Raw genomic sequence first — 127,074 nt, 5'->3', positions numbered from 1 at the left:
AGTGTGTAAAAGAAGCGACTCTATAATAATAATAATATGATAATAATAATAATAAATGACTCCTCCTTTTTCGTCCATTTATTCACTCCAGCAGTCATGCACTATATACCGCTTTAAGTATCAGAGTGCAAATCTTAGGTCTCGGATCGACCACTTTTTTTTTTTTTTTAAGACAGAACTAAAATATATTCCATAGGGTTCAATAACAAAAAAAATTGGTGAACAATTGGTGTACAGTAATGCATTAATGCAAATAGATCAAAAGTACAAGCACGGTGTGCGTCTCACACTCGCAATCAACCACTATACCATGAGTGTTAAATATGTAAATATGTTTACATTATGGTAATTTGCTGTATATTTGTTTGTTAAAATAGGCTACAAATACTTTTTAATTGCAGAAATAAGCGATCGAATGAGATCTCGTAACGGATTACAATCGCTTTTACATTCATTCTTATAGGGAAAATGAGTTCGAACGTACGAGCAAATGGACCTATAAGCAATTTTTAGGAACGATTTCTGCTCGTCCAACGGGGTTTTACTGCATAATAAAGAAATACATTCCAATCTTGTTTTCTCTGAAATACCTTTGTACAGTATTGTTTTTAAAGTGACCAAACAAACAAAAAAAAGTGTTATGGAACTTATCTATGCCGCTATCATATGTATATATATACCATTTGTAACTTTATTTTTAAAGGATTACTACTTAATGGCCATTACCAACCGATTTGATCCTGATATGCAGAGTAATTTCCTTTGGATGCTGTTTAAATAAAACAGAATAACTAGAAATTTAGTTTAACACGTGTATAAAATGCAAAGATGTAAGACCAGGTTGACAAAGTAATTGTCAGAATCATGTACATGTGACACGTTTTCTTTGTTTAAAGTCAACACATGTCATCTCAATTAACCAAAGAAGTGATTTGATATGGAACTAATGCATGTAACACTTGCAGTCTGATAATAAAAGATTGTTAGCTGTTGTCAAAAGTGGCTACTGGTTTTAGAATTAGTACTTCTTTGCACCATATGAGGTTTTCCCCTGAACTTAAGGTTTATATCCCAAAACAGCAAAGGTGTTGACAGTTTTCTGATAAATGTGCTCTTGAGTGGGTAATGAAGGCTTGTAGATCACTGGAGGTTAGATACATGTCTCAAACAGCAAATTATTTCTTGGTCCGTATATTTGGACGGCAGGCCAAAACTGATGTTGATGACATTTCACTTTTATTTAAGCTACAGTTGTATTCTGGGCAACAGCAACCGTTTTTTAAGAAAGAACCGTATTCACATGAATTTATATCTCAAATGGAAGTAATATATAATAGTTAACTTGTGCTATACCTAATTTATGGGCAGTTTATGGGGCAATGCTTTGAAGGCACTAATGTGTTTTGTGGAATGTTTTTCAGAAGCCCTTCTGAGTGGACAAGGAGAAACTTGCTGGAACTCCAAGGACACTTGTCGATACAGGTGATATTTAAGCTGAGGCATTAGGCAGGCATCACACTAGATCTATGCATGCAAGCAATGTTTACAATACTGAGGCAGTATATTAGGATACAGCAAGCACAGCTGGATACTGCAACTGTAGTTGACACTTCTTTAGTGGTTTTTCAGCCATACAGAGTCTTGCCATTGTCAAGTACATTGTCATCAACTATGACCACAGATACTTCTGTTATTCATATGAATCTTGGGTTGTGATGGCTCAACAGTTATGCCTAAGAATTTTTTTTAAGTAATTATTAATGGTATTGGTATTGGTATTGGTAATGGTAATGGTATTGCATTAATGGTATTCAGGTGTCTTATACACTTAGTCTTTCTATTAGTCAACTGAAACTGTGTCATAGCCTAAATGGATGACAACTAAATATTCAGAAGTGAAAATTTTGGAGGTACCTGGTAAATGGATGCTTGGAAAGGGAGTTCTGATGTTTAAGAATTCTACGGTCAGCATTTTATTGGTATAAATTAAATTAATAATACTATAATAAGTGCTTCATATATGCTTCAAGTTGGTTTTCATTTCCTTAACTATAATCTATTTCTAATGCCAGCCAGGGGGTGTTTAGGTGTAGCTTAACGGCAGTGTTGGGCAGTAACGCAGTTACTTTTGACACTAACTAATACTGTAATGCATTACTTTTGAAATAAAGTAACTCCGTTACCGTATGGTGTGTTACCCATTACTTTTTTAAATGAATAAATTTGGGCTGAAGTGTAGACTACAGTCTAACCTGTTTACAGCAGAGACACATTGTAGGATTGGTGGATGAACCACTGTAAACACTAAGAAGACGCGCTGTGGGCGTGTCTCCGTTTATTCTGGTCTGTGCGGCAGTAATGGTGAGTCGAGGCGAGAGCAAGACGAGTTTCAAAAGTGGAAATATGCTCATTATTTTACTTTAGATGAGCATTAGGACAAAAACTTTTTAGTCAAATGTAAGCTGTGTCTTTCTGGTTCGAAGCTCGTATCTACTGCGCTAAACAGCAACTCCAATCTGTGGAAGCTCCTCCAGAAACTCCATGCATCGACGAAGCTAGAAGCTAGAAGCTAACCCGGTGTTCTGTTCTACATTGTTGATAGTTTTCATACTTTAGCTGTGAAAGGAACATTTTTAAGAGCTGAACACAACAGCTTTTATGGTGCAGAAGCCACTTTAGTTTTTGATTCTAAATATATTATTCAGCTTGTTTTGTTATTTATTTTAGAAATCCTTGTGATATATTCAGTCACAGTTTGAATGAAGTAATTTCTATTTCTATTTCTAAGTAGTTACTATTTCTTAGTAACTAGCACAGCTCTGCTCAACGGTAAAGGCTCTGGATTACTTATCAGAAGGTTGGGGGTTTAAAGCCAGAGTATTGCTAAGCTGCCACTCTTGGGCCATTGTCCTCGGTTTCCTAACATTGCTGGGATATGCAAGGAAAGAATTTCTGTGCTGTTATGTTTATGGAACAAGTAAAAAAAGCACCTTAATCCACATTATGTTACGAGGCTGTTCAACAATGTGCTTCAACTTGTTCCATTATTATGCTTTCAAACCAAAACTTGCTTGGGATCTTCCTTTTGTATTATTTGGGCCTGAACGTGAAAGTCTTTTATTCAGCTTAACTATGGCTTGTGCTCTGAGGTCACTGGGGAGAAGTCTAATTATTTGTGGTTGAGCTGTGACCAGCTGGATCAACCACAAGTTTGCCTAGTGAGCATAGAGGACAGGCAGGCAAGTAGGACTTTACAATTTTAGTGTAGTTTTTACCAAAACTGATTTAAAATGCACTGCAAGGAGGCAACAAATATGAGTGCTGAGGGTGTTTCAGCATTTGACAAATCTGGTATTTGTGGGTGAACCTAAAACAGACCCCTGTGTTCACACAGCTGAAACATGAGGTGACAGATGAGACAAGTCTGTGATCTTGGCCTGTATGCTAAACTTTACAGTAGCATCACATACAATTCAGCTTAGCACAGACCAGATGGAGAGAAATACTGTGAATACTCTGATGGCAGGATCACCACCTAAACATGCCAGAAACTCATCCTCATAGAAACACATGCGCACGCGCACGCGCACGCGCACGCGCACACGCACACGCACACACACACACACACACACACACACACACAATCCCTGGTATAGCACACATGGTACTCTCCACAAGAATACTATAATAACAGGGACTGCTCCATCCTCATAGTAATGATACTCGCAAGCCTATTCAGGAAGCCCGTTTGAAAGGTTTTTGGAATAGTCATCCTAACTTCTACTGTTCTCTGAACCTTCGTAGTCTAACCTTTAAGTTAGACCTGCAACAAAAATTGACTCAGAAATGACTCAAGTTCCTGTCAAAATAGTTAGCACTTTTTGACCACAGTATATGTAATATACAGCTATAGAAAAGACATTAGCATTTGACCACCGTCACCATTAGCTTGCTCATGGCAAATAAATGTAAACATTACAAGTTTATGTCTATTATCTGTAATAAATAATTATCGTATAATTCTTTATTACAAATAATGGACATTACCTTGAAATGTTTACATTTATTAGCCATGAGCAAGCTAATGGTGACGGTGGTCAAATGCTAATGTCAAATGCTAAAAAGCCTGTTTTAAAGTAACCTGTCATCCATTAATCTATTTGAGTGAATCGGGATGAATTGGGAATTCTCCAATGTTCAAGGGGCATGAAGTGTATGTGCATGTCACACCTATATGTCTTTATGCACTCCACCCTGGTTAGAGTAATATTGTTCAGTATTTCTTCAAAAGACATACAGAAAAGATCAACTTCTTTCCTACATTTTCATCATCACTTAATTTATACTGTAGATTCTAGACTTTCTTCCTGGCTGAATATGCAGATAAAACATTTCATTGTGCTGTGTATACACAAATTTCCTACACAGTTAATAAGATTTATTATGTTATTCCACCTTCACACAAATCGAGCTTAAATAACATGTGGTTTACATCAGCTGGAATGGAAGATCTTAAGTGGCCTGCTATAGAGCTCTGACCTATAAATCTTATGGTCAGGTGTCTACCAACGTTTGTTCAATATATATTCATACATTTATATCACTTGTGCCTCAATAAGTTATATTTTCAAATTAGGGTCATTGCAAAACCATATATTTTAATACTTTCCATTATGTAAATGTGTGTAGTCATTGACAAACAGAGCAAGTTAGAACTTGTTAGATCGATCAGCACTGGGTGGGTGCAACTGTCTATAAGCATGTGTGAAAAACGTTGATTTTCTGGTGTGCACTGCAGGTTTATGGACAGAATTCTGACTTGTTTTAAACCTACTTTTATAAATGACAGCCCTGGTACACAGCATGATTCATCAAGCCATCAATTTTCACAAGAGTCCCTGTGCCACTAGCAGCAAAGTAGCCCCAAATCCATCTCCACATTTTGCTGTAGGCATCAGGTGTTTTTCGTTTTGCACCAAGCACACAAAAGAGCGTGAATCAAAAAGTTCTAATTATGTTTTGTGAAGCTAAAGCTCTGCAGGAGGAAACTTCTTAGTTGCAACATTTCCAAATAGCGTATTGTCATAAAAGTGGTATATAACAGTCGAGTTTGACAACCACACGTTTAAAATTTACTGTGTCAGTGCGTTTTCATTTCCTGGCATATTTTCAACTGTTTCAGACATAAAGAACCTTTTTGTAATGGCCTTAATTCAGGTCAATTCATTTTTATTTGAATAGCGCTTTAAACAATGGACATTGTCTCAAAACAGCTTTACACAGATAATGCAGTGATAAAAAATGAATAAGATGTTCTTTATAAGTGTAAGTTTGTCTCTGATGAGCGAGGAGGGTGGCGACTGTGGCAAGGAAAAACTCCCCGAGATTGCATTAGGAAGAAACCTTGAGAGGAACCAGACTCAAGAGGAAACCCATCCTCATTTGGGTTGCACCGAATATCCATTTAAAGCAGATAAACAATGTTTAGGTGTGCAGTGATGGTGATCAGATACAAACTGTAGTCCTGAGTCAATGTAGCAGACTGTTGACATGAACTACAGTCTTAATCCACCCTTAAAGCTCCTGTTCTTTCTCCGTAATTTAACGGATGCAAAGGCCTTTGTTGAGAAACATCCCCAGCTGCACAGAGTGGCCTCCAATCGAAGTGAACACCATCCAGAGGCAGGCCGGTACAAGTGGGCAAGGACGAGGAGGGGAGAGGGGCAGGAACAGTGGTCACTGTTACCTCAAGAGCATGTTTAGCTCAAACAAGAGAGAGAGAGGGGGGGGGGGGGGCCCGCATTTTTTTAAATGCTTATGCGGTTTCCATTATGTATCCTGGGCATATAAACAACCATATGTCTTGTATGTGTTTGCAGCTCTTGCATTTAAATGTAAATTTTGTCTCATACACAAGAATAAATATTGTACAGCTTTTAGTCTGCAACAGAAAAAACTAAGAAATGAAGATATTGATTATGAGTGCATATATTATATCGCACACTGACTCCTTTCATTCAGCCCACGTAAATGTGCAAATATATTAAAATTGTCGCTAATCAGCATCTTCTCATTATTTAGTATTCTTGGCATTCCTGTAGTCTAGTAGCGACTGCCCGTGATCTGCATGTGCCAATGTGAAACAAACACACTGCAGGTATGACTGATGAAATAATGATGAGATAAAGTGCTCATGCATTTTGAGTAGTTGCAGACAGGAGTGCTGCTGGAAAGAATTATCATTTATTCATTCCATGCGCAATCATGTTGGTCCAATTATGTTAACATTTCCATAAAACACCCAGTATATTATAAACACTAATAATTTATAATGTACATATGTATATAACCGGTTGTGTTGCATGTCTTCTATGCTAACCTCTTACAAATAAGCGTTTGGAAAGGTCATAAAATATTAAGAAAATAAAATAAATAGCTTGAATAATAAATAAATAAACAGCTTGTCAAATAGTTGATTGATTTCAAATTCCTTGTGGAAAACAGATTTGTAAAATCTACTATATTTTCAAAAGTTTTGCGGACACCTAATTATCAGACCCCCAGTTCAGTTCAGTTAATTTTTTTTATTTATTTCCAGAGATTAAAAAAAGTGCACACATCCTTCATTTAAGGAAAAGTACAGATGCTCATGTTTCAAAAATTGAAGATCTGACTACACTTTTTCACTAAATTTAAAGTAAAGAAGTTTGGGCTCTGACATGTATTTAAGTAAAATGTAGCCATTACTACTACCTGTAGTAGTTCTACCTTTAGTGTTACGCTGGTAACTGGACCACATCATGTTAATATATAAAATGTTGTATCTAATGAATGTGTCCCAGCTGAACAACCACCACAAGCAAAGCAAAGATGATGATCAGGTAATCAGGAATGTCTCTGTTCTCAGTCCTGTTTACATCACTGACTTTTTCCGTCTCATCCATGTTGGCCCCAGACTTCTTGTTGCCTTCTGCCTCATTGTTAGCTTCATAGGCTAGCCTACGTCTGTGGTGCGTGACAGCCAGGAAATAAACACCAATGGTAAGTTGAAGTCGGGCAATATCAAGAAAAAAGGTTGATGGGCTGAAAATGGCGCTCAATGAGAATACAAAATATTGATCATGCCAGCAAATAGATTGAAAGTAAAGCAAAGAGCCTGGTTTGAAAATGTAGAAGTAGAAAGTACAGATATCTGTAAAAATTTAATGAAAAATAGTGAAGTACTGATACCAGACAAATCTCCTTAAGTACAGTAACGAGGTATTTGTATTGTTACTTTCCACCTCCATTTATTTCCCTGAAGACAATTTGGTATCATACAAGAATATCACATAAGACATGACAACTCAAACACATAATTCAAACCTTTAATATTCAAATACTTTACAGCTGAGGGGATAAATGAATGCCAAAAATGATTGGTTTTACTGCTTGGCATTCGATACCACACGAGTCTTCACAAAGTTTCCATTTGTGCACATATGGTTCTTGTCAAATGCCTTTATTAATAGCAACTTTATCTTATCTGATTTATTGAAATAAGCATTTTATTAAGGGCCAGGAAGCAGCAGATTAGTGCTGGAATTTGAACAATAAAGTTTTGACCACTGAGGTACCACTGCTGATTGGAAACTGGAAGCACACAGTCAGGATTTCTAGGATGTCTTTGTGAATTACAGTTTGTCTTCACTGGAACGAATAGGCTCAAACCTGCCCCAATATTTCAGCGCTTCCTCACCCAAGAAAGCGCCATGAAGACATCTGTTCGTTAAAGATGGAGCGGAGGAACTTGAGCATCCTGCACATAGCTCAGACCTCAACCTTTCAACACACCATGTCTGTCCTTCTCCAATGCTTCTAGGGCTGCATGACCAAACTCCCAAATTGTTGGGACTTTACCATGTTTTATTGGAAAGCCTTATATTATTACTGAATAAGAATTACTTTTGGAACTTTTGTTTCTTCTTCACTTGAGCCCTCCATTTATTGACTGTGTAGAAAAACAATATTCACAAAATGACTTCAAGACTTTGCTTCAAAGGTCCAGAATAGTGCCTCATTGATCAAGCTTGATAAAAATGGATTTATCCAAAAATCATTTGTAAGAACAGTTACACAAAAATGAAATTCCTGTCTTTTCGAACAACAAACCATTGCATGTTGTACGTGTACTTTATAAATTAAGACTGCTGAAAAACTGCTGCCCTGTGAAATAAGTTTGATCCGGTTAAAGATGTTTAAAGACCAGTATAATTTCTTCTTTTTTTTTTTTATAGGTTGAAAGCTTGCTTATAAATCAGTTCTGTTCTCCATGGCATCTTTTGTTACTGCTGAGCAACACTTTCAGCACATCGTCCAGGAAACCGAAGAGCAGTTTGCCGGTGGGTCTGATAACAGGGGCATTGTAAAGATATTTTTTTCCTGCTTTATCATTTAAATAAGATTTTCAGTCATTGGTTATGGACCTTTTCAGGTGCTGATACACTGCTGATTATTTTTTATTGGCACAGACATCTGTCTTTTCTCTCGCCATTCAGTAGACTGCTTAGAACTTTTGCATTTTAGTGTCCATTACTGAACAGTTTCCTTTTGAGTATAGTTCCTTTCAAGGTTTCATCATCATTCGTCTTCTAGGAGTTTTTCTCTCCTCACAGTCGCCACTGGCTCGCAGGTTGCGAATAAACTTATAGTCACTAAACTTATAAAATCCAACTTCCTAACCTCTTAATCTCTGTAAAGCTGCTTTGGGACAACAGCCATTGTTAAAAGTGCTGTGCAAATAAAAACTGAATTGTATATTTGGTGTTCTCCACCCTGTGGTTTTCCATCTAAGGAGGAACTTTTGCAAATGATGGAATCAGAAATGCACTTCATCGTTATTTAAAGGAACATCTACATATAAGGGAGGTTGAAGAGCTCATTGGTAATGGCTCTGGATTGCTGATTGGATGGTTAAGGGTTCAAGCCCTAGTATCGCCACGGTGCCACTCTTGGGTCCCTTGAGCAGGGTTCTTAACCCTCTGAGCCTAGCTTCCTAACATTGATGGGATATTCACTGTGCTTCAAAGTACATGAAAAGCAGTTTCTTTATATAGCAAACATCCAAGATTGAGCAACTCTGAAGTGGAAAAACTGGACATTCAGTCTGACACAGTTAAGGATGGGTTTGCTTTTGAGTCTGGTTCCTCTCAAGGTTTCTTCCTCGTAATATCGCAGGAAGTTTTTCCTTGCTGCAGTCATCACTGGCATGCTCATTAGGGATAAACTTAGAAGGAAGAAACTTACATTTAGGCATTAAAATTTACCTTAAAAAGAGCTAAACAAATAAAATAAAATTGAAATTACATTTACATGCTACTTGTCTAAATCTTACATCTTACACAGCATCTTACACAGGTCATAATATTTAGTGCTCTCAAAAAACAAAACAAAAAAAAAAAACCCCACATAATAGTCATCATATATTTTATTTAGAATTTAATAAGGCACTACACCTTCTGATACCAGTTCAAACTGTCCCCAAACGAGGCACCTTTTATACGATTTAAAAAAAACAAAGAGACATGGATAATTACCCCGATGACAAATCACACGATATACTTACATTCTGCACCTGAAATCCAAATGCTACTTTAAAGAAAGCTGAAGAAAATCTCCAAATAATGAAACTTAATGAACAAACGAAAATGTGAATTCACACAAAACGGAAACTCAAGAAACACCTGTATATGTTCGGAGTCGAAATTTTTAAAGAAAGCACACAGACTGAGGGGGAAAAAAAAAACCTGCACTGCAAAATGTTCCAGCAATATCATCTTCTCTAAAGAACTCCAAGAACTAAAGCTCATGACACAGTCGGCCTTATGCTAACTTTACACTGAAGAACTAGACTGTGTGAAGTGACATTTTAATTAAACGAGAAAATGAAGGAATATTTTTGCCCTAAAGTGAAACAAGACTTTATGTATGTTAATGAATGAAGCTGTAGACCTCGCTCTGACTCTCTGTTAGTGAAAACTGAGGCGAATACGAAAATGGTGAGGGGAAAAAATGGAGAGACTGCATTGTTAATTCACTCCCTATTACACACAATATTTCCAAAACTAGGTAAAACATTTTTTAAAGGTCTAGAAAACACAAGCACAGGAGAAGGATACTGTCGACTCACTGAACTTGTGTTGGAAAACAAAGCAATGACCTAAGAATTAAAAAGTCCTGTAAGGAAAGATGATATCTACAGACCTTCCAAATCCCAGATCCTTTTAAATAAAGTCTTTGTAAAACGTATTTTACTTATTTAGATCTTAAAAAGATGCTGCTGTTTGACTTTAGCACCCGGAGATGTCTTTGGTCTTATTTTTTCTCAGGAAGCGCGTGTCTGAGGGGTCGAAGCCTCTCTCCTGAGCGCCGAACACGGCCCAGCTGGGAGTCTTCGCCATGTAGTCCAGAGCGGTGAAGGTCTTGGTACCGCCGCTCTCATTGTACTGCTGGATGAGCTCATGGAAGCGCTCGTAGTCGATCCACGTCCACCACTCACCATCCACTTTAAACTGGGAGGAGATAGAAGAGTAAAAAAAAGGTCAAATAAAACAAACGCATTTTCTACAGGAGAACTTTCCTATCTGACAGAATTGATCTTCAACTAATGAGACCTGCAGCTTCTCTATTGCAGGAAGATGCATTCAAAATGTTTCTTCAGGTTTGCTGACAGTGAAATGACTATGCTATATTTCCCAGGGTGCCATCATGATCTTGTTATCTACTGGCTCCCAATTTAGTTTTAACCTGCATTTCTTTCTTTCTCTCTATTGGAGATGGTAAAATTCACAAATTCTCATCGGTGTATCGTCATAAAAGTTAAAAATGTAATGCATCGATTTAACAAAGTGTGCATCGGATACAAGTTTGTATCGCGATGCATCGTTTTTAACATATTTGCATCGGAAAAAATGATTTATTTATATAGAATTATTAGTAGATGCCTTGATACTTTTATTATTTACAATAATACAATAATTTGTGACCAATATTTGATATGGAGATTGGTTTCTTCTTGCTAAAGAAGCGTGTTCTCTCAGCACCACTGCTCTACGTGAATGATGCTTCACAACGCTACAGAGAAAAAGGCGTTTCCTGAGAGTCACATAGAATATGGCAGAGGTAGAGTTGCATTTTCCTCGAGACAGAACAGGAACTATACTACAAAGGCCTGTTTGTGAAAGGGCGTGCGTTTGTTCTCAAAAGCACTTAAGTAGATTTATATTTTGCTGTCTGTCTGAACCAAAGAAATAAAAGCAAACTATCTGTACCATACTAAATCGCTTCGCTTTACATTTTTTTCTCCATTGCATCGTACAGTATTGAATCGCAATGTGTTGAATCGAATCGGATCGCACTGCCGCGTAATAGAGGTGAATCGTATCGCATTGCATCGGTAGCTGCTTCATATTTATCATATGTATTTTTAATGTATCGAATTTTTGGCAATACAATTCGAGATGTGAATTGTTCTCAACTCAGTTATGGAGAAGCACATCCCTGCTCTTTACACATGCATTTATATATTTCTTTGGTCAAAGTAAATCTTCATACAGTTAAATGACCAAGTTTGTTGCATATAAACAAAAGGAACTTGCATGTGTCTTTTAAAAAATATAAAAGATTATGTATTTTCACCAACTTTTGACAGGCACTGTATATAAGCTATATATATATATATATATGTGTGTGTGTGTGTGTGTGTGTGTGTGTGTGTGTGTGTGTGTGCGTGTGCATGAAAACATATACCGTATTTTCCAGACTATTAGCGACTACTTTTTTCCACGTTTTGAATTCCGCGGCTTAAACAGCGAAGCGGCTAATTTATGGGTTTTTCCTGGGTTTTTCCCGGTTTCACAAACTTCAAGCCAAAAAACTGAACCCCATAACATTAGACCAATGAAATTGACGACCGGGTTCAGGTGAACCAATGAAACTCTTTATATTAAATCAGATGCGCTCCCACTGAATCGGGCCGCACCACATCATAAATATGGATGATGTTCCTCTGACGTTTGACCTGCAGCTCACTCGGACTGTCAACAGGAAAAGCGAATCATTCGTCACGCTGAAAACAACCGGGCATGATAACACACACTTCACCTGTGTTCTGAGCTGCACGGCATCGGGAGAAAAGCTTCACTGGTGGTGATTTTTTTCACCGGTTGTGAAAGGAAGGAGGAAGACAGTGAACAATGACTTTCTTGGTAGGCTACTGTTTAGATACAAGCCGTGTAACAGACACTGTCTTTCATTAAAGCCTGTGTAAAGTTCATTAGTTTCAATGTAGACATTAAAACTGCGGCTTATAAACAGGTGCAGCGTATTTATGTTCAAAATAAAAATCTTTGTCAAATTCAGGCTTATAAAAGGGTGCGCTTTAAAATTCGGAAATTACGGTAATCAATCTGCTCTATAAAGACCTCTACAACTTAAAGTTCATAATCAAAACAATACAATATTGAAAGTTTAGGCATTTAATCAACAATTCTAAATAATCCATATTGCATATTTAAATCTATTGGTCTCTGAACATCTTTATTGTGCTTTATTAGTAATGCGTTTTACATGAGCTAGCTTACATTTTACACTGGTGAAGCATTTTACATGCTTTATTTTCTTATTCTTACTAGTTCCTAAATCAAGCACTGCGGCTGTGGATATAGCCATTGAGGCCAAAAAAAAAAAAAAAAAAAAAAAAAAAAAAAAAAAAAAAAAATAATAATAATCTAGACATGCATAACACGTGGGACTTCAGCAGAAGCAAGTTTTCCTACGGCTTTTTCACAATATCTTATACACCCCTTACTTCAAACGGATTTGTACAAGCTGTGTGGCAGGAGGCCAAGAGGCACAGTGTGGGCTTAAGTGCAAAACATGTTGTTCAGGTGGCATTGAGAGGCTGGGCATAATGCTGTGCAGTAAACGAGGTTTTGCTTTTAGCTTCCTCAAACCGTCTCTTAGAACAATATGACTGCTGTCATCTTCATAGATAAAAGATCTCTTTATATCATGGGGAGTCAAAAACATCTCTGGCTGCATGCTCCAAAAAAAATAAAAAGTTCCAAGCTCCCAGAGGGAATTTTCTCCTGAACGCTGTTTGCCTGAAACCTGGTGTCATCATGAGGGAAAAGAGAAACGAGCAGGCATCAGCAAACAGGAAAGTTTCTTAAACAAACAAGACGAACGGATGCCTAAATAACAACATCGACATACAACTATTCCATTACCAAGACGTGTGTTCTGCATTAGCTTCTCTTAGCTACCCCGAACAGAATAATGTCTTTAAGAGCCCAACTTGATTTGCATTATTAATGCCACATGCTGTAAGTGTTCCTGAAAACAACCTTTTGTCTCACTCAGACAACATGATTGAGAGAAAAATGACACAGCTTCTTTTCACTTCTCAGTAATATACCGAACACAAGAGGTTTGCTACGCTGCCATGTTATCTCTTCCTCCACGCTCACCTGTGGCAGCTGTAAATGCTGTCTCCATGGTGAGTCTAGCAAGTCTTTAAAAGTAGCTCCTCATGGAGCAAGGCTCCTTAAGCCCTGTGTTTTCATTACAGAGTAATTTACTCGACTGAAGTACCTGATCAAGCCCCTTGGGTCACTGAAAGAAAAAAAAAACCCTGCATCGAGTGAATGAGTGTTCAAGTGATGTGACCTTATCGCCTCTCCTGTAATCTCATACCTAGCACCTGGAGCTACTTACACACCTGCAGGGGAGGGAGAAAGCAAAGTTTATAAGTGGTCTAGATGTAGGAGGTAGGGACATACTGATCCCACTTGTTTCAATACAGTTTTAAAGCCAATATATTCACAGTAACCCTTATCGAATTTCTGTTTGCAGTTATGTTATGCAAACTATTAGTAGCATAATAAGAGTCATCCTTAACATAAGCTGTGTCCTCTAAAGACTCGTACGTGAGTAAACTGTTTGGCTTCAGCCAACATTCTGCTTGTCTATGTCCAATTAAATCCAATACACATTCATCAGGTGTATCAAAAGATATTTGGAGAAGATAAAAACTTTTGTATATCAATCATTTTTTTTAAATAAACCCAATATATGAAGCTTAACACAAGGAGGTTGTAGCTTAGTGGTTAAGGCATTGGACTTGGGATCCGAAGCTCATGAGTTCAAATCCCAACCAGGCATGCTGTCACTCTTGGGACCCTAAGCAAGGACCTGGATGCTCATAGCTGCTGTATATGAATGAGATAAATGTATGTCGCTCTGGATGAGGGCAAATGCTAAATGCCATAAATGTAAAGGTAAATACAAATCCACCTGCCCAGATTCAAACCAAAAAAAAAAAATCCCACATAAAACATGTGCAAAGAAACAACCTCAATGTGTTTTCAGTAAGAAATATTGAAAATAAATTGCCCAATATGATTGAATTAAACCGTAGACAGAAGGTGGAAGTTAGAGAACGACAAAAAAAAAAGCCTGAAGTTAGAAACTAATGAAGGACATTTTTGTTCAAGTCAAACCAAAGGTGACAAAACACTGCTGGTTAAACTCAGAGCTCACCCAAGGTTCCTGAGAAATTCAAGACGTTTAATCAGTTCTAGTGCAAGCACATGCTCATATACAGAATTCCTGATTGTAATACTTGAGAACTCATGAGAACAGGAATCATTAAAGGCGAGGTATTGTTGGATATATGGGATTACGCACATCCTAGGCATGGCATACAAACTGATCAGGAATTTTTCCTGGAATGATGATGCCTCTGTGCACAAACCCAACTCCATGAAGATATGGTTGGAGTGGAAGATCTTAAGTGTCCTGCTCTAGAGCTTTGACCACAACCCTAGTGAACACCTTTAGGATGAATTAGAACATTGACTACACCCCAGATCTCCTCACCCTACATCAGTATCTGACTTTACTAATGTGGCCACTCTAAAATCTAATGAAACATCTTTCCAGAAGAGTGGAGGTTATTATAACAGCAAATGGGAATGGGATGTTGAAGAAGCACAGAAGAAGCTCTGTTTTAAACTTGTTTTGATTGCCGCTTGGCAGTGCGGATTTAGACATGGGCAGCCGACCAGGGCGGCATCTTGCCGGGGAAGGGCTCGGAAAAACCCCCCGCATCAATTATTATATTAGGTCAAGGACAAAGAACCTGGTCGGGAATCGAAGTGTGCACCCACCGCTTGAAGAAGTACCCTCGCTCATACACTCAGAAAGGAGAGACGGGGGTTGGGTGATGCCACCACAACCTTCAGGGTTTCCAGTAAGAGCATTGACAAGACCTGGAATGACGCCATGTCAGTAAAGAGAGCTGAATCCATATGACAATTATGGATGACACAAAAGGTCTAAAGCTTCAGGAGCCCAATTCAGAATAAGAGAAATACAGTAGGGTAGAGAAAAGTGTATTCTCTACTTTTAAACAAGTAAATGCTTTGTGTACTTTGTCCACCACTGATTAATGTACAATGCATCAGCTTCTAAGCTGAAGATGCATTATGAGGTAAAACACTGGACCTGCAGTTCGCTAGACAACAATTTAACACCCTGCATGTTTTATACCGTTACGCTAATTCTCATCCACAGAGTGCAGCTAGCGTGATGATAAAATTAGCTAACTGTTCTGCTACATTAATCTGCAGTGCTGCTCTGAAATCTACTTTGTAGCTGAGGTTTACACATTCAGAAACTCAAAAGTGCAAAAATGTAAAAAGTTCGAGACAACAATAAAAAATAAAAAATCTACAAGAAAATGAAAATACAAAACACAGAAAATCAGAAAGTCTACCGTCGAGTAGCCCCTTAGTAACCAAGGTTCAGGGGCCTGAGGAACAAAAGCATCACACCCCCCATTTCACTTTAATTTTGTTCTTGGAACAGCCTAAAGCCCTCGATAATACGACTTCAAAGCCCTGCCGCTTGCACAGGGAACAAACAACGAACAAATTTATTCAAGTGCTTCGCCATGTAAAGCCGCACATGCAGGCAACAGTCATTTAAAATCAGCTATAAGTGTCTGACTATTTTCAGGTATGCTTTGAATGAGGCAGCGCTGAATAAGATGACCCTGGCTTAGATAGAAGAATTTGGAAAATAAATGATAAAGGAAACCCGACGTTTATTTTTCATCTGGGTGCTGTTAAGGACTACTAATTTGCCTCTTTTTTGTGTTACATATTTTAGAAAAACTATTTTAAATATTAAATATTACATAATTTAGAAAAACTAACCCAGCCATTAAGGTTGCACAAGCCAGTGCACTCTTAGTGAAGGTCGAAAGCCTGGATAAATTGGAAGAGTTGCGTTAGGAGGGTCATTCAGCGTAAAACATGTGCCAAATTAAATATGTGAATCACGAATCAGAAATTCATACCACATCGGTCGAGGCCAAAGTTACTAACAACTGCCACAGGTATTGTTAGCCAACAGTGTACCGGTGGAAATTGGGCTACTGTTGGCCAAAGGAGGAGAAGGAAAGGAGGAGAAGGAAAGGAGGAAGACGTCTACAAAGACAACAGGAAAAGGAAAAGTGCAGGAGAATGGAGGTTAGGTTTGGTACTTTAAATGTTGGTACTATGACGGGTAAAGGGAGAAAGGTCGCTGATATGATGGAAAGGAGAAAGGTAGATATGTTGTGTGTTCAGGAGACCAAGTGGAAAGGGAGTAAGACCAGGAACATTGGAGGTGGGTGTAAACTGTTTTATCATGGTGTGGATGGGAAGAGAAATGGTGTAGGGGTGATTCTGAAGGAAGAGTACAGTAAGAGTGTAGTGGAGGTGAAGAGAGTTTCTGATAGGGTGATGAACATGAAGCTGGCAGTTGAAGGGGTGATGATAAATGTCATCAGTGCTTATGCTCCACAAGTAGGTTGTGAGATGGAGGAGAAGGAAAAATTCTAGAGTGAGTTAGATGAAATGGTAGATGGTGTACCTAGAAATGAAAGATTGGTGATTGGAGCAGATTTAAATGGGCATGTTGGTGAAGGGAACAGAGGGGATGAGGAGGTGATGGGTAGGTATGGTTTTAAGGAGAGGAATGTGGAAGGGCAGATGGTGGTAGATTTTGCTAAAAGTATGGAAATAACAGTGGTAAATACTTATTTTAAGAAGAAGGAGGAGCATAGGGTGACGTATAAGAGTGGAGGAAGGTGCACACAGGTGGACTATGTTCTATGTAGGAGATGCAACCTGAAGGAGATTGGAGACTGTAAGGTGTTGGCAGGGGACAGTGTAGTTAGACAGCATCGGATGGTGGTCTGTAGGATGGTTTTGGAGGTGAAGAAGAAGAGGAGGAGAGTGAAGATTGAAAGAAGAATAAGATGGTGGAAACTAAAGGACTGTAGTGTGAGATTTAGGGAAGAGGACAGGCAGGGGGCTCGATGCTGGATGATTGGCCAATTAGTGCAGAAGTGATAAGGGAGACAGCTAGAAAGGTGAAGAGGGATGTGGTGAAAGCCAAGAAAAAGGCATTTAAGCAGCTGTATGTGAAGTTGGACACTAAGGAAGGAGAAAATGATTTATACCGTTTGGCCAGGCAGAGGGAAAGAGCTTGGAAGGATGTGCTGTAAGTTAGAGCAATAAAGGATGGAGATAGAAATGTGTTGACTAGTAAGGAGAGTGTGTTGAGAAGATGGAGGGAGTATTTTGAGCAGCTGATGAACAAGGAAAATGGGAGAAGGTTGGATGGTGAGATGGTTAGTAAGATGTAGATTAAAAGTGGAAAGTCGCTTGGACCAGATGACATACTGGTAGAAGCATGGAGATGTTTAGGAAAGATGGCAGTGGAGTTGTTAACAAGAGGTTTTAACAAGATTTTGGAAGGTGAGAGGATGCCTGAGGAATGGAGAAGGAGTGTGCTGGTACCAATCTTTAGGAAGAAGGAAGATGTGCAGATCTGCAGTAACTACAGAGGAATCAAGTTGATTAGTCACACCATAAAATTATGGGAAAGAGTAGTGGAAGTAGAGGGAAGAGGTGACCATCTGTGAGCAACAGTATGGTTTAATGCAGAAGAAGTGCACCACAGATGCATTAATTGCTTTAAGAATGTTGATGGAGAAGTATAGAAAAGGTCAGAAGGAGTTGCATTGTGTATTTGTGGATTTAGTGACAGGGTGCTGAGAGAGGAGATGTGGTATTGTATGTGGAAGTCTGGTGTGTTTGGTATTGGACCTCTTCGAATTTTTAAAGACTCCGGCATGGAGAAGCTGGTGTTGGATCTATGATGATCTCAAATGTTGAGCTATTTTATAAGTTGCTCCAGTAGCTCCTGGTTCCACAAAGTCAACTGACTGTAGAAAGGACATTACTTATAATCTTACATTCCAGTGCTCATGTTAGTTCTCATTTTCTGGTGTTTTGTATCGTTTTTAAGATTTATAATCACACTCTTGATATTACCCGAATGAGGATGGGTTCCCCTTTTGAGACTGGTTCCTCTCAAAGTTTCTTCCTTATAAAACCTAGGGAGTTGTTCCTTGCCACAGTCACCCCAGGCTGCTGATCAGGGATAAATACACATCATTTACCTGAACTCTTTAATTCTGTTAGGCTGCATTGAGACAATGTCCATTGTGAAAAGCGCTATAATAAACTGGAACCTGAACATATCCTCAAGCTCACGCACAGGTCACCACTCGAAAAGCAAGTATTTGTCTAAGTTCGACCCAAACTGACCGTTCTAGAAAGCAGTCTTTATTAAGAAAACTAATGAACCTAATCAAGAGAACACACATTTGTATAGGATGTCTTTGGAAGCAGTAGCATTGAATTTTTCCAACCAATTAGAAAACCCAAACCTGCATGACTATGCCCCTGTGCACAAAGCCAGCATGAAGATTGCATGGGTTGGAGTGAAAGAGCTTAAGTGGCCCTTCTATAGCGATCCTACCTCAACCTTACTGAAGACCTCAACCTTACTGAACCCCAGGCCTCCTCACTCTACATCAGTACCTGACACCAACACTGGCTGAAAAAGCACAAAGCTCCACATCCATGCTCCAAAATCCAGTCTTGCATATGATCAGGTGTCCGCAAAATATCCATATAGTGTACACACATTCTGCACAAGATATATTCCAAGCAAAAGTTAGGTACAGACTGCTGTTTGTACTGCGCATGTGTGGAAGAGTGTCTTTGAATCCCATGGAAAATTGGAAGAAAAAAGCATTTACATTTTAGATCTATACCACCTCTTACAATCCGGTCCATTGAGGTTTTTAGATGAACTTGATTACTAACAGACTATTCAGTTGCATATAAACATACCTGATGAACCAGAAGGAACTCTGGCTGCTCAAAAAAAGATCCCAAAGTCACACATTAGACATGACACAAGATAAGTGTTAATATATAACATTGTCCTGTCAATGTCTCTTGTAGATCTCACACACACACTTAATTCTGTACATACGGTGCTCATAACAGCCTCTTTCTCTCTCTCCCCATATCCTCCTGGCTGTGTGGGTGTGAATAGTGCCTGCTCCTCTCCTCTTTCATTGACTCACAATCCAATTTGGAGTTACTATCTTTGTGGCTTAAAATACACCATTAGAGAGGTGCTAGGATATGAGAGTACGATATTATTGTAGCTGAGATGATCATCATGAAGACAGATATATCAATCCAAAGCAGCACGAAACGTGTCGGGGGGTGGGGGGACGATGAACCGTACGGATGACAGCTGACGCTTGGACGCATAAATCATTACGTTTCTCTAATTGGTTTAGTGTAGATTGCAGATGAGATGAAAGGAATCGAATTGGACGAAGCAGCTGTCAGAGCCAAACTCAGTCGCAAAATACAGGAAAAAATACAGGAAAAAAAAACCCAAATTTAACAGTAGCATAATAATAAGGTTTCAATTTGTGCATTTTCTTTATCGGAAATACTTCCCTAGGTGTTTATCTCGTTAAGGAAACTAAAATGTGCCTAAACAAATACCATGTACATAAATGCTTGGAATTGTGGAATACTGAAAAATTGTTTAAAAAGTGATCTCTGTGAAATCTGTATATTAAATCATAGGATTTTACATAAAAAATAATGCGGAAAATGACTGATCTTATTTACATAATGTACATGTATATGTGTATATATATATTTCACAAAAGAGAATTTCAATGTATGTTGTAGCAGACTGTTTCCTGTACATACTTTATGACATGAACGTGAAAACATGGGGCACATGTGAACGCGAGTGTGAAAATCACCTTTTGGTGGGCTAGTAACAGGCAGTTTGAGTGCTCGTGTTCACAGGCAATGTCGTAGTCGGGCAGGAGGTTGCCGAGCTGCTGCACAAAGTGGACCACCTCCTCATGCCAGGGCACGTTTGCCATGGTCAGATTGCTGGCTGAGCTCTCACCACAGTAGGTTACTCCCTAAAATGGAAGAGAGAACAATGTATAACTGCAGCAAAAACTAAAATGAACTGTTCCACTCTACATTCTGCGAAATGTAACGAGGTCTGACAATAATATTCAGCTTCTAAAGGCTGTAGCTCATCATGTAACCGGCTGAATAAATGCTTTATTAGGGATTTTAGTAATTTACAAACTGCTGTGAAATTGTCAAAAGCTTTGAAAAAAAAGTCTCTAAGCTACAGGCAATTCATTAGTTTAATAATAATATTAATAAATGAAGTTCACTTATTTAATTGATGTTGCTACATAACCTACACATGCACTTTTATCCCTTTTTTATACTAGTTATTACTCTACGTTGTTTCCAATGACACTTTAATATGTTTTTTAACCAATTCTGCTCCCTTATTTACACCTGGTTTCCAGAATCAGAAATAGCTATATTACCAAGTATGTTTACATACACAAGGAATTTAAATTGGCATCAGGAGCGTCCAGTGTAGGAGAAAAGTACAGACATAATATAACAAAATAGTTAAACAGACGATTAAATAATGCAATATACACAGAAGTAAAAATATTGTTTCTCAAAAAAATTCACTCTAGTAAAAAACTCACCACTAATAATCACCCAAATTTTTATGAAATGAATGATGAAACAAGTGAATAAACCAGGCTTCCTATTTGCTTTCTGCTTTGCTTTGCCCAGGGTGAGAGAAGGTATGAGAGCTATATTGTGTCAATTTCCATACTCCTGTAGCTCTTCCCCACACAGTAAACCACACCACTGACTCCTACAATGCTCCTAAAAGATTTGCTGCTAAGTTAACAGCCTGATTGATTAAAAGAAAAGAAAAAACATACGCAGGCCGAACACATGCAGCTGTGCAGAAAAGGCTGATTTGCTTATATGGATAATTGAGCACTAGAGAACCGGCTCATTTCATCCAACGTGAACAATCGCATAAGCCTAGGCAATATTCCGTTCACAGATTCTGCAATGATTAGGAAAAATGAGCTGTGGAAGCAGCCGTCAAGAGACCAGACCAAACATGGCGAGAGCATATTGTTCAGTTTATTTAGCAGTTAAAGGAGCCTCATGAGTGTTATACATCAACAATGGATGATTAATTAAGTTATTTGAATCTATTTGTATGCATGCGGTGTACCACAAGTCCGTACACTAAGTTCGAAAAAATTCAAAGTATTCAAATTCAAAGTCAAAGCATTAGTCCATAAATCGGCCACGTAGTTCACTCTACACTATAAAAAATACACAATGTATTCCAGGCCCTTCACCTACAGCCCTTTTGTCAGGATTAGTCTGTAACGTCAATAACACTTCTTGGCAGCAGCGAATTTATCGAACTGCCACTGATGGTGAACTGCCAAACTAATTACAAAAAAGGTTTCATTAAAGTTTATGAAATCAGAGCCAAATCCTTCTCCAATCAATCAGTTGAGGAAAAACAGAGTCTTACAATGAACGCAATGAACACCCAAAGCCCAAACAAAATCAAATGATCTAAATAACTGGTCTTGTTCAGGGCTTGCTGAGGAACATCTACATTTCCGCTCAAAGTTAAGGATAAGTTTTACAAGCGTAAAATGTTTCTCTAACGTACTGCAGAACACCACTCACACACCGTTTCTCAAACATAAAGAACCCAAGCAGAATCTCTGAGATTACTATATCCTCAAAAAGAAAACACCTGATAAACAGTTATTGATCTAATAATTGTATTTCCCCTCTACAGTTATGGTAATGACAAAACTGGCAGAAGAATCTGCCAGTGCAGCAGTTTTTCTTTACCGAAGATGTGTATATGTAGATAATTGTCTGTATAACTACTTACACTAATCACAAAAATTGTGTAACGGAACTTTAGAAATGAACTGTTACTCAGATCAAGCTGAAATTTGGTAGACTGCATGCTTTTGATGATCTGAAAAAGGGTATTATTGTCTTTAACAGCAAACATGTGAAAACATAAGCAAGGTTCATCACAGAACCCTAAATTCACCCTAAATACATTGTATATCTGCAATAAATGGACATTCGGTGCAACCCAGATGAGGATGGGTTCCCTCTTGAGTCTGGTTCCTCTCGAGGTTTCTTCCTTATGCCATCTCGGGGAGTTTTTCCTTGCCATAGTCGCCACCGGCTCACTCATCAGAGACAAACTTACACTTATAAAGAACATATAAATTTTTTATCACCACATTATCTGTGTAAAGATGCTTTAAGACAATGTTCATTGTTAAAAGCGCTATAAAAATGAATTGAAATAAATTATGTAAATCCATAGTCTCTTCATAGATAAAAGCCAAGGCAAAAATATATAAGTAATTCATTCAGAATAAAAGAATATTTAATGATGTATGTGTATTTTTTACCTAATCTTTTATGTATGCTGCTGGAACACTCTAATTAACCTTTGGGTCAATAAAGTGTTATCTTTGAAAAAAAATTTGTGAAGCCTTAAACCCAGTAGATTGCTGCTTGTGGATCTACTTATGAATATTATTTTAGTTATTTTAGTGTGGTTATCTTTGCAGTCACAAAATAAATTGCTGCCACTGACTGTGTCTACTTCTGGTCCTTTAAAAGACGTGGAATATTCTGATATAACCTGATCTGCCATAACACTAAACTCGCCTGTATATTATCATGTAGGTTCCCCAGGTGCAACCAAAATGTAGCACCAGGAACCTTTATGTCCTACAACGTGCAAGGTGAAAACAGAAATGTTTGCTTAGCTCTTTTCATAAATCCACATGAAAAAAAAGTGATTCATCAGACCAGGCCAACTTCTTCCATGGTCCAGTTCTGATGATCATAAACCTGTTGGAGGAGGTTTTGGTGGTGGACAAGGGTGACCAGGGGTCAGCCAGTAGCAACAATGGGCCTTGGGAACAAACCACAAGACCTGATGATCTAGAAACCAAACATCTGGCCATGTCAGAGTCGTTCAGATACTAACACTTGCCTGTTTATCCTGCTTCCAACACATCAATTTTAAGAAATGACTGTTCACTTCATGACTAATATATTGACTTTTTGACAAGTGCCATTGTAATGATGTTACAAAGCAATAAATGTTATTCACTTTACCTGTCATGATTTTTATGACTGATCGGTGTACCTTTTCCTAAAACCTTTTTACAACAATGCAGTCAAAACCAACAAAAGCCCTAGCAATCATTTTACACTAAAAACTCATGACAGATAATAATGACATACAGCTCGGATAAATCAACCAGATTGTGAGTAAAAGCTCTTCAAGTGCCATTGCTGCTCAAAAAATGTATCTATTAAGAATATGACATTCATTAACTCTACTGTGATCTTGGGGAATTCGAGTGTTCTGCTTCAACTGTAAGCCACTTTGTCAAGCAGGAGTCAATGCTGGAAATTGTGGACTGTTGTATTTAATATTGCATATTTTTGGTCTTTACTATAATCATATTTACAGGTCAGAAATTACAGAATGACTATGGCTGGAACTTATAAAAGAAAAGTTTGGCATTTATTTATTGTTAATTTACAGTAGATTACAATGTTCGAAAAAGTAAATCAAATGCCAGTGCGATCAATGATGGCGTATAATATGTGGCTAATAATGTGGCTAATTTAAGATTATAATAGGTAAGAAAGGTCACAAATGTCAATTTTAGAGCTCATCTGTTGATACAACTTTTTTTCCGGTCATTCACTGTTCAATTCTTGTGCCTTTTACAGAGTTTGTTGCAAATAATCAATCAATCAATCAATCTATCTATCAATCTATCAATCTATCTATCTATCTATCTATCTATCTATCTATCTATCTATCTATACTGTTAATTTGCAACAAACTGAATTGAATGGAAGTGAATGGCTGGAAGAAAAGTTCTGTGGACAGATGAGTTCCAAATTTGACATTTGTGGCTCTAACAGAAGATCTTGTGTAAACATTAGTCAAACATGGAGGTGTAGGTTTAACAGTTTGGGGTTGTTTTGGAGCAGAAAAGGTTGGCGATTTTTTTCCGGGTGAAAGAAACCCTGAACCAGCATGGCTACCATTCCATACTTCAATCCAATGCAATTCCATCTGGACTGCAGGATCAAGAAAAAAATGAAAAAAATCTTCAAGTAGTGAAATATGTCTTTGGCAAGTTTCACAAGAGGCATTAAAACACACACAGAAGTCTTCTTTTAGAAATCAGCAATTTAAACATTCAGTTAGCATATAAGACCCCCCCCAAAAAAATAATTAGAAATAATTACTCTTTCCTTCCAAAGACCGGTGACATCTTGTGAAGGCAGGTACATAATTTGTATACTGCCATTAATGTCATCAAAGCAAAGATGTTATTAAAGCTAATGAGTTCCTGAAGATTTAATTAAACCTTCAGTTTTGAAAACTATCGACTAATTAAAAAAAAATCTCCCATAAATACTGTTAACATTTTATTAAAAGCAGTCTGGTAGTGTTAAACCTCTGAATTCAACATGATTGCTCACATTCTTTTGTGGGTTTTATTGAGAAGCGGTCACACAAATCCTTGCATCCCACTGTCCGTCAAAGCTGCTTAATTATTGTTGCTAGGAAACAGCATGTCAAAGTTAAAGGCTGCTTCACTTTGGAATTGAAATGTGTTCAGCCTGGTTGCAGCAGAACATCATGAGGACTTACAGTGAGGAAAATAAGTATTTGAACACCCTGCTATTTTGCAAGTTCTCCCACTTAGAAATCATGGAGGGGTCTGAAATTGTCATCGTAGGTGCATGTCCACTGTGAGAGACATAATCTAAAAATATATGATTCTTAAACTATTTATTTGTATGATACAGCTGCAAATAAGTATTTGAACACCTGTCTATCAGCTAGAATTCTGACCCTCAAAGACCTGTTAGTCTGCCTTTAAAATGTTCACCTCCACTACATTTATTATCCTAAATTAGATGCACCTGTTTGAGGTCGTTAGCTGCATAAAGACACCTGTCCATCCCATACAATCAGTAAGAATCCAACTACTAACATGGCCAAGACCAAAGAGCTGTCCAAAGACACTAGAGACAAAATTGTACACCTCCACAAGGCTGGAAAGGGCTACGGGGAAATTGCCAAGCAGCTTGGTGAAAAAAGGTCCACTGTTGGAGCAATCATTAGAAAATGGAAGAAGCTAAACATGACTGTCAATCTCCCTCGGACTGGGGCTCCATGCAAGATCTCACCTCGTGGGGTCTCAATGATCCTAAGGAAGGTGAGAAATCAGCCCAGAACTACACGGGAGGAGCTGGTCAATGACCTGAAAAGAGCTGGGACCACCGTTTCCAAGGTTACTGTTGGTAATACAATAAGAGTCATGGTTTGAAATCATGCATGGCACGGAAGGTTCCCCTGCTTAAACCAGCACATGTCCAGGCACGTCTTAAGTTTGCCAATGACCATTTGGATGATCACAGGAGTCATGGATAAAAGTCATGTGGTCAGATGAGACCAAAATAGAACTTTTGGGTCATAATTCCACTAAACGTGTTTGGAGGAAGAAGAATGATAAGTACCATCCCAAGCACACGATCCCTACTGTAAAGCATGGGGGTGGTAGCATCATACTTTGGGGGGGGGGGGGGGGGGGTTCTGCACATGGGACAGGGCGACTGCACTGTATTAAGGAGAGGATGACCGGGGCCATGTATTGCGAGATTTTGGGGAACAACCTCCTTCCCTCAGTTAGAGCATTGAAGATGGGTCGAGGCTGGGTCTTCCAACATGACAATGACCTGAAGCACACAGCCAGGATAATCAAGGAGTGGCTCTGTAAGATGCATATCAAGATTCTGGCGTGGCCTAGCCAGTCTCCAGACCTAAACGAAATAGAGAATCTTTGGAGGGAGCTCAAACTCCGTGTTTCTCAGCGACAGGCCAGAAACCTGACTAATCTAGAGAAGATCTGTGTGGAGGAGTGGGCCAAAATCCCTCCTGCAGTGTGTGCAAACCTGGTGAAAAACTACAGGAAACGTTTTATGTATAATATAATAGATAGCTGTATGATACAAATAAATAGTTTAAAAATCATACATTGTGATTTCTGGATTTTTATTTTTTTTTTAGATTATGTCTCTCACAGTGGACATGCACCTACGATGACAATTTCAGACCCCTCCATGATTTCTAAGTGGGAGAACTTGCAAAATAGCAGGGTGTTCAAATACTTATTTTCCTCACTGTAAATGGCAGATAAATGGGAATAGAAGCATCACTGCTGTCCTGCAAGTTTCCTGCAATGGATATAATGGCAGATATGTGTATAAGGCAGGGAGAATACATCTGGATGGCACTACAAGATTTATAAAAATGTGAATCAATCTAAGGAGATTCCTAAGGAAAAAGTTCCATTCCGGTTTGAAAACCAGAAACACCCACATAAATCTGTGAACTGGCTTGGATCTTATTTGACTGATCGCTATCAGTTTGTTGATGTAAATGGTGAGTTCTCCACACTCTCTGAGGTAAAGTTTAGTGTTCTGCAAGGCTCTGTCTTAGGCCCACTGCTTTTCTCTTTATATATGCTGCCTCTGGGTGAAATTATACATAAACACGGTATTCGCTTCCATTGCTATGCTGATGATACACAGTTGTATATTTCAGCAAAGCCAGATGAGAGAGATCAGCTTAACAATGTTGAGGAGTGTGTAAAGGACATTAGACAGTGGATGCTTAATAACTTCCTTCTGCTCAACTCGGATAAGACGGAAGTACTTTTCTAGGACCACATGCAGCTAGAAGTAAACTTTCTGATTACATAGCATCTCTGGATAGTGTTTCTATCTCAGTATGTAAAGCAGTCGAATACCTTGGGTGATTATTGACCCTAGTCTTTCCTTTGTGGTTCATGTAAATAATATTCCCAGGATCGCCTTCTTTCACCTTAGAAATATTGCTAAAACTAGAAATAAGATACCATGTCTGGGTGTTTAAATAAGTGCATAAATAAACTTAAGTTAGTCCAGAATGCATCAGCAAGAGTCCTCACTAGATCTAGAAAATATGACCACATCACCCCTGTTTTAATCAGTCTACACTGCTCCCAATCAAATCTCACATTGACACAGTCTCAGTGTTCAAGTTCAAGAGGCTGAAAACATATTCATTTAGTCAAGTCTTTGTTTAGAAGATTTAACTGGGATATTCGTATGCTGTCGTCCCCTCACTCTTACACTCAGGTTTGTTGACGGTTCTTATCCCAGAGATCCCTCTGTGTTATCTTCTGGATCTCCGTTTTAGTTATGCTGCCATAGCGAGTCTTGCCGGAGTCCACAACTGCACAGTGTCCTTAACTTTTATACAACAATAAGGACACACAATAATCCAGATCCTTCTCTCTCTCTCTCTTTCTCAGTTGAGTTAAACATGCTCCTGAGGTTACAGTGACCACTGTTCCTGCCCCTCTTCCCTCCTGGGATTTTCCCACTTCATCCTGGCCTGCCTCTGGATGGCGTTCTCTTCAATTAGAGGCCACTTTGTGCAGCTGGGGACAGTTTCTCATCAATGCCCTGGAGTTCCATGAAATTACAGAGTAAGAACGGGAGCTTTGAGGATGGATTTGGACTGTAGTTAAATGTTTACAGTCTGCTACACTGACTCAGGACTACAGTTTGCAGTGTAGTGATTGTAGAAAACCATTCATTTATAATTTGTTGTTTTTTTCATTAAGTTTTATAAGTCACCATATGCACTTTAGTTCAACGCTCGCTTTGTATTGTGACTTTTGAACAAATCTATAAGATAAATATTCTTAGTTATGTCATACTGTATATTTACTGTAATTTCACTAGAATTATTTGAGCTCAACTTGATGTTTAGAGCACTTCCAGTAATTTCTCAGCACATGAATTTTCTTTCCTCCCAAAGTAATTCATGAATAATCCAAAGTAATTCATTTTACAAAAGATTAAATTAATTGGCTGATAGACTCGAATCATGGAATATCATTATCTGGTCATTATCTGGTTCCCTCACTAATGAACTAGAAAACAGTTTCTCAGTTTAGCCCCAGGGACCTGCACTGGTAGATCTGGAATAATCACACTTGTCTTCCTTATTACTCCATTCCAGCTTCAGACTCAAGCCAAGTAATCTGTAGTCTCGAATGATCTAACAAATTGTAAGAGCAAAACACAGATTTGTCCTGTCTGCCAGAAATTTTTAGGAACCGTTTCTTAAGAAGGTAACATCTGTGACTGATCTGAGTGTGAGAACTTGGGAATGAACTTGAGAAAACAGAAAGATGTTTACCTTGACCTCGATGAAGTCTGGCTGGCCCAGGGCGATGAGCTCGGCGTAGGCTTTCATCTCGTCGACGTTCCAGGCCTTCACCAGGGTCAGACGGTATACTGTGCGCTGTTGCTACAAAGACCAAAACAACAACAAATAAAACCTTCAGCAAAACTTGAATCTAACAAATGCAGCATACAATTCATGATCATCCAATCGTTTTGCCTGATAGATGGACCACATCTAGTGTCTTGAAAACTAATTCTAAAAGAGAATACAAAGCTGCGCCATTGTAATCTTACTGACTGCCTGATTTTCATAATGTCTTATTCAATTAAGTGAAACGAGATAGCCTTAGACTTTTTTTATTTTTATTTTACCTTATCTCTAAAAACAGTCCTACACTTATCATTAACCAGAATGCACCAGGACAGAAGCGCTAAAGGAAGGCCAATATGTTGAAATGACAATGGCTACTCTTCATTTCTCAAGTTGTTCATTTCCACCTGTCAATCATTGTGAAGAATATCTAATGCTCGAGTATTTCTAAGAATCAATGGCAATGGTCTGTTAAAGAAGTGGCAAATTTACATATCAGCAGTCAGATTAACTGAGCTGAACAATGATGCCCTGGACAAATGGAGAGGAAGAATGAGAGAGGGGGAGAGAAAGAGGGGAAAAAAATCCAATTTATTTATAGGAAAATGTCAGGGGAGAAAAAGAAAAGAGTTTTGCTTGCGTGTATAATGAACAGAACCTTGATGAAGTATGAAACTTTTTTCCGTTTTCTTTTTCCAACTAGTGGATCAGGAGCGTATAACATTGAAACTGAGTTTGATCCGAGGACTCATTACGAATAGGGTGTCTATTTGCATCTCCAGGTACCATGTACTCACACACACACACACACACACACACACACACACACACACACACACACACACACACACACACACACACACACACACACACACACACACACACACAGCTGAACAAACCCTTGACAATTTATCACAGCCAATCCACCTACTAGCATGTTTTTCCACCAAACTCCACATCGACTGTAATATCAGTATATACAGATTTTAGGGTTGCAAGACAGAGAGTCTACCTGCTACACCACTGTGCTGAAAAGAGATTCTGGGAATAATATGTAGCGCATACTAATGCCAAAAATGCTAATTCATCAACCCAGCTTTAGTCAGTGAAGTGCAAACGTTCTAACATTAAAATACAGTTTCAATACACAAAGCAATAGTCCAAGATTAATTACTTCTCACTGTCTGTAAGAAATATGGGAAGCGATTCACCACAATTGTCACAGAACACAAGAGAATAAGAAAAGAGAAGAGAATATCAGTAATAGTGCACAACTCGAAGCATACATTTACTAAAAGGTTTTTCATTTTAAATAATTTACACCATTTGTAACAAAGTTATTTTGTATATACACACAAAGGTTAAGGATAAAGGGCCTTGCTAAAGGACCCAGCAGTAGCAGCTTGGTTATGCTGGGATTTGATCTCATGACCTTCTGATCTTAACCACTGAGCTACCACTTTCCTACCGATATGATGCACTACATCCTAAATTGAACGTAAGCCTTGGCGTTCTGTTTGAAAGCAAAAACTAAATTATAGCCCCGAAGGTCTCTTTTCAAGATGTCAAGGAATGTGAACTAAATTAGAAGCCATGTAAAGATTCTCCGAGCTGGAAGGACATGGGTCATTTATGCAGAAGACCAAACAAGCCAGGGACATACTGTGTGGGGAAGTAACGTTTAGAGTCTGAAGGGTGATTTCATAACGAAATTCGATAAATTTGCGATTTTGTCAATGTGAAAGAACAGTTTTAGATGCACCTTGACTCAAAGTAGAGTTCTCTGTTATAGTTTTGAGATTATATTAATATAATTATCAATATAATATAATATTAATTATATTAATGATCAGCAAGTGCTATTAAAACAGTTGAAGGGTGAAATCAATAACGTATATTATTACAGTGGCACTTGTTGAGGAGTGGGACATATTACACAGCAAGTATGTAGTCAGTTCTCAAAGCTGATGTGTTGAAAGCAGGAAAAATGGGCAAGAATAAGAAACTAAGGGACTTTCACAAGAGCTAAATTGTGATACAGCAGGTTCTGTGGAGTGTCCATGTATCAGCTCTGGCACTGATACAAGAAGGGTAGAACGTCTGGTAGAACCAACAATGGGAACATGAGCACAACATGGTTACTTCAAAAATGGAGCAAGGAGCAATGGAAGAAGAGGGCATTGTCTGATGAATTTTTTTTACATCATGTAACTAGACATGTACTATGTACCAGTGGTGGACAGTAGCAAAGAAAATGTAATTCGTTACTGTACTTATGAAGGTTTTTAATTTATTTGTACTTTACTGAAGTACTTAATTTTGGGGAAACCTTACTTAACTTTACTACATTTCAAAGGCAAATATCGTACTTTTTACCAACTATATTTTGTGAAATCAGTCGTTTCTTCTTGTTGGAGTGGATAGATAAAAAAAAAATTAATAAAAAAAAAGAGGTCAAGCACAAAGCAAGCCACCAATCAGGGTAGAGCACGCTCTCTGTTTTGATTGCCGCTTGGTGGCGTCTACTTACCAGTTCAGTGTCAATTCAACAACAAGCAGAACATTTATAGAGTAATAACGATGTAAAAAAAGTAGTTAAAAACTAAGGTTTTGGGATTGCGATAATTTTTATAAATATTAAATGTGTGTTAGACTCTGTCATTCTATTAATAGATTAGTGTGCTAAAATTAGAATCCCTAAAGAACTAATAGTGCTACTTTGAGCCACTAGCCGCTTCCTGGTTAGCAGTTAACGCTGGCGCTGGGATGCTTTAAAGTTTTCATTCGTGCCAAAACAAATCCTATTTAGGAGCGTGTAGACACAGTGACACTGCGCTAACTCTAGTTTCTTTTTTTACACTTCTGGCATTGTTGTGTATGTTTTTAAGTTTAATAATAATAAAAATGCACTCAAATGATTGCCGTCCACCACTTGATACGTTCCTGAGGGAACTCAGATTTTAACTATGTTCCGCACATAAAAGGATTGCTTTCGGTTACGTGTAAAATTAAACCCCTAGCCATAAAAAAAAAAATAAAATCATAGTACTGTGGATACTTAAGTACATTTGAAGGCAAATATGTTTGCACCTTTACTCAAATGAAAGGTGAGCTCTTTTACTTTTACCGGAGTAAACTACAGCTTTGCTAATAAACACCACTGCACATTTTTACGCTGCAGATTGAAAGTCAACGAGTTCGAAGCTGAGCTGAGGAGGATCACGCAGAACAAATTATCCATGCTGTTTTCCCTCCCAGCACATAAACCAAAAGCCTCTTTGACTAAAGAGTGTTTGCAGAAAAACAGTCCTATGAATTCACTTGCTAGAAGTGTTTAATATTAATGATTACTACTATAATCATTTATCAAAATGTTTTACATTGTTGATACAGTACACCTTATTCAAAAATGCATTATTTATATGTAGTTATTTATTTATGCAGTCATCACTGCCAAAACTTCCCCTTTGTCAATAGCGTTTTACAGGGAAATTCAATTCATTGTTATTTGTACAGCACTTGTAACAATAGACCTTGTCCCAAAGCATCTTTACAAAAATAACAGATTTCAAATATAAATTCCAGCATCAAATATTAGTCCCTATGTTTATCCCTGATGAGCTCAAAATGACTTCATGAAATGGTATGAGGAAGAAACATTAAGAGGAACCAGACTCAAAAGAAAACCCATTCTCAGCTATGAGACACCAAATGTCCATCTTTTAGTTCCCTCAGAAATGTCTTCCATCCTTACAAAATACAAATACTATTGATCTCTTTCTATAAAAATATATGCAAATTAAATGATCTCCTCTCACAAAGATTCACCATATTATACAATATTCTTCATTAAATACAAAGATTAGGTACAAAATCACTGCAAATATCAGATTCTGGCCAAAAAGAACATGTGGTATAAATACTTAAACAAATTTGCTTATATAAATAAAAATGTATGATTTTTGTTTGAGAGATAAGGTCTGAATCACAGGTGGAGTGGGAATCTAAGTATATAGTGTACTATATACAAGGGCTGGGCAATTAATTTCTATAGGGGGCCACATGAAAAATCTGAACTGTGTTAGAGGGCCAAACCAATGATAACTTGAAAATAATTCTGCTCAAATATTAATTTTCTCCCATTGTAAAAAGCAGTAAATTATATATTTTGATAGGCTGCTAGTAAGTAAAGTAATAAAGCGAGTGAAGCAAGTAATAAACAGTTTAAAACAAACAAACAAAAAAAATTTTTATGTTTAACTTGTTAATCTTCACAAATACTAAAAAGGTGTTTTGCAGTATGTTAAAGATAAGCAACTGAACAACTTTATACGAAAAGCAATAAGTGCTTTTGACGTTTTCAGTTTAGTTTACTTGCTCAGTGAGAAAAATCCAGTCTGTCTTGGACTTGAACAAGTGCACTGAAATCTGGCTGAATGTCTGAGGTGGCTATGTGAAGGACAGCTGAGAGGTGATCATCAGTTATAGAGGATCTGTATCTGGATTTGCAAAGTTTTGTAAGGAGCGTTTGTTGAGTTTGCAGCTTGGCTAGCAAAGCCTCCGACTCAGTCAGATAAGCTCTTATATTTCTCCACGTGTTTGGCCGTGTAGTGGCGATTCAGATTGTAATCCTTAAACACAGCGACTTGTGCACCACAAACTATGCACACGGCTTTACCTTTGACCTCTGTAAAGAAATATTTAGCAGTCCATGTCTTGTTGAAAACGCAGCATTCGGAATCGTTTCTTTTTTAATGTGAGCCGACATTGTTTGGGGGGGCTAGGGGTAACTGGCTAGCATCACCTGTCACAGACAGACGAAGAAGTTTAGTCCTCTTGCCTATTCGATAGGTGCAGAAGCTGCTTTAAGAAACAGATGCATGAGTGCTGCCAGCATTGCTTTAGAGGTTGCAGAAGCGGAAGGAAGGTTTGTCAGTGCTCAGACAATATGCCACACACTGCAACTACAGTAATTCCTCGCCTTTCGCGGGGGTTACATTCCGGACCCCCTGTATATCTGAAGGCTTTATAAACCTTTTAATATTCTTAAACCTACATAATTTTAACAGAAATAATTCTATATGGGTACCCACCAGTGAAGATACATCTTGAATGATGAAGATGATGATGAATTAAAGTTGCCGTACTAATAATGATTAGGGTGATGACAATGAAATGAATGTACTGCATACCCAAGAAGAGCATTACAGCTCTTCTGAAAGCACCACTTCATCTGGTGGTGCAGTATCTTCGCCCCCGTCCATACCTTTTGTTGTCGCTTAAGGCGTAGGCGTAACTGGTGTCTTCTTCCGAGGGCTGAACAGAGTTATGGGGAGTTGCTGGCGCAGCCTTTTCTTCTAAATGAGAAGGTTTTTATAAGCAGACATGCTACCAACGATTGCATTTGAGAACGACAACGAATGTAGAATATGGGGGTCCCATTCTTGAGCAAGTTGCTAAAGTTCTTTAGACAGTCTGACAAGTGTTGCGAGGAGCTCGAGTGTTAGGCCAACCTCCTCTTCAACAACCCCTACTCCCTCTTGTTCCTCTTCCTTTTCTTCGCTTGAAGACTTTGTCATCTCGGTCAGGTCTTTGTTTGTCAACGGTTGTAATTGGCATCGATGAGATCATTAACGTTGGCAGAAGCCATATCATTGAAGCCATCCCCTCCCAGTAGTTTTGCCAGCTTCACTGCATTATCTACCGCAGAGTGATGGACTTCATCAGGAGAAAATCCCTTTGTAATCTTGGACCACTTCTGGCCACAATGTTTCACTCTTCATCTTCTTTATAGCCCTCTGAATATTTAGGAGACTTGATAAAATAGTGTAGTCACGACTGTACGCCTTCAGCTAGAACTTTTCATCCGAATCCATAGCTTCAACAAGATTTTGCAGGGTGTTTCGTGTATAGAGAGCCTTAAAAGCAAAAAAATAACACTTTGATCCATGAGCTGAATCAGCGATGTGGTGTTCGGAGGCAAGAACTCTATCTGCACTCTATCTAGCTGAACATCATATGACAGATCGGCAGCGTGGCCTCCAGCATTGTCCATGATAAGAAGCACTTTGAATTCAAGGTTTTTCTCTGTCAAATAATGCTTGACCAAGCATCTGGTATCAAGCACTGGTGGAACCAATCGGACATGAGGAGGTTTGTGATCCAGGCCTTAGAGTTGGACATCCAGTACACAGGCAACATATTCTTAATGCCCTTGGGTTTTTGACTTATAAATAAGCCCTGGTTTTTATCATAAAGCCTGCAGCGCTCCCACACAATCAAAGTTACACAATATTTTTGGGCCTTAAATCCAGGGGCTTTGGCTTCATCCTTCATAATATGAGTACGAGACGACATCCGCTTCCAAAATAAGCCCGTCTCATCCATATTAAAAACTTGTTCAGGCTTGTAACCCCCTTCCTCGATGGTAGTTTTGAATGTGTTGTTCACGTACTCCTCGGCTCCTGCGTTATCCGCAGAGGCAGCTTCTCTCTGCAGAGAAATGCTCTTGAGCCCAAAGCGTCTCTAAAACTTATCAAACCAGCCATTGCTGGCATTGAATGCGGTCGATCTGGTGGGAGAAGCACTCGATGGTCCTGCTTCTGCGTCATCGCCGTTGTATTCATCACTACTGCAAACATCACCGCTTTCAGCAAAACTGTTGTAAAGCTTCATTGCTTTAATGCAGATGGTGTTGGTATCCAGCGAGATATTCTTCTTCCTGCAGTCATTGATCCACTGGGCTAATGCAGACTCCATCCTTACAATGGCCTTATTGTGAGAAGTTACAACCCCCTTCGTAGTCTTGGTAAAAAACAATAATGCAGTCTTCCTTATATTCTTTTCGTCCTTCTTTATGTGGCGAACAGAAGATTTATTGATTCCGTAATGGCGTCCAACAGCAGAATAGCTTTTACCTTCTTTAAGCATTTCCAAGAGTATCGTTTTCATGACATGAACCCTATTGAAAACCTGTAGGGTGTCAACAAGCGGAAGGTGGAGAACATCCGGCAGCTCCCTGATGTCATTACGGAGAAGTGGAAGAGGACCCCAGGACCCCTGAATTCCATTCCATATTTTAGTCAGTGTGCGGCTTCTATAGCAGTACAGATTTACTGTCCTGCTATAGAAGCCGCACACTGACTAAAATATATCCAAGTTTAATTTATATAGTATTGTCCCTTGAGAAGATACTAAAATAGTTGCTGAAATCTGAGGGGTGTACTCACTTTTGTCAAATACAGTATACTATCAGGTAACGTAGCTTCTCTGTGTTTTTTATTCTATATGTATCTAAGTGTCATTCCAGGTCAATCCTATTGTATTACTTCAAGAAAACTTCAGTAATTTTTTGGCTCCACATTTCGCTCAAAATAACTGCAGCCAAGTTCATGAAAGTAACGAAAAACGACAACAAAAGCTCTCAGACTGATCTACTGCGTCACAGGTGTGAGCCGCAAATTTCTTTCTATCCGCTTATAATCATCCTTAATGTTGTGGAACGTCAGCAAAACAAATTGCTGTATAGAAGCTATAAATTTTTGTTCCCTTGTCAGTATCTCAAAACAAAACCCAGCTTATATATATAATAATGTATGAGCTGTCAAAATGAACAAGTTTAAGCTAATTCATTTTAACAGCACACATTTTTCTAACGCGCTGCATTTCTGTTTGCCAATTTGTATTAAAAAATATAAATAAATAAATAAATAAATAAATATATGAGGCAAAATTTAAACCTTCAATGCAACACACATTCATGACGTCCTTGCTTTAGTCAGATATAAAAAATTAAAAAAATCTAATTTAAACCGTCCGTGTGGAAACATAGCAAAAGTTTCATTTGGTGTCCTGATAAATTACAGAATTTAAAACACCATAATTACTTTAAAACATTTACAACAATATTTCGTCTTCATGCCCTCTGTTGAGTTTGGTTTCACTAATAATAAACATACATTTGCATGTTCATGCCCATGTTGATTTGAGTATAGAAAACTAGAAAATAATTAATTCAAGGTACATTTAGAACAGATAAAAATGTGCGATTTAGTTGTGATTAATCACGAGTTAAAATGATGGTGTTTAGGCCAGCAGAGAAGGCATTGCTGGCCCTGACCGCCCACCACTGTATGATATAGAGCTCAAATGACAAAGAGGCTTAAGGATGCTGACAGATGAATGAAGAAAAAATAAATAGAGCTGAACAGGGAAATTAAACTTTCATGATAGCAGAGGCATTTCAGGTTAGACAAAAGGAGGGGAATATTTACAGTGCGGCTTTGAATTTATGAGCAAAAATATTTCAAACTTTTTACTTTAGCAATAATCAAGTCACGTAATTAATTGTAGCTATATAGCGCTTTTATACATTTATTTTATTAACATTGCTTTTATTAGCAATTTTTTGATGTGGAAGTGCTATTGTCCAATCACTTTAATGCAATGAGTTTATAAAATACATAGTCTTAACACACAACTCAAAATGGCCAACAGTTAATATTACTGACATTTGACTTGCTATGCCTCATGAATGATACTACAAATTAAGCAGAATATATAAACATAAAATAATTAATAGCTCTTGACTAGTAGGTGGTGCTGTTCTGAAACTGCTCATGTATCCTCAGATCACGTTAATATTACACACTAAGGAGTTATTTTAGACAGCAACTTGTCTATTGAAAATCATATCACCCATATTACAAAAACAGGCTTCTTTCACCTTAGAAATATTGCTAAGCTAAGAAACATGTTGTCTATATCCGATGCAGAGAAGCTCGTCCATGCGTTCATGACCTCCAGAATAGACTATTGTAATGCATTACTAGGTGGATGTCCTGCATCATTAATAAACAAGCTACAGTTAGTTCAGAATGCAGAAGTCATTCACGAGTTCTCACGAGGTCAAGATAATATGACCATATACACCCAATCTTATCATCTCTACACTGGCTACCTGTTCAATTTCGAATCAACTACAAACTATTGCTACTTACTTACAGAACACTAAATGGTTTAGCTTCCATGTATCTACCCAGTCTTCGAACACGCTACAATCCGTCACACTCTTTGAGATCTCAAAACACCAGACTTATAGTAGACTTCCATCATAACCTTGTGCTCCAGTACATCTGATCACATGCACATTATCAACTTGTGCTTGTTAATATCATGAACAGAAGCTATGCCAATTCCTCTCCACTGCTACTCTACCCATCCCGAGGCATCCTGAGGTTGCACCAGCTCCAGTCACGTCCCACCTCATGAAGATAATGGACCTTTAAAGAAGTAGATGCCGACACCACAAACATCCCGAACATTTTAGAGACGTACCAATTCCACTTCATGTGGAGTTTTGACATTGGACCTCTTTGAGTGTTTAAAGGCTCCGGCATGGAGAAGCTGGTGTTGGATCTGTGATAATCGCAAATGTTGAGCTATTTTATGAGTTGCTCAGCAGCTCCTGTTCCCACAACATCAGGACATTACTCATAATCACACACTCCAGTGCTCATCTTAGTTCTCACGCTCCTGTGTTTTGTATTGTTTTAAAGATTTATAATCACACTTTTGATGTCACCCAAATGAGGATGAGTTTCCCCTTTGAGTCTGGTTCCTCTCAAGGTTTGTTCCTCATAACATCTGAGGGAGTTTTTCCTTGCCCTGGTCGCCATCGCTGCTCATCAGGGATAAACACACATCGTTCACCTTAATTCTTAAATCCTGCAAAGCTGCTTTGAGACAATGTCCATTTTCTATAGAAATAAACTTGACTAAGGTATTTGCCATTAGACCCAAGTGTTACATAGATATAACACCTCATGTTTGTTCGTTGACACGTTATACGTTCTTACGTTTAAGAAATTTTAAACGGTGGATACATTCTATGGCATGAGACACTTGAGTCTGTCAGTTTAAACATTAAAATCATTTCTTTACATTTTTATTACTTTTTTGTCACTGCCCCTGGTGGAGTTTACACTGAAAGCTGGTGGGGTGCACATTAAACCCCTTAAAGTTTCATTATTATCATTACTATAAAACGTCTAATAATACAACAGATTTTCAGACTTTGTTCTTTAACCCATGAAGGCAAACAGCAAAAACTGTATGTGGCATTAAAAGCAGATATGTGCAATATTATGTGCATTACATGGAGTTGAAGTGGAAAATAAATATTTATAATACAGGATATGCCGTGTATCCACAGGAATACTAGGTGTGTGGGTGTTGTGCAGAAAAATCCAATTTGTACTGTATAGTCTATGTATAACCAGTCCTAGGTGTTGGCAGATTGAGGGCCTGAATAGCCTGCAGGAAGAAGCTCCTTATTCCCTCATTCTCTCAGTGGAACACAAGCTTGTCCCTGAGCAGAACAGAGTAAACAGAGAGTTCTCACCAGCCAAAGTTCTAGAGTCATTTCTAAGACCATTCTGTAAGCTTCACTGGGTCAATGCCATTCAATTAAATATGGATAAAAAGCTCACAGAGCCATAACTAACCATCCTAAATTCCATAGCACATTCTCAGACTGAATGAGGATGAAGTAAATAGAGAGGTCAGTAGTACCAGAAATAGAGTTGCAAAACAACCTGAAAGCAACAGGCACAGCAATTATATACAGCAGAGTATAATAAGCAATGAACTGGACAACAATCATCTCTACTTTAACAACCTCTCTGCTAAAGAGCAGAAAGAAAGCAAATAGAGAATCACATCTACAGGTGTCTAGAGCATATGCTGTAAGATTAGAACAACGTTCTTGGTTATTGGCAATATTCCAGCTGGTCATGCTTGGAGAAACCGTACTCACACTGAAGTACAGTGGAACCTTGATACTCGCGACCTCGAGATAGTTCGCGACTTCTCATTTGAAACCGGACTAAGAGTAACTCGGCAAAAATCCCATAGTTCGTGAGAAGCCGCGAGTATTAGTACAAACAGAGTTCATTTAAATTCATTTAAAGTAGTAAATCAAATTTATGACAGTAATTCACAATTTTTGTTGAGTTTACACTACAGTACATGTACAAGTCCCCTTGAAAATGGAACCATCAAAAGGAGAGAGTCAAAACCTCGCGTCTTTCTCTTATTCGCGAGGGGTCATAGAACGGAACCCCCGCAAACATCGAGGTTGCACTGTACATGAAGTGGAAACAGAAGAATTTATATTAAAACTAAGTATATCAAATATTAGAAAAATTAAAACTAAAGTATATCAAATATTAGAAAAATAAAATGTGTATTCCCTCTCACTGTACACTATACTGTATGGTGACACCAGATTTTTCAGCCATACGTGGTTCTTCCTTGACCTGTAACAATGAAGGTGCACACAGTTGTATGGGATGCCTTCAGATGCGATAGCATTAACTAGCATTAAGTATGTGACTTGACTACATGTGTGGTTTTGACATTGGACCTCCTGGAGTGTTTAAAGGCTCTGGCATGGAGAAGCTGATGCTGGATCTGTGATGATCACAAATGTTGAGCTCATAAAATTAGGAGCTACTAACCATATAGACTGTATAAGACTGCAGAAAGAACATCACTTATAATCTTATACTCCAGTAATCATGTTAGTTCTCACTCTCCAGTGTTCTGTACTGTTGAAAGATTTATGATCACACTCTTGATGTCACCCAAATGAGGATGGGTTCCTCTCAAGGTTTCTTCCTCATTACATCTAAGGGAGTTGTTCCTTGCCACAGTCGTCATGGCTGCTCATCAGGGATAAACACACATCATTCACCTTGACTGTTGATTTGTGTAAAGCTGCTTTAAGACAATGTCTGTTGTGAAAAGCGAAATAAACTTGACTTGACTTCTTCTTCACTTCAACTAGGAGACCCAAACCTGTTCCAGCATGACAATGGCAATGTGCACAAAGGTATGGTTTACATGGGATCTTGTGTGGCCTACTATAGCGTTCCGAACTCAACCCTATTGAACACCTGTGAGATGAACTGGAATGCCAGACCTCCTCACCCTACATCAATATGTGACTTGACTAACGTCCTTGTGGCTGCGCAAGCACAAATCTCCACACAAACACTCCATAATCTAGAGGAATCTTGGGTTTCGAGTTCAAATAAATAAAAGGTCTACCATTCGGCTTTGCTTTGCAAAAGAGCAACTGGAAATCGTTTGAAGTTGGAGTGCAAAACTTGCAGTGTAATCACATGTAGTAATGTTTCCAACTTTCTAAAAGCTCATAGAATAAACAAATATAACACACAAAAAAGATCGAGGCGGCTTCAGGGGGTTGGAAACACTCGGGACTATGTCTGGATTTTAGCTTGACATTCATGTAAGATAAAAGTCACGCAATCTCTAGCTTGTTTTGCATTTAGCTTTCAAAATTACAACTTTCTTCTGTCATCTTTCTTTATGCACACACTAATGTTCAGATGTCGAATTGTACATAGCACACATGCACTTTCTAAACAGTTCCCTGCCGTGTGTAATAAATCTAGCTCGAGTATATATTTAAAACTGCCAACAAACTCAGCAATGGCATAGGAAGAAATATAAGAGGGTTAAGGTACAGGATATCCTGGTTGTTGGGGTCCTGCTTTCTGCTCTGGCTATGTCAATATTTCTTTTTAACTTATCACACCTGTAGTTATATACAGTAGGAGCTGTATTTATGCTTCCTATGATTCAGAAAGTATCCTTCTTCTATCGACTGCTTCCATTAGGGGTCACCAAAGCGGATCATCCGTCTCCATACCCCCCTGTCCTCTACATCTGCCTCTTTCAAACCAACCACCTGCATGTCTTCCCTCACCCTTTTAAATTAAAGAATACTTCACTAATCTACACTGAATACTTCAATGTGCAATGTGATAACCAATTTAAAAAACATTGACCTAAGTATTCACAGACCCTTTGCGATGACGCTTGCAATTTAGTCCAGGTGCGTTCTATTTCCCTGCTTTATCAGTGTTTCTACACTTGGATTGGAGTCTAGCTTTGGCAAATTCAGAAAGAATCATTTAGAAAGAGAGACATCTGTTTATGTTGGGTCTAATGTTGTGGATTTTTTCTTGATTAAGAATAACATGCCCTGAAGTCTTACAGGTTTTAAATCCAGACAGACTTTATTAAGCCAATTAACTTTTGCAAACACCACTCCAGAACGCAGTTTTGCACTGCAGCTGTTCACCAGATTCCAAACCAATCCTATTTTAGAGAGAATTTTTTACCATATATGAATATATGAACTCCTGAAACATGATCAATAACTTGCTCCTGTACAAGGATAGTGAAAAGGTCCTTTTCCCAACATGATGGTTTTACAAAAACAACCAAATACATAAGAGTAGAATAATTTACTATTATGAATGGCCTTAATTCTAAAGTCAGTGAATATATTCTACACTGAAGCTGAAAAGGCACCTCAAATCAAAAACCAAGCTGTGAGGTCAAAGAAACTGGAAAGCTCAGAGACTGAATTGAGTCAAAGCTTCACAGATTCAAAGCAAAAAAACTAATTTCACGCAAAATCTTTAGGCATTGAAGATTTCCAAGAGTACAGCAACTTCCATAATTCTTAAATAGAAGATTGGAACAACTCTTTCTAAAGTCGGCTGCTTGGCCAAACTAAGCAATCATGAGAGAAAGGACTTGGTAAGAGACGTAACCAAGGGTCTGATGAGCTCAAGAGATTATGTGTGGAGATGAGAGAAACTTGCAAGAGGTCAAACATCACTGTAACACTCCACTGACCCGGGCTTTTTTTGGCAAAATGGCCAGGAGACTTATTACTTTAATTGCACTGAAGAGAGGCTTTTGTCTTGCCCCTTCAGTCATGAAGCCTTTATCAGACAATAAGTCAATATGAAGTATGAAGAGCAGAAAGTATAAAAAAAAAAAAAAAGATTCGTTTTAATTATTATTCATTATAATGAGTAAAAAGTGCAAATGTATTATGAATTTAGGACGAATAAGAATTTTATCATAAGGCTGCTACCACAAAGGGGTCTGAATGCATTCCGACTTTATTGTGTATCTGTGAATCTTTACTTTAGCAGTGTACACTGTGCTCACCTTCTCCCCGAGGGCTTTAAGACTGTCTAGGAAGCGCTGCCAGAAGTCTTTGAATAGAGGACGATCTATCCGCTTCAGGCTGTCCTTGGTGCTGGCGTCCACACTCACGTACAACTGGGTGACTGGCACCAGGTTCCTGTAGAGAGAGATGAGAAAAAAATAAATAAAATGAGAGAAACGTCGATAAGGGGGAAATTATATATGTACAAAAAACCATGGTTCATCAATTCTTCAAATATATGCAGTTTAGTATGCTGAGCTTGTAATGGCTTTTTTTTTTTTTTTTTTTTGCTGTTTGCTTTTCTGCTGCCAAATGAGGTGTGAAGTCATAAGTTGTGTGGCAGATTTATTTTTGGCCTCACTAAGGGGGGAAAATAAAGGCATTGTCTTACAATGAGTAAACCATTCCTCTATTAAGATATGCTTTACATGGGTTGGAGTATAACATTTTTAGTGGCCTGCTTAAGAGCTCTGATCTCAACCGTTTGAACACTTTTGGGATGACTTGAATCACTGACTGTATCCTCAGTCTTTACCAACACCCTTGTGGATGAATAAGCACAAATCTCCAAAAGCACACTCCATAAGCTAGTGGAAGAACATCTCAGAAGAGTGGAGGTTATAATAACAGCAAATATTGAATGGGACTTTACAGTAAATATAGTGAAATAACCAAGAAGCAAACTTATGTTCCCGCTGCGACTTTTGCTTTGGTATATATGGCTATAAATGGATGTTCTTTCACCATCTTCACCAAAATGCAGTTCAGAACACTTCCCTTCAAATTATACAGTGGCAGGCTGTACATTTCATGCCAAGCCCTTTAGTGGTGTCCAAGCTGAATCAATCCACCTCATTAGACGATCATTTACAAAGCCAAGGCTATAGAAACCATCAATATTATAAAGAAACTCAGTATACCAGGGTGCTGCATCACACACAGGTATCTCTTACACCAAGAATTAATGGCACTACTAAAGCAAGAAGCTCAATTAACACAATTCAACGAGTCTCCTCTCAGCCGCAGCTGTGCCACCTGAATACGTCTCCAGCAGAAGCATCGATGTTAAACTCATAAAATGACCCAGAGTTTTTGCGAATTTTTTGTGCATATTTTCTTTGCATTATGGTTTCGTCCTGGAGATTTAAAATCAAGGCAAATTGTATGTTTTTGTGCAGGAAAGAAAAACGCCAAATGTATAAATAGTTCATGAAAAAGCTTAACTGTTTTACGCTGACCATGGTGCTGACCATGGTGCTGAACATTTCTTACAATGTCCCACTTTTCTTGAAAAGTGCATCTTGCAAAAAAACATCTTGTATATCTTGTGACAAAATCAATGATCTCTCCTCTGTCAGCCTTTGTGGAATGGAATCCAAACAGATATATTTAGGCTTGTGTAGTTTGCTACACTACATATTGGTTAAAGCAACAGATCCATTTTTGTGTGTTAATGTGTAGAATTTTCCCACAATGCTGATTTCTGAAGGCCTCATAGCAGATACCTCTGACTGGATCCATTTGGAGTATCCTGTGAGTCTGTGCCACATCTCTACTAAAAATAAAGCTGTTGGTGTTAATTCCTTGTGCTGTTTTCCCCCATGTTTCTCATTTGAACTTTGTCTTCTCAAGTTCGTCAAATTCAGCTTTTGCTGTCCTATTTATCTAAATCACCATATGCGCCATCTAGGTTAAACAAAATGCAAAAAACATGCTTGGCAAAATCAGTAAGAAATGTTTACAATAGCCGTCTTACTCTGCTTGCAACTGTATCTGTATGTCATTACAATTACAGTTGTTCATAAGACAATGCATTTAAATTAGAAACGTGATCAAACACCTTCTATCCAGTCGAAATCGAGTATTCAGACAGACGGAGGTATTAGACGTAGATAAGCATTTCAAAACATTCGTACACTCGTACACACCATTTATGTAACATGCTGAAGCAATGGATACAAAGAACGTAATGGTTTCTGTAAGATAAATGGAATTCATAGGCTGGTGATGTATCGTTAAAAGGTATCTTTATCTGTTTTTTTGTGATCCTGAGCACTACAGGGATGTTGTTTGGCAGCATAAAAAAAAACAGAAGTACTTTGTTCCTATGACGGGTGTTGTCACGTGTATCCCTGCCGTGCTGAATGATGATTGCAACGTACAGTAGGAGAACTGCGTGCCCCAGCGTGTATCCCAAAATCTCCGTGAATCAGTCCTGATAAAGCGTACGGCACCACAATTCGCATCACGCCACGGCAGAGCACAGTACAGAGACGCGGAATCTGGAGTGAGCATGTATTTTTTATTAGGCTGTGTGAAAAGAGGCCACGAGGTAAATAAGTGGAAGGAGAGTGATGCACACAGAGCTAACGAAAAGAGAAGCGGACTGGAGGGAGGGCAGTGATTTGCAATTCCACGCCTGAATGTTACTTATCAGCACGGCCCCAGGCTGCGTAAAGCGTAAAAAAATAAATAAATAAATAAAAAAGCAGCACATACTAAGTTGGAGGACTGATTCAGCTCCAGCACCAGCAGAGTGGAACCAGAAGTGCGTGTGCTTTATGTGTATAATGTTATAATAATAATATACAATACAATGAATTGTCTACAACAGCAGCACAGACAATAATTCTGCAGATGAATATAAATAATGCTAAAAAAAATAAATGGTTTATATTAATGCACTCATAATAGTAACCCTCGGAAATGTACAGTCTATTTCTGTGAGACTTCTGTATTATAAGTATAATATATATAAAAATAAATCAGTATCACAATAATAACAGTAAATACACTTTGCACTGGATCACATGACACCGCCCAGGCAGTCACATGATGAAGCAGTACTCCATTATGTATGCACTTCAGTTCTTACTGAGTACGATCCAACAATAATAATCAATAAAATACACACACACACACACACACACACAGATCTTCTCTAGATCAGTCAGGTTTCTGGCCTGTCACTGAGAAACACGGAGTTTGAGCTCCCTCCAAAGATTCTCTATTGGGTTTAGGTCTGGAGACTGGCTAGGCCACGCCAGAACCTTGATATGCTTCTTACAGAGCCACTCCTTGGTTATCCTGGCTGTGTGCTTCGGGTCATTGTCATGTTGGAAGACCCAGCCTCGACCCATCTTCAATGCTCTAACTGAGGGAAGGAGGTTGTTCCCCAAAATCTCGCAATACATGGCCCTGGTCATCCTCTCCTTAATACAGTGCAGTCGCCCTGTCCCATGTGCAGAAAAACACCCCCAAAGAATGATGCTACCACCCCCATGCTTCACAGTAGGGATGGTGTTCTTGGGATGGTACTCATCAGTCTTCTTCCATCAAACACGTTCAGTGGAATTATGACCCAAAAGTTCTATTTTGGTCTCATCTGACCACATGACTTTCTCCCATGACTCCTCTGGATCATCCAAATGGTCATTGGCAAACTTAAGATGTGCCTGGACATGTGCTGGTTTTAACAGGGGAACCTTCTGTGCCATGCATGATTTCAAACCATGACGTCTTATTACCAACAGTAACCTTGGTAACAGTGGTCCCAGCTCTTTTCAGGTCATTGACCAGCTCCTCCCGTGTAGTTCTGGGCTGATTTCTCACCTTCCTTAGGATCATTGAGACCCCACGAGTCGAGATCTTGCATGGAGCCCCAGTCCGAGGGAGATTGACAGTCATGTTTAGCTTCTTTCATTTTCTAATGATTGCTCCAACAGTGGACCTTTTTTCGCCAAGCTGCATGGCAATTTCCCCGTAGCCCTTTCCAGCCTTGTGGAGGTGTACAATTTTGTCTCTAGTGTCTTTGGACAGCTCTTTGGTCTTGGCCATGTTAGTAGTTGGATTCTTACTAATTGTATGGGGTGGACAGGTGTCTTTGTGCAGCTAACGACCTCAAACAGGTGCATCTAATTTAGGATAATAAATGTAGTGGAGGTGGACATTTTAAAGGCAGACTAACAGGTCTTTGAGGGTCAGAATTCTAGCTGATAGACAGGTGTTCAAATACTTATTTGCAGCTGTATCATACAAATAAATAGTTTAAAAATTATATATTGTGATTTCTGGATTTTTTCTTTTAGATTATGTCTCTCACAGTGGACATGCACCTACGATGACAATTTCAGACCCCTCCAAGATTTCTAAGTGGGAGAACTTGCAAAAAAGCAGGGTGTTCAAATACTTATTTTCCTCACTGTATATATATATATATATAAAAATATAAACTCAACATATTGGAAAGCAGATGTATGATCGTGATGCAATGATCACATAAAAAAAAAAAAAAATCACAAAGCTGCAATCTCATCATTAGCTCTTTCACATTAGCTCTTTTGATCACACCGTCCTTTAGTGCTTCTGCACAATATCCACATCCAAAAGTCCTTGTAAATTAAAATCACAAATTTAAAACTATGTGGCATGTTCAAGTCAAGTAGCTCTTATTGTTATTTTACCCATATATAGCTGACACAGTACACAACGAGATGAGACAACGTTCCTCAGTTAATAGTCAAAGTTTAAAATAAAAAATATATTTTGGAGTTTTGGAGATATTCATAGCAACACTTTGAACTGTTCTGCTAAATATATATGCTACACATATTTCCCACAGTGCACCTGATTTCTAATAAGCAAGATTGATTAATACTAAACCCCACCTGATCTCTTTAGGGAACTGGGCATTGGTGACCAGGAAGCTGGAGATGTGGCACTGGTGGAGGAGATGCAGGAAGGAGTTGATCTCTGGGTACATAATGGGCTCGCCCACTAGAGACAGAGCGCAGTGCTTTACTGCCAAACCCTCCTCAAAACGATCCGGCCGAACTCCTGGGACACCTGAAGCAGACAAACAAACAAGTTTATGAACGCTTAAGTGTTAGAAAGGTCAGAAAAGAAAGAAGCAGCAGCCTTTATTTATTATAAAGTCAGGGTCAGAACCCATGGTTAGCCATGATACAGTGCCTGTGTAGCAGGGGGGGTTAAAGGCCTTGCTCAAGGGCCCCACAGTGACATTGAGCTTCCAAACATTAACCCTGAGAAAAACGATGAAATCTGGATAAGTGCCCCAGTTCAGCATAATCCAGAACAAATCAGAGAACTCTCTCTTAGATGATCCTAAAGAATGACAGCTATTAACAAATGACATTTCACATGATCGTCATGTGATCTTGTGTTAAAGTTCTCCATATGTGGAGATTCGTGGACACCTGACCATTAGATTAGTATTGTGCATTTCCAACATCCCATTCCACATATGCTGTTATAATAACCTTCACTCTTTTTCAAAGATGTTCCACTAGATTTTGAAGTGTGCTTGTGGAGATTCATGCTCATTCAGCCAAAGGACAGTAAAGTCAGGTACTGATGTAGGGTGAGGAAGCCTAGGGTGCAGTCAGCATTCCAATTAGTTGTTTAATAGGGTTGTGATCAAAGCTCTATAGCAAGCCACTGAAGATCTCCCATTCCAGCCCATGTAAACCACATCTTCATGGAGCTCACATTGTGTACAGGGGCATTGTCGTGCTAGAACAGGTTTGGGGCTAGTGGTGCATGCAAATGGAATATTTAATCCTACGGTATCCAAAGACATCCTATACAATTATATGCCACCAAATTTGTGGTCACAGTTTGAGGAGGAACCGCACGGCTGGAAAAGTCAGGTGCCCAAATACTTTTGACCATATAGCAGCTTCCTTGCATGATTGACTTGGTATGCATGATCACCTGGCTGTTGATCAAGATTTTTTTTGTTTGTTTACCATTCTCATCTCATTTTACTTACCGTATTTTCCGGACTATAAGCCGCTACTTTTTCCCCCACGATTTGAACCCTGCAGCTTAAACAGCGAAGCGGCTAATTTATGGATTTTTCCTGGGTTTTTCCCGGTTTCACAAACTTCAAGCCAAAAAACTGAGCAACATAACATTAGACCAATGAAATTGCAGAACGGGTTCAGGTGAACCAATGAAACTCTTTATATTAAATCGCGCGCGCTCCCACTGAATCGGGCCGCACCTTATCATAAATATGGATGATGTTCCTCTGACGTCTGACCTGCAGCTCACTCGGACTGTCTACAGGAAATGTGAATCATTCGTCACGCTGAAAACAACCGGGCATGAAAACACACACTTCCCCTGTGTTCTGAGCTGCACGCCATCAGGAGAAAAGCTTCACTGATGATGATTTCTAAACGCACGACGATGCCAAAAGAAAAACTCCTGAGAGAAATAGTTGTGAAAGGAAGGAGGAAGACAGTGAACAATGACTTTCTTGGTAGGCTACTGTTTAGATACAAGTCGTATAACAGACACTGTCTTTCATTAAAGCCTGTGTAAAGTTCATTAGTTTCAATGTAGGAACCTGCGGCTTATAGACAGGTGCGGCTTATTTATGTTTTGTCAAATTCAGTGGGTGCAGCTTATATATGGGTGCGCTTTATAGTCCGGAAATTACGGTAATTCACTTTTCTGTAATTTGGCTCCAGATTATTGCCCTTCTTGAAGAAAAAGGAAAAGAAAAGGTTAAATAATGTATTTATTAGCACAGATCTGAGACAATGTAAGTTTAGAAATAGAAATCAGCTGCTTCATGCACACGACAAGTTATTCAGGGGAGATTAGTTTAAATATACCCAGTCCAAAAATGACACTTTTAAGCAAATTGATCTGGCAATTGGCAATAAATGAACATTTACATACAAATTGAGAAAAAGAAAGAAAAAAAAGGTTTTTATATGAAGCAGTAACAAGAGGCGATTAGGATGTAAACAGATTACACCAGACATCTGCATTTTCTCTCTCGCCATGTCTTTTCTTGGGGGGGGGGGGGGGGGCACTTGCTTTGACATTGTCTACCAACAATGCTGCGTCACTGAGCTCGTCATTAAAAGGATTAAAGCCTATAGTTATCTTGAATAAGGTGTGATTATCATCAGAAACAAAGCCACTCAACTAAAATCTGAAAAAAAATAAATAAGTGGCCAAATTTAATGCTGCATGACACACATACACAAACAAGCACATTCATCCAGACTGAACTAAATTTAGATGTTCTGTCCATGTCAGCTTATGATTTTTCTGACATTTCATACAATGAATGTCAGATAAGGCACTTGAAAAACCTTGCCTTATAACAAAACTAACCATTCGAAACATCACCAGAAAGAAACATTAAGGTAGTAAATTCTTTTTAAATGGCTCATGTATCACCATCTGGTCTCAAAGTATGGGGTTAACCAGAACTCTGGGAATTCTCAGTAATGGTGCTCCAGATGCTTATCGGGGGATTAAATACGTAAACAAACTACACTTTGCAAACCTCTATGGTTTAATTATTCATGCTCAGAGAAACGCTTGTACCCCAGGTAGACACACTCAATACTCAGTGCTGGTTTTCACCCATATTTTCTTACATATGATACAAAACTGAAAAAAATAAACATGATTGCTAGGTTTTTAGTAGGAAGTTTCCCCCCTACGCAGTACAATTATGTAATTAAAGTCTTTCTAACTATGCTGCTCTATATATATATATACACAGACCAAAAGTTTGGACACACCTTCTCATTCAAAGAGTTTTCTTTATTTTCATGACTATGAAAATTGTAGCGTCACACTGAAGGCATCAAGGGCTATTTGACCAAGAAGGAGAGTGATGGGGTGCTGCGCCAGATGACCTGGCCTTCACAGTCACCGGACCTGAACCCAATCGAGATGGTTTAGGGGTGAGCTGGACCGCAGAGTGAAGGCAAAAGGGCCAACAAGTGCCAAGCATCTCTCGGGGAACTCCTTCAAGACTGTTGGAAGACCATTTCAGGTGACTACCTCTTGAAGCTCATCAAGAGAATGCGAAGAGTGTGCAAAGCAGTAATCAAAGCAAAAGGTGGCTACTTTGAAGAACCTACAATATGACATTTTTCAGTTGTTTCACACTTTTTTGTTATGTATATAATTCCATATATAATTCCACATGTGTTAATTCATAGTTTTGATGCCTTCAGTGTGAATCTACAATTTGCATAGTCATGAAAATAAAGAAAACTCTTTGAATGAGAAGGTGTGTCCAAACCTTTGGTCTGTACTGTATATATACATATATATACAGTGAGGAAAATAAGTATTTGAACACCCTGCTATTTTGCAAGTTCTCCCACTTAGAAATCATGGAGGGGTCTGAAATTGTCATCGTAGGTGCATGTCCACTGTGAGAGACATAATCTAAAAAAAAAAAATCCAGAAATCACAATATATGAGTTTTAAACTATTTATTTGTATGATACAGCTGCAAATAAGTATTTGAACACCTGTCTATCAGCTAGAATTCTGACCCTCAAAGACCTGTTAGTCTGCCTCTAAAATGTCCACCTCCACTACATTTATTATCCTAAACTAGATGCACCTGTTTAAGGTCGTTAGCTGCATAAAGACACCTGTCCACCCCATAAAATCAGTAAGAATCCAACTACTAACAAGGCCAAGACCAAAGAGCTGTCCAAAGACACTAGAGACAAAATTGTACACCTCCACAAGGCTGGAAAGGGCTACGGGGAAATTGCCAAGCAGCTTGGTGAAAAAAGGTCCACTGTTGGAGCAATCATTAGAAAATGGAAGAAGCTAAACATGACTGTCAATCTCCCTCGGACTGGGGTTCCAATAAAAGCTGGGACCACCGTTTCCAAGGTTACTGTTGGTAATACACTAAGACGTCATAGTTTGAAATCATGCATGGCACGGAAGGTTCCCTTGCTTAAAGTCAAGTTACAAAAACAGCCTTCTTTCACCTTAGAAATATTTCTAAGCTAAGAAATATGTTATCTATATCTGATGCAGAGAAGCTCGTCCATGCGTTTATGACCTCTAGAATAGACTACTGTAATGCATTACTAGGTGGATGTCCTGCATCATTAATAAACAAGCTTCAGTTAGTTCAGAATGCCGCAGCAAGAGTTCTTACTAGGTCAAGAAAATACGATCATATAACCCCAATCTTATCGTCCCTACATTGGCTTCCTATTAAGTTTCGAATAGACTACAAACTACTGCTACTCACTTATAAAGCACTAAATGGTTTGGCTCCCATGTATCTATCCAGTCTCTTAACACGCTACAATCCGTCACGCTCCCTGAGATCTCAAAACTCTGGGCTTCTAGTAGTTCCTAGAATAGCAAAGTCCACTAAAGGCGGTAGAGCATTTTCACATTTAGCTCCTAAACTCTGGAATAGTCTTCCTGACAGTGTTCGGGGTTCAGATACACTCTCCCAGTTTAAGTGCAGATTAAAAACATATCTTTTTAGCAAAGCCTACACATAACACACATCACACACATCACATCACAACCTTGTGCTCCAGAACATCTGATCACATGCACATTATCAACTTGTGCTGTTAATATCATGAACAGCAGCTACGCTAATTCCTCTCCACTGCTTCTCTTTCTCTCCCCATCCCGAGGCTTCCTGAGGTTTGGCCAGCTCCAGTCACGTCCCACCTCGTGAAGATTATGGACCTATGGATGATCATGGAGAAGTAGATGCCGAGTGTTTAAAGGCCCTGGCATGGAGAAGCTGATGCTGGATCTATGATGATCACAAATTGTTCTGTATTGTTGAAAGATTTATGACCAAACTTTTGATGTCACCCATATGAGGATGGGTTCCCCTTTGAGTCTGGTTCCTCTCAAGGTTTCTTCCTCATATCATCTAAGGGAGTTTTTCCTTGCCACTGTCGCCACGGCTGCTCATCAGGGACAAACGCACACCATTCACCTTCACTGTTGTTTTCTGTAAAGCTGCTTTGAGACAATGTCTGTTGTGAAAAGCGCTATACAAATAAACTTGACTTGACTTGACTTGACTTAAACCAGCACATGTCCAGGCACGTCTTAAGTTTGTCAATGACCACTTGGATGATCCAGAGGAGTCATGGGGGAAAGTCATGTGGTCAGATGAGACCAAAATAGAACTTTTGGGTCATAATTCCACTAAACATGTTTGGAGGAAGAAGAATGATGAGTACCATCCCAAGAACACCATCCCTACTTTGAAGCATGGGAGTGGTAGCATTATGCTTTTTTTTTTTGGGGGGGGGGGGGGGGTTCTGCACATGGGACAGGGCGACTGCACTGTATTAAGGAGAGGATGACCGGGGCCATGTATTGCAAGATTTTGGGGAACAACCTCCTTCCCTCAGTTAGAGCATTGAAGATGGGTCGAGGCTGGGTCTTCCAACATGACAATGACCCGAAGCACACAGCCAGGATAATCAAGGAGTGGCTCTGTAAGATGCATATCAAGGTTCTGGCGTGGCCCAGCCAGTCTCCAGACCTAAACCCAATAGAGAATCTTTGGAGGGAGCTCAAACTCTGTGTTTCTCAGCGACAGGCCAAAAACCAGATTGATCTAGAGAAGATCTGTGTGGAGGAGTGGGCCAAAATCCCTCCTGCAGTGTGTGCAAACCTGGTGAAAAACTACAGGAAACCTTTGACCTCTGTAATTGCAAACAAAGGCTACTGTACCAAATATTAACATTGACTTTCTCAGGTGTTCAAATACTTATTTGCAGCTGTATCATACAAATAAATAGTTAAAAAATCATGCATTGTGATTTCTGGATTTTTTTTTTTTAGATTATGTCTCTCACAGTGGACATGCACCTACGATGACAATTTCAGACCCCTCCATGATTTCTAAGAGGGAGAACTTGCAAAATAGCAGGGTGTTTAAATACTTCATTTCCTCACTGTATATACTGGATATTATATATATATATATATATATATATATATATATATATATATATATATATATATATATATATATATATATATATAAAATATAGCAGCATAGTTCTTGTATTCAAAAGTAAGACCATAGATAAAGCTGACGGACCTCGGAATTGGCGGATCATGTTGCGGTGGTTCTCCAGTGCTTCCTGAAGGATCTTTTCAGCGGGGTCCATCTTCCAACGCCACTCGGTGCCTACAGGGTTCGTGTGGTGCCTGAGTTGAGAAATGCAAGTGAACAGTGACTGTGAGCAAGGTGTTGTGTTGAGGGAATGGAAAATAGTCTAGTGGAGAAAAGGAAGGTGCCATCTTGAGTGCTGAAGATAATTTAGGTTCCTGACTACCAATTTTGGTAGACAGGAACTAGGGAGTCATATCTCTAAACTGGTTGGGTGCTGGAAGATTTCTTCATACATACCAGTCAAGGATTTTTAGAAAGGATTACATAAACCTGGGCTGTAGACATTCAAGCAAAATTAACTTCACATTTTCTGTGTTACATCGGTTAGGTTCAATTCTTTCCATCGAAGATCATTTGAAACTAATGCTGCTAAATGGCTATTGTGACTTATTTCTAATAGTATTGTAATAATAATATTGTGAATGAAGGTGTAAAACGGGAGGAAATCTACAGAAGACTTCAAACACAGTACGGTGAGGAGACGCTCAGCCACAGTAAGACATATCAACGGTGTAGATGTTTCAAATATGGTCAAAGGTCCGTCAGTGACTCTCGGTTGTGGTGTTTGTCAGCCCACACCGGTGACGAAGTGAAACAGCCTGTCCTGGTATGGCCCAAGCATACCGACATCTTTCTATGCAGGATCTTTCCAGGCATTAATTAAATGCTGTGAAAAGTATATAAATGTAGCAGGGAAGTATATAGAAAAAAATCAATGCAGTTTCCACTCTGAAATTTGTCCTGGTTTGACTTAAATGCCCCCCATGGTAGCTCCCTACTGTGCAATAATATAATTAGTAGTTATATTCTCATCCTACCATTTGCCCTTGACATGGCCTTTTTGTACAATGATAAAAATCCAAGCAACTAAGCTACGAGCCAACAAAATATGCACCTCAACAAATGGGTTCCACCATAGCAATCCATTTTTTCAACATAAATACCATGAGCATCAGTACAAACAACTTGTCTGCAAATATAACAACCTTAGAAGAACAAACATAGTCCATGAACTCTAAACCAATCAGAACTGGTGCAGAATGTGACCTAACCCCAGCCCATCTGCAAACCCAATTCCAAAAAACTTGGACACTGTACAAATTGTAAATAAAAACAAAATGCAATGATGTGGAAGTTTCAAATTTCAATATTTTATTCAGAATACAAGACAGATGACATATCAAATGTTTAAACTGAGAATTTATTTATTTATTAATTTTTTTTTTTTGGGGGGGGGGGGGGGTTAGGGGGGGAGTTGTTTTTTAAATTTCATGGCATGAACACATCTCAAAAAAGTTGAGACAAGGCCATGTTTACCACTGTGTGGCATCCCCTCTTCTTTTTATAACAGTCTGCAAACGTCTGGGGACTGAGGAGACAAGTTGCTCAAGTTTAGGAATAGGAATGTTGTCCCATTCTTGTCTAATGCAGGCTTCTACTTGCTCAACTGTCTTAGGTCTTCTTTGTCGCATCTTCCTCTTTATTATGCGCCAAATGTTTTCTATGTGTGAAAGATCTGGACTGCAGGCTGGCTATTTCAGTACCCGGATCCTTCTTCTATGCCGCCATGATGCAGTATGTGGTCTGGCATTGTAATGTTGAAAAATGCAAGGTCTTCCCTGAAAGAGACGACGTCTGGGTGGGAGCATATGTTGTTCTAGAACTTGTATATACCTTTCAGCATTGATGATGCCTTTCCAGATGTGTTAGCTGCCCATGCCACACGCACTCATGCAACCCCATACCATTAGAGATGCAGGCTTCTGAACTGAGCACTGACAACAACTTGGGTTGTCCTTATCCTCTTTAGTCCGGATGACATGGCGTCCCAATTTTCAAAAAAAGACTTCAAATTTTGATTCATCTGACCACAGAACAGTTTTCCACTTTGCCACAGTCCATTTTAAATGAGCCTTGGCTCAGAGAAAACGCCTGCGCTCCTGGATCATGTTTAGATATGGCTTCTTTTTTGACCTATAATGGCGATTGGCATGGTGGATTGTGTTTACCGACAATGTTTTCTGGAAGTATTCCTGAGCCCGTGTTGTGATTTCCATTATAGTAGCATTCCTGTATGTGATGCAGTGCCGTCTAGGGGCCCGAAGATCACGGGCATCCAAGTATGGTTTTCCGGCCTTGACCCTTATGTACAGATATTGTTCCAGATTCTATGAATCTTTGGATGATGATATGCACTGTAGATGATGATAACTTGAATCTCTTCGCAATTTTTCTCTGAGAAACTCCTTTCTGATATTGCTCAACTATTTTTTGCCGCAGCATTGGGGGAATTGGTGATCCTCTGCCCATCTTGACTTCTGAGAGACACTGCCACTCTGAGAGGCTCTTTTCCCTAATACCCAATCATGTTGCCAATTGACCTAATAAGTTGCAAATTGGTCCTCCAGCTGTTCCTTATATGTATATTTAACCTTTCTGGCCTCTTATTGCTACCTGTCCCAACTTTTTTGGAATGTGTAGCTCTCATGTGTAGCACTCATTAACCAATATGTGGCATGATATTTCAAAATGTCTCACTTATCTATGTTCTATTGTGAATAAAATATAAGTTTATGAGATTTGTAAAACTATTGCATTCCTCTTTTATTCACAATTTGTACAGTGTCCCAACTTTTTTGATATAACATATACTGTATATATTTCAATAAAATGGTGATTGAAAGAAACAGATCTAATTTTAGACCCATCCTCAACTTAAAACATCTTTTAAATTGGAATCTGACTGAACATTCAAATTAATTGCCCTCCATGACTCGTTATTCTGCAAATAACGGTGGAATAATGGCTTCGGAAAATGGCGTAAAAAAAAAAAATGTCCTCTTTGCTAATGTCAGGCAGCCATTAAGTGATCAGTTGTTCCTCTGGAGATTTTCATGAATAATATCACATATTCGCACGCTCAAGCTTTCACCCCTTCGGCTTCCTTGAATAGACCTCAAGTAGAAGAAAAGCACAGATCCAAACCGTTTATCCCCAGTGTTTGTTTACAGAATGATGTCTGCACATTTACACCTTGTCAACATCTCAGAAGTCAAAATCTGCCTGGTGGAAAAGCAAGTCATCTTCAATCTGGCATTCAAAGGAGATCTGCAGATTCTTCATGACAGCCTTCCTCAAAAGCCTTTTCATCTACCGGAAAACAGCAGACTACCTCGTGATTCGTGCACCGATGTCAGCACGAATCAGTGTGACTGCGTCTTCAGCTACACTTTCATTTATCCGAGCTATTCATCACACCTGTATGCGAGGATTTACAAGTCTTTTTATACCTATAGCCATCATAGCTCATCGCTTATCAATCATAAGTGAGCATCTTGTCAGTTTTGTTAAGTTAAAGTTATACACAAGAATAAAACATAAAAACATCTACCTAAAAAAAAAAAAGACTTTGAATGTCAGCTTACCTCCAGCAAAACACACACTTATTGGCACAGGCCAGGCTGGGAGTGGTCTCCATGCACCGGTGAGATTCGATGCCGTAAAACGTGTGTTTGTAGCATCCTCCTCTCCCTCTCAGCATGGACTGAATGAAATGGCACAAACGAATATTCAATACAATTTCTGATATAGGGTCTGGTCATTTAGGTCAGCGGTCCACAACCTTTTTTGCGCCACAGACCGGATTAATGTTGGACCATATTTTTCAATATTATGGTATTTTTAATGTTGGACCATATTTTTCAATATTATGGTATTTTCTGAATATAATAATTAACTTTAATCCACTGTGGTGTTTTTTGTTTATTTTGCTTGCTTGGGGGTTTCAATTTAGCGGTAATGTATTATGTGTTAGTGTCCGGAGAAGCCCCTTTAAGAAGGCAGCGGATGGAGGTAAGACATGTGACCGAGGCATCATGACATGCATCAAGAGTGAGTCATAGACAGATGTGGCGGAGAGAATCCGGTCATTTTCCCAAATAAAACATCATTCATAATTAGATAATGAATAAAACGGAAATAATGTAAGTTATGTATTCTTTCTGTGCGGCACGGTACCAATTGTTTGGGGACCACTTATTTAGGTCAAATCAAATCAAAGTCAAAGCAACAATACAGAGAAATGAAGCCTACGGTACCTTGGTCCAACGGCAAAGCTTTACCCCAGAGTGACTACCTATGAGTTTGTAGCCTGTAAAAGAGAAAAACACACAAGAATAAATCAAGAAATTAATAATGCATCATGGTCGTTCATCTTCATTCTTATCATTCTTTTTAGTTTCCAGCAAGGCCTAGCAAATTTGGAGTTAAGAAAATTTGTATATAATTATTCATTACATTGTAGCTGTTTCTACACAGCAGTGATTAGAAGGCATTAGGGAATTTGTTTTTTTACTTTGCCAAAGGACAAGTTTATTTTAGTAGTTGACCAAGTTTTCTACTTTTCTTGACAAGTTTGGTCGAATTGCTGACCAGAGGACACATTTTTTTAGCTGTCCAGACAACTATTGGAAAACCAGTGGACAAGTTTAGTTTGGTAGTGAATCAGAAGTGTAGCTTTATGTTGTTTATTGTAGCATCAGGTTTCTGGAGGAACGCTATGTCATTTCGCTTTGTACTGCATCAGCTATATATAGTTGAAATGACAATAAAAGCTTCTTGACTTGACATATTTAATGTAGTAGTTTACTGACCAATAGACAAGTATCTTTTTATTAGTTGAACAGAGGACTCGTTAAGTTGCCAACCAGTGGACAAGTTTAGTTTAGTTGTTGACCAGTAGACACGTATTGTTTAATTAGTTGACCTGAGGACTAGTTTAGTTGCTAAAAAGTGGACATGTTAAGTTTAATTGCTGTCAAGTAGACAATATAGTTTTATTAGTTACTAGTTTAGTCCTCTGGAAAACTAGACAACTTTTGTTTAGTTGCTGACCAGTAGACAAGTTCTGTTTTATTAGTCTGCGAGAAGACAAGATTAGTTTAGTAGTTGGTTGGTAAGTAGGTTAAGCAGTATTATTAAAAAAAAAAAAACTTCCTAGGGTTAGGGTTAGGGTTAGTTAGGGTGAATATTTTGAACATGAAGTGTAGATTGAAGTGCCGCGGCAATCCATGATGCTATGGTCTACACTTCATGTTCAAAACATTCATACCTTTTAGGAAACAGAAAAATGAAGGTACGTGGAAACACAAACTTAGTGGCAGTTAAACATAATGCAGAATATAAAGACTATCCAGTCTCCGATGAGATCTTTCAGGGCATCTTCAGATAATTAGATAATCAGCAACAAAACCTTGCTGTCATGCTTCCTTACAGACCAAGACTTGTGTGCAGATACCTCGGTGCTGCACTCAAATTCATATGTGACCCAGTTTACGATGACCTTTTCAAAGCACAACCAACAAGCTGGGCTCTCAGGAAAGCTCTCTCAAGATGCGACTCGCTGGTAACAATAGACACTTTCATTTTAGAAGCCATGAGAGCCTTATGCACCAGAATTTCTCCTTGCCCTCCATGTTTACTTCCATTTTCTCCAATGGACAGCCAAAGCTTTTATGGTTTTAGATTTAGAAACATGCAATATGTTGTCTTGAGCGATCATGTTTTCAAAAATGTCTTGATAACGCTGCACCGCTTTGACCTTGTGGGAAATATTTTCTTTTATATTTGCATTGGGTTGTATCTTTGCGGGGGATAAAACACCACAGTCCGACAAACTCTGTGAGTTTTTAAATTCGAGGACACAAACGCATTCGAAACTGAGGAGAGGATAATGATCATAAACTGAGTTGTAGCGTATTCTTAGTGTGTATTAATACGTGAAACTAGTTCACCATATGTAGCTGACTCCAGCTGTTAGGTTCTTGCTGTGCTAGCTAGCCAAATCACAGAGGTGTCCTCACTTGCTACGTAATGGAAATTATGCTAATGTGCTTTCCTATGGCAATGACTTGAATAAATATTACCCAATAATTAAGCTTATTTCTGCCAAATGAAAAGTGATACTGTTGGACACTATGGACTATACAACTGTGCAAATATAAAAATTCCGTACAGGGCTGTAGAGAGATCATTTCTGATATAGATTATGATGTAGGAAATGATGCAGTAAAGTCTATACGATGAGCCTCTATTAAGTTTGCCCAGTCAAGATCAGATTATTGATAATTTCTGAATCATCACCTCAATCACTGGTAACTTATACAGACATTATCACACAGAGGCATATGGTGGGTTCATACTCAGTGCAACACTTTTGCATAAATTCGTTTTGAGCTCCACATCTGTTTTCATTATGCGTCTTTCCAGCGCAGGTCATTTAAAACTGCATGCTCTCTCCTCACCTTTGCTTTGATGGTACATTTTGTTTTAATGTATTGTGCTGAGGGTGTTTAATTTTTTTTTCTTCTTAAAGCACTAAATATTGAATACTCGGAAAAATTATATGTTGAATATAACGCTTAAACCCACTGGAACAAAACAAAGATCGAATACAAGGCATATTTTTTCATTTGTATTTAACACATACATTTGTCAAATCTCTAAGTCGGGGGTGCACACACTTTTTAAGCATGCGAGCTACTTATAAAATGACCAAGTCAAAATGATCTACGTATGACAAAAATGCATAAATAAATCTCTCTCTCTTTAATGCTATGAGATCTACCCACACTACCTTGGCGATCGACGTATTGGGCACCCCTGCTTATTATTTCATTATTATTTACTACGTATAAGTGTATATATAGACAAACAATGATATACTACTCTGCTTTACTCTCACTGCATACCGCAAAGCACCAGTGAAAAAAAAAAAGTTACAATGACTCCATTATTCAGCTTAGAACTTATTAGACCAGCTAAAAGAGCTGTACAATCTAAAAAGCTTAGAGGAAAATGTTTGAATTTCTCTTCATCAGAAAAGATTAAAGGTTTTAATAAAATGTTAAAACACTTGTGCTTCAAATCATTTTAAAACAGGAAGGTAAAGACTAAAAAGGCAAAGACATGACCAAATGCAAAGCAGTAAGCACCCTGTACTTCAAAACAGGATTTGCATCAAGGCATTACTAGATCACCTGATATTACAATCTCTATTATTGTCTATTATTATATTTATGGATCACAACAGCAACATTCACACTTTGATTCCTGGAGAACAACATAGCAAGTGGTGTTGGACAGATACCTGCAAAATATTTGGCTGGTACTGTATATATCCAGTACCAGTGTTGTGCTCGTTACTAAAAAATAGTAACTAGTTACAGTTACTCGTTACTTCATTCAAAAAGTAACTTTTTTACCAAAAACTAATGTGTTAGTGTTAAAAGTAACTTTTTAGTTACTTTTTTTAAAGAACGTTCTTTAATGTTCCCATTAATGCCCTTTTATGCGTTATGGTTTATACAAACACAAAACTGACTTAAACACAAAGTAATTTTTAAACACTATTTTATTAACTATTTTATTACCAACACAAACTGAATATATCACAAGGATTTCTGAAATAAATAACAAAACAAGCTGAATAATATATTCACAATCAAAAACTAAAGTGGCTTCTGCTGTTGTGTTGAGCTCTTAAAAATGTTCCTTTTACAGCTTGAGTATGAAAACGGAACACCGGGTTAGCTTCTAGCTACTAGCTCCTCAGGCATGGAGTTTCTGGAGGTGTTTCAACAGATTGGAGTTGCTGTTTATCGCAGTAGATACGAGCTTCGAACCAGAAAGACACAACTTACATTTGCCTTAAAAGTTTTTGTCTTTATACTTAACTAAAGTGAAATAATGAGCATATTTCCACTTTGAGAAACTCGTCTTGCTCTCGCCTCGACTCGCCATTACTGCCGCACAGACCAGAATAAACGGAGACACAGTGCGTCTTCTTCGTGTATACAGTGGTTTATCCACCAATCCTATTTTTAAAAGTAACGGGTAACGCACCATACGGTAACGGTAACGGAGTTACTTTATTTTTAAAAGTAACGCGTTACCGGTAACGCGTTACTGCCCAACACTGTCCAGTACTGTATAAGGGTTTTAGACAGTTGTGAATAAACACTGTAAAATAAAACTAAAAACAGTAACACTGAAAAGAGTTCATAATTTATTTGATCGATTAACAAAAAATGTAAAGAGAATTAACAGCAGAAAGAACAATTCTAATGAAAACAATATTTGGTGCCGGCATCAAAACTTGCTATTTGCGGCAGACTTGTACACAATTTTTTGAAAAAAACTCGGCAAGAAGATTTTTCAAAACATATTCAAAAACTAACCACAGCTCTTTTGTGGATGTAGGCCACCTCGAATCCTTCTGTAATCACAGACAGACTCGATGTTGAGATCAGGGCTCTGTGGGAGGCATTACTTTCAGAACTCCTCCTTTTCTATGTTGAATATAGCTCCTAATGACATTGATGGATGTCTGATACCTTGATGGTAATGCAAGATGGATAAGTATCAGCATGTATTTCAGCATTGAGGACACCATCACACCTAACCAAATATCCAACTCTATTTGCAGAAATGCAGCACCAAACTTTCATGGAAACACCACTGTGCTTTATTGTTGACTGCTCTCCAGCTCTTTAGCAAACAAAAATTATTATTATTATTTTTTTTTACTTCTTCTTCTTTCGGCTTCTCCCATTAGGGGTCGCCACAGCGGATCATCCTTCTCCTATCTACCGATATACCCCCCTCTGCACATGTCCAAACCATCTCAATCTCGCCTCCCTCACCTTGTCTCCAAAACGTCCTACATGCGCTGTCCCTCTAATAAACTCATTTCTAATCCTCAACATCTTCAGCTCTGCTACCTCCAGCTCCACCTCCTGTCTTTTACTCAATGCAACTGTCTCTAAACCATACAACATCGCAGGTCTCACCACAGTCCTATAAACTTTCTCTTTCACTCTGGCAGATACCCTTCTATCACAAATCACTCCTGTCACTCTTCTCCACCCACTCCACCCTGCCTGCACACTTTTCTTCACTTCTCTAACACACTCTCCATTACTTTGCACTTTTGACCCCAGGTACCTGAACTCCTCCACCTTCTTTAACTCTTCTCCATTCAACCGCACCACTCCACTGCCCTCGCTCTCATTCACACACATGTACTCTGTCTTATTCTTACTGATTTTTATTCACCTTCTATCCAGCGTGTACCTCCACCTTTCCAGGCTCTTTTTAACCTGCTCCCTACTCTCACCACAAATAATGTCATCCGCAAACATCATGGTCCACGGAGACTTCTGTCTGACCTCGTCCTTCAACCTATTTATAACCACTGCAAACAGGTAAGGGCTCAGAGCTGATCCTTGATGCAGTCCAACCTCCAACTTAACCCAGTCTGTCGTTCCTACTGCACTTCACTGCTGTCACACTGTCCATATACATGTCCTGCACCACCCTCACATACTTCTGCTACACCTGACTTCCTCATACAATACCACACTTTCTTTCTTGACACCCTGTCGTACGCTTTATCTAAATCCACAAACACACAATGTAACTCCTTCTGACCTTCTCTATACTTCTCTATCAACATTCTCAAGCAAATAATGTGTCTGTGGTGCTCTTCCTCGGCATGAAACCATACTGCTGCTCACAGATAGTAACCTCTTCCCTCAGCCTGCCGTCCACTACTCTTTCCTATAATTTCATGAAATGACTGATCAACTTGATTTCCCTGTAGTTGCTGCACGTCTGCACATCTGCACATCTCCCTTATTCTTAAAGATCGGTACCAACACACTCCTTCTCCATTTCTCAGGCATCCTCTCACCTTCCAAAATCCTGTTAAATAATCTTGTTAAAAACTCCACTGCCATCTTTCCTAAACATCTTCATGCTTCTACCGGTAAGTCATCTGGTCCTACCAACTTTCCACTCTTCATCCTCTTAATCACTGCTCTCACATCCTCCTAACTAATCCTATCCACTTCCTGCTTCACCATCTCTACACGATTTCTCTCTCTGTTTCCTCGTTCATCAGCTGCTAAAAATACTCCCTCCATCTTCTCAACACTTTCCTCACTAGTCAACACATTTCCATCTCCATCCTTTATTGCTCTAACTTGCAGCACATCCTTCCCAGCTCGGTCCCTCTGCCTGGACAATCTGTACAAATCCTTTTCTCCTTTCTTAGTGTCCAACCTCTCATACAGCTCCTCATATGCCTTTTCCTTGGCTTTCGCCACATCCCTCTTTACCTGCTGCTGCATTTCCTTGTACTTCTGCCCACTTTTCTCATCACACTGTCGATCCCAATTTTGTTTTGCCAACCTTTTTCTTGTTATGCTCTCCTGCACTTCCTCATTCTACCACCAGGTCTCTTTGTCTTCCTTTCTATTTCCAGATGTCACACCAAGTACCTTTCTGTCTCTCTCATCACTTGTGCAGTATTTGTCCAATCATCCAGCACCTCCTCACCACCACCTTCAGGTTGCATTTCCTACATAGAACATAGTCCACCTGTGTGCACCTTCCTCCACTCTTATACGTCACCCTATGCTCCTCCTTCTTATTAAAATACATATTTACCACTGCCATTTCCAACCTTTTAACAAAATCTACCACCATCTGCCCTTCCACATTCCTCTCCTTAAGGCCATACCTACCCATCATCTCATCACCTCTGTTCCCTTCACCTTCATTCACAATAAAGTCTGCCCCAATCACCAATCGTGAATTCCTAGGTACACCTTCTACCACTTCTTCTAACTCACTCCAGAAATTTTCTCTCTCCTCCATCTCACAACCCACTTGTGAAGCATAAGCACTGATGACATGTATTATTACCCCTACAACTTCCAGCTACATGTTCACCACCCTATCAGAAACTCTCTTACCACCACCTCCAATGTTCCTGGTCTTACTCCCTTTCCACTTGGTCTCCTGAACACACAACATATCTACCGTTCTCCTCTCCATCATATCAGCTACCTCTCTCCCTTTACCAGTCATAGTACCAACATTTAATTTACCAACTCCAACCTCCGCTCTCCTACACGTCTATTTTCCCTGCTGTCTCTGTAGATGTCTTCCTCCTCTCCTTCTCCTCCTTCGGCCAACAGTAGCTCAATTTCCACCGGTACCGTGTTGGCTAACAATACCTGTGGCGGTCGTTGGTAACCCGGCGCTCGACCGATCCGGTATAAAATTCTGATTCCTGGTACACGTTTGATTTGGCACGTTTTACGCTGGATGCCCTTCCTAACGCAACCCTCCCCATTTATCCAGACTTGGGACCGGCACACCAAATACTGATTTCATTTGGATTCCTCTTCTATTCTTTTACCATTTTGTTAATTGACAGAAAAAGTTAAGATATTTTTAAAAGCATTGACACTTTACAGCATTTTTCCTGCCTAAAACTTATAATATATTTGTTTTTATTTATGCAGTTTACAGCTTGTTTTTCCACGTAATGTCTGGCTCCAAATCATAATTACCACATAATCCATACTTTTAAGTACCGTGACAAAGCACCAACATGCCAGGCTGTTGCCTCATACAACCTATACAACAATCTAATTAAGTCTACGGGGAAAGGTTTGCATCCTACATTAAGGCAAAAACTAAAAAAGTTGCTGGACCAGCACTTCTTAAAAGAACAGCAATGCAAGTTTAACCCAAAAAAACTAAATAAATAAAAGCCTCCATAAAATTGAAAGAAGAATCCACCAGACGTATTTGAACTAATACTTTGACCAACTTTTCCCACTACTGGTTTCATCATTATATTTTCCAATGTTACTATTTCTTAAAATTGGAATAAATAAGAAATAAACTAGTTTGTTATACATCAAATAATTTAACAATTCAATTTAATTTACAATTGCGACTATGACAATTTACCATGCACACGTCTAGTACCACATCATATTGTTCTAATGCATTATTGTTTCTTTAGGAACAGTATGAAGGGCACTTTAAATTCTACTCTTAGTTTCCATGTCAACAATTACCTCTAGAGTGTCATTTTTTTTTTATACAATTACAAATATTATACAATTTGTATTATAAATTGTATTATAGTTTAATTTATACAAAATATACTGTGCAACAACTATTTGCAAACAATAATGCAAAATTTATTGAATTAATTAAATTAAGTTTCAATTATGACCTTCGCCCTGTTTGGATCCATTCCAAAGTATGATTTTCGGAAATAATAATTCTATACAGATCCTACAAACATACAACTGCTTGTTTCGGAAATATTGTCCTAACCAAAATCTCCAAAAAGAGACAAAGAGACAACCTGACAATCACCAGGCAGAGAAGGGGCAAACGAGAGAGAGAGAGAGAGAGAGAGAGAGAGATAGAGAGAGAGAGAGAGAGAGAGAGAGAGAGAGAGAGAGAGAGAGAGAGAGAGTCATTTTACTTACAGTACATACATACACACAATGGTGTGTTAAGACATGCTGTTTCAGGATCAAATTTTCTGTACAAGACTGAAGAAATTTGTACTCTATATTATAGTGCAAAGGTTCAGTGCTGAGCCCACTTTATTTATATCCTGTGTTAGAAATAGCACACACAGTAAGGAAAAGTGCCGGCAGGCTAAAAACTGAAGCCGGGAGGGAAAAATACTGCCTGTACAATTATCATCAGATCCCCAGCATCTGGAGGATGGGCAGATGGAGGAAACGAAAGTAGTTCTGGATAGTAGAAATATTATAGATATAATTTCTTATTAAGAACGAAATAGTCACATGTAATAACGACTACAGATTAACTCAAACTACACTATGGTCAGTTTTAGCTTTGAAAATAGAGGCAAAATGTAAATTTGTAAATATATGAAAAGAATTTAAATTTATTTTAAAGAACAGATTTTCATTTTGACAGCTGTGAACAATGGTTTATTTCTGGGTTCTGTCTTTTTCCACATTGGAAACTTGATACACGTAAAAAATGTATGCGTTTCAACAGTAATATAAATGCAAGGATATTTTATTACTATTTCATTATATTTACTGTAAATTCGATAATTTTTCCATTCACATTTTACTGAAACATTCTTCTTTTTCAGTGATAATTTTTTTATATACAGCATAAAAATTCTCTTTTACCAATTAGGAATCACACACTTATCTTTAAATTGCATTTTTAACCAAATGCCTTAAATTGAGCTATATAAAAATAAACTTATGGATGGATGGATGGATGGATGGATGGATGGATGGATGATCCTTTGCACTCATAAGAGGGAAGAAATTTTATCATTAAAATTATTCTAATCCAACTTCCAACAACAAATTCTTCTGGATTACAGTTCATATTAGACAGATTCCATTATAGTGACTTGACAATTATCTAATTTGTACAACTAAATCAGCTGGAGGGCCTTGCACAGGGGCCCAGCAGTGGCATTTTGATTTTAATTTTTAAACTCGTGGCCTTCCGATTAGCAATCAAACATCTTAAACACTTTCATTATTAGGTTTCTACAAACAGATAACTCCAGAGGTAACTGAACCTGTTAAAACTGGCAGTTATTAACCCCCTAATTAAGAAACCTGACCTTGACCCATGTCAACTGTCTAACTACAGGCCAATATCAAACCTCCCCATTTATCTCTATAAAATTTTAGAAAAGGTTGTAGCACCGCAGTTCTGCTCACATCTACTTAGGAATAAAATTTTTGAAATGTATCAGTCAGAATTTCGACCTTATTGCAGCTTTTGACACCACTGATCACACTTTACTGCTTGCTATTCTTACGTTGTTGGAATAAAGGGAACAGCTCTCTCCTGGCTTAGGTCTTATTTGACTGATCGCTATCAGTTTGTTGATGTAAATGGTGAGTTCTCCACACTCTCTGAGGTAAAGTTTGGTGTTTCCGCAAGGATCTGTCTTAGGCCCACTGCTTTTCTCTTTATATATGCTGCCTCTGGGTGAAATTATACATAAACATGGTATTTGCTTTCATTGCTATGCTGATGATACACAGCTGTATATTCCAGCAAAGCCAGATGAGAGAGATCAGCTTAACAATGTTGAGAAGTGTGTAAAGGACATTAGACATTGGATGCTTGATTACCTCCTTCTGCTTAACTCAGATTAGACGGAAGTACATTTACTAGGGCCACATGCAGTTAGAAGTAAACTTTGGATTTTCTGGATAGTGTTTCTATCCCAGTGTGTACAGCAGTCAAAAACATTGGTGTGATTATGGACCCTAGTCTTTCCTTTAAAGGCTCTCGTGAATAATATTCCCAGGATCGCCTTTTCACCTTAGAAATATTGCTAAAATTAGAAATATGATGTTGTTACAGGATGCAGAAAAACTTCATGCTTTTGTTACATCTACGTAGATTAGACTACTGTAACGCTTTACTGTCTGGGTGTTGGAGTAAGTGCAGAAATAAGCTTCAGTTAGTTCAGAATGCAGCAGCAAGAGTTCTCACTAGATCTTGAAAATATGACCACATCACCCCTGTTTTAATCAGTCTACACTGGCTCCCAATCAAATCTAAAGCACTTAACAGTCTCGCACCGCAGTATCTGAGTAAACTTCTGTACCAGTATGATCCTCCAAGCCTACTTAGATCAAAAGGTGCAGGCTGTTGGTACCTCAAATAATGAAGACTACAGCAGGGGGCAGGTCTTTCTCTTATAAAGCCCCACAGTTATGGAACAGCCTTCCAACCAGTGTTCGGGACTCAGACACAGTCTCAGTGTTCAAGTCGAGGCTAATAAATAAACTTATTTATTTAGTCAAGCCTTTGATCAGTAGATTTTTCTTAGGTAAAAGAGCAGATCTGGAGGGATCATGGATATATAGTGTTTGGTGAACTGGGATATTTGTATGCTGTCGTCCCCTCGCTCTCACACGTTCACTCAGGTTTGTTGACGGTGGTGTGGTGAGTCGTCTCTTATCCCAGAGATCCCTCATGTCCATGTTCCCTTGTGATTCTACCTTTTAGTTATACTGCCATAGCGAGTCTTGCCAGAGTCCAAACTGCACAGTGTCCTTAAGTTTCATACAACAATAAGACATAATAATCCATATCCTTCTCTTTCTGTCACCAGTCTTCTCTCTCTCTCGGTCGAGTTGAACATGCTCCTGAGGTTCCAGTGACCACTGTTCCAGCCCGTCTTCCTGCCGTGGATCTTCTCACTACTTTCAGGCCTGCCTCTGGATAGTGTTCTCTTCATTTGGAGGCCACTTTGTGCATCTGGGAACGGTTTCTCATCAACTCCTTGGGTGGTTCCATGAAATAGTTCCGGAGTAGATCCGAAGCTTTGAGACCGGATTTGGACTGTAGTTAATGTCAACAGTCTGCTACACTGACTCAGGACTACAGTTTCCTTCATATCACCATCACTGTACCTTGCAACATTGTATATCTGCAATAAATGGACATGCGGTGCAACCCCAGGTTCCCTCGTGAGTCTGGTTTCTCTCAAGGTTTCTTCCTTATGCCATCACAGGGAGTTTTACCTTGCCACAGTCGCTCATCAGGGACAAACTTACACTTATAAAGAATATAACCATACTTTATCACCACGTTATCTGTGTAAAGCTGCTTTGAGACAATGTTCACTGTTAAATGCGCTATACAAATAAAAATTTATTACATTTTTATTAAACATTATTATCAGGATTCAGTGAGAATTCATTGCATTTTTTGACTAGATTTTACAGTCTGTAGCCCTTCCTAATGCACATCTTGAATTCACAAGCAATGAAACTATTGGTGTTGACCTGAAGTGGCTCACAAGCAATGAAACAGTAATGCCAATAATCAGTTGGAGTCAAACAACGAGTGTGAACCGTGTTTATATGACTGAACACATGTGGGCCTACCTTGCTTAGTCAGCGCTTCTCTCAGTGCTGGAGTGACCATCTCCCTCCTCTCCTCCTCAGGCTCAGTCTTGTTCAATCCATTCATTTTGGACAGGTCGTCCTCCCCTTTTTTCTGTAGCACATACACACCAACACACTCTCTGAGTCGCACAATGGCACCAGTGCTGATGATAAACCTGTACTGATAAATCCTAGTGTATTGTCATTATCTCCATTCATAATTCTGTGCTATAGAAATAATACTGAATAGACGACTATTACGGTGGCATGAGACTAATTAATATATATTGAGGTGAGTGCTGTATGAATTAACATACATACTGTCTAATAACATACATCTACTTCAACATGTTCAATATACATCAATATACATATCATTTTGAGTAAAAACAAAATATATTAAATCAATAAAATGTAAAGAAAAAGTTTCCACTGTTAAGTACTTAATCACTATTCCAAGTAGTATTTCATTGTAGTTTTAACATCCTAATGTAGGCTTTAATCATCTCGAGATGAAACATGACAGCAAAATGAGGAAAGATGGAAAGATTATTAGCCAGACATGAAAGCTTGAATATTATATTATGACTAATAAAGAGCAAACTGAAGGTCTGCTTCTGGGGCTGATTAATATCCTGTTAAGTGATTTCAGATGTAGATGCTGCTACACTGGTGGCATTTCAGTGGTGTTAAATAGAGACTCAAAAACAACATCCAGTAGATCAGCAATTGTGTCCGACCCTCGGGGGGTCTTGTGTCAGATCCCTCATGTAACAGCTTGTGCCAGTTTGTTGATATTACACGTGTGAACTGGACAGTCTGGTCCGTGTCCATTGCTCTGGCCGCATTCCTCAGCTCGATATATAGGAGACAGGAGACGTACAGATCGAAATGAAAAATATCAAAGAAGGATTTCCTGAGCTAAAGTAGTACACTCATTCTGAGTGTCAGATTCAAACAAAACACTAGTAAAGGTTCACTATCTTGGCATGCTGCACTAAGAAATCCAGTGATCGGGCCAAATTTCCCCATTCAGCTCCCTTCACTAAACAAGCTAGCACAATATTTAATTTAGTCAGTTAGGTCCCTGAGTAACCAAAATATGAGACTGTGGAGCTCATTAGAGCTTTTCTCCAATAAACGCATCATTTGTCCAACTTTGTACCATTTGTTTCATGTGTGTTAGAGATTTTAAAGCTTAAATCCAGATAATTCTACAGAAGCCAGAGGGTTTTTTTTTTTTTTATATATATATATATATATTTTGTCTGTATCTTTTTAAACAACAATCTCTATAGAATCCTTACAATTTTGTGTGTATATATATATAAATATATATATATATATATATATATATATATATATATATATATATATATATATATATATATAAAAACCACAAAATTGTATATATATAAAACACAAAATTAAACGCAAAATAAAAAAATCCTGAAATCATTGTTCCTGTTTCCTAGAATTAATGTTTTGCCATTCTTTAACCTTCATTAGCAGATTTCAGTGGCAGTGTTTTGAGTCATTCAGCAGATTCGAGTTATTTATTTCGAGTTGACTAGGTTTCAGAATATCTGAAACGCTCAAGGAAGTGCATTGCTTGACTTTATAAGTATAAACCAGTCAGAAAGAGCAATGCTAGCACATCTTTCACAATAGGACACTTCTATTTGGTCCAGTCCAGTTTCTTTTTTGACCTCTGCTTCTCCTTACCTACAGAGTACACCATCTCCATCAAGGTATGTGTCCTTCCCTAACACTTTCTACACTGTAGATATATTATATGTCAAAATCCACTTCCTGTCATCACATTGTTATCCTCAGATTTCCTTCAAGCTGCCAGAACATGAGCAGAAGCCATTCATGCAAGGGACAGCAGTCATGCAGGTGTTGATGAGAGCTGCGCCCTGCAAGATGGCTACCATGTTCAGACTACTTTCACTCAAACCAATGACACTAATGTGATATCTTTCTGAGTCACCTCACAGCTGTGTCAAAAGTGCTCGATACGCTCCCACGCACTTGCGCGCTAGAGTGGCTTTGCAATTAACGGATCTGATACCGACCATGCAAATGACCAAGACTCCACTCACTGAACCACTACAGAATTTTGGATGAGCTACCTCATTAAACCAGACACAAAGCTTTCTAATCAGCATGCAAAAATCCATGCTTCAGGCAGGCCAACAGTATTGGTGCTCGATACCACAGGAAACCTGATTAATTGGTTCCAACTTAATTGGTTGTGGCTTTGTGACACTTTCCAACATCTTAAATGGGCTTTGGGTTGAGAAGACATGAAGACGAGTCATTCATCTTACAATGAATATAGGAATCAAAATCAGAACCCAAAAAAACTAAAACAACAACAACAACAAAAACAGATCACAAATGAGATGAAAATGTACAACATTTAAGATTCTTGATGAAACAAGAACCACCAATTTTTGGCTTTGAAAAGAGACCTGACCAAATCGTATAAAGCAGAATATGCACATTTAAGGTGTGCAGCAGAGGTCGACTGATACTAAGCAGTTGAAGGTTAAGGTCTTTGCTCAATTGCCCAACAGTGGTTGCTTGGTGGTCCAGGGATTTGAACTCCTTCTGATCAGAACATCTTACCCATTGAGCCATCACTTCTTTAAATCCTTCTGTTTCTGTAGCAGAGCGTAGGAGCTACGTTTGTTAGTGTATGTGAAAGGCCGGCTTGCTGCATGTTGAATTACTTGCTTGAGTGCCACCAGTAGACCCTGTCCTCCCAAAGATAGAAGAAAACCAGTGCTATTAACAGCTGGTTAAATCATTTGCCGTCATCGGAGGCCAGTCGCCAGTGCAAATCGGTGTTAATAAACAAGCATAAATCGTCAGCAGCAGGTTTGGAGTAAGATGGTGCATGCATGACTCACTCACTCCATTTATTCATTTCCTCCATTTAATCATTTAGTCATCGTTTGTTTAGATATTGGGAAAATTCATATTTATCATTACGTAATATAAACATTAAAACGTTGATAAAAAAAACGGTTATACCATGGTCTGTCTCAATGCCCGATTCCGATTCGCAAGTAGTTCCAGCTTTTTTTTTTTTTATCATTATTCGATATTAATGTGCGACTTTATAAACAACTGCAACCGACGTATCGGACAGTCGCACACATGGTGAGAAACCTAATTAACCTTAACGAGCTAAACGGATCATTACTGCACATCAATTAACAGACACTAAAAAATTACAATTGTAATAAATGGGCAAAGGAACAAGAAATGGAGAACATTAAAATGAGAAATAAACAAAAAACAGCATAAGGAGTTAACACCAACAGCTTCGAAATGCATGTAATTAACATACAAGCCATTTCTTTTTAATAAATATGTATTACAATTCATTTAAATGTAATTTTATCACACTGCTTTTATCCGCATGCATGATTAAACAACAAGAACATTATTTTGGGGGGAATAAATGATGGAACATACTGCGGACTCCAACTTGCCACACCACCAGTGGCAAGTGTTTGACTCATTAATATAATTTCTTTCAATAGATCAGTGTGCTAAGAGGAGAAAAATTATAATAATAGGAACATTATTGCCATGATACATCATAGTACCTTAGATACTTAAGTAGAGTATCTCTACTTTAACTCAAGTACATTGTTTGTGTACTTCATCCACCACTGTCTGAGAGGCACCAAATGTCCTTAAATTGTAGGTCTATCATGATCAGATCACTTCAGCAACACCACCATCAGAGGTGTGTGTCACTATGGAAGAGTGTGTACCCCCACCAGATCATTAAGTATATAATCGTTTGTCTGGTAGCAATGGTGTGTTTTTCTATAAAACGACTCCAATACCAGAAAATGTGTTTTTTAGAAAATCACATACATTATAAATAGGATTAACAAACCACATAAGACTCCAACTTTCAACTATTTCTTGATCTGAATCAGAAATGGCAAAAGCACACACATCCTCCACTAAAGTAGAAGTACAGATACTCAAAGTCTCTGGTAAAAGTAAAGGTAAAGTATTTTGGGCTCTGACATGTACTTAAGCCATTACTACACCTGTTTTAATGTCACGCTGGTAACTGGACCACATCATAATATATCAATACAAAAGAATTCAATTACATTTTGGTATCTAATGAATGTATCCAGGCTGAACAACTGCCATATAGAACACAAGCAGAGAAAAGATGATGATGACTGAGAACAGAGACATTCCTGATCACCTGATCATGTGTGCATCACTGACTCCCGCTGTCTCATCCAAGTTAACCTCAGACGTCTGCTGTGCTCGTTGTTAGCTTAGTAAAATGGTCTGCGGTGCTTGATAGTCAGGAAACGATACACCAGTGGTAGATTGAAAAAGTCGGGCAATGACAGGAAATAGTTGGACGTTCTGGAAACGGTGCGCGATGAGAAGACAAATATTGATCATGTCACTAAAGAGATTGAAACTAAGGTAACGAGCCTCTTGTGAGAAGTAGAAAGTACAGATGTTTGTGTAAAAAATTGAATGAGTCAAAGTAAAAAGTTGTCTGAAAAAATAAATAGTGAAGTATTGATACCAGAAAAATCTACTCAAGTACAGTAATGAAGTATCTGTACTCTGTTAACCACCTCTGGTCTGAATCAAATGCTGAACTGAAGGGGGTTATGTGATGTTCTGTCACTCAGCCTGTGTGTGTGTGTGTGTGTGTGTGTGTGTGTAAAACAAGAGGGGGATCCATCTCATGAATCACTCCTCCATACAGACCTGCAGAGTGGGCGTCAGTGATCACAGTTCACAGTTACGTAAATGCTCGCAGCGCCTGCTGGAGCTGCTGTCTACTGTAGCAAACCATCTGCCGCTCCGTCTCCTTCAATGGAGACGCAGATTCTCGCAATCCATCTCCTTTTGCTTCCATGTGCTACTGTTTTTAAAGCTTGGATAAGCCACAAGGCCATTTTTCAAAAAAAGACTATCAAAAAGAAATCTTCTAAAGATGGCTATCGTAATTACTTGACATCGCAAGCCAAGCGGTTTACATTCCTCAGTAGACTGTAAGACGGGAGATTCGACTCGGGCATGAAACCCTGTTCTCCGTTTCGTGTAGTGTACAAGGAAATCAGAGGAGTATTAATCTCAAGCTGTTTATTATTCTGCTTATGCCATGTACGTATAGCCGGTGCTCACTTGCACCATCTGCTGTGAAAATATTGCAATTAAAAAAATTCAAAGAATTTAAATCTACTTCAGAAAAGAATCACATTCTACATTTCCTCATCTAACTGTGTCAGTACAGTGAAGACAACACTTTCTGACTGGATACTAAGCTATTTTTTGTCTCTATTTAAGTTTTGAATCTCACACACACACACACACACACACACACACCTCACACATTTACCACCTGCTGTCTGGCAAAAGGTACAGTAGCATTCAAGCCCTCCTGAACAAACTGGTTAACAATTTCTTTCCACAAATAGACTGAACTGGACTAGAGACACACACACACACACACACACACACACACACACACACACACACACACACACACACACACACACACACACCTGAACAATAATAACTTCTGCTGAATCACTAATAAATATATTACAAATAAATGCTAAACTAAAGACAATTGCTGTCATTGCGTTACTGTCTCATTGTACTGTGTTGTTACACCAAATGATGCTTTCATGAGAAGCTTCTTTCAACGTCAACTCGAACAAAAACCTCTTTCGTCTCGAGACCTGGAGAACGTAATACATGCTTTCGTCCCATCTCCTCTAGACCGCTGTGATGTCTTGTCTATAGGGTAAGCTTTAAAAAGTTCCCTCTCGTGGGGTTACACTTACTATAGAATGTGCCTGCTGAACAAGCTGTTTAAAAAAAAAAAACACACTACAGAGACAAAATATTGGAACACCTGATTTTTCCAGCCATCTCTAAATCTTCCCCCCCGTTTGTTGTAATAATAACCCCCACTCTCAGAGAAGATGGTACTGATGCATGCAGGCGGTCGGTGCTCCAATTCTATTCAATTTTTATTCCTTACACTTTGTGGTAACAATTTTGCAGAGGAACCACATACGGCTGGGAAAATCAGTGCCATACTTGTGTCCATACAGTGTATATTTAAATGTACTTTTTGTTTGTTTGCATTGTAATGTGCATTTTGATCTTAAATTCGACGACTATGTTCGAAGTTTGGATTTGAATTCGACAAGCACAAAGTGAAACAAACAAAGTCAGCGCAAACCATCGATATCAATGCACCGTAAATCCAATACGGTAAATACCACGAGGCCTAGATTACCTACAATTGCTGATATTCTGCACCATGGTTCTGACTAAAACACAAAGTGGAATGTGCCTGCTTTAGTGCTTACAGATTTGTGTCTTTTTAACGTAAAATACATTTCACAAGCCGAAGCCAAGATGTGCAGTTAGGAGCATGAAGAAAGGTGTAAGCATTCCGGCAGGCTCTACACATGACGCTCCACTACATCCATATCATTACCACAGAATTCCAGGAATTCTTTTCTAACTACGTTACATTCGAAAAAGAACCTACATTCCACCTACGGACTGGTATAGGTATTGACTGATGAACTACACCTACCTTGGCTTTCTTGATGTGGTTCATGACGTTTCCAAGATCCTCCAGGTCGATGACAGAGCCGTGAGCTTTCTCAACCTCAGCTCCAGACTCGGCCTCACTGCTGGACTCGAACAGCTCCTGCAAAGTCAAATAGTCCACATCCTGAAGTCCTTCATTCCTTTAACACCCCTGCAATCTACATTTACATATCCAGAGCAACTTGCAATTGTCTCCTTTTATACAAATAATCAATTCAATACCTTGATCAAGAGCCCAAGTGGCAGCTTGGGTGGGATTTAAACATGCAACCTTCTCATTCGAAACCCAAGCTTTTAAACCGCCGAGTTACCACAACAATCTGCCATCATGCCGATCTACAATAATCTCCCCAAATCATATTGATCAATCAATCATACATTCATATTTGTTTGAACATCATCTTGCCTTAGACACTCTTGCTGTTTTTAGAAAATCTTTGTAACTCTGAATATTAGAAAACACCGACACCGGAGAGACCGTACAATATTAAATACATCTTCTACCACCTTGCTACTGTCACCATAAGGTTCAAGTCAAACCGGGACTTTGCATTTCAACAGTATAAAAAAAAGGACGCTACCGTGGTACATAGTGAGAGGCTAGTGAGGCGTATTAATGATAGGTGGCGCACATGTCGCGGTCCAGTCCAGAGACCGTTAATCAAGAAAGCAGCCAGCAGAGTTTGTGCGTGTGGTGATGAAGTTTTTTGTCAAATCTTTTGGTGACAATCCCAGTCATAGTGGTTCCCAGCCCACAGCGGTCAGTCCTGTGAACATTCAGCACTGGGAAGCCAGAAACCTGGAAAATCCTCAGAGTTCCTCGGAAGTCATGGTTTAGGCGTACTGATACATTTCTCTATTTCGAGGCATTAGTTAAACGCTGGGATAAATGTATAAAAAGGAAGCAGGGGAGGGAGAATGTCGGAAAAGTAAATGCAGTTTACCCAATTTGTTTTTATTTTAGAAACTCTAAAGTCCTGGTTTGACTTGAACGCTTTTCATATTAGAACAAAGGCATCAGCAATTCTTAAAAATGAATCCTTCTGAACAGCACTCTCATTAATAGTTCAAGTAAAACCTAACAAGTTCATCGATGTCAAATTATAACCAAATGACCTGCATGTATTTAAATAGCATTTAGTAATAAGTTGTTATTTCTTAATATTCAGGGCAGCATATTAATTAGAAATAAATGCCTTCAATTAAAAAACCTGCCATTTTGCTGTAAACGGTAGGTAGAAAACACGAGTGCTGGAAACACACGAGTGCCTAAATTGCTCGGGAGCACAGAACCGCTTCACCCGAAATCCATTTACACACAGGAGCCATGAATAACAGGGGGGGGGAATAGTACAGTTACCATGACGACACAAGTTATACAAGATGCCAGATATAGATGGTCTTACCTCAGAGCTATGCTTTTCACCCTCGTCTTTCTCGTGGTGCTTCTTTTTACTCTTGCACGAGCCTTTTTTACACTCGCAGTTGCACGTCTTCTTCTCACCTTTAGCCAGGGCCTGAAGGCGCCTCAAGAAATCTTCTTTCCACGCCTGGAAGTCGGCCTGAATGCTTCCGTTTCGGCTTTTCGAGACGTCGCAGTCGCCCTCGCCCCGACTCATGATCCGCGTCGCACTCAGCATCCACAGCCACTTGTCCACGTTTTTGCCCACCTGGAAATGGTCGTAGAGTCGTTTCAATGGTGCAGTAGGAGTAATGGGAATATAATTAAAATCATATCGCATCTTTCACACGAACAGTGGTCAAATATTTCTGAATTTTGTTTGTGACATTGGTAAAAACAGCTTACACAACCAGAGAGGAAAAAAATCGCCTATGAAGGTTTTAGTCATTTAAGTTAATCAGACCACAGATCATTTACATGACACCCAATAAAACCTCTGGTGGTGAAAAAATCAGAGTACAAAATTATTATAGACGAGTGCCGGTTTGCAAATGCAAGGCAGAGCTGAAGGAAAGCACACCTGTGGCTGATGTCACTGTAACGGTGTGCTCTGCCACCCTGAGCTAGCGAGTTGGCTACAAAAACTTTTTGGGAAAGCTGTTGCGAAATAGGACAGAATAGGTCAAAACTCAATGATCAACTGTTGTCTGAAAAAACATTTAAGCTTTCCACAGCATGAAATATTTGAACAGCATGTGCATAAGAGCACAACAGAATGCAATCGAGAATTCTGGCGTCTCTAGAAATCAGGCAAACTTATCTATTGCCCACTATAACTTGAATCGACTCCACCATGGTCAAGAACAACAAATCGTTCATTATTAATTTAGTGACTGCTCTATGACACTGCCATTTTAACAGGGGTCATCTTCCCAGGCATTGCGATGGTGAATGGGCTGCTCCTGGGTCTCTGTCTCGTTCCTTACCGACGGTGAAATCGTTTCTAGCTGAGCATTTCCTGTGGGGTGACTTATATTTAGATTTACATTTTAAAACTGTGTTCACAGTTAAACTACTACGCCGTTGTTACTTGGTTTTGTAACGTGAGCCCACACTTCTGAACGTTTCAACGTTGCCTTCATGACCAATTGTACACTGACACACACCGCACATGCACATGACTATCCCACATACGTCGAACAACCGTCGGCCCCGTGATGACATCATTCAGGTACGGGAAATGACAAGCAGCTTTCATTAACACCGAAGTGTACGGAGATAAAACGACGCAAGCATCGGCAACATTATCGTTTGTCCCGAGGGTTACTATTAGTCTGGTATTGACCTGATTACGTGTCCGAAAAAATAAAAATAAAATAAAAAATACCCGTACCCATCATTACAGGGCCTGAGCAACAAGAAACAACCTTTATTCAGCTGTTTTGTTAAATAGGACAGGATCAGGTATTGCATCATATTGTAAACACAGTTCGAGTCTACCTGCGACTTGTAGCATGCGAGTAATAAATTGTTAGGCTGGTTCGGTTTTCCATGTCAGTTGGTAGGACCCTGGAAAAAGCTTTTTTTTTACTGATTATTAATGTAAAACCATTTGTTTATTTTTTAAAATAAACAATTGCTTCTATATTAGTAAAAAGCATTTTTCAAGCACTGGATCACACTGGGTGTCCACATACTTTTGGCCACAGACTGAATTGACGATCAGTATGAATTTGCGGATGACATGAGGAAACTGGAACATTGAACATGGAACTCAAACTAAAAAAAAAAAATAAATAAATGGCGGTTGATGTGTGCGAGAGGCACCAAAAAACACTTTGAACATCGAAGGGTGTATTTCGCATGTCTCACCGTGTTGTAATACCCGACGTAAACAGAGTTCCCCAGGCCGAAGACGGCGTATCGCAGACCTTTCAGGTAGGTTTTGCCGTAGCGAAAGTCAGTAGACGCCTCCTCCAACCATTTACAGAACCACTCGGCGCTCTCGGTGGGCTTGCCTTCGGTGTATGTGGCCATGAGGAACACACAAATCATTTTACTGGTGCACTGCACAGAGGAAGAACAGAATTATGAGCATTTCGTCATTGCTGATTGAACAGTGTGAGATCAGCAAATCGAGTAGTCATGAGCCAGAGGACTGATATTATTTGCAAGTTGTTAAATTACCGTATTTTCCAGACTATAAGCCGCTACTTTTTCCCCCACGCTTTGAACCCCTCGGCTTAAACAATGAAGCGGCTAATTTATGGATCTTTCCTGGGTTTTTCCCGGTTTCACAAACTTCAAGCTAAAAAACTGAACCCCATAACATTAGACCAATGAAATTTCCGAACAGGTTCAAGTGAACCAATGAAATTCTTTATATTAAATCAGATGCGCTCCCACTGAATCGGGCCGCACCACATCATAAATATGGATGATGTTCCTCTGAGGTTTGACCTGCCGCTCACTCGGACTGTCAACAGGAAATGCGAATCATTCGTCACGCTGAAAACAACCGGGCATGAAAACACGCACTTCACCTGTGTTCTGAGCTGCACAGCATCGGGAGAAAAGCTTCACCGATGGTGATTTTTAAACACACGACGATGCCAAAAGAAAAACTTTGTATTTTTAGAAATTGTTGTGAAAGGAAGGAGGAAGACAGAGAACAATGACTTTCTTGGTAGGCTGCTGTTTAGATACAAGTCGTGTAACAGACACTGTCTTTCATTAAAGCCTGTGTAAAGTTCATTAGTTTCAGTGTAGGCAGTATAGACAGGTGCCGCTTATTTATGTTCAAAATAAAAATCTTTGTAAAATTCAGTGGGTCGGCTTATATTTGGGTGTGCTTAATAGTCCGGAAATTACGGTAAGTGCGTTTAAAAAGGCATTTTTCGCTTTGATGTGCATTTGCTAAACCAGACATTCTGCCCGGAGTGATTACAATGCACTGAAACTACTACGTACTACTGAATATTACTACTGTTATAAATACGTTGAAAACCAGACCACTAGATATAACACTCTTATTAGTCTGCGATTATGATGTCTTATAATGAGTTTTGTACAATGTTCAATGCCAGATTTGTGCAGTCTAACGTGATTATTAACAGATTCAGCTTTCTCCTCGTGTGTCCTCGTCTTTGTGTGCGTGTGACAGACTTCAAAATATGTCAGTATATCCTACAAAAGTTTTCCCTGTAAGTTTATATAATAAACACCAACCAGGCATAACTGTATGGCCACTGATCAGGCATAACATTATGACCAGCTCCCTAATATTGTGTTGGTTCCCCTAATGCTGCCTAAACAGTCCTGAGTAGCTCCGCTGTTGAATCTGTATATTTAGTTATAGTCTCTAAAATGCCTTTAAAAATGTATTTAAATTCTTCTCATGGCTCGATCAGAAATTGTCATGGGAGAGACTACTTCATAGATGTCTTTTACCACACCAGCTCACCTCATCTGACAGTTTATCTTCGGGGTCGTAATCCTTCAAGTCAATCACGTCTGACTGGAACCCCAGGGCCTGGACCTCTTCTGCAAGCTCCCTGACAAAACCCTGAGCAGATATATTCAAATTGGTTATTTGATCGGTTTGGCTTTTGGACGGTTTTTCCTGCTAATTGTTAAGAGGTTTATCGTTACACAAGATTGTTGCTGTGTTACACAGATAATACATAGCTGTTCTAAATACTCTGAATTGGGCGGTGTCCATCTTTTGCAGGACTACACTTTACTATAACTGCCTAAATTAATACTTCATTGTGAACTTGTAGACACACTGATTAAGATGAAGCACTAATAAAGTGCAGTGCCAAAGGCTTTTCTTCTGTCACTGTCACACAAAAAAACAAGTCAGGCAGCTTTTATTGAAATAACTGCCTGGGACTGTTTTACACCATCTTTAGTCTTCAGGTCAGACTGGATAACACAAATAACTTTATACCAAGACTTGAACAGACTAGTAAATGTGGCTTCATTTAGTCTGAAAAGTGGGTCATCCTAGAAGCGATATTTAGATTTTTATATCAGATTGGTTAATACATTTGCTATTAACCCGAGACTGGATCACTCTTTTGATTCAACTGGTTAATGCAGCCTCAAGCCACCTGCCTTACTACCAACATACAATATCAAGGAATACCAGGGAAAACCATAGAATAAGAAATCATAATACTGAAGTATTAACCGAGTATTCATTCTACAAAGCGCTTAATCTTTTTTCCTGCTAAACAAATGCGATCTTGAATTTGATGCAAACCTTTGCGGTTCCAGTTTGTGACCCGTAGAAAATCCTTACACCTGCAACATTGACACTTTTTTCCTTTTCAGCTATTTGTTTGTCAGCCTTAAACCCGATTTCCGGGGTTTTTTCAGGATTGTTCGGCTTCTTCTGTAAAACAAAAAAACAATCAAGGAATTAAATTACTTCATTTAATCAGGGATGCACACAATATAGATTACAGCCTAACATTCAGATACCTAGTGCTCCTCTATTAGCAATTTTGTGCCATTGATGGAGAAGAATACAGAAAACCTTTTCTCGTGGTCATACCTTTTTCATGATCATGTTCACTGTTAACCATAACCCGATGATTAGTGCAGCTGCAGTGTACACATATAATCTCTTGTGCCACACAGACCAAAAGAAAGCTTCAGCATAAATCCATGCATTGTCCAAAGACCCTGCAAAATAGCATGATAAGGAGATTTGATATATGCATGTAGATCAAAGCACTAGGGCGGATAATCTAAATGTTTAAAGTGACATTGTTGAGTCAATCACATTTAATTCACAGTAAGAGCTTATTACAGAACTGCATACTGTCTATCCTCCATGCACTAACTAGAGGATGAGCAGCACGGTGTGAGGGACTGCTAGCTAACAAAACACACTCACCAGACATGTCATCTGCGGATACAAAACACAGACATTTTGCTAACAGGGTTAGAAAGAACATCCCGGTTGCTGTGTCACACATCGTTTTTTAGATAAGCATGAAATAATACCAAGTGAAATGACTCGATTAGAATAGAACAAGCGGGGAAATAAACTAGCGAAACTCAGCAGCGCGCACCCATGGAGGCGGCCATATTGTTTTTCAATGTGGAATTATGGGAAAAGAGGCGGAGTTTATTTCAGGCCAACGTCCAATGAATACATTCACCTGCAATAGTTGGCCAACAAATATAATGCACAAGACACAAGACGAAGACAAAATAGTTAAAAGTACAGAAATTAAGTATCTTCCTCTTCTTTTTTTCGGCTTCTCCCATTAGGGGTCGCCACAGCGGATCATCCGTCTTCATACCCCCCACTTCTCTACATCTGCCTCTTTCAACCTTACTACCTGCATGTCTTCCCTCACCACATCCATAAACCTCCTCCTTGGTCTTCCTCTTTTCCTCCTTCCTGGTGGCTCCATCCTCAGCATTCTTCTACTGATATACCCCATGTCCCTCCTCTGCACATGTCCAAACCATCTCAATCTCGCCTCCCTCACCAAAACGTCCTACATGCACGGTCCCTCTAATAAACTAATTTCTAATCCTGTCCATCGTCGTCACTCCCAACAAAAACCTCAATATCTTTAGCTCTGTTACCTCCAGCTCCACCTCCTGTCTTTTACTCAATGCCACTGTCTCTAAACCATACAACATCGCAGGTCTCACCACAGTCCTATAAACTTTCCCTTTCACTCTTGCAGATACCCTTCTATCACAAATCACTCCTGCCACTCTTCTCCACCCACTCCACCCTGCCTGCACACTTTTCTTCACTTCTCTAACACACTCTCCATTACTCTGCGCTGTTGACCCCAGGTACCTGAACTCCTCCACCTTCACCACCTCTTCTCTGTGCAACCGCACCACTCCACTGCCCTCCCTCTCATTCACATACACATGTACTCTGTCTTACTCCTACTGACTTTCATTCTCCTTCTCTCCAGCACGTACCTCCACCTCTCCAGTCTCTTCTCAACCTGCTTCCTACTCTCACCACAAATCACAATATCATCCGCAAACATCATAGTCCATGGAGACTCCTGTCTGACCTCGTTCGTCAATCTGTCCATCACCACTGCAAACAGGAAAGGGCTCAGAGCCGATCCTTGATGCAGTCCAACCTCCACCTTGAACCATTCTGTCGTTCCTACTGCACACTTTGCTGCTGTCACACTGTCCTCATACATGTCCTGCACCACCCTCACATACTTCTCTGACACACCTGACTTCCTCATACAATACCACAATTCCTCTCTTGGCACCCTGTTGTACACTTTCTCTAAATACACAAATACACAATGCAACTCCTTCTGACCTTCTCTATATTTCTCCATAAACATTCTCAAAGCAAATAATGCGTCTGTGGTGCTCTTCCTCGGCATAAAACTATACTGCAGCTCACAGATGATCACCTCTTCTCTCAGCCTGGCTTCCACTACTCTTTCCCATAACTTCATGGTGTGACTGATAAACTTTATTCCCCTGTAGTTACTGCAGGTCAGCACACTTTCCTTATTCTTAAAGATTGGTACCAGCACACTCCTTCTCCATTCCTCAGGCATCCTCTCACCTTCTTTTTGAACAACTCCAAATCTTTTTGAACAACCTGGTTGAAAACTCCCCTGCCATCTCGCCTAAACATCTCCATGCTTCTACCGGTATGTCATCGGGGCCTTTCCACTATTCATCCTCTTAATAGCTGCTCTCACCTCCTTTTTACTAATCCTATCCACTTCCTGCTTTACAATCTCCACACCATCCAACCTTACCAACCTTCTCTCTCTCTTGTTTTCCTCGTTCAACAGCTGCTCAAAATACTCCCTCCATCTTCTCAACACACTCTCCTCACTAGTCAACACATTTCAATCTCCATCCTTTATTGCTCTAACTTGCAGCACATCTTTCCCAGCTCTTTCCCTCTGCCTGGCCAATCGATATACATTAAAAGTACAGAAATCAAGTATATGAAAGGAAAAAAAAAACAAATTCAGAAAAATTACATACTGCATTAACACCAAGCCTAACTCAAATGTTTCTAACTCACTCTTTTTTAGCCATTTAGTTATCTATGGTGGATAAATCAGTAACATGCCACATATCTTTTTCAACATGGTAAAAAAAAAAAAAAAGGTATATAATTGTTGTATTTGTAATTTTACATAATACAAGAATTTGTGTAAACGCACACACACAGTGGTGGGCCAAGAATTACTAATTTAGGTTTAAATATATATCTTGTTTCTCATGAATATCTATTCTTTTCATTTCATGACTAATGTAAATTTCTTGTTGAGTCTCTATCCAATTATTATTAAGCCGCAACATCATGTACTGCCACCGTCAAAGGAACCTGTGTTATACCTTCCGAAATAGTAGTGCAGTGCCTGTAGCTTAAAGGACATGAAAATAAAGGCTGTTGCTTTGATCAATCAGATTTGACAGCACTGGGGCTATCTAGCAAGCACACAATAATATCAGCATTTTAACAAACATTTGATTGGACGGTAAGAGAGAGCACTAGTCAGGGCTCGCAAACCGCATCTGTAGCAAACTGCACAAGCTCAAATATATTCATGTTGATTTATTATCTGGGGTTTTTTTTCATCCCACAATAGTTGTCAAAGGAGAAGAAATAAATTTTTATCAAAGGGTTCACAGAATAAGTGAAGTCCAGTTTATTTCTATAGTGCTTTTCACAACAGACATTGTCTCAAAGCAGCTTTACACAATTTAACAGTTAAAGGTGAACGATGTGTGTTTATCCCAGATGAGCAGCCATGGCGACTGTGGCAAGGAAAAACTCCCTTAGATGTTATGAGAAAGAAACCTTGAGAGAAACCAGACTCAAAAGGGGAACCCATCCTCATTTGGGTGATATCAAGACTGTGATTATAAATCTTTAAACAATACAGAACACTGCAGAGTGAGAACTAAATGAATGTTATTGTGTGGTGTATCAGATGGCAATAAACTCTTGAATCTTCAATCTTGAATTATACAACACTACTTTCTTTTTTTGGAAGAAGTAAAGCCTGACAAAACATTCTCAAAGTACATCTACATCCAAAATGGCCACAAAGCTTATTACATGTTACATACAAATCATTCAACATTACTTTAACTTATACATGTTTAAAACATGGGCTTGTTCATGATGAGCTACTAAAGTAGCTTCAGAGGTTATTTGGAGGTTTAAACCATACCAAAGCCTGACTTTATACTGTCTTTGAAGACAACATGTCAAACACAGTGACCTTTTTTCAGTTAAGAAAGAAGCCACATTTTACATGAAAAATGAAAAATTTCCAAACAAATGAAATAAAATTGTAATGTAATGTAATATCTCTCTCTCTCTCTCTCTCTCTCTCTCTCTCTCTCTCTCTCTCTCTCTCTCTCTCTCTCTCTCTCTCCCCTGAGGTATCAGTGATCCTGTTCCCTTCATCTTTCCAGAGTTGCCTGATTTATCCTGATGCCCTACTTCTGGAGTTCCCTTCAATTGGAAACCAATTGGAAATTGTGAGGAACTGCCTAACGATACATGAGGTTACTGTGAAGGGTTGAACTCAAAAACCTTGAAGATGTATCTGGACCCTAAATAATGTAATCTTTGTCTGCTACAATGGCATTACACCAAAATCTCTAAAAATCAGTAAACAGCTGTAACCTCAACAATGATGGAACTATAATAAATGGACCATCAACGTCCATTTCCTTTTAAGTCTGGTTCCTCTCAAGGTTGATTCCTTATACCACCTCAGGTAGTTCTGGTGAGTCTGAATTGAATTGATCTACAAAGTTTTGTTTCAGAAACTGGTTGGTTCCATGTCCAAATATTGGAAAATCATTTAAACATAACCATGTTTTTATCAAAGGTTTACTTAAAAAAGGTTGTGATGCTTGTGATTATTTCTTTAAAACTAATGTTAAGTTTTGTTTTTAAATGCAGTAATAATCATGGCTTGTGTGTCCAAATATTTACGAGGCTAAAATCAGCAAGTTAAACCTAAAATAAATAAATAAATGAAAACATATATTTATATATTTAATATTTAAAGGTATGCCTTGTTTATTTAATGGTTTGGTTACCAGCAAATGCAATATTCATAAGCTGCACCATTGTTTCCTAAACACAAAGCATTTAAAATGTATATATTATGCAGTACTTTCTCATAATTATTCTACATTTTATTAAATTCTGTTTAAAGTAAGTGTTCTAGTTATTTACCCATGATAGTGTATGCTTGGTATAACCTAAATTCTAATATTTGTTCCATTAAATTGTATTCATTTATTCTCAACAGTTCATTCTCTTCATTTTGTAGTGTTTCTCTTGGCTGCACTTGCTCCAGTACGTGTATGTGGATGTTAGATTTTTTGTCCAATCAGATTTCAGCCTCTATGTGCTGCCATGTTAATCTAATCTGCCCAAGGCCTTCAAAGTCAGTACTGCTGGCATTTTTACCATTGTCCCCTTAAGAATTAGCTATGTTTCTTTAACCAATCAGATTTCATATTCGCCTCACAGGGCAGCTAGCTGGCCCAGAATAGTGTCAGCATTTTTCCGTCCTCTGATTGGTTGGTCAGACAGAAACTGTTATAGCCAAGTTCTACTGGCAAAACACGTCTGTAGCGCACTGCACACATTAATACATCTGAGATAGACTTTTTTATTGGTATTGTATGAGGAAGTCGGGTGTGTCAGAGAAGTATGTGAGGTTAGTGCAGGACATGTCTGAGAACAGTGTGACAGCAGTGAAGTGTGCAGTAGGAACGACAGACTGGTTCAAGGTGGAAGTTGGACTGCATCAAAGATCGGCTCTGAGCCCTTTCCTGTTTGCAGTGGTGATGGACAGGTTGACGGACGAGGTCAGACAGGAGTCTCCATGGACTATGATGTTTGGGAATGATATTGTGATTTGTGGTGAGAGTAGAGAGCAGGTTGAGAAGAGCCTGGAGAGGTGGAGGTACGCGCTGGAGACAAGGGGAAAAAAAGTCAGTAGGAGTAAGACAGAGTACATGTGTGTGAATGAGAGGGAGGGCAGTGGAGTGGTGTAGTTGCAGGGAGAAGAGGTGGAGAAGGTGGAGGAGTTCAGGTACCTGGGGTCAACAGTACAAAGTAATGGAGTGTGTGTTAGAAAAGTGAAGAAAAGAGTGCAGGCAGGGTGGAGTGGGTGGAGAAGAGTGACAGGAGTGATTTGTGATGGAAGAGTATCTGTGAGAGTGAAAGGGAAAGTTTATATGACTGTGGTGAGACCTGCGATGTTGTATGGTTTAGAGACATTGAGTAAAAAACAGGAGATGAGGCTGGAGGTAGCAGAGCTGAAGATGTTGAGGTTTTCATTGGGAGTGAGGATGATGGACAGGATTAGAAACGAGTTTATTAGAGGGACAGTGCATGTAGGACGTTTTGGAGACAAAGCAAGGGAAGAGAGATTGAGATGGTTTGGACATGTGCAGAGGAGGGACATGGGGTATATTGGTAGAAGAATGCTGAGGATGGAGCCGCCAGGAAGGAGGAAAAGAGGAAGACCAAGGAGGAGGTTTATGGATGTGGTGAGGGAAGACATGCAGGTAGTTGGGTTGGAAGAGGCAGATGTAGAGGACAATGGGGTATGGAGACGAATGATCCGCTGTGGCGACCCCTAATGGGAGCAGCCGAAAGAAGAGGCAGAAAAGAAGATCTCTGGTGAATAGGTTGTATTTTATTTACATTTTTAATGTTTTTGTCATGTAATTAGACAAATATTGATTCCGAGCTGCTCCAGATGATGTACGTGACACAGTTGCAGTGGTAGTGTAGAGGTTTGAAGTTGTCTTAACTGGGTTTTTTGCTTTAGTAAAATGGTATTCACCCTCCATATGTGAAATGCCTCTCTCTCTGTAATTGTTATATTATGGTTTGTATTGTATTAATGGTTTCTATAATTGCGACGTGATAGTGGTGGTATTAAAAGGTGGATTAAGTTGGGTAAGTCCTCACTAAAGGCCCAGGTACCAAATGCCACTGGTATACCATATACCTTTTGCACTTAAATACTGTATATTGCACCATTTTTTTGATATGTGTATAAGCTGTTTCTTACAAAACAAATTGCCGTTTCCCTCACCAAAAAAAATGTTTACACCGACTATTAGATTTCACAATTTCCCCTCTATCACTACTTTTCTATATAACACTTGAATCCATATGTACCACACTATTATTGTTTTCAAATAATATGCAAATAATGTTTTTGAGATTTAAAAAACAAATAATAAAGCTGTGACTTGTGGGTGGTTAATAAGGCTTATCATGAAGAATGAAAAGCTTTGCCATCACATTTCATGCATGTTGAAATGTCTGTTCGAGGGTTTATGATCAACTATGAAACTATTGACTAGTTCATTTTGAACTGGCTTTTATTTGGAATTATCCATTTTCATTTAAATGTTCTAATGTTAAAAATGGAGTGTGGAATAATTTGAAATAGTTAAAAAACACTTGGCTTTAAAGGATAAATTCTAGACATAAATAACTTTATGGACTCTTGGTTTTTCCATGACTTTTGTTTTTCAGTTTGAGATGCACCACGGCGAGTGTCGTTAAGAAGTTGCCTGTAAATAAAACCAAGAAGCAAATCCCACACACAGAAACCTGGTGGAAAAGAGAAAGGATATGGTAATTATTCATTCAGAAATGCTGAATCGGCTGGTTAGTATGGTCATACAGTATGTTTTTTTATGTTTCATCATACCTAGAAGTAGTATTCATCCAAAATTCTATTCCAGTTTTATTGTATACTAAATTGTCAGCTATATTACTAAAATATAGTAATAATTACTAAAAATATAGTAAATAAAAATCTGGTGACTGTGTTTGTATCCTACCGCAATACCATCCATTTATAAAAATTAAAAAGGAAAATGACTGAACATATTCTGAAATAAATCGTAAGTATTTAGAAGACTTGAAACATAACATTTTCTCAATTCTAAACACATTAAAGCCAAAAAAAAAGCCGAACTCGTTTACACTGCGCTTCATTTATTTGGTTAGCATTTTATAATTTTATAATTAAGCCCTGTGTAAATGAAGTTTTGATGTGGATCAGATTGTGCATGATGTAGTCATAGACGATATGTCAGGTTAGCAGGGTTACATGACCCTACTGTTTGAGAAAGCTGTACTTTTGAAATATCTCACCTGCCACTCTTTACACTCGGGAAGTTGAGCCATTCTGAAGAGAGAGATGCCATTGAAAAGCTGCCAAAACTAAAAAACACATCAAAGTATTTATAGTTAACATTTAATTAACCTTATATTGTAGGATATTCTGGATTTTTGTATTTATTTAATTTTTCAAAGCATGACATTTTCAACAATTCTGTTCACTGTTGCCTTTAGGGGCAGAGAAGTATACTTACATGACCAAAGAATAGAAAGGGCAGCAGAAAGGTCAGCCCTCGCCACATCCATGACTGAAATCCTTCTACAAAGCAGAATAATTTATCACTAAACATCACTCGCATGGCTTTATTCTCTTTCTGTTTCAACTATACACACTTTCTCGGGGATTTCCTTATAAATACAGAACATTTCTTAATGTTCCATAAGAAAAGAGATTTTACACATTACTCAAATATGACCAAAAATCTCATCTTACCCACTGTCAAATCCATGTTGTGTCTTTCCCCTAAAGCCTTTAGTCTATAAAGGCATCCACTTTGGTAGTAGTACTGAAGGAATTGCACAAAACCTGCAGAAAGAAAGATGTAAATAACACTTCCAATCATTGTCAACAGAATTAAAGATCCAAATTTGAACAATTTCATACTTTGATACAAGCAGTAGGCAAGAAACTGGTTCCTAAACATCTGGTAGAGCTCACCATCAGGCCTGACAAAAAACAAGGCAGAATAATATGGGTAAGCCTCACCAAAAACATGTGGAAGTAATTAGAGAATACCTTCAATATTACATATATCAAAAATTATATAGTTTGATTGCCACAGGTAAAAATTATCTCATGCTGCACCACAGAGTGGCAGAGCGGAAATCATATCTACCTGTGGACATCAAACTATATAACTTCTTCCTCTGAGTGTTAAACAGCTGGTCCACTATAGATATAGATAAAGATATAGATAAAGATATAGATTTTTCATGCCACACTTATATAATGTTAATATCTTGGCCAATTATGTGCAATCATTTTTAGTGCAATAATAATAATAATATAATAATAATAACTATCATTGCAGTCTGACATTTCTGCCATCTGTTTCACCGCTGCTACACATTTCATTTCACTTAATATATAACTTAATATGTAAATTTAATTAAAAAATTTTTTTTTTTACTTAACTGCAACCCAACAATTTCCCCATGGGATCAATAAAGTATTCTGATTCTAATTTAATTCTGACGATGCATATAAGGGGTTGTAACTCAAGATCACTCGACAAAAGAGTTAGTTATTAATCTAAGACACATAGGATTATTAACACTGCATTGGTTTTAGAATTTAAAAAAATCTGATAATTTTGGTATTGGAGTGCCAAAGTATCTCAAAACTCTCAGCATTTAGTTTATAATCAGCTCCTCACCCTTGCTTCAGTGCACAGTCATTATTGCGTGGATATTCCTAAATCATAAAGGACTAATCTCAGGAAATAAAACTGTTTGATCTTAGAGTAGATAGTTGTAATAAAAAAAATAATAAATCATAATTTATATCCCAGAAGATAGATGATGGATTCCTATTTGAGTCTGCATCCTCTCATATTTTTTTTCTCCATGCCAGTCCACATTGCAGCTCAGACTCCATTCCTCTTCAAACACGAGCACAAAGAATTCTTCTATTTTACACTCTTCCTAACTCACAATCACCCAGTTATTGATTAAACACACTTGTAATTACACACACCACACTATAAGAGAGAATTTGTTTCACATGAATTTGCAAAGTATATGCTGACTTTTGCCTCTGCCATTACCAAGCTTTTTTATTTACTGTCCTTTGAAGCTCACGTGAATAATATCACCAGGATCGCCTTCTTTCCCCCTAAAAATATTGCTAAAATTAGAAATACGGTGTCGTTACAGGATGCAGAAAAACTGGTTCATGCTTTTGGTACATCCAGATTAGATTACTGTAACGTTTTACTGTCTGGGTTTTGGAGTAAGTGCTGAAATAACTTCAGTTAGTCCAGAATGCAACAGCAAGATTCCTCACTAGATCTAGAAAATATGACATCACCCCTGTTTTAATCAGTCTACACTGGCTCCCAATTAAATCTCACATTCATTATAAAATACTACTATTGACTTATAAAGCACTTAACGGTCTCACACCGCAGTATCTGAGTGAACTTCTGTACCAATATGATCCTCCACGCCTACTTAGATCAGAAGGTGCAGGCTATTTGTTGGTACCTCAAATAATGAAGACTACAGCAAGGGGCAGCTCTGCTCTTTCTTTTATAAAGCCCCACAGTTATGGAACAGCCTTCCAATTAGTGTTTTGAAGGCCTTCCTAGTCGAGGCTGAAAACACTTCTTTAGTCAAGCCTTTGATCAGTAGATTTTTCTTAGGGATGTTTCTCATCAATGGCCTGGGGATCCATGAACTAACGGTGTAAGAACAGGAGCTTTGAGGATGGGTTTGGACTGCAGTTAATGTCAACAGTCTGCTACACTGACTCAGGACTACAGTTTGCATTTGATCACCATCACTGCAGACGTCAAAATCTGTAATAAATGGACATTCAGTGCAACCCAGATGAGGATGGGTTCCCTCTTGTGTCTGGTTCCTCTCAAGGTTTCTTTCTTATGCCACCCTAGGGAGTTTATTCATTGTTAATCACAGCATTATCTGTGTAAAGCTTCTATGAGACAATGTTTATTGGTAAAAGTGCTATACAAATAAAAAATAATTAAATTTAATTTAATTTGACATCCTCTTTTTGACATGTTTTATACCATGCTTTGGCATCTTGCCTGATCTTTTTGCTGTTTGCCTGAACCTGTGCCTAGATATTAAGCCTATATTACAATATTTTGTCCGCTAGCTTCTTATTAAAGCTTTATTTGGCTCTGTTTCATGACGGATGTTGAGCTGAATTTAGCAAAGCAACACTATCCAATTTCCTGTTCAAAGATTGTGTACTTTACCCAGCTTCCAGGTTCAAAATTCATTATTTGTCACATAGAATAACATTCATGATATATTTTTAGTGACTTACCCCATAGTGCAACAACAAACAGAGAACATTCTCACATAATACAAGAGAATATAAAATACTCATGCACACTGTTCCATGATGAAATATAAGTTACTTACCACGTCAGCATGACCCCAGATAGAAACGTTGAGATGTAGTGATGGAACACCCACCAGCCCTTAATCCTGATGTAGAAAGCATGATCATCAGACATAGCAATTTATAGAATTGGAATATATTCTATTTTAAAGTACCCACTAAGTGTTAAAAAAAGCTCTAACCTCGATCCATTGCTGATGAGGATGCTCTCACGAATTGTTAAAGTGCAGTAGTACCAGACCAGAAGAAAGTTCAGCAGCACATCCACAAATCTATATAACACAAATCGATAGCATAATGAAACCGGCAATTATTCTGCAAAAAATCGTACCAGCCTAATCACAAATGTGAAAACCCAGTTTTTTAAACAGCAGAATGTGTATTTATATCTGATCACCATCTTTATTGGAATCAGAATTAGATTATTGTTTCAATAATAATAATAATAATAATAATAATAATAGTAATACTGCTTATAATAATACAACACTATAATGTTAAATGCCCCGATTCCATATATTTCTCTCCCAAAAACTGCTCAATTTCAGTTCCATGCTTTTAAAGTCACACCTCCATCTAATAGTCCTAGGCAGTAAGTGTCACTATTCCCCTTCCATGATTAGATTAGATCAGATTAAATTAGATTTTATTCAACTTAATTGTCATTGTGCAGAGTTCAAGTACAGCGCCAATGAAATACGATTAGCATCTAATCAGAAGTGCAAATAGCAATGTATATAAATAAATAAATCTAATACAAATATAGAAGTAGACACACGTATATACAATAAACGTATTATCTAAGTGCAAGGGTGCAGTATATATTACAAATAATGCTGTATAAAATGCAAATATGAAAAGTGCTTTAACCATAACAGTGCCAAAGGCAACAAGATGTAGAATGTTATCATTTGTGCAATAGTAAAAGAATGTGCAGCAGAAGGCAGTAACAGCAAGAGGCATCATAAGCAATAAGTATACAGTGTGGAAACAGTACAAATATGTAGAGTGCAGTCATTATGAGTAGTGTTAAGTCGACCGAGTTGGATGTACTTCTGTACTGTCTCCCAGATAGGAGAGGAGGAAATTGTCTATGGCTGAGGTGAGATGCGTCTTTGATAATGGTATTCTGATCTGAGACAGTGCAAAAGCCGTACCACACTGTGTTGCAGTTTGTTAAGATGATTTCAATTGTGCATCTGTAGGAGTTTAGCAGGGTGTGGAGGTTTAATTGAGCTTCCTTTAGCTTCTGAAGGAAGCAAAGGCAAATTGCCTTTTTGATAAGAATGGCAGTGTTGAGGGACCAGGAAAGATCCTCAGAGATATGGACACCCAGGAATTTGAAAGCATGAAGTCCCTGTCCAGCACCTTCTATCATAGATACCTACATTGTCATTAAACCCTCCATGTTTTTCATATTTTCTGTTAGCAAACATTCACAGATAAATCTGCACCATAAAAAAAAAACACTACTAAACTTTAATTGCATTGGCTCACTCACAACAAAATCTCTGTGTATAAAAAGTTTCAGAAATGAAAACTCTAATCAAATCTGTCTCGATGAAAAAGAGTTTTATCTGATAGCTTTGTGATAGACTGAAATTTAAATTGTGAAGTTTCTCCATATATTACTGTACAGTCTTACCTGTAGGTGACTAAAAACTGACAGACGAACCCCAGCAGGAGCAGGATTACAGTCACATAGAGCTTAAATTTCTCATATTCGTCTTTGTAGGCACTCCTAGAGTAAAATTTACAAAGCACAAAAGATGAAAGAATAGCAAAGGCCAGTGCTAAAGAGGTAGTCAGTGTTATAACCACCTCATAGCCAGTATTAACCTATTTATCTACAGTTTATAATATAAACTGTATATAGATTTCAAATTTCAATAGTCATCTACATCTAGTGTTACATAGAGTCCAAAACAATTCAGTTTAAATCATTTCAACTCAATTTGCATTGTCCCAAAGCAGCTAGGTGGGAGTATTTACATTTAACATAGAGATCATATAAACTTTATATGATCTCTATGTTAAATGTAAATACTCCCATCTAGCGGCAAGACATGTGTATTTCACGAATTATTTCTAGAGCAGCATTTCTCCAAAATCTAAAAAATCCTTATTTATTTCTTTCACACAAAACAAGGTGTGAACAATTCAGCCACTGTTTTTACACAAACCCATACTGGCATTTAGAAGAGAAAGTCTATTTTATATGCATTTAACTGTCTTCTAACTGGTGTGCACACTGTAGTGGGCTGAACCCTTTTATGATGAAGTTTGTCTTAGTGGTACCAAACTCTGTTTTTGTAATTGGAATTGAGAAACAACACCAGAGAAATCTGGCAAGAAAAGAAAAAAAAATCTGTAAAGCACATATGATTACTAAGGTGCATGTACTTCACTTCATCTCTTCAAGTGTTACTTTGTACTTGTGCTGTACATATAATGTGCAAGTTTAATTGATTCAGTAATAATATATAAATAATAGTAAGTTTCCTAGTCAACATTCTTTCATATACTGGAATGGCTGTATATATGTATATATATCACTTCTTACTTTAATTGCTTGCTGAGAAGATTGATGTTGACATTTCCAAGCACAAGATTGAGATATAACCTTTAGGAAGGAAAATACAATGCATCAAGAAACTCAATATTGAGAGCATGTCATACAGAAAACCACAAAATATGTTCACTTTATTAGCCTGTGTGATTGTATTACCCATTTTTCTTAGGAAGGAAGGCCTCCATTTGATGGAAAATGGCAGGCCTTTCATGGAGGTGTCCTTTAATGTCTTCCAGGCATTTTGTTTCCTCTTCTGTTAATCCTTTACTGCATCTGTAATAGGGGTTTACATATGAGTGTAAAAAACACGTTTCTGTAAATTGGCATAATTAGAATAAGACTAATAATAAGAATGAGAGAGTAGCAGACAAACAACATGAACACCCAGAGAGATGCTTAGGCACTAATAGGTGACTTTGTGAATAACAGATTTAGAAATGAAGTAATTCTAATCCTCACTTCTTTAGAGAATGAGACATGTCCTTTAAACACTTCCTCTGCTGAGTTATAGAGGCAGTAAAGCTGTTCTGGAGCTTGGAGACTTCTTCCAGCTTCTGCATATACAGCCGATGGTTCTCCTGAGAACAAGAGAATAAAACGCTTTAATTTATAAAACAGATATGTTAATGTTTCGAATCTCATTAAAAAGTTAAGGCTTCCTGTAATGATCTCCACATGCTGTTCGGGTTATCTGTATCTAAAATAATTATTCTTTACTTTAGTCTTTATTTATCATCCATTTCCAAATTCTATATGCATTTTTAGGTGCTATAATAATGTGTATACTGCAGGCATGTTATTCCACAAATTACAAATAATTATTCTGTGTCTGGATTGAAATCTAATAGATAAAGTAGGTATGATGAGTGTAAACAAAGCGTTTGCACTCGCCAGTGGATTCTGGAAGAATGAGGTATTAAGTAGATATTATTATATTATATAAAACGTGTATATTATTATATTCATATTCTCATGGATTCCATGGATCAAACCCATACATCTTTAAAGTAAACTGAGTGACTATTCTTGGTCTTTTTTTGGTGTCTATCATTTGGCAGGAGAAGATCAAGAGAAAGTGGGGCCATAAATCTTCATATCTATTTAGAGCAAAACATCTAAAAGAAAACAGGCAATTGTTTGAAATTATTTCTAATCCATTTGATTTGGTCTGTTACGAGACTGCTTTTTTTTTTTTTCTCCTTGTTGATCTACTTGGAAATAAATAGGCTTACCGAAGAAAATCTTTAGCCTGTGTGAACTTAAAAAAGATAATAGTGAACCGGACTAAAACACACCACTGCTCAACAATTTCTGACTACTGTGACGATCTGTAGTGTACAGTATCTCACGAAAGTGAGTGCAACCATATTAGTATATCTTCTAAAGAGACAATACTATAGAAATAAAGCTTGGATATAGTCTAATGTAGTCAGTGTGCAGCTTGTATAGCAGTATAGATTTACTCTCCTCTGAAAATAATTCAACACACAGCCATTATTGTCAAATAAACTGGCAACAATAGTGAGTACACCCAAAGCCTTAGCAGCTGTACGTCGCTTAACCATGCAAAGCCACATGTCCTATTCATCATGTTTATGTTTTTGCCTGATAGACAGGATCATACAAATTTGTGTATCTTGTATTAGAACAGTTACAATTTGATGCTTTGAGTACAATTCTCTCATACTGACCACTGGATGTTCAACATGGCACCTCATGGCAAAGACTCTCTGAGGACTTAAGAATTAGAATTGTTGCTCTCCACAAAGATGACCCAAGCTATTAGAAAGGTTTCTAAGATGGGATCCACTCAGAACTCCAAATAGTGGAAGCCAGGCTGAGAGAAGAGGTGACCATCTGTGAGCAACAGTATGGTTTTATGCCGAGAAAGAGCACCACAGACACATTATTTTCTTTGAGAATGTTTATGGAGAAGAGCTGCATTGTGTGTTTGTTGCTTTAGAGAAAGCATACGACAGGGTGGAAAGAGGAGTTGTGGTATTGTATGAGAAAGTCAGGTGTGTCAAAGAAGTATGTGAGGGTGGTGCAGGACATGTGTAAGGACAGTGTGACAGCAGTAAAGCGTGCAGTAGGAACGACAAGGTGGAGGTTGCACTGCATCAAGAATCGGCTCTGAGTCCTTTACTGTTTGCAGTGGTGATGGACAGGTTGACGGACGAGGTCAGACAGGGGTCTCCATGGACTATGATGTTTGCGGAGGATATTGTTATTTGTGGTGAGAGTAGGGAGCAGGTTGAGAAGAGCCTGGAGAGGTATAGGTACATGCTGAAGAGAAGGTGAATGAAAGTCAGTAGGAATAAGACAAAGTACATGTGTGTGAATGAGAGGGAGGGCACTGGAGTGGTGCGGTTGCAGGGAGAAGAGGTGGAGAAGGTGAAGGAGTTCAGGTACCAGGGGTCAACAGCGCAGCGTAATAGAGAGTCTGTTAGAGAAGTGAAAAAAGAGTGCAGGCAGTGTGGAGTGGGTGGAGAAGAGTAGCAGAAGTGATTTGTGATAGAAGGGTATCTGCAAGAGTAAAAAGGAAAGTTTATAGAACTGTGGTGAGACCTGCGATGTTGTATGGATTAGAGACAGTGGCATTGAGTAAAAGACAGGAGGTGGAGCTGGAGGTAGCAGAGCTGAAGACGTTGAGGTTTTCATTGGAAGTAACGACGATGGACAGGATTAGAAATGAGTTTATTAGAGGGACAGCGCATGTACAGTAAGACTTTTTGGAGACAAGGTGAGGGAGGCAAGATTGAGATGGTTTGGTCATGTGCAGAGGACGGACATGGGGTATATAAGTAGAAGAATGCTGAGGATGGAGCCGCCAGGAAGGAGACAAATGTCTCATCATACCAGCTGGTATCCAAAAAAAAAGGAAAAAACAAAGGAATTCATTCATTTAAAATAATAATTGGTAAAATAAATGTTATTAGCAATTTTTAGAGCTTCTGCTAGGCCTTTTTTTTTTTACCTAGAAACATCCTGTTCCACTTTCAAAGCACAGATAAATATAAATTAATTAATTATTTTAACTAGTGTGGTTCAATACAATTGAGTTTGCCACCCATTACTTAAATGTGCTGTTTATAGCTGGTAATAACAACTATCTCGGATGACAATCACAAGAGGAGTCCCAATGTTAAGGATAAGTGTCTGAGATCCTACTCCTTGACATACTGTGAATTGATTGTTCAAAACGCCTTCAGTGCTCAGGGCCACATTGCGACAAAACAGCTGTGTTGTGAAGGCTATATTTTCCGTTGCATTTCCATCAGAAGGTTAAGGTAGCTGTGCAAGGAAATACATATGAGATGGATAAAAAAAAAGCCCAGTGTATAAATAATTATGCAACTCAGCTGAATAAATTATGACCCTATAGCACTGACTGTTAAAGCTCTAAAAGCTATTTTGAAAGCTTTTGTAATCTTTAATTCGGTGCTTCTGAAATCCTTTGAGTGCTGAATCAAATCTTGCATAGAGTCAGATCAATAAGGTGAGCCATAGTGCTCATTACTAGTATGAAATCTTACCTGAAGTTGTTGAAAATCCTTTTCCAGGCTTTTCCATTCTTGTAAGACTGCTGTTAGTTTAGATGACATCTGAGCTTTCCTTTTTTGTATAATGACACAGAGATGCAGATAAAGAACAACCAGGTGTACTTGTATAATTATTTTAAATAAAACTGTCAATTTCGAGACATTTTTAAAGACTGATTTTCCCGGCGGTGTAGTTCTACATTAACCAACATCAGTGAATGCAGTAGACGAGTGTGGACTTTGTTTATGACTTGGAATGAACTTCGACCATTACAAATTCACTGACCTTTGGGACACTTATGTCTGGAATACAGTACATGTTCTAGGTTTAATTATGTTTCTGCTTCAAATTTGACATCAAATTTATGGTTTAACACTTATGTACAGGACAGTCTTTGACACTGGTAATTATTCATTGTCAGTTATTGTTTACTTAACAATGAGTAATTATCTCAGTTTAAAGTTTCTGTGAAAATAACAGCTATAAAAAGAGTCATACAGCAGAAGACACAAGAATAACCAGTTTATAATGCCAAGTAATAAATATGATTATGTATAATGCCAGGATATCTTTTTTGTAGTTGCTTACTTCATAAAGTTCTTTCATAACACATGCCCTTGATAGAAATGCTGAGTTCAAAAGGACTTCATGCCCTGAATTGTGAATAATTATGGGTGTGCCTCAGCTACAAGCTGGAAGAACATACATGTACATTCCTGTGTTATGAAGAGCTACATAACTAAATAATTTCGAAGCTGGTACCCAATACTACATTGAAAGCATTAGATCGAATTATTTTACTGTAAATTGTAATGTAAAATCAGATATTTTCACTCTATTGCACTGAAAGATTGTTTTGTTTTTGGTTTTTTCTGTTGTCTGAATTTCTTATTTGTATTAGCATTTAAACCCAATCAAGCACAACTGTGAATGCAGATAATGTGACAGCTGGTATTTAAAGCGTTTAGAAACTAAGCTTATTAGGCTTATGACCATTCCAATACCTACTTGATAATATCCTTAATTTTACTGTATAGAAATGACTAAACAGCTAGTAATTAGTGTATTTAGACAAACTACAGCTGTGTTTGTTTAACTAGCTGTAAAACTGCCTGTAAAAAGTTTGAAAACACTTTTTATTGATGAATTAATTAAACCACAAGTAAGTTCCTTTTGCTTGTATGCGACAAACTGGGTAAAAAGCAAAAATATAGATTTTTTCACAGTTGGACAGTAAATCCAATCCAATCCAAAATTTACATAAGACAAAGATTGGTTGGAACTTATGTAAAAACAAATATTTGCTTTTTTCTGTGCAGGGAAGGTTGGAGATTTATTCCATGGAAATGAATACTAACTCCAACATGGCTACCATTCCATACTTTAATGCCATGCAATTCCGTCTAGACTGCAGCTAATTGGAACAAGGTTTATCATACAGTTAGATAATGACCTAAAGTACACATCTAAGCTCTGTTAGTCTTATCTACAGAGTAAACAGCCAGCTGGAGTGTTATAAATCTTGGAATGGCCTGCCCAGTAACCAGATCTAAATACTATTGAACGTCACTGAGATAAATTGGATCGCAAGGTCAGAAAGAATGATTCAAATAGCAAAGAACATCTACGTTTTTACAAGAGACATGGCAAAGTATTTTAGCTGAATGTATCGAGAAACTAATTGTCCAGATGCCAAGATTGTGTTATTCATGCTAATGGAGGACTTTTCAGTAAAAATTCAGTTAAACATCTTTACATTTATATGTTTGTTTGGCCAAAGTAAATCGTATTACCGTTAAATTACTAGTATTTAAATGTAAACAAAAAAATATATAAACTAGAGGTTCACAAATAATAGCAAATCATTTTTCTTCAAGAGAACACCAAATAGCTAAATCGTGTAAGATGGGAGCCCAAAACTTTGTTTAACGATAGTGACACTTTCCTACTATGTTCGATTTATTTAGTAACTTGGTTGTAAGTTATTGGCTCATCATTCATTATCAGGAACATCAACGATCTTGGCAACCCAGATGTTTCTGATTTCCAGTGAAACCTGTTTTTATAAGCTTTATATGGGCTTGCTATACACCTCTCACAAGATATTCTTTAGTGTCAAAAAAGTCAACAATATTACAAGCTATGCAGAGTACACGGGTTATATGAAACTTGTTTGTTGCTTGAAATAGATTTGTAATACTCAAGTAACAAACAACAATAACAATAATACTGTACATAGTTACAAATATTTTAACTACGTACAGTATGTTCACAATGCGACAAATCAACAGTAATCGTGTTTTTCCGAATGACTTATATAGTTGTTGATTTGTAATAAGTGAGAAATTGGATATACCTACTGAAAGTACGGTGAGAGGAACATGTAAGCTTTCAACTAATTTATTGCATATCCGTCTAAAAATTTATGCTATGATCATTTTTACACTTAGAAACCTTGCAAACTCAATCTTCACAAACCTGGTCATCAAATAGACCATACATATTATTTGAAATAGCAATTACATTGTTAGCACACCTAAAAACAAGATATGGATTAAGAACACATTCACTGCTGGCTGAAGTCATCGGTTATTTGGTGTGGGGGGAATTTGGTAGAAAAAGGAGTAGCAATGCAGAATGTGACACAGGGCTGTTAAACAGGTTATACAGATACATGTGCAAAGGGTTATTTGGACAAATCAATCAAACAGGTTTGGTCAAGTACCAAAAAAAATCTGAGAACATTCACAGTCCAAACCATAATCCAAGAAATGGTCAAAGAAAAAGCCAATAACCCAAATATCTGATCCATAGACAAAGTCACAGGTACATGACACGAACTTATGAACACTTTACTAATGCTAAGAACACCAAGAGACATAGAAAAGTATTTTAGCTAAATGTTTGTAGAAACTAATTTAGATGCCAAGATTGTGTTACTCATGCTAATGGAAGATGTCCATCCAAATTTTTGTCCTTACTGACCCAATGTGTGCCTCAGCAAAAATCAAGATTAATCAGATCACAGATCATTTTTTCTCGAAAAGTCCATCTTGAAAATGGCCTTGCAACTATATCTACGACCAAATCAAATTCTTCTCCTGGGTCAGACATTGTGTGATGAAAAAAAACCCAGCTATTAAATCCACATGAATATATTTTGACCCTGTCAACATGTGATGTGATGGCTGAAATATGATTGGATAGCAACTCTAACCTAAACATACACTACATCAATCAGTGCAAGTGAGAGAAACGCTATGAAATAAAGACAATATATTATTGGAAATCATTTAATACATATTCTTAGAAATTTTTTTTTAATGCAAATCTTTCAGATAGTGTTTATACCAGCGGAGACGGCCTGGCGGTCTCTGACAGCCCACCACTGCATTTTTTATTTATATATTTAAATGTGCACTTGAATACCTTGGTAAACATTAATATTTATGGCATTTGGAAGATGCCTTTTTACAGGGTGACTTACAATTGAGCAGTTGAGGGTTAAGGGCCTTACTCAAGGGTCCAGCAGTGGCAGCTTGGTGGTGCTGGGATTTTGAACTTTTGTTTGTGACCTTTTGATCCAGAGTCCAATCCCTTAACTGCTGAGCTACAATCATAATGGTGGACTGTGTGTGTGTGTGTGTGTGTGTGTGTGTGTGTGTGTGTGTGTGTGTGTGTGTGTGAGAGAGAGAGAGAGAGAGAGAGAGAGAGAGAGAGAGAGAGAGAGAGAGAAAAGCACAAGATACCCAGAAATATTTCCTGCACATAGTATGCTAGGAAGCATTTTGTTCACCCTTAAATAGGGTGAATGCATTATGATTAAGAAGAGGCTTAAAAATCGCCACTGTTGATTGGCTGGTTCTTAGTAAAACGTTTCAGCCAATCAGTGGTACCGGTGTCATTCCAGGCAACCAATGAGAACGCGCGTAGACGAAAACACAGTGTGGACACCAGACAGAACCTGGGGATTTATTGAAAACATGACAGCGGTTTGATTTGTGTGCTGTAAATAAGGAAGGACTGAATGGATTCATGAGAGTGATGGTGGAAAGGAAAGAAAGGGGATTAGGGGATTGTTGTGCACTTTATCCCGGCTGTATGTGCTCGAGGTGAAGGGGCGGTGTGAGCAGTTTACCGGCCGGTATTTAGCCTTTGAGCTAGCAAGAAACCAGAAGTTGTTGACTAAGCGAATCTCTCGAGTGGTGTTTTTTTTTTTTTTTTATATCGAGTCTGTTTTTGTAATTATAAGTGATATTAATTATGAGTGCCGTGGTGTATGTTTTATCCACGGTTACTGGCTATGTCCTAACATCTGCCTTGTTAATGAAATGTCCTTCGTTGCTGCATCGCAGGAAGCGCGAGACGTTCCGCAGCCGCCACATCTCACACCGGGGCGGTGAGTCCAGGATTAATACAACTTCATACAATTTCTATAGTTTTTTATTTGATGAAATGGATTAATGTCTAATTTGTGAGTTGATGCGCCTTAATCTAAGGAATAAGCCCTACTCTGCAAATAATTCATATCCGGTTACAAAATGCTTTCTTGCTGCAGTATTATTATTAAAGGGCTTTATTGACACATGGATCTGTTTACATGACGTTTCTGCCTATAGAGAAATCCCTGACATTGTTCAAACTAATGCTATCAGCTTTCAAGGTTCAGAAGACCTTTAACCCAATTGCCTGCACTGAAACTGTGGTGCAATTCCCTGCAGATAACTTCTGCTCACTTCATTTCTCATGACTAATGTATGTGTGTTCTTCTGGTCACAGGTGCAGGTGAGAACCTGGAGAACACCATGGCAGCGTTCAGGCAGTGAGTCTTCTGTTTTTTCACCACTCATGATTTGGATGCATGCATGCTCAAGAACATCTAGCAGTGTTGGTCAGAATGACTCCCTTAATACACCGAGGGCCACGGATAAGTAGCCTGAATGCCACGCTCTTTGGTGGAGGCCGTAGCTCTTTGGTGGAGGCCGTAGCTCTTTGGTGGAGGCCGTAGCTGCTTGCTCTTTGTCCGTCGACCGTCCATCTGTCTGGCGACGGAGGCAGGCTACTTTTCCGTGGCCCACCCCGAACTGTATGTTATTGTCAATGAATATGTATTAACTAGCCAGTAGTCCATTACCTTTATTTCAAAACTAACATCAAGCTTTAGTCACATCACGTGTTGCTGGGGGTCAAAGGTAAGCCCTTCGGGATCAGCGCTGCTGCTGCCTGTAGTGTGAAATCCATGTTGCTTGAAGTTGTTACTTTAGCCAATCAGATTGCAAGTTGCTGAGTCCTTGGCCCTCTAGTAGGCATTCAATAATGTTGGCATTTTCACGTCCTTTGATTGGATAATCAGAGAGCACAAGTCGGCGCTCGCGAGCCACGTTTGTAGCACAAATGCACATGCGAAATTATTGAGCTGAACTCAAGATCTAAGACTTTTTCTATGTACACAAAAGGCGTATTTCTCTTGAATATTGATCACAACTCTGTCTAAATCTGTGTTAGTGAGCACTTCTCCGTTGCTGAGATAATCCATTCACATCACAGGAGTGGCAAATCAAGATGCTGATTAGACACCATGATTATTGCACAGGTGTGCCTCAGGCTGGCCACAATCAAAGGCCACTATAAAATGTGCCGTTTTACTGTATTGGGGGAGGGGGGGTAGGATACTACGACCAGGACACTAGGATATCTGGTGTGACCACCATTTGCCTCAACACATCTCCTTCGCATAGAGTCGATCAGGTAGTTGATTGTAGCCTTTGGAATGTTGGTCCACTCCTCTTCTCTGGATATTGGCAGAAACTGGAACACGCCGATGAGGACGATGAGCATGCAGATAAGCTTCCCTGAGACGCTTTCTAACAGTTTCACCAGAAATTCTTTGGTTATGCAAACCGATTGTTGAGCAGCTGTCCAGGTGGCTGGTCTCAGACAATCTTGGAGGTAAAGGTCCTGGGCTGGTGTTGTGAGGCCGGTTGGATGATCGCACACTCAATCAAAACTTGCGACACCTGTGACATTGTGCTGTGTGATAAAACTGCACATTTTAGAGTGGCCTTTTATTGTGGCCAGCCTGAGGCACACCTGTGCAATAATCACGCTGTCTAATCTAAGTGCTCACTAACACAGATTTAGACAGATTTGTGAACAATATTTGAGAGAAATAGGCCTTTTGTGTACATAGAAAACAGTCTTAGATCTTTGAGTTCAGCTCATAAAAAAATGGGGACAGAAACAAAAGTGTTGCATTTATAATTTTGTTCAGTGTAAATCCCACCGTCGTTACGAGGTTAATATCGTTGCGTCTGTTAGAGATGATGTATGCAGGTGATGCAGCTGTGGCTGCAGTGAACGAATTGGGTTTATTGGGTTTCTTGCTTTAGTAATGGGATTCATTCTCATTGCTTGAGATCCCTGTCTGTGATGCAGCTCTCTGATCTACTGCATTTCTGTACAATATCAATATTTTATAGCTGTGGTGTGATAATGATGGTATTTAGAGGTGGATTGTTCAGGTAGGACACCACTTAAGGCACAGATCGCCACTGACATCTATTGATCTCCAAGTCTCATGTTATTTGTCATAGCACAGTTCACTGAGTAGCTGAATTATTCACACCCATGTTCCGTTCCTACTGTATTAACCCCCCCCCCCCCCCCCCCCCGCTTACAGTGCTGTAAAGCTTGGTACGGACATGCTGGAGCTGGACTGTCATTTGACCAAAGATGAGCAGGTGGTGGTGTTGCATGACTCCAACCTGAAGAGGTCAACTGGAGTTAGCGCCAACATTTCAGATGTTTCATATGCCGTGAGTTAAACCCTGTGTTCTATCTTACTGTGAATATTACAATCTGCACTGGCATATTTTATAATAGTGTTTTTATGTAAAAAAAAAAAAAAAAAAAAAAAAAAAAAACTGCATATGTTGTGTCTGTCTGTGTGTATGCAAACCTTTCTTCAGGATCTTCCACCCTACTTGTGTAAGCTTGGTGTGACTTTCAAGCGAGGTGAGTGGTCTGGCCTTCAGCAGCTGCTTTAATCCTCCTGTGGTCTCTGCTGAGTAAGATATGCAACAGCCCACTTACTGAGCTTCAGTGTGACTGTTTAAAATATGTGACTGGCATGCGCATTAAGTGCATCAGCACTGATCTATCGAACTATTAATGACCTACATTGCCCAGCATGCTTCCTATAAAGCTGGATTCCAGCGTTTTTGTTAGTACATAACACTAGTTTCAAACATATGCACACCCACGATATTTAGTGATCACCTTCAGGTTAAAGAATAAGATTCTCTTTTTACAGTGCATCCGGAAAGTATTCATAGCACATCACTTTTTCCACATTTTGTTAAAGTTTTATTCCAAAATGGATTAAATGTATCTGGTGCAAATTTCTACAAACAATACCCCATAATGACATAATGGCATGGAGTTTGCCAAAAAGACACCTGAAGGATTCTCATACTATAAGAAAAAAAGACTGAACTTTGGTTTGAATGCCAAGCATTATGTCTTGAGGAAACCAGGCACCGCTCATCACCTGGCCAATATCATCTCTACAGTGAAGCATGGTGGTGGCAGCATCATGCTTTGGGGATGTTTTTCAGCTGCAGGAACTGGGAGACTACTCAGGATCGTGGGAAAGATGAATGCAGCAATGTAAAAGACGTCCTTGATGAAAACCTGCTTTAAAGCGCTCTGGACCTCAGACGGGGGTCACGTTTCATCATCCAAAAGGACAACAGCCAAGATAACAAAGACTTCAACCATGTATTGAGCAAAGGCTGTGAATACTTGTGTACGTCATTTTTTTTCGTTCTTTATCTTTAATAAATTTGCAAAGATTTAAAACGCACTTCTTTTTATGTTGTCATTTTGGGGTATTGTTTGTAGAATTTTAAAGAAAATAATAAATTTATTCCATTTTGTAATATGGCTGTAAAATAACAAAATGAAACTGAAACGCTGTGAATTCTTTCCGGATGCACCGTACAATTTAATCATCTAAAGTGGCAAAAATCCCTTGTAGAATGTGCATAACGTTCCTTATATTCTTAGGTTTGACCTTTTGCAGACTTTACTGTTTAAAGCAGAAAAAGTACCATCGGGTTAAACAATATGTAGACCGCAGATTTATTATTTTAGCTGTTTACTACATTATATTAGAGATTTACATCCAAATCAGGTGATTTCCAGTTCTACATGGTTCTGCTGTTTTTAGGAACTAAAAATAATCGAGCAAACAAATACATCGTAGTCAGTGACTGTATAAAAGCTGGAAAACATGATTATATAATTACGACCCCATTGAACTGTACAATTCCACTCTTAGCTATGATTTTTTATTTTATTTTATTTATTTATAAATAGCTTTCATAGCTTTCATAAATAAGGTCTTATGACCTTTAGGTCAATTTCCTTTTTTGTTGTTGTTGTTAATAAATATACTTCTTTGCACATTTTCTATGTAGTCGTATTATCAATATGTCAATTCTGTTGGACACTGGATTTTTTTTTTCTTATTCTTATTTTCTTATGTTTGCATCTATCATTTGCACTGAGCTGGTCTTTACTCACTACCTCATATCTGCACTTTTTATATACCGACAGGCAGACAGACAGGCAGACAGACAGGCAGACAGACAGGCAGGCAGACAGAGAGGCAGACAGACAGGCAGCTTTTGCAGTTCTGGTTGGATGTAATTGCATTTAATTGGCTCTGTACTTGTACTCTGCAAAATGACCGTACAGTTCTAATCTAATCTAATCTAACCTAACCTAACCAGACACTGGGTTTCTTCTCTGGTAATGCTCTTCCAAACCTTTTATTGTAGATGTCCTAATTTTTCTGTTCATTTACATTCTGTAAATACTCTCAAGTTTGAGTGATATTCCTGCAATAAATCATGTTTTAGATATGATCATAATTAAATTAACAAGCTTAAATAATAATAACTTGATGTACCACTATCTGTATATGCTGACAAAGCATTATTGATCCACACTAAGCAACCTGATCACACAATCCTAAAACTGTGATTTTTTTTTTTTAGATTTTAGATCACAATTTAGACTTTTTTTTTTTTTTTTTGTGCAGCATCCATTGAATCAGGATATAGTTAAAGGGAGTTCATGAAGAGCCCAGATGTTTTGACAGTTTGTTTGCATATTTGATCAAATAATAATTGGAGTTGCTATTTATGAGAGAAAGTACTATTTAAACAATAGTTCTAAGTAAAGATTTATTTATTTTTGTTTGATTAATGATTTAAATAGAAAACTTGAATTATATCCTTTCGCTCATTTTGTAAAGAGTTCCAGAAATTCTGGAGGACACGATCATATTAGGCTGTTAATCAAATGTTCGGTCCGTGTGGGTCTGTACAGAGTGCTTTGTTGAAGGAGGAGACGATAAAAACATCCCTCTGCTGAGAGACGTATTCGAGGCTTTCCCACAGACCCCCATTAACATCGACATCAAAGTCAACAATGACACACTCATCAGGAAGGTCTGTGCCATCTCAGTGCAGCACTTTGCACAATCTCGACCCACTCCTGCAACATCACAGATAAGAGATGTTTTGATGAATAGCTAATCCGAGCAGGTATTGATGGGACGATTCTGTCTTGTTTCCGAAGGTCTCCGAGCTGGTCGTTAAATATGATCGGGAGCAGCTGACAGTATGGGGTAACTCTCGTGGTGAGATAGTTAAGAAATGCCACAAAGAGGTAAGAGCCATGGCTGTGATTCTTTATTCCTCATAGTCACACACCCTTCTTTAGTTCCATGTTTTTATTTATCATTGCCAAAATTGGATGGTCTTCATAAACTTGTAGCAGGAATAAAGGATATCAGGCAAGACTGGATTCTATTTAAAATTCACCAGTTCTACAGCGAGAAGGATTGTTTACAAATATGGAGCCTGACTTTCTTAAAGACTCCCTACTTTGTAAACAATCCTTCTTGCTGTAGAATGGTGTTTTTTTTTTTTTTATATATATATATATAGTTTGGAGAGGCCTTATAACCCCCTCCCAGATTAATGAGTAGCAACATTGGCTTTTCTGTAGTCATGGCTGATATCCTTTAGTCTTAGTATGATGTAGACACACATCAACATGCCAAACGTTCTCATTTTATATGTATGTGGTCACAGAACTTGATGATTAAATAATCCTGCACATTTAATTAGTAACACCTTGCTGTTAATTACCCTGTTAATGATTGTGGGAGTAGGAATTGCATATTCCCACCTTGTTTTCTAAATGTTGGTTTGTCTTTTAGGGCTTTGTCTTTTTGTCTTTTTGTTGCTGTGCTGTTATTTTTTTTCTTTTTTTTTTTTTAAAGACACCTGAGGTTAATTACACACACACACGGAAAATGTTTTTGCTTATCTGTACCTAAATAACAATGCTGTGGCTCCAACCTCTCTCTCTCTCTCTCTCTCTCTCTCTCTCTCTCTCTCTCTCTCTCTCTCTCTCTCTCTCTCTCTCTCTCTCTCTCTCTCTCTCTCTCTCTCATATACCGTATTTTTCGGACTATAAGCCGCTACTTTTTTCCCCACGTTTTTGCGGCTTAAACAACGAAGCGGCTAATTTATGGATTTTTCCCGGTTTCACAAACTTCAAGCCAAAAAAACTAAACCCCATAATTGATTTTTAAACGCACGACAGTGCCAGAAGATAAACTCCCGAGAGAAATACAGTAGTTGTGAAAGGAAGGAGGAAGACAGTGAACAATGACTTTCTTTGTCGGCTACTGTTCAGATACAAGCCGTTGTAGCGCGTTGAGTCTGGGTAAAGGGAGAGCTCACTAACTCCAGTTGCAAATTAAATCATATAAGCACAGACAGGTTTCCAAAACTCGTGCTTTTTTCAAACACTTTTTCACACAGGGCCATGTAGTTTTGGATTTTTGGTTTTCCTCAATAATAAAAACCTTCATTTAAAAACTGCATGTTGTGTTCACTTGTGTATCTTTTACTAATATTTAAATTAGTTTGATGATCTGAAACATTAGTGTGACAAACCATGCAAAAAAATAACTTTCTCACACCTGTGTGTGTGTGTGTGTGTGTGTGTGTGTGTGTGTGTTGCATTATTGTAGTGCAACAGCTTTTGATTGCTCATTTTCTCTTCCTTTGGTAGAACCCCCGGATCCCACTGCTGTTCAGTTTACCCAGAGTGCTGCTCCTCGTGGGGCTTTTCTACACTGGCCTCCTGCCGTTTGTTCCCATAAAGGAGCAGTTCTTGGAGATCCCCATGCCTTCTATTACTCTCAAGTGAGTAACATGTCATCTTTAATAAATAAATAAAGGTTCTTAGCTCATTACAAACAGTCAGGAATCTCATAAGAGCGAATACAAGTGGAGTAAAACCAAACAGTTTCTAGCAATCAAAACCACACTATTCAGAATCAGTCATGTGACGTGCAAACAGAGTGTACGGGCAAATCGTTACAAAACCAAGTAGGCAACGAGATCAATCATGAACCATAAGGCTCTCTAAGTCATTGGAGCTGGTCAAAATGAGCGTTACTTTGCAGCTTGGATGTGTGTGTGTGTGTGTGTGTGTGTGTGTGTGTGTGTGTGTGTGTGTGTGTGTGTGTGTGTGTGTGTGTGTGTGTGTGTGTGTGTGTGTGTGTGTGTGTGTGTGTGTGTGGTTTAGGTTGTAATGGCTGTTAGGATCGGGAGTTCGCAAATAACTGTGATCCGACACAGATCGTTTATCTGACAATATTTGTAGCGCGAGACACTCCAAATCTACTCCCTAAATATTATCTATATAGTTGTATATATTTATAAAATTGCAATGGAATATTATAACGGCATAATAGCACCTAAAATGTTCCACTCCACTTAGGAACTTGATGAACTACAGTTCAGTTGTTCAGTAAAAAGAAGATAAAAGAGCTGTGCTGTGTTTCCTGCCCAGTGAGAACACAGTGGGTTTCGTTGTTAAAATCAACAAGCAGTGAACTGTCTTAAGTCCTGGAATATGAGGAGTGAAGATTTGGACTGATGTTAAGGTTTCTCTTTAGACTTCGAGACCCCAAGAAGATGACGCGGGGTGAACGCTTCATCACTTGGGTGGCAGACACGTAAGTTTAAGTCCAGCAAAATATTTACACAGCCTGTCTGTTACATTAGGTTAACGACCTGCAATTTATTACAGCTGATCTTTTTTTCATCTCTCTCTCTCTCTCTCTCTCTCTCTCTCTCTCTCTCTCTCTCTCTCTCTCTCTCTCTCTCTCTCTCTCTCTTTCTCTCTCTCTTTCTCTCTCTCTCTCTCTCTCGCTCTCTTTCTCTCTCTCTCTCTCTCTCTCTCTCTCTCTCTCTCTCTCTCTCTCTCTCTCTCTCTTTCTTGCTGTCTTTCTCTTGCACATACACACATTTGCATGCTGCTGTATTTCACTAAATCATTTGTTTTTTGTTTTTTTTTTGTATTTTCCTCATCAGCCTCCTTATGAGAAAAACTCTGTTTGACCATCTAACAGCTCGGGGAATACAGGTGAGGAAATGGAGGGGGGGGGGGTGGTATATCAAAAGGCATGTAATACACACAAAAACTCAACTTATGAAATCACTTTTTTGTGTGTGTGTTTGAGGGCTGTATTTATTTGTTTATTTATTTATTTTATAATTTATTTTTTTTAACCACAGGTATATGTATGGGTGTTGAATGACGAGGAAGACTTTAAACGCGCATTTGATCTCGGGGCCACCGGTGTGATGACCGACTACCCCACCAAGCTCAAAGAGTTCATGGAGAACAGCATCCCTTCTACATCCCTTCTCGAATGACTTGTGCAGGGAGAAGCAGCTATTTATTTTTCCACCTTTCCGTGTGGCTTGGAATATCCTGCACTCATGTTTATACACAACAGCATTTGCTTGTGTAACAGAAGAGGCTGATAGTAGTGTGCTGACCACCTTTGAACCAAAAGTGATTGTTATATAATAATATCGAATCATTATAAGGCCATAATAGATATCTTTCGTTTAAACAGTAGCACAAACGCCGTCCATAGCACAAATATAGAGTCAGGTTTACCGCGGCTTTGTTTACACAGAAGACCTTGTGGTACTATTTCCATAACACACTTCGAAATATAACGAAATCCAGAGAATATTTATTATTTCATCATCCTTAATGTATAATTCAAAAGAACACTGTTTAAATTACCAAATCTGTTTTCCGCTACACTGCTCCCTTTTGTGCTGCACGTACTGATACACTCTTAAAGGGAAATCAGGGGGAGGCAAAACCAGTATTATAAATACAGGGCAGTTCTGGCATATGGGTAACACAGGAGTAAAGCAGCCTTTCATAGCCAGTATCAAATGCAGCCATTAAAACACTACACTTCTTAGCAGCAAATAGCCACTATAAGTAACCTGCCTCTTATGTTTACAAAATAAAAAAAATGCTTTAGTCCATGAGCACGTCTTATCAGAAATCAGTGACTGAACAAATCTTATTATGTAAGATTATTTTAAGCAATATTATTTCTTTTACAGTTCCTCATTATGTTTAGCTCATGAAATGGTTTAAAAAAAAAAAAATAATAAATATATATATATATATATATATATATATATATATATATATATATATATATTTTATAAAAGTGCAGTGATATGACCAAGCACCTCACTGCCTATTCTATTTGTTCTGATCACATGTACTAGAGGAAAACTCCAGCATTTGTTAACCCAATCTCTATTCGCTGTATATGCGAGTGAGTAGAATCGCCATGGACAACGATTCATTCGGCAAATACTAATATAATCGCTTGGTGCATTTTTCATACCGTAACTCGAGTTCTTCAATTCGATTTTCAAACATTTCAAATAAGATTCTTTGTGATTTAGACATCAATATATGCCTCAGATAATCAAGTGTAACTGGACATTAGGTTGAAAAACAGCTGGGACATTCCTTTTAATAGACATACAGTATGAGACGCTATTGGGCATTTTATGTGTTAACTCATAGCCTGGGATAATGTTCCTAGATAATAGTCCAGTGTCTCTTACACATATAAGAAGCCATATAAATCCATTACAGGAATGTATAGTGTGAAATGAGTGTTGCTCTCAAATCACGGTTTGTGCTCTGTGTTTCAGGAGCGTATTTTCCTACAATCATCCTAAATCTATACTATGAGAGTGATGATGAACCCCCCCTTTTTTTGTGTGCGAGTTATAAGCATTTTCTGGCTGAGATCGCTTGGGATACAGGAATTATAACGGCAGATTGGACTGAAGGCGTATACAGTAGGCAAAGCAACAAGTAGATGGCATTATAGTACACTGCAGTCTTGCATGATGCATTAACAATCCACTCTGTTCTATTGAAAAAAAAGATCAGCAGCTACACATTCCAAATCAAATGTGTTTTTCAGTTTATTTATTCTTATTTCATTGCTGTGCATAGTAAAAAAAAAAATGTAAATTCATTTTTATTCAAAAGCCATATTAAATAAATGTCAGTGCAATCTAAAACTTTATATATATATATATATATATATATATATATATATATATATATATATATATATATATATATATATATATATATATATGTATATATGTATATGTATGTGTTCCATGCCAGGAAAATGAGCATCAGCAAGAAATGTAGGTATAATTGTTAGGCAAGTGTCTATTATTATATAACAATTCTATACACATTATAAAGAATCTTTTAATATCTGCTAAATAAAGAAGCAAACAATGAACTCAATGCTGGTTATATTTTAAACAGTATATTTACTTTATGTTTATTTTGTTTGTGGACCTGCTGTTTCTTTTATACATTAATTGTTTGTGTATATATTGTAATTATTTAACAATGAATATATTCATGGGTCTATTGAAGAATATACTGCCTTTATTTTATTTTTTATTTATTATTTTTTTTTTTTGTTAGTATAGCTCAGTAGTAATTAGAAAATCTTTCGTCAATGATATTTTGAGTGAAGCCAGTTATATTGCACAGCATCTTTGAGATCTTGTGATGAAAATGTGATGGTTCATTTTGTGAAGAAATTCGTCTTATATATGGCGCCGCCTATGGGATAGAGCAAGAATTAGTTTTTCTTTTAAAAGGTAACGTTTGTCTGCAGGTTAATTTAAGTTATAAATATAGCAATTAAGTAGGTCTTACTTTCCAATCATTCTGTCTGTGTTGTGTTATATTGTTTTATCCTTGTATGCAAATTATTGGTGAGATTCATCATCTCCAGCTGTATACACACCACAATCTTCTACATCATCAGCGAATAAAAAAGATTCAAATCTTACTCTAATTTATATTGATTAATATTTATGTCCATAACATTTATTTACCCTTTTAAGGGACATGTATGTACATACAGTATATCTTTGGGTTAATTTATCATGTTAAATAAAATAAACAAAAACACAAAAAAAGGTCACTCAGCAATACCCATTTAAAGAGTTTGAAGCTTATAATTAATTGAAATTTCCATTGCAGCAAGCCCCATCAAGTTCTGTATCCTACGTATATTGCAAATCTGATTGTTTAGAACAGGAGGTTTAGGTTAATGCAGATTTCCTTATATGATGGCATTTTAGTAGCCAGTCCCTCACTCTCAGGGACTTCAAATAGTCTAAAGCTAATAATAACTTTTCATGAATTGCTCTCATTGGAATAATATAAATCATCCCATCATTGATTATTTTGCTTTAACAGAATGCCCAGTCAGGTTTTATTCTTTACTTCCCCAGCATTTTGAACAGCCCTATGAAAAATTCCCAAAACATGTAATGTTTTACTCATATCATATCTGTATTTGATAATAAAGGTTTGCTTTTGAACAAAAAATTTCCCTTAGTCATTATAGTAGCCTAATTATTTGTTAGATTCACCCACCAATAAACAGAATAGTACATCAACATAATGTAAATGTTTTGATTTCAATAGCAGTGGATATGAAAAAAAAAAAAAGTCATTATGATAGTAACAATGCTCTTTTAATACTCTATATATCTATTGGAAAGTAATGCTCATTTGTCCGTATGGTGCATAACAAAATAATCTAGGATTAGGAGGTGTAAAAAATACATTTAAATACATCTCTACAATGATAAAATATGTCATTTTCTGTTATAGACTGACCCGGTCCCCCATTAAAGAAAGGAAAGATTGTGGCCCACACAGAAAAAGGTTTGGGGGAACCCCTGCCATACATAAACAACATGATATAAATAATTTATATATTATTGATTTATTTTTATCATAACGAGGCATGTTTGTTTTATTTTATTTAAGAAGTCTAAAGGAAAAATGGTGGTCATTCGGTCTGTTTAGCTAAGTAGGTTTTAAATTGGATGGGGCACACATTTATTTCACTTTCCAAGGACACACAAAACCAAAAATAAAGTGTTTTGTTTTGCTATGAGATACCCTTGTCAATGGTAATCTGTCCCACAGTTATAGATTAAATGTTCTGCTTAATAATGGCAGACAATAGACACTGATAAATGATAAGAATGGCTGAATAAAAAGCCAAGAAAGAAAGCATGTGGATGACCTTGCATCTGATATGGCTTAGTGGAAATCAATGATGTTAGAACTGAAGCCACATAGAGTGAGAACTCATTCCTTTTAGTGGAGTCCTCAGCATAGCCAGAGAGTCGATTTTCCCTCCTGCTCCTCATCCAAAGACAGCACGGAGCCTATATGTGTAGCCACATTTGAAAGACACTTCCTGTCGAACAACACAACTGCAGCGGTCATCATCAGGTCCAACTTTTCTGAGAAGATGACTACTGATAAGCAGGTTACATTTGCATCACTTTGCTGGATTCACCAGATATCAAGTTATGCTTAGACTCATGGTGTCCAGCACCAACATTTTAATGAATAGATGGTGTTTTGCTTAAAACAATTTTAGCCACCAAACAGCAATTGAACACTGATGTAATTAATAAAAATGTGTACTTCATGAGGAAGGACACATACAGTAGGTCAAAAGACCAAAAGCCATGGATTTTTCTGGGCCTTTGGCCAATGAAGCCATAAAGAGAACACTGATTTCTGACACCAGGAACAACTATCAAGTTGCTTTAGATTGGACTTCTAATTAGTCATCAATCCTGGCCTCATCAACCTTTGGCACACCAATTGTCAGAGCCACACCCTTGGACCTCCAGCGAATGTCTGAGTACCCTTCAGTTAACCTGTGAGTAGAACTATAGAGGAAGCACCAAACTGCTAAATATTCAGATATGATGGATATGTACTGTTAGTGGGACACTTTAAAGCAAACATGATGCTAACTCTCATTATCGACAATGTCACATTTCTGCTGATGGCCCCCAAGCTTTTCAGGTCCTCACCCCTTGTCAATTTTATGTACAATCAAATTTCAAATGTTTCCTGTTGGAGAAATGAGCAGACCCATCTGTCCAGAATATGGCAGGTACTCCCCGACTTATGTTGGATATGGCCTAGCCTACCCAGGAGTCTTAAGGAATGATGATCGGTATGGTGTAGTATGTTCTAAATTGTTAATAATTTTACCAAATTACAGCACATTTTTAATCCAAATAGAGCAATTTACAGTACAGTACTGTATAAGTTATACAGTATGAAAAATGGATAAGCATAAGGATTCGAGCCAGCTTGACAAGAGCAAAATTGTGGCTAGTCGCCTGGGTCAGAGCATCTCCAAAACTGCAGCTCTTGTGGGGTGTTCCTGGTCTGCACTGGTCATTATCTATAGAATAGCCTTCGTTGTCACATTTCAAAAGTAGTCCAAGGAAGGGACAGTGGTGAACCGGCTATAGGGTCATGTGCGGCCGAGGCTCATTGATGCACGTGGGGAATGAAGGCTGGTCCGTTGTGATCCGATCCAACAGACGATCTACTGTAGCTTAAACTGCTGAAGAAATCAATGCTGTTAATGCTCTATGGGTCAGGAATGTTTTGACAGCAAAAGGGGGACCAACACAATATTAGGCAGGTGGTAATAATGTTATGCCTGATCGATGGCCATAAAGTTATGCCTGCTCTGTGTAAATGTGTGTGGCAGTGGGCATGTGGACGAGCGCCGGTTCACGGTTCACATATGCTGCTGTGTTTGCCTGCTTTGTGAAACGTAAAATATTTTGCTGTAAAATTAGTTTGTACAATTTTGTTGTATAGCTATCGTCATCATTAGATCGAAAAATCTTTAGTTGAACCATCATAACTCTTGGACCATCTGTACTTAACAAATTTCTTAAATCAGAAGACAGTGGTATAAATCTGATAGTAGGTCTGAGAGGAATAAACCGATTACCACTATTCTGTATTTTAAAACTGTCTGGTGTTCTTTCTGACCTGCCACAAGATAGATTCACAATTATGGACCTTTGCAATGTATGGTTATCTACCTATTGCTCCAGAACACAGATGCAACTATGTTGATTAGAGACATGAGGTGGTATCAAAAGGTTTTGAGACTAGTTTTATAACACGCCAACAGATGACAGCACAAGGCTGCACGCACAGTCACAGGGAGCACAGACCTTAAAGTCAGTGTGCCAAAAGATGTGTGTATCGTCCTGTAGACATCGGGAGCTGTGCAACTGGTGCACTTCAACCATGTGCGCTTCCATGTCTGCTATTCTGTCTACGTGCACACCCTGTCATCGATCTCTCCACATGTGAGTTTCTCACCAGAAACAATGTGATCGCCCACCCTAATCACCAGATTTGGCTCCTGCAGACTTCGCGCGAAGATCGCCATTTTGACACCTTTGCTGAAAACAATTGCAAATAGCAGAAGGTGTTTGAAGACCTCCAGGACACATTCCAGAAGTGGCAGGAACACTGGGAGCACTGTATTGCTGCGCAAGGGTACTATTTTGAAGGTGATCGTGTGTAAACTTCAAGTTTAATAAAGTGCTTTTTTGTTAACAGAGCTAGTCTTTAACATTTTTTTTATGATTGATGACCACCTGATATGGTGATGGTCCTCACACATATTGTGATACACAGTCTTATTGTAAACTGTAAAAACTTTTCCATAGCACTGAAATAGAGCGCACAGTTCATCAAAGGCAACCAAGTTTCCTTAAGAATGCCCCAAAATGTGCCACATTATCCAACTTGAAAAACAACTTGCTGCTATGTACAGTTCCAGCTTCTGCTAAGAATTCATGAGTTTTTAAACACAACTTAAACAGATGTCTCCTCAACAGGTTACAATGGCTTTAACTCAAAAACTATAAACACAAGGATGTTCCTTGTTTTAACAAAAAAAAAAAAAGGTAATGAGCTCTAAACCTATGAATTAGCATGTCTTTTTACCAGTAGGTCATCTATTTGGAAGCAGTACCCCACACAAAGTAATTATTTACTATTAATGTCATGGGAGACATATGAACCCGGTATGAGGATAGATAGACTGAATGTTGTCTGAAAAGGTTTAAGGATAGACCGAAAGAGGCACAGGACACAATTGGAGGCTTACTGTGACAGCAAATGGACTGAGGGTGATCTGATTATCACTCAGATTTCAAGACACTGCCATGCTCTAGCCTGCATGAATAATGTAAAACTGTCACAGACTTTTACATCACCAAGGTTGCATCAGATGGTGATCTTCCCCCGGCAGAAAAGCTTTTTAAGTGGGCCTAAAGACAACTAGTCTCACTTATCAGAATGACACAGTGGTACAGTGGATGTACTTTGAAAGACCCAGGGGTATTTGGCAAGGCGCAGGCTCATCTTCTGCTGATGCTATGTTTTGCCCTGACACAGCAGACTTCACTCCACCAACACAATCTAAACCACTGATCAGCATTGTGCACAGTTCAGCAGTCAGGCCACAGACTCCTGCGGGAGGCCCTGGTTTCATTTACTGATCTTGCAACTAGACAGAAAGTGTTAAAATATATAATGATAAAATAGAATATATATATATATATATATATATATATATATATATATATATATATATATATATATATATACAGTGAGGAAAATAAGTATTTGAACACCCTGCTATTTTGCATGTTCTGCCACTTAGAAATCATGGAGGGGTCTGAAATTGTCATCGTAGGTGCATGTCCACTGTGAGAGACATAATCTAAAAAAAAGATCAGCTAGAATTCTTACCCTCAAAGACCTGTTAGTCTGCCTTTAAAATGTCCACCTCCACTACATTTATCGTCCTAAATTAGATGCACCTGTTTGAGTCGTTAGCTGCATAAAGACACCTGTCCACCCCATACAATCAGTAAGAATTCAACTACTAACATGGCCAAGACCAAAGAGCTGTCCAAAGACACCAAAGACAAAATTGTACACCTCCACAAGGCTGGAAAGGGCTACGGGGAAATTGCCAAGCAGCTTGGTGAAAAAAGGTCCACTGTTGGAGCAATCATTAGAAAATGGAAGAAGCTAAACATGACTGTCAATCTCCCTCGGACTGGGGCTCCATGCAAGATCTCACCTCGTGGGGTCTCAGTGATCCTAAGGAAGGTGAGAAATCAGCCCAGAACTACACGGGAGGAGCTGGTCAATGACCTGAAAAGAGCTGGGACCACGGTTTCCAAGATTACTGTTGGTAATACACTAAGACGTCATGGTTTGAAATCATGCATGGCACGGAAGGTTCCCCTGCTTAAACCAGCACATGTCCAGGCACGTCTTAAGTTTGCCAATGACCATTTGGATGATCCAGAGGAGTCATGGGAGAAAGTCATGTGGTCAGATGAGACCAAAATATAACTTTTGGGTCATAATTCCACTAAACGTGTTTGAAGGAAGAAGAATTATGAGTACCATCCCAAGAACACCATCCCTACTGTGAAGCATGGAGGTGGTAGCATCATTCTTTGGGGGTGTTTTTCTGCACATGGGACAGGGCGACTGCACTGTATTAAGGAGAGGATGACCGGGGCCATGTATTGCGAGATTATGGGGAACAACCTCCTTCCCTCAGTTAGAGCATTGAAGATGGGTCGAGGCTGGGTCTTCCAACATGACAATGACCCGAAGCACACAGCCAGGATAACCAAGGAGTGGCTCTGTAAGAAGCATATCAAGGTTCTGGCGTGGCCTAGCCAGTCTCCAGACCCAAACCCAATAGAGAATTTTTGGAGGGAGCTCAAACTCCATGTTTCTCAGCGACAGGCTAGAAACCTGACTGATCTAGAGAAGATCTGTGTGGAGGAGTGGGCCAAAATCCCTCCTGCAGTGTGTGCAAACCTGGTGAAAAACTACAGGAAACGTTTGACCTCTGTAATTGCAAACAAAGGCAACTGTACCAAATATTAACATTGACTTTCTCAGGTGTTCAAATACTTATTTGCATCTGTATCATACAAATAAATAGTTAAAAAAATCATACATTGTGATTTCTGGATTTTTTTTTTAGATTATGTCTCTCACAGTGGACATGCACCTACGATGACAATTTCAGACCCCTCCATGATTTCTAAGTGGGAGAACTTGCAAAATAGCAGGGTGTTCAAATACTTATTTTCTTCACTGTATATATATATATATATATATATATATATATATATATATATATATATATATATATATATATATATATATATAATAACTAAAATTTATTTATTTGAAGACTGGCAGCTTTACTGGCAATCACTTTTGGCAAAAAGATCGAGAGAGCTGCATGCTTTAGTAATAAGCCCACTCTGATAAGCTGGTGGCCAGATGAGAATGTGATCTTATGGCCGACCCACAGATTCTTCCTAAGAACTCACCCACACCATGCTTGGCAGTTAACAGGGGTGAAATAGAAAGCGAGTTACATAAGTGACACCAGAGAACAGCCAGGATTCTTTGTCACTTGGAACCAGCACGGACCTGGCAGGAACATGTCAAGAAGGTTCCAGGAACAACTCGTCATTGACAAGAATATTTAATAGTAAAATACTACTCATGGCCCTTATTGTTCCTAAATTGTTTAAATATATTAAACAATTAAACAAGTAATATTAAATGAAACTAAAAACATAGGAGTGTGGGTATAAATTTCATCCACACTGAAAAGATTTGATGGATATAAATGCTGCTCCGGAAGGTTCTATCAGTCATTAAATTTAAAGACTCAAATAGTTTTTCAACTAGGATTGTAAATAAAAGTGATTTAAGGAACAGGAAGAAATGGCTTGTAGAGTTTGTTGTAGATGAACTTGACTTGCACAGAGCCCTGGCTTTAACCCCATCCATCAACCGTGGTCAAAGTACAATCCCAACTGCAGGTCAGGGCTTATTGCCCATCATCAGAGACTAACCTCAATAATGCTCTTATAGTTGAAGGATCATGAATCTCCACAGCAATGTTCCTGAATAAAAATGGAGGCTGTTATAGTGGCAAATAATAACTATATAGTATATATATATATATATATATATATATATATATATATATATATATATATATATATATATATATATATATATATATATATATATATAAAACCAAGCCATTACGGTCCCAAGCCCAGATAAATAGGGAGAGTTGCATTAGGAAGGCATCCAGTATATAATATGTGTTAAATCAAATATGGATCATGTAGAAGAATAAAACTATCACAATTTAGAATTTAATACCGGATCGGTCAAACCCAAGGTTACCAACGACCGCCACCAGTATTGGAAGGTACTTGTGGAAATTGGGCTACTGTTGGCAAAAGGAGGAGAAGGAGAGGAGGAAGATGTCTACAAAGACTCAGGGGTAGGGAGAGGGAAAGGAGAAGTGTAGGAAAATATAGGTTAGTGTTGGTACTTTAAAAGATGGTACCATGACTGGTAAAGAGAGAGGTAGCTACAATAATGGAGAGAAAAAAGGTAGATATGTTGTGTGAGTAGGAGACCAAGTGAAAGTGGAGTAAGGCCAGGAACATTGAAGGTGGGTTTAAACTGTTCTACCAATTGAATACAATTTAATTAAATAATTTTTTATTTGTATAGCGCTTTTAATGGACATTGTCTCAAAAAAGCTTTACACAGATAATGCAGTGATAAAGAATTAATAAGATGTTCTTTAGAAGTGTAAGTTAAGGAAAAACTCCCCGAGATGGCATAAGGACCTTGAGAGGAACCAGACTCAAGAGGGAACCCATCCTCATCTGGGTTGCACCGCATGTCCATTCATTACAGCTAAACAATGTTGGGGTGTGCAGTGATTGTGATCAGAAGCAAACTGTAGTCCTGAGTCAGTGTAGCAGACTGTTGATATTAAGTACAGACCAAATCCCTCCTCAAAGCTTCTGCTCTACTCCGTAATTTCATGGATAACGAGAAACCATCCCCTGCTGCACAGAGTGGCCTCCAATCAAAGAGAACACTATCCAGAGGCAGGCCGGGATGAAGCGTGCAGATCTAAGGAGAGGAGAGGGGACTGGTCACTGGAACCTAAGGAGCATGTTCAAATCGACCGAGAGAGAGAGAGAGAGAGAGAGAGAGAGAGAGAGAGAGAGAGAGAGAGCAAAAGAGAAGAGGGGTGACAGGGAGGGAAGGATATGGATTATTGTGTCCTTATTGTTGTATAAAAGTTAAGGACACTGTGCATTTGGGACTTCGGCAAGACTCGATATGTCAGCATAGCTAAAAGGGAGAGCCAGAAGGTAACACAGACATGAGGGATCTCTGGGATAAAAGACGCCACCACACCACTGTCAACAAACCTGAGTAAATACGTAATATCAGCATACAAATATCCCAGTTCACTGAACACTCTATATCCATGATCCCTCCAGATCCTTTACCTAAAAAAAAAATCTACTGATCAAAGACTTGACTAAATAAATATGTTTTTAACCTCGACTTGGACACTGAAACTGTGTCTGAGTCCCGAACACTAAATTAAAGGCTGTTCTATAAATGTGGGGTTTCATAAGAGAAAGATCTGCCCCCTGCTGTAGTCTTCATTATTTGAGGTACCAACAAATAGCCTGCACCTTCTGATCGAAGTAGGCGTGGAGGATCATATTGGTACAGAATTTCACTTAGATACTGTGGCACGAGACCGGTAAGTGCTTTATACGTCAGTAATAGAATTTTATGATCAATGCAAGATTTAATTGGGAGCAGTGTAGACTAATTAAAACAAGGGTGATTTGGTCATATTTTGTAGATCTAGTAAGGACTTTAGCTGCTGCATACTGAACCAGAGATGCTACGTAATTGGAAAGTTTACTTCTAGCTGCATGTGGTCCTAGTAAAAGTACTTCCCTCTTATCCGAGTTGAGCAGAAGGTTATCAAGCCTCCACTGTCTGATGTCCCTTACACACTCCTCAACATTTTTAAGACGATCTCTCTCATCTGGCTTTGCTAAAATATACAACCGTGTATCATCAGCATAGCAATGTAAGTGTATAATTTCACCCAGAAGCCTCATATATAAAGAGAAAAGCAGTGGGCCTAAGACGGATCCTTGCGGAACACTAAACTTTACCTCAGAGAGTGTGAAGAACTCACCATTGACATCAACAAACTGATAACGATCAGTCAGCTAATACCTAAGCCAGTAGAGAGCTGTTTCCTTTATTCCAACAACATTTTCTAGTCTAGAAAGTAGGATAGTATGATTAATAGTGTCAAAAGCTGCACTAAGGTTGAGCAAAACAAGTAAGAAGACAAAACCTTGATCAGAGGCCAATAGCAGGTCATTTACTACTTAAATTAGTGCTGTCTCTGTGCTATGATGAGGCCTAAATCCTGACTGATACAGTAAACTTAAAATCTTTTATTCCTAAGCAGAACTGCAGTGCTAGAACCTTTTATCCCCTTTATCTTGGAGATAAAGGGGAGGTTTGATATTTTTTTATAGTTGGAGAGCTGACAATGGTTGAGGTCAGGTTACTTATTAGGGGGTTGATAACTGCCAGTTTAAAGGATTTAGGTACATAATCAGTGCTGTTTATTATTTTTAGAACAGGTTCAATTACTTCTGGAATTATCTGTTTGAAGAAACTGTAGGCAAGGGACCAAGAATATAAGTTGATGATTTTGATGAGGAAATAAACAAAATTCAGTAATTCTCTTGAACATGTCTCTTATAATTACAGTGCTGTCTACAGGGTTATTTATAAAATAGATTGTATTTATATTAATCGTCTGGATTTTTTCTGAGTGGTCTGTTTTAAGGTGTGTGAATAATCATTATACCACGGCGCAAATTTTTTCTCCCTGATCATTTTCACAACGGTGACCTAATTAATGTTGATAACTCCGGAAGATCATTGATAAAACTCGCTGCTGTAGATAACGTGAATGTACGCTTAACACGGTAACATGGCGGGGTACTAATGCTATAACTGAGGCCTAAATTATAACCTAAAATAGTTTTAGACTGTGGAATTATGACTATATTTTCTATATTGAATCCAAATGTTAATATTAAATAAAGAGTGCGTCCACCACTATGAGTAGGTCCTATAACATTCTGATTAATTCCTACTGAATCTAAAATGGATACAACTGCTGTTTTTAAGAAGTCTTCCTGATTATCAAAATGAATATTAAAGTCACCAATAATTAATGTTTTGTCTTAAGATGTTGCTAGATTTGTGATGAAAATGCAAATTCTACAAGAAAATCAGAGTAGGGCCCTGGGGGTCTATAAATAGAATTAATGGAATGGACTCACTAGACTTGCTTTCGGACAATAAATATTTGATGTTGGTTTAAATAACTTCAAATGTGTTACATTTGTGTCTAGTTTTTGTGTTACGCTTAGATTATTATTATAAATAGCTGCGACACCGCCTCCTCTGCCATTTAGACGAGGCTGGTATACTGTATGTAACTATACCCAGGAGCGCTAGCTTCATTTAATACTACATATTCATTCGGTTCCCGTGGGCTCACCACCTGCAGGAGGGACCATAAGGGACGGTGCTGTGAGGATTGGGCAGCAGTCGAAGGCGGGGGCCTGCTTAGACTGCTGCCCCCGCGACCTGAATTACGGATAAGCGGGAGAAAATGAATGAATGAATGAATGAATGAATATTCATTCGGTTTAATCCACTTTTCTGTCAAACACATTATATTAATCTCCTGGTCAGTAATAATTTCATTTATAGTCAGCGTTTTTGAAGTGAGAGATCTAATATTCAACAATCCTATTTTTAGATCAAAGGTGCTGGCTGTGCATTCATTCTTATTTAATTTAATGTTAATTAGGTTACTTAAACAGACTTTCTTCATTTTTGTTTCTCTCGGGGGACAGACACAGTCTCAATTTGGCGGACCCTGCGTGACGACTCTGTGCAGCTAGCAGACAGTCAGTTTAGCCTTTTTGTCTGCTCCCTGGCCTTGGCTCTGGATAGTCACTGGTTAACTAGTGCTTTTCTGAGACTATGACCTATACTATAAGAAATGAGAGCAGCACCTTCCCGAGTGGGATGGATACTGTCCCGCCCTAACAGGCCAACCTTGCACTCAAAATTGCTCCAATCATCTATGAAGCCCAAATTGGTTTTGGAGCACCACTCGAACATCCAGCAGTTTAACCTGCTGTAAGATACATTGTTACGCCGCATTCTGATGGGGCAGAGCATATTACAGCATCCGACATTGCTGGCTCCCGGTATACACCTAACCTGTGCTGCTGGTGCCCCGAAAGTCCTAGATAATTTCACATGCTTTAGAATAGAGTCTTCTATAACCAAAGCTCTTTCAGGTTTCTCAGCAGGTGCTTCAGTGAGAAGTGCTTCCGTGGGTGAGCCTTAGCATTAGCTTTGGCCTTGGAAAGATGCTGCTGAGTCGTTACCCACTCGCCCACTGCTATGGCTCTAATGCCGGAGTCGGGGGATGCTAACTCTACCTTGGGCATCCTGACTTTTTCCTGGAGAACCTGAATGTAAATGCACTCCTCTAATGCTAGAATCATCTCCGTCAAAGAGCAAACTAACTTACACTTCTAATAAACAAAATTATTGCTAGCAACGGAGAAAGACTGACTATACATTTCACACTTAACACACTAAATGAACTGGATGCTCGCAATATCAGAGAAATTACATACCTTAATGTGGTTACAAAAGTGTGTGTTTGCAGTTTCAATGGAAAAAGCCTCCACTCACTGCTTTAAAACAGGGAATAAAGCACTGTTTCAAAAGAAAAGAAAAAAGAAGAAACTGAGACAATAGAAAGTGGAGAATGCAGAAAGTCAAAACGATAATTTGAGATTATTTGAGGGATGGTGTGGATGGAAAGAAAAATTGTGTAAAGGTGATCATAAAGGAGGAATACAGTAAAAGTGTACAGTAGTGGAGGTGATGAAAGGTTCTAATACGGAGATGAACGTGAAGCCGGAATAAGAAATGTCATCAGTGCTTATGCTCCACAAGTGGGTTGTGAGATGGAGTAGAAGGGAAAATTCTGGAGTGAATTAGATGAATTGGTAAAAGGTGTACCTAGGAAGAAAAGATTAGTGATTGGGGCAGACTTTAATGAGCATGTAGGTGAAGGGAACAGAGGTGAAGAGGAGGTGATGGTAGGTATGGCCTTAAGGAGAGGAATGTGAAAGAGCGGATGGTAGAATTTGCTAAAAGGATGGAAATGGCAGTGGTGAACACTTATTTTAAGAAGGAGGATCATAGGGTGACATATAAGAGTGGAGGAAGGTGCACACAGGTGGACTATATACTACGCAGGAGATGCAACCTGAAGAAGATTGGAGACTGTAAGGTGTTTGCACAGGATATTGTAGCCAGACAGCATCGGATGGTGGTCTGTAGGATTGCTTTGGCAGTGGACGAGGAGGAGAGTGAGGACTGAAAAAAGGAAAGATGGTGGGAACTGAAGGAGGAAGACTGTAGTGTGAGATTCAGGGATGAGGTCAGACAGGAGCTCGGTGGTGGTGAAGAGGTGCTAGATGATTGGGTAACTACTGCAGAAGTGATAAGGGGGAGAGCTAGGAAGGTACTTGGTGTAGCATCTGGAAAAAGAAAAAAGGACCAAAAGACATGGTGATGGAATGAGGAAGTGCAGAAAAGCATATTGAGCAAAAGC

At 38.5% G+C, this 127,074-nt stretch overlaps 3 protein-coding genes across 4 annotated transcripts; 1 reads left to right on the top strand and 2 right to left on the bottom strand.

The window, feature by feature from the left end:
- Positions 1-9,451: 9,451 nt before the first annotated feature.
- Positions 9,452-83,112, bottom strand: tyw1 (tRNA-yW synthesizing protein 1 homolog). Of its 2 annotated transcripts, none has more exons than XM_083548864.1 (16): positions 82,525-83,112; positions 82,180-82,310; positions 81,886-82,017; positions 81,082-81,183; positions 79,491-79,685; positions 77,623-77,886; positions 76,200-76,316; positions 69,572-69,683; positions 57,881-57,933; positions 57,209-57,327; positions 53,709-53,818; positions 47,476-47,653; positions 42,808-42,943; positions 28,675-28,785; positions 20,240-20,407; positions 9,452-10,550 (listed from the first exon to the last, which is right to left on the bottom strand). In XM_083548864.1, the coding sequence occupies exons 1-16, from the start codon at positions 82,604-82,606 to the stop codon at positions 10,329-10,331; spliced, it is 2,232 nt and encodes a 743-aa protein (XP_083404990.1). In that variant the 5' UTR covers positions 82,607-83,112; the 3' UTR covers positions 9,452-10,328. The 2 variants fall into 2 exon arrangements, with proteins under 2 accessions (XP_083404990.1, XP_083404991.1); XM_083548865.1 differs by having other exon boundaries at positions 81,886-82,014; positions 82,525-82,742.
- A 5,900-nt stretch (positions 83,113-89,012) lies between these two features.
- Positions 89,013-99,274, bottom strand: tmem120ab (transmembrane protein 120Ab). The gene is made up of 12 exons (XM_083548937.1): positions 99,041-99,274; positions 95,964-96,082; positions 95,661-95,777; positions 95,496-95,555; positions 94,578-94,673; positions 93,115-93,204; positions 92,953-93,018; positions 90,446-90,507; positions 90,275-90,367; positions 90,036-90,100; positions 89,815-89,883; positions 89,013-89,265 (listed from the first exon to the last, which is right to left on the bottom strand). Exons 1-12 carry the CDS (start codon positions 99,107-99,109, stop codon positions 89,149-89,151), a joined length of 1,023 nt encoding a protein of 340 aa, XP_083405063.1. The 5' UTR covers positions 99,110-99,274; the 3' UTR covers positions 89,013-89,148.
- Positions 99,275-102,947: 3,673 nt separating this feature from the next.
- Positions 102,948-112,511, top strand: gdpd1 (glycerophosphodiester phosphodiesterase domain containing 1). Its single transcript, XM_083547677.1, has 10 exons — positions 102,948-103,446; positions 103,827-103,869; positions 105,727-105,862; positions 106,016-106,061; positions 108,444-108,565; positions 108,696-108,785; positions 110,205-110,338; positions 111,097-111,156; positions 111,515-111,566; positions 111,719-112,511. Exons 1-10 carry the CDS (start codon positions 103,311-103,313, stop codon positions 111,857-111,859), a joined length of 960 nt encoding a protein of 319 aa, XP_083403803.1. The 5' UTR covers positions 102,948-103,310; the 3' UTR covers positions 111,860-112,511.
- Positions 112,512-127,074: the final 14,563 nt, after the last annotated feature.

Source organism: Silurus aristotelis (assembly GCF_946808225.1).
Source record: "Silurus aristotelis genome assembly, chromosome: 8".
NCBI classification, from domain to species: Eukaryota; Metazoa; Chordata; class Actinopteri; order Siluriformes; family Siluridae; genus Silurus; species Silurus aristotelis.
This window is presented reverse-complemented; position numbering and strand designations above follow the sequence as displayed.

Coding starts and splice junctions, on each gene's coding strand:
- tyw1 (XM_083548864.1), bottom strand. CDS start 82,606: ATGTGTGACACAGCAACCGGGATGTTCTTTCTAACCCTGTTAGCAAAA. Junction 20,408..28,674: donor CAGACTTCATCGAGGTCAAG/GTAAACATCTTT, acceptor CTTCCATTTTAG/GGAGTAACCTACTGTGGTGA. Junction 10,551..20,239: donor TGTTACTAGCCCACCAAAAG/GTGATTTTCACA, acceptor ATCTCCTCCCAG/TTTAAAGTGGATGGTGAGTG.
- tmem120ab (XM_083548937.1), bottom strand. CDS start 99,109: ATGTCATCTAAACTAACAGCAGTCTTACAAGAATGGAAAAGCCTGGAA. Junction 96,083..99,040: donor AGGATTTTCAACAACTTCAG/GTAAGATTTCAT, acceptor TCTTGTTCTCAG/GAGAACCATCGGCTGTATAT. Junction 90,101..90,274: donor CAACATGGATTTGACAGTGG/GTAAGATGAGAT, acceptor TCTGCTTTGTAG/AAGGATTTCAGTCATGGATG.
- gdpd1 (XM_083547677.1), top strand. CDS start 103,311: ATGAGTGCCGTGGTGTATGTTTTATCCACGGTTACTGGCTATGTCCTA. Junction 106,062..108,443: donor TGGTGTGACTTTCAAGCGAG/GTGAGTGGTCTG, acceptor GGGTCTGTACAG/AGTGCTTTGTTGAAGGAGGA. Junction 108,566..108,695: donor ATGACACACTCATCAGGAAG/GTCTGTGCCATC, acceptor TTGTTTCCGAAG/GTCTCCGAGCTGGTCGTTAA.